Source organism: Eschrichtius robustus, chromosome 1, assembly GCF_028021215.1.
Source record: "Eschrichtius robustus isolate mEscRob2 chromosome 1, mEscRob2.pri, whole genome shotgun sequence".
NCBI classification, from domain to species: domain Eukaryota; kingdom Metazoa; phylum Chordata; class Mammalia; order Artiodactyla; family Eschrichtiidae; genus Eschrichtius; species Eschrichtius robustus.
Window position 1 is genome coordinate 38,204,023 of NC_090824.1, and position 103,478 is coordinate 38,307,500.

The 103,478-nt window shown below is 40.0% G+C and overlaps 1 protein-coding gene across 1 annotated transcript; it reads right to left on the minus strand.

The window, feature by feature from the left end:
• Positions 1-2,150: 2,150 nt before the first annotated feature.
• Positions 2,151-83,766, minus strand: RHOJ (ras homolog family member J). Its single transcript, XM_068544368.1, has 5 exons — positions 83,063-83,766; positions 22,888-22,946; positions 12,067-12,231; positions 10,053-10,148; positions 2,151-2,736 (listed from the first exon to the last, which is right to left on the minus strand). The coding sequence occupies exons 1-5, from the start codon at positions 83,304-83,306 to the stop codon at positions 2,590-2,592; spliced, it is 711 nt and encodes a 236-aa protein (XP_068400469.1). The 5' UTR covers positions 83,307-83,766; the 3' UTR covers positions 2,151-2,589.
• Between the last annotated feature and the right edge of the window lie 19,712 nt (positions 83,767-103,478).

Consider the following 103,478-nt stretch of genomic DNA (forward strand, 5'->3'; position numbering starts at 1 on the left):
TTAACTCATCTGGGCTTGAGTTTTCTCATCTGTACAATGAAGGGATTGGACTATAGCTTCTTCCATCTCTGAAAAGTTAAGACTCTACCCTCCAATGGAGATCAGCTGCCCCTTCTTGACTTTGGAAGATAGTGTAGACCTTTAAAGGATCCTTGTTGAGATTTCTATGTCTTTTTATCTTTGGTTTCAGAATATAGTTTTATTCAATCTTATGGCAGAAAACATTTTTTTTTTTAAGTGAAATGAACTACCAATCGCCATGAAACAGGGAATACATGATTAATTTGGTGGAACGACATTAACACATTTAGGTTGCTTTGTTCTTCATTATTTTATTCAACAATTAGCTCATAAGCCTGCTAAGAGCCTGTGCGCCACACAGACACTAACAGTCTCTCTCCAGGTTCTGGTTCCCGGTGAGAGAGAGATCTCCCACTATGAACAAGTTAACCTCTGTGGCCCATTAGGGAGGTGATGGCCTGGGGAACCGTTCGGCTGTTGAGTGCACACATCTGGAAAATTCTCCTTGGCCGAGCAAACATACTGCTCTCAATTTTTCATCCACATCAATGAGATGTGAGGAGTGGCTCTTTAGCAAGACACGACCACACAATAACGTAACAAAACCAGCTAACGGCACTTCATTTATTATAGGGCTAAATGCTCATTATTGTTTGTAAAGGATGAATTCATAACCTCTGCAGAGTTACAGTTTATACATGGTTGATTTCCATTTACAAAGAGAGAAAGTCATTGTTTTCTCTAAATGTCAAGCTTTGACTTACAAAACTCCCGTTTTCTTTTAGGTTGGGGGATGTGTGTGTGTGTTCAAGAAAATGTTTAGCAACTAGATAGGGGAGAAGGGAAATAAAACTTGAAATGTAGTAGGGAAAGCACATTTCAAAAATTCTAAACAAACAAACAAAACCCCCAAAACTGAGGGGGTTTCATGGAAGGTCTTAACAGAGAAGACCCACACCATACACTTCTTTTTTTAATGTGCTTCCTCCAGGAGCAGAAGGAACTGGGAAAACTGGATTTTTCCAACAGGAGTGTGAATCTGGAAATTCTTAAACTAAAATTTGTGTAATTTCATGCTGCAAAGAGGCACTCTGCTTATGCAATTGAAATAAAAAATAAAGTGCCTACCTGGGTGTTTCCAGAGTAACTGTAAGCAAATAAGACTAATTAGAAGCCTTCACAGTCTCTAATTAAAAGCTAGGAAATAACTCACTCTGTGATACAAGAATCCCTGGATGTTTGGAAGAGTCACTTCCCCAAGGCCAAAGTCCCTGTTCCATGGAGCATATCATTTTGGAAGCAGGGGATCCAGAGCTTGGTACCCATGGATCTAGCCCTGAAATACACATTTGGGACAATGAGTACAGGAAATAGGGAGGGGCAATATTTTAGTACCAGTTGTACTTGGAAAATATCATTTAAAAAGAATGGGAGCTCCCATGGACAAGGAGAGAAGCACTTTCAGTTGAAGTGAGAGGGAAAATTGAGGCACTTTGCTTAAGCTTTGGGGACTTTTAAACACTTAACTTTTTCACGCCCCATGGCCCGATCCTTCTTTGGAATAAAGTTATTATTGGGCGTGGGAGAGAGTGTGAAATCAAGAAAGGAAAGGGGCATGCAATGGGGAAGGGAGGGAGCGGGAAAGTTCACTTTGCTGAATAAAGAATCTTTTAAAATATAGGTCTGCCACATTCTCTCCCCAATCAGTTTGACTGAAAAGCAGAAATACTACTTTCTTAAACACAGTTCATTTGCAATTTTCCATCACAATATAATGTGGAAAAAATAAGGCTACCTATCAACGGAAGCATATCTGGGGTGAATCTTAGGCAAAAAATGTGGACCTGCAATAATTCAGATGGTGTTTTCTTTCAATCAGTTTCAAAAATTATGGCTCCATATATTTCCAAAAGTTTCAACATTTTCTTGTATCTCCTTATAGTCAGGCGCTCAGAGGTACGTGTTGGTTTTAATAGCTTTGGTAGAAACATGCTGAAATAGGAATGGATATAAAACCCTTTGTCTTTAGGCTAATTTGGTGTGGATTTATAAGGCCTGAGTAAACTGGTAAATTAGTAAATTTCTTAAAATAATACAAATGAATGTAAGACACATAGTAGAAGAGCAGATTCAGAAAAAAAAAAAAAGGTTAGTATTGTATTCCCATGTTTTGTAAAAGATATCAAGTAAGGCCACCAATACAGGAACCGAGTTCTTTTTTCGTTTTTCCCGTGGTGATTTCCTATCAGCTTCATGTTCTTGGAGGGGGCGGTGAAAAATGCAAGATGGCCTTTGACTTTGTTTCCTACGTGGTCAGCAGTGGCACGGGCTGCAATCCGGGCTCAGCATTCCCGTAGAGTGTGCAACGTGGGTGCTTCTGGCTGGTAGGGAGGATGTGGCAGTTGGCTGATAGTGTGCCGTGTTCGGGAGGGCTCACAGGGCGGAGGAGCAAGCCTCTGTGTCAGGGACTTCCTCTCTGGTCATGCCCTCCTTTTGGCTTGAGCTGGGTCTCGGAGGTTGGCTGCCATTCTTACCCTTAGATGCGGTGGAGGTGGGTCTCAAGCTACCTCAGATAATTAAACAGCAGCTGTGACACTTGGAGCAGTGTTTCTTCTTTTTCTTGGGATGGAAAATGGTGAGGATCGCTTCATCAAAAACGGCTTTGAGACCTTTCTGAGTCAGGGCCGAGCATTCCAAGTAGCACTGTGCTCCAATCTTAAACACACAAGAGAGAAAGGCATGAGAGGAGAAAAAGAGAGAAAAGCACAGCGGTGTCTGCCCTCTGCTCAGCCAAGTGCTGCTGCTGCTTGTCTCACAAACAGCCTGGGGGATGGTTTGGATCATGTCTTTTTCTTCTGCATTTCAATTTGCATCTGCTATCCTGATTTTTGGTATTTTTATATTTTTTTGCTTTCTGATATTAATAATAAATGATTGTGGATTGCTTTTGATAAGCAACAGATTCTGAAAGTGATCCATAACCATTTATTCCTAAATATAAGAATATAAAGAATATAAAAATTAAGAGAGGATTCAAACCAGTGATATGGTTTAAATATATATTGTGAACAACTGGGTACATGATGTTGTTTTTAGTACCTTCTCATTTGTATGCAGAACATGTAAATCTGGTGCAAGCAAAACATATTCCCTTCTGTATATAGTAGGGCAAGGTGTCAACTTGGTTAATAAAGCACATAGAAAGAGAGTGGGTGATATGGTTTTATAGGTCATTCCTGATTAAAATGCTCTTCTGACAAGGTATCTCTCAGCAAAGTAATATCTGATTGGTCATATTATTCAGTTTTAAGATACATTAAAAGGCATATCTTTAAGCAGTTAAACTCCAAAACACTAAAAATAAAAATCATAAAATGCATTTACTGACACAGACACCCTCCTTGTCAGTATACAGCCTATGTGTATTTAAATGAGGAAATATTTTGTGCTTGCTTAGGGCTTTGTTTCAAAGCTTTTGATGATTTCATATTATGATGTATTTGATAATCACAAGATCCCTATGAGAAATATAAAAATTCAGGCCAGAGCCATAGATTCTCATTATAAAAATTGCAGGGTAGAGCAGACCAGAAGTTGGCAGTCAACTTCATGAGATAATTCATGTGAGGGAGACCCGGGGTTTTAATTGCTCCCAAGCTCAATATGAGCTAAGAGTTTGATGTGGACCTTTTAATATTAAGGATATCTGGATAAATGCTTCTATTGTATGCTTTACATTATAAGAATAACTTTGAAAAATTACAGTGTACTCAGAAGAGGATGGCTGGATGGTGAGCTCCTGGAAACCAACAACAGATAAATGACTAAAACAGGGTAGCAAAATCACATGCCGATTAGGGCCAATAGCTTATGTAACTGAGTAAAGCAGCGCTGGTGCCAGACAACAGGAAGAGGTAGAGTCTGTGGTGGCCTGTGAAGTAAACACCCCCTCCAGAGCTGGTAGTCTACTCGGCTTAGGCAACTGTTGCCAGGCAGGAACGTTGGTTCATCACTGCCATCTTTGTATTTTTCAAGAGGACTTGGACATTTGGATTTTAGTTAATATTTACCAATTTAAAAACACTCTGTGGTCCAAGCAAGCTGCTGATGTGGGATGTCTTTGGCAGCAACCAGCCAGTTTGTAATGTGTGGATTAAAGGGACTGGTGACTTAGCTTAGAATAGAGTGGGAACAGCCCCAGAAGGTGAAATGTACTGTTTAAGGACATCCAACTAGAAAGTAAATGATCTAGACCTAGCATCTGGGTCACTTGATGTGTGTTATTTTCCTAGTTCCATGACGGAAACTGTGACCCTCGTCACTCAACACTGCAAGAAGCTGGTCAAGCTGACAGTTAATGAAATGAAGCTGCCTACCTGTTTGAAAGTCCACAGATAAGAAAGCTAAGCATGAGGTAAAACTGTTCTGGTGGTATCCAGATATTATGCACTTGCTTTTTTCCTGTATGGTTAATGGTTACTGTATGAGCCAAAGGAAAATACTCAAAGAAAAGATGTTAGATATTGATAACTTATTTTATGGTTTCGTTTTGACCATGGTCTGGATTAGAATATGGCTTTTTAATATAATTAAAAACAATTGAATGCAAGAGAGGGATAAAGGATAGAGAAATTTTTCCTAATAATGTTCTGAAATGTCATCTGTCACATTTTGGGATTGTGTTCGGTATTCGATACGAACACATGTGAAAAGCACACTAATCTAGTGAATGTGTCAACTGAATGAGTGCTTGTAATGTGCTGGCTCTTGTCAGTCATCCTGAAAAAATACACAGAAAGCACTGTGGGGCTGTTCCATCCGGAATACCTCCCCACTAATGATCACAAGCCTCAGTTGATTCTGGAAATTACAGGAGAGCTGGGCTGCTCTGGGCTCACACGTGGAGTTCTGGACTGTCTGGTCCTGCAAGACGGGCGAGCACACTCTCTCCTCCTCCTGTCCCCTCTCCCCACCCCCTCACCTCCCATCCCACAGTGCTGCTGACAGCGTGTCAGAGTTTGTCTTTTGATGGTGCAGGAGGAGTCCAAACTTGTCTTTCCCAATTCAGACATTTCCGAAGGTAATGAAACAGCAGATCAAGGCATTATTGTATAACTGGGTTAATATAACATTATTTTGTACTGATAGTTCCAGGAAAAGTAGCAAACAGATTTTGGGTGTGATTTGGGAAATATGTGTGAGAACCAGAACCCAGTTGTGAGATGAGTATTGTTAACCATGGTTCAAGGGGTCTGAGGGTCAGAGAGGAGAATTTATTCAGGTTCAGGGAAAAGGCGCAGCCATGTTATAGGGACTGCTGAAGAAAAAATGTGTGCCCTCAAAGATGCAAAATGGAAAACCATCCCAAGGAAATACAACCTCTCTTACAGCAGCAACTTCATCTGCCTTTTGGAGCAAAGTGATCTACACAGTCAAATATTTAGAACCCATCTGTAAGCGCTCAGGATTCACAGATCTTTGTTTAGATACACATGCTAGCAATCTGGGACATGCTTTACCAAAATGATGTGTTTTCAAGAACAAACTAGAGATTGAGAAATGTAAACTGAGAGAACACTTCCCTGCTAACTTTATAAAAGCTAAAACTTATTGTCTCAGATGCTGGGAAATTTTTCAGAGGTGTAGAGAACATTTTGAGTCCGACAAGAAGAAATTAGAAAACAGGCAAATTCACAATGACCAATCAAGTGGAAGAAAACCTAGTATTTCTTCCAGATGGTCCTCATGGAGGTGGGACACGTTCTAGAACAAGATAAGGTATAACTGGAAAGAATAAAGGTGGAGAGGTCTTCCCAGCTGCAGACGTGTCTGAGAGGACACAGTTTCAACAACTCTAGCTTGCTGAGCTAGATCTCATGGTACATTGACTCATTCAATCGGGAGGTAAGTCTATCACCATTCTCCTTTGCAGCTCAGATAACTGATGTCCAGAGAGGTTAGGTAACCTCTCTAAGGCCACACAACTAAGAAAATGGCAGAGATTTGAATTTGTCTGTCTCTTGAGCCAGGGTCTTAACCAGTCTCTTGTGCTCTCTCTAGCAAGTGTAAAGAAATATGTTTGAAAGAGCAAAACTAACGAACAAATGGAGATGCTGTTATGGGCTGAGTGACAGTAGTGAGAGAAGAAGAGAAGGAAAAGTAAGGCAGTTCCTGTAAATGGAGAGGAGACATGTCAGTAGAATGAACAGAGTGGGCTTGTATCTTAAGGAGTGGCTAATAGCAGAGAAGTTCCTTATGTCTTATTTAAGAACTAGGAAGGGTACATGCAGCGAGAGGGCAACTTGAGAGCCAAGCAAAGGAAAAGGAGCCAAATAGCTTGTGAGAGAATTTCCATCTCAACAAATCAACATTATGACCAAATTGCTGAAAGAGGAGAAGGGTTTCCAGGCTGCATGCATTTGCTGCTGATGTTTTTTTCAAGAACTGGCAGAATTTGCCAATGCAAGGGTGGGTAATGTGAGGGCACTGCTTGAGTGTAGGTTATTATGGAGTGGTGGGGACTGTGGCTTACTGAAGGGTATATACATTGTTTAAAAGACTGTTGAAAAGTTGCAGTTGATGAGGAAACTCTGGATAGTGCTGCCGGATGTACTGATTTTTTAAAAGAAGCTAGAAATGTGTATATTTACATAAAGTTTCCAGATTGTTCAGTGTTGACCACTAAATCACATCAAAAATACCTGTGTGGGTTGATCAAAACATTTGTGGGTGAAATTTGGCCCATTACTTGCATGTATTGGTTTCCCTAGCTGGAATTTCGTCTCCCCAGTCCCCTAACTTTGTCCATTTGACAAACTTGTTCCTATCCTGTAAACCTGGCTCAGTTCTCAACTACTCCAAGAAATCGTCTCTGAGTCCTCCTCCCCTGAATGTGTCCATCACTCTCTCCTTTCTGTTACCTCAGCCCTTTGTGTACCTTTCTGTTGTATTTGTTCAGTTGGTGTACTTTTGTTTGTCTATCTCTCTCATCTTCTGGCCTGTGGGTCTCTTGAGGGCAGGGGCTATCTCTCTCTCACCTCTGTAGCCCAGACCCCAGAGGTGAAGTGACTGATTTCTAATGACCATGGGAGAAGGAGGAAATGGCCGGCATACAAAACAAGGAAGGTAATGGTGACTCTTGCAGTCAGGGGGAGGGAACTAAAGACTCCATGAGCATTGATGACAGGATTTTTGTTGCAGTTTTGCTGCTTTAAACCCCACTGGTGCAAGTTAAAAATCCAGGGGGAAACAGGTGCTAAGACAAAGAGTGAGAACAGCAATAAAAAAGGCACAGGGTGAAGAAGATGGCAGGAGAGGCCCAAAAGAGGCCAAAGACCAAAAAAGGAAAGATGGTCAGGTGTTTTATCAAGAAATACCTTAGGAAGTCTGAGCTTAGAAAATCATGTTTAGGTTGTATCCAATGGAATTGGGAAAGAGAATGCACAAAAGTATCATCTTAGAGCTAAAGTGACACATATTAGGTATCAGTTATTGCCAAATAAGTCCAGTGGTAGTAGGGACATACACAAATGAGAAAAGCATGGGAAAAGTAGGCTGAAGATTAAAAAACACAATAATGAAGGGAAGAGGGAGGATAAAACAAGTAAAGGGATAACAATGAATATTTATTATAAATTGATATAAAACATTTATGTAAATGTAGTTGACTTTGGAGTGTAAAGAACTGGAAATATGTACAATATGAAAATGTCCTTTATAAATAAAATGCCCTTTGAGTCCAAAAAGAGATGATAGATAAAAAATGTTTTGGAAATTGAAAAGTACTGAACAAAAAGATATAAAAAAATCTGAACTTGCAAAGCCTTTAAGCTATGGGGAGAATATACACATTAAATATGGGGCTTCAGTCTGTAAACAAAGAAGCCCCAAACCTAAGGGTTTCTTTTCAGATTATAGGAGGGAAGCAGAAGAGCATGGTGGTTAAAGCACAGTTTCATATCCTGGCTCTGCCACTTTCAAGTGGTGTGACTTTAGTCTCTCTGAGCCTCAGTTTCCTCTAGGAAAGTGGAGGTAATAATATATACACCTCAGGGGGTTGCTGTGAGGATTAATTAAGACAAAGCATGTAAAGCGCTTGGCATGAAACCCAGCCCACTGCAAACACTCCATAAATGTTAGCTGTTATTATAAACTACTTGACAGGAAAGTCAGGGAGCAGAGAAACTTAAAGCATCTCTATAATTACACGAATTGTGATGAAACAAGTTAAACTCTTGCTTGGTTTTCTTCTAAATTGGATTTTGTTAGCTAAACATGATTCTCTCAGTATCTGAGAGCAGTTGCTAGGAGAAACTGGCAAAAGGCAATGAAGTGGTGAACTCAGCCATTGTTCCTAAAATAAATATGAAATGAGATGGGAGGCTTTGGAACAACTTCTTCTCAGAGGGAAAAAACGACTTCCCAAATGAGAAGTCAGTCTAGGACACTGACAGGATGGTGGTGGGAGAGAGGCCAGAAGCAAGAGACACAGAAAACAAGCTCCTGCAAAAAGGAGGCTTCCGGGACCTCCTTTTTGTGAAAAATGCCTAGCTGGGAATCACATACAATCATTTATGGAGCTATATATTTATGTACCTTAGGGAGAGAATGGAAGCTGGATGTGTGAAGAAAAGGTAGAAGAACCTGTAGATGTATGCCCATCTTATAGGAGGAAAAACAAATGGCTGGAGGAGAGTTTACACAAGGTCAGGTGCATGGGGATGACGTCCACAGAGCTGGCTTAGAGTTGTTTTATTGTGTTATTATCAGCTGTATGAATCAAACGTGTTCATCTCCCTAAGATTCTGTTCCCTCACCTGTAAGAGGAGACCAGGACTATGTGCCTGAGGGTGAGCATGAGGCTGAAATAGACAGAGCTTGTAAAGTGCTTAGTGAGAACGCAATGGATGGCTCACACTGCTGGTTCTGACATTACGATCCATAGAGGTAGGAAGCGTTAACTTTCTCAAATATTTGTAAGATGTTCTCATATATTGCATCCATAAAACATAACTTTAACCCATTTCTATCCGAGTGTATCGCTTAATTTTGTTGCCTATAAGAAAGTTTTAATAAGAGAAATGCATGCATTTTTATTCACAAAGAATTGGTAGTTAATGTTATTCTTGACCTATTTAAAAGAGGGACCCCTAACTCTGCCCCAGGGCATACATTTGCAGGGTTAGTTACTTTAGAAAGTAAAAGAGGAATTTCTGAAACCTCTGGCAGGGCTTGATGGGTTTGTGACTAAATCAATGAGGAGGTTATGGAAATATGATTTATAACCCTCCTCTTGCATATAGTACCTCATCCTCTTGTGTTCATTTTAGTGTCTGCCTTTGTACGCATCTTGGTGGTAAATGGGAGACAAAGACTTGGTCTGAATCATTTGCCCAACAAAATCACTGTTAAGCTCTTAAGAATGAAGAAAGGTCTGTGGAAACTGTTCCAGCTGTGAGCAAGTAGCTATTATCTGTCGAATAGCCACTTGGATTCTCCAACTAGTTACCTTTTGGTCTATGTTACTCTTTTAAGATGCTGTTTGTGACAAAATCCAGCCTCTCTAAGTGGCTATTCATTACAGGGTGAGAAATACCGAACAAATATAACCCTGCCAGATGGAAATCGAAGTCTCTCCCGGGAAAATCACAAAATGCCTTTTATGGAGTCATTTAAATGAGTCACATGGATAATAAGCAATGAAATTTACAAATATATATCTCTAATGATTCCCATTATTCATACTTAATATGGCAAATGGGTAATTTTAGAGGTTGCTAAATCAAATAATAAGTGCTTCAGCTGTTTAAATTCACCAAGTTTCTTAATGAAAAACAGACAGTGCTGGCTGACAAGAATGCTAACCAAATGGTCCCTCCCAGCCTGACGAGAATAGAGGGGAGCGTATAAAGCAGAGAGATGACTCTGAACACATTGTATTTTAAAGCAAAAGCCGATGTCGTTCTTCCATTCCAAAGCATACAGCAAACTCTTCTCTCAGCATCCATTTAAAATGAAATTCAAATCGGTACCGCTTTTGCAAGCTTCACGCCATGCTCATAAGTGAGAGGTTTCTCTTTCATATACAGCAAACGGGCCAAGGTTTTGGGGTCATCTCGGAGATCAATCTGGCAAAAAACACACATGTGATACACTTATTTATTTTTTCAGGCCTCACCAGATGTTTAAAACTGTGACATAATAGAGATGTTTTTCCCCTTGACACCTATGAATTTTCTTTAAGGAAGCACATACACATGGCCATATTATGTCTAAAAATTAGAGTGAGTTCTTTGTAAGTGTATACACCAGGCTTTCCTTATAGTTTCCCCTTCAAAGCTATTACCGTGGGAGCTGATTCGAATGATTCTGTAGCTGTTGCAAATGTTTTTGAAATTTCCTGTTTATTTCCAAGTCCCACTTATAGGATATACAAAATAATCAATCAGTCTTACTACTGTACGGTGATGCCTCATTTGATCCCTGGTTATACTACTCATTATCTAATAGTTTATTTCCTGGCTCTGAATATATATATATATATATTTTTTTTTTTTTTTGGAGGGGGCACAGTTTCCAAACCAAATCTTCACCCTCAAAGGGATGAAGATTTGCCACCTGTGAGGATATTCTAACAAATGTGCTGCAGGCTCTGAAGGCAAGTCCTAAAAAGGAATTTCCAAAGGGCTTGCTCAAGGAATAAGCATTAATCTTTTCAAAGGCAGAACTACTTCGAAAATAGCATCTATGTTTGGATTAGGGTTGATAATTTAATTAAATATTTAAGTTGCTTTAAAATCTCACTGTGTGTGTGAATACATGCATACATACATGGGTGTAAATGTGGGCACATAAAGGCTTGTGTTTTAAAGGAAAAATAATATATTCATATATTAGGGTCCCGTAAGCACATTTCTCAGCTTTACTAATTTGTGTGTGTGGGCATTTTTGTTTTGGCCTTAATTTTTCAACTTAGTGCCCACCAGTTATAAAAAGGATTCAAATCATACAAAGATGTTTACATGTCCCATCACATATTTTCCCACCAAATGGTCAGACACTATCGTCTGGAGTTAAGGCAAAAGATTTCATTTAAACAAACTAATAATTATCTTTCAGGGCAGAAGCATTAACTGTATTCTGATTTATGGATGTATTAATTATCTGTCCATACACTCTCTAGGAAATATTTTCCTTTCTTTTACTTTTTAAAAAATTTCTCTTTGTGAAGCACAATGTAAAATGAGAAATAGAAAGCAGCAGCATGTGAAACAGATAATAAAGCTCTTTGGTATCATTACATTTCCATATGTCTTTGGGATAGTAATTTGGGTTTTAACATAGCAAAGAACAAAATCTATTTAAAATTATAAAAAGCTGGAACAATCTTTAATGCATCTGTGCAACTGGCTTACTGCTGGAGATTCAAACTATGGAACTTTATTAGCTTTCAAAACACTTTAAAGCCTTTTACAATCACAGCTTTATCTGGTATATATCTGTTTTAATGTTTTTTTAAGATCTGAGAGATCGGGGGCTTAAAGGGAATAGAGAACAATGAATTTCTGTCGTCCTTTTCAAGGGCTGTTTCTGAAGAATTTTTGTCATAATGAGCCTTTCTGATTGCTGCGGTCATTTTGACATTCACACCTATTTTGTGACTTTCAAAGAATCATGGATTTTAGATATAAAAAATATAATGTAATAAGTGTAATTGACATCTGCACCTCATTCCTCTGGCTCAGGACTGGACAAGGCTGTCTATTTAAAAAATTACTTTGTTATTTAAAAGCAAAAAGCGGAGAGATGAATTTTTAAAGGCCCCATCAAAACTTCCTGTTTCATATTAAATAGCTTTATTGTCTTTTCAACCATGGGCTAAATAATCATTCAGTTCTTAATAAAGGCTGTTCACAGGATTAATGTATCTGAGACACTCTTCTATAGTGTTTTATAGAATAGGATGTTCAGGAGATGCCGAAAAGGTCTTTTCATTTTCACAAACCCTCCACCCACCGACCCTCCCTGCCATGCCCGCCTTCGAACCTGGGTCCCTATGAGGACGTAAGGCACGTGAGGCATGCAGTCCTTCAGCTCCGGGACCCACTCCTCCTGGACGTTGTGATAAGAGGCAGGATTTACGACGGAGAAGCAGATCAGAAACACATCCGTGTTGGGGTAGGAGAGCGGCCTCAGCTGGTTGTAATCCTCCTGCGGGAAGAGCAAAGAGTTAGTGCGTTTGTACAGCTGGGGTGAGGTGTGGCCACGCAGTTCCAGGGAGTGACTCGGGAAAGATTCCACCGTCGTGCCCTTCGACCCCATTCCTTCCCTGACCCTGGAATCTGGTGGTTCCCTATATTACAAGAAGTGAAGGAGCCATCAATCCGGAAAACACCTGTTTGTTCTGTATAGAGATTATGAATCGCCTCCGTTTAAGATGAACTAAAAAAAAAAAAAAAAAAAACCTAAAAAAAAATTTTAAAATAGCTTTAGTGTGGTAATTTACATACCATGAAGTTCATCCATTTAATGTGTATAACTCAGTAAGAATTATTGCAATTCTCCTGTCCCTTGGGAATTGTGTTGTATTGAATAGGGATTTAAATTAGTGGGTCATTGGCCAAGGCACAGAAATTCTCTCCTTATATAATTAAAAAAATTGCATTGAAATTTAATTTAGAATAAGCTAACTCGAATGCAAAGCAAAGCGTTGTTGCCAAATCATACACCACAGTATTTGAAGAAATATATTGTCTGAGGGTTTAGAGCTAGGAATTTGGGGATTTGTTTATAAATCTACCTAAAAGCCATACTGTGGCCTAATAAATAAAATGCCAGATTAATGACTTTTCCCCAAAGACTTTTCAGACCAGAATATGCTCTAGTTGAAGAGTTCCTGTTCGCATACGGTGTTTACGTATATGCTGTTTTAGTGGGAGATGATAGAGACAAAGAAAAACATTGGATTATCTCAACTTTGGGAAAATGTCAGCAAGTACCTTTTATTGTATGTAAAATGTTTTAGGAGGTTCCAAGGTAAAATCCGCTATTTCATTAGAAGGTTTAATCTATTTTCATAGAATTTGGTAACACATAAGCCCAAAGTAACTTTATGTGTGTGTATACTTTACATGTATATACTATGTATACACACGTGTTCTCACATACCACAATATGACAAAATGTTCATACACACTACGTGTCATTTATGTACATATACACACTACGTACAGGCACACATTATACATACATACATAGGTGCAATCAAATCTATATGTTCACACTTATACATGTGTACATAGACATGGGCAACGTTTCAATTCATTTATTAGGGTCTGTCCTTACTACTCTTCCTAACACTTAAAAACGTTACAGAATTTGTATATGCTCTTTGCAAACATTCAAACATTACGGAAGTACGTAGAGTAGAAGTAAACCTTTGTTCCCATCCTGCACTTGATCTCTAAGAGTTTTTCCTCTCTTCCCAGAGGAAGCAGCTATGTAACAGTATCCTTCCGAACTTTTAATATTTATTTACGTATATAACATACACATGTTTATTTAAAAAAGAAATTGACTATATAGCTCATATTGTTGTGACACTTGTTTTTTTCAACTTAACAGGTCATGGATATTTAAACATATTGACCGCACTATCTTTCTGTTGACCCTAACAATGTCTTTATAAAAAGGGGGTGCACACAGCCACGTACACGTATGCCCCTTCCAAGGGGAAGAAGCCCCTTAGAATGTCGACGGTGGTCACCTCTGGTTGGTAGCCGTGCATTTATCTATCATTTACTCAAGGTGCCCAGCACACAGGGGCTCAATATGCATGGCTGGCACTATTACTACTTCTAATACTAACAAAATCTAAGCAAAATTCAATGCAAGCTGGCAAGGATGCTAAAAAATCCTAAAATCCTAAAAAGTGAACTAAAAGAACACACAAAAAAATCAGTCATTGTGGTTGAGTACATTGCTTAAAAACTGATTGGGCCAGGCCTACGATTGCATCTCAGTCAAGTTGTGCCCATGGCTATGTGTGTGTGTGTGTGTGTGTGTGCCCCTGCGTGGCAGGGGTGGGAGTGTGGGAGGGGACAGCTTGTCTCTTGTCAGTGACTCCTCCTCTTTCCACAGCTAGCCCTGAAAGCCAAATCTGTCTCACAGTCTCTCTGCCTCTCTCCTTTCTCTCTGGGACTTTCTCACAGTAGCTGTGAAGCCCACAAGCCAAGAACTCTCCTTCCCAGCCCACAATCTACAGCTGTTCATGATACCACCTGCTCCCTGCCACTTCATCCTCTCATCTGCATTGTCATAAATGGAGTAGGGGCCGTGTTGTTTTTTTCTCATGCCCCACTTGTACTCTGTCCATAGCAAATATTCCATAAATGCTGTTGACTGATTTTGATGACACCCGGTCTGCAGTGACCTGCAAATGAACACATGGTTTTTCTGTGGATCATTTACTGCAGTAGTTTTCATTAGAATCATCCAGGGAGTTTTAAAAACATCCTGATGCCCTGCTAACCAACTACCTGCCTCTACCTCCCCTACTCTGGGACCAGTGAAATCAGAATCTCTGGAGAGTGGGCTTGGGTATCTGGGTATTCTGATTTCATTGGTCTGAGGTTGGCGTGGAGTTGAGAACAACTGATTTACATCATCTTCACTGTCAACAGAGGATGTATCAGGGGCTTATTACTAAGGGCCAGGCACTGTTTCAAGCTCTTATGTGCATTATCTAGTTGAATCCTCACACTGGCACTGAAAAGATGGTACCGTCAACATCCGAATTTCATAGAAGAGGAAGTTAAGGTTTAGAGAAATTCATTGGACCATTGGTACAGAGCTATGGGGGTATTTAGCCTGAATCCAGCTCTAGCTCTTAATTGTGACCACACAATTTGCTTCAGCCCAGAATTTTAAGGGACAGATTGAGCATTTTCTTGAAAATTCAGTTATCCAGGAATCTTCATATGGATTCATGCTTTACCCAAGGATCTAGGAAAAGAAATGTTAGAGACCATGGGGTGGGTATGGTATCTGTTTCTACAGAGCTATAGAGAGGCGTATCTCTAGGCCTGCATCTACCAGAAATTACCACCAGATGGCAGCAGACACTGTATATTTAAAACCTCAAAGCTTAAAAAAGCAGCACAATTGAGAGAAATGTCAAAACTAGGTAAGTTGGGTCACAACTAGATAAGCAAATAACTGGTAGTCTGAAAGGATCATGTTTACTTGATTCTTTACCTGGAAGCTCTCAAAGGAATTCTGCTCACATTATGGAAAAGTTAGGAAGACCCCTGGTTGCTGGATTAACTGTAGGTGGGAAGGTGAAAAGAGTTTGGTTTTTCGATAATTTACCCTCCTGGTAGGTCCAGCTGAGTGACTTCTGACTGTGTCCTTCATTGGGCTTTATCCTGCTCTGTATTCTGGATCTCTCTTCTGTGGAAACCTTAGTCCTGCTGTATAATTCCATTTAAAAAGATTTATTAATTGCCTACGGAATGTCTAGCATACAGCATTCAGGATGCTATATGAACTATATAAGGCGAATAAGAATTGGCAAGCTAGTGGGGGAAAAAAATGAAAATATGGGAAACAATTCGATTTATGTGAAAATGAGACAGGTGAAGTCTCTCTCGCTTTTAGTAAGCTCTCTGATAATAGAATAATGTAGAATAGTTATTTGACTGAATTGGGAAAATACAATTTCAAGGCTGGAAGAGGTCCTAGAGGTCAGTTAGTGCAGTGGCTCCCAAAGTAGGGTCCCCGACTCCCAGCATGGGCATCACCTGCGAGCTTGTTAGGGATGCACATTCCCCGGTGCCACCCAGCCTTCCTGAAGCTGAGGCTCTGGGGGAGGGGCTGCTCCACCTCTGTCCTAACAAGCCCTCCAGGTGACTCTGTCATAGCTCAAGTCTAGACACTGAGTGATTTAATCAGGACTACAGAGCAAACGTACCTCTAAAGAAGGCTCACACCTAGGCTGGTCGGGCTCATTTCAGCCCCCGTTTGCCACTGGCTGCAGCTATGACACACGGCAGTGGGTTCAGGATTAATAAAAGTAAGTGTCCCCTCACACTGAGGCCTGGGTGCTGGGAGTTTGGGGGACTTGAATTTGTACCAGCTGATAACTCGGGTGATTTTTTTTTTTTTGCAATGGGGCACGTTTGGGGTCTTGGTTGGATGTGCACATGTTGAGATGATATAAAGGGGCTCTGAGGAGTGGGTCAGTGGTTTATTTGGTATTTGAGGCCCCTTCCAATGTTGAAACTGAGAATGGAAGACTATAAGAGTGACTCAAAGGGGGCTTCAAGGGCTAAAGTGGACAAAGAGGCTGGGGAGGGGATGGGGGTGGAGGGAAGGGTGGGATTTGGGCAAGGTAGGCCTTTGAGTGCTTTCCACCTAGCTTCACTCCAAAGGCAGGAGAGTGTTTGGTCTGAAGGCAATCTGGTGTTCTGGGGTAACTATGCGTGATTATCAAACAAGAAAAGTTCAGTGACAGCCTCAGCCTCAGACGGGCCGAACACCTTGGGTTCGAAATATGCCTGGAACAGCCGCATCATGATGGCACAGGTGGTGAGCAAGTGAAACCAGTAGACCAGCCCTTCTCAAGCTTTATGCATATTTGAATCACCTGGGGATCTTGTTCAAATGCAGATTCTTATTCAGCAGCGGGCCTGGGATGAAGTCTGAGAATTTGCATTTGTCACAGGTTTCCAGGTGGTGCTGATACCGCTGGTCTGGGGACCACACTTGGAGAGGCTAGGAGCCTTGCACCGAGCATTCCCTCCACCCCTCCCCACCCCCACACCTATGTTAAATTGGAAATAGAATTCTGCTTCCAAGCCCTGTTGGTTTAATGATATCTACCCCAGATTTTCAACACATTCTCACTTTCATATTCTCCCATAAGTACACTCATCTCTGTCAGGCTTGGTTTGGAAAATGCGGACAGCACACATAGGGCAGGAGTGCAGCACAGTGTTTAAGAATGTGGTTTAGGGAGACATCTTCTCTGGGTTCAAATCCAGATGGCCTGTTGGGTCAGCCGATAGCAAAGAGGAAGGCTCCAGTCCTTCCAGGTTGGCCCTGGGTTGCCATTAATGAACCCCAGGTGTACTTGCCTCCCTGCCTGGTCCTTATGTCTCTCTCTTCAGCCCTTGCGGGGGCAGGGGGCAGGGAGAGGGGAGGAGAAGGGTTTCAGAATCCAGAACAGGTGAAGACGCGTGCTGTGTGGCCCTGGCTGAGTGAGGGGTACAGCTGATGGCCTTCCTGCTCCCCGACTTTCGTGGTCACCGGTGACAGCGGAGCTGCTGTGGCTTCTCAGTGACAGACACCATTCTGTGCTCGGTCGCAAGCAGACGGCCCCCGATCCAGCAGTGCTTGTGTGCAGAGAACTCAGGGGTTTATCCTGCTGAGAAGCCAGGCTCCTGACACCAGGAGATTCTCATTCTTCCCTGGTAGTGCTGCTAACTGCCACTTTTGCAAATGTTGCTTTTGAGATACGTCCATCCTGGAGTTTGGCCTGAGAGGCCACAATCACAGCAGGGTTTTACCCACGTTGCTCCTGTAGGCCAGCGCCCACGAGAGAAAGAGACAAGGTGTCTTAGTACCGGGACTGGTTCCAGTCTAGGTGGTCAGCTGAGGGGTCGAGGATGGCTGGTTCAAGGCCGTGACCTGGGAAACGCCCCTCTCCCACTTTGGCATTCCTTAGCCAGCCAGTACCCAGGCTTGAGGCAGTATCCCCACCCCAGCTTCCTGCTCTCCCTCGTGACACACTCTAAAGAAACTGGCCTGCAAGTACGTCGTTTAAAAGTCAGCTCTCAGACTCTCTGTAGTCAAGCCAAAGATCTGAGCTCTAGAAATCCCTTTCAGAGAGACCCTCCGTAACGCACTAGGAGGGGCAAGAGTCGCATAGGCTGGGTTGGCAGGACCTAAATAGATTTGGTTTATAGACCAGGCCTTATTGCCTCCCCAGTGTGAGCTGAGGGGGTAACATGCCGAGTCACCCTGTACAAAAGCCCCTCACTTCATTGCCTAACCGACTATTTGGAATTCTACCCAACAGATGAACCAGAGTTCTGAAGGCTCTTTGTCTTCAAAGGACTCCACTCAAAGTCCAAGTATCAGTTTGTTTCAGGGGCTTGGGGAGAGAGCTAATGTTTAATAGCAGCTACCACGTGCTGGCAGTGTTTGCACGTGACTTCATTATAACCTGCCTTCGGCAGATGCTTGGCTGGCTCGTGCAGTGCTGCAAGCGTGTCTCAGGCGAGGCTGGCAGGGCTGCAGTGGTGCCCGAGGTGACTAGGTGTGGCGAAGTGGAGGGAACCAGGTCGAATGATTCTGTCCAGGGCTGACTTTGAGGATAGAAATAACGAGTTCCTATCAGTTTATCTTTCCGAACACATGCGCTTCTTGAAGTTGTTTTTGTTAACTCTGAGCCACAGTTAGCTCAGGACAAAGATGAGGGGCACTGCTCCTTGGTTTGTTCATGTGAGAAAATCTAATTATTCACAGCAAGATGGAACCCTATAGCCAGGTTCAGAGATTTATTTCTTTTTCTGTGGCTCAGGGATTAATCAATTGGTTTTGAGATCACCACTCTTCCTTGTTAGTAACTCTGACCAGATGAGTAATTTTGAATTAGTTATAGATCTTCCTTAGCCATGTGACCTCAGCAACATTTGTTAGAATGTAACTGAGGAGGCTAGATTATCCTCCCTGAGGCTGGGAATGGAAATGTTGGGACAACGCTTCTAAATTAAATTTGTCACAGAGCCTTATTGGCAGAGTCTAGAACCATGGGAATCAACTTGGGTAATGGTTCTTTTCCACCACATCCTCCTAACATTAGGAACAATGTTTCAACCACCAAAGACTCCGAGGGTCATGATTCTTTTTTTTTTTTTTTTTAAACATCTTTATTGGAGTATAATTGCTTTACAATGGTGTGTTAGTTTCTGCTTTATAACAAAGTGAATCAGTTATACATATACATATATCCCCATGTCTCCTCTCTCTTGCGTCTCCCTCCTTCCGACCTTCCCTATCCCACACCTCTAGGTGGTCACAAAGAACCGAGCTGATCTCCCTGTGCTATGCGGTTGCTTCCCACTAGCTATCTATTTTACATTTGGTAGTATATATATGTCTATGCCACTCTCTCACCCTGTCACATCTTACCCCTCCCCCTCCCCATATCCTCAAGTCCATTCTCTAGTAGGTCTGTGTCTTTATTCCCGTCTTGCCACGGAACCTTGAAGGTTCTTCATGACCTTTATTTTCCCTTAGATTCCATATATATGTGTTAGCATACTGTATTTGTTTTTCTCTTCTGACTTATTTCACTCTGTATGACAGACTCTAACTCCATCCACCTCACTACAAATACCTCCATTTCATTTCTTTTTATGGCTGAGTAATATTCCATTGTATATATGTGCCACATCTTTATCCATTCATCCGATGATGGACACTTAGGTTGCTTCCATGTCCTGGCTATTGTAAATAGAGCTGCAATGAACATTTTGGTACATGACTCTTTTTGAATTATGGTTTTTCTCAGGGTTTATGCCCAGTAGTGGGATTGCTGGGTCATATGGTAGTTCTATTTTTAGTTTTTTAAGGAACCTCCATACTGTTCTCCATAGTGGCTGTATCAATTTACATTCCCACCAACAGTGCAAGAGTGTTCCCTTTTCTCCGCACCCTCTCCAGCATTTATTGTTTGTAGATTTTTTGATGATGGACATTCTGACCGGTGTGAGATGATATCTCATTGTAGTTTTGATTTGCATTTCTCTAATGATTAATGATGTTGAGCATTCTTTCATGTGTCTGTTGGCAATCTGTATATCTTCTTTGGAGAAATGTCTGTTTAGGTCTTCTGCCCATTTTTGGATTGGGTTGTTTGTTTTTTTGTTATTGAGCTGCATGAGCTGCTTGTAAATCTTGGAGATTAATCCTTTGTCAGTTGCTTCATTTGCAAATATTTTCTCCCATTCTGAGGGTTGTCTTTTCGTCTTGTTTATGGTTTCCTTTGCTGTGCAAAAGCTTTTAAGTTTCATTAGGTCCCATTTGTTTATTTGTGTTTTTATTTCCATTTCTCTAGGAGCTGGGTCAAAAAGGATCTTGCTGTGATTTATGTCATAGAGTGTTCTGCCTATGTTATCCTCTAAGAGTTTGATAGTGTGTGGCCTTACGAGGGTCATGATTCTTAAATTTTAATGTGCATACGAATCACCTGGAGATCTTCTTCAAATGCATTTTCAGATTCTGTAGGCTGGGGATGGAGCCTGAGATTCTGCACTTCTGATAAGGTCCCTGGCAATGCTGCTGGTTGGTGGACCAGACTCTGAGTGGTAAGGTTTTGAGAACCGTGGTTCTCAAAGTATGGTATACAGACCAGCATCAGCATCACCGGGAAACCTGTCAGAAACGTAAGTATTAATACCTAGGCACCATCCCAGACGTGTAGAATCAGCAACACTGCAGGTGGGGCCCGGTGACTGGGTTTTAACAAGCCCTACAGGTGATTCTGATCCCTGCTGGAGCCTGAGAACCACTGTTCCACAAAATGGATTATTCCTACGCGTCATCCTTCAGTGGAATGCATTCCAATACCTAACGGTCCTTTACTGCTGGGAGGTCTCCCTTAGGTCTAGCTTCAAATTGTTTTGCTTAATTATTCCAGTTCTTTTAGGCATTCTCGAGGTCATTTTTCAAGGTCCTAATCGTAGAGTTTTAGTCCTATAAGGAGCTTTAAGATGTGTTCTGATTTCTTTTCTTCGTGCTTTACGCTCCCCCGTGAACCTTGTGAACCTCTGGGCTTTCAAAGCAGCCGGTGGAAAGCATTAAAGTGAAAGGTAAATTGAAGAACTATCTATAACCCATTTGTTGTTATATTCTATCGGTGCTCATCACTTTCTTCTGTGTCAGAGGTTTGGGTCAATTTGGAGTTTAAAGATATTTTTTCCACTGCCTTAGAGTCTCCACTCCTATCCTAGTATTATTAAATTTTTCTAAGGACAGAGCAGTGGGAAAGAATAATTAAACTGCTTATATGCAGTTTTATTGGATTCAAAATTAAATAGAGGCCAGGGAGGATGTTCTGGGTGCAATTAACGCACAGAAGCGAACAATTGTGGTGGATCGCTGTAGAACTGGGGAGAACTGGGGGGGCACAAGGGGCACAGAGAGCATTTTTAGAAGGCAAGGGAAACAGAAAGAGGTTTCAGAATCAGGCAATAAGCCTTGCTGCATTGAATTTTTCAAACTGGATTATATTAGAAAAATATGATTATGGAGGAAAAGGGTATAAACTCTTTTTTCAGGCTGTGAGTCCCTGATGGATGGGGACACCCCAATGACTGTGTGATTGAATGAGGATAGGCAACTCCAGCCCGAAGAGCAGTCTCCCTCTATTGCTGGAACGATTTCTGGGGGAGGGGCAGTCAAGCATGAGCTGCACTGAAGCCCTGTACCTTAGCTCGGAGGAGCCAAATCACTTTTCCAGTCTGGGCATCTATGGGCATCCTTTTCTAGTCGTGTGTCTCTGTATTGATGTGAGAAGTCTCCTCTACTCTCCAGTTCCTGAGAGTAGTTGGCTAAAACACCCATCAGCCAGCGAGGGGAAACTGGTTGCTTTTAGGAGCCTTGAGTCTGGTGCTAGATTTTCCAAGTTCTCCACTGCTTGGGCCTGCCCAACATCTGACTTTGATGTTCCACAGACATTTATACAGTGGTTCTTGCAAATGCACACAGAAATCCCAAAGAGAATTTTATTTATTATGATTTTTTTTTCTAGGATAGAGGTATCAAATTGAGCAAAAAGACATATCTCCAGATAATTGTGAAAAAAGTCTAGACAAATGCATAACTACAAATAACAATTACCAGGAAACTCACAGTGGGAATAAGCATGGTCTAATGTTCACTCCAAAGGACTTAAGATGTATGAATTTGGACAGACTGAACAACCCGCTGATTTTGACCTGAATAAATGACCCAGGATGTATGGTGCCAAAAGCTCTGTCAAAGAAATTGGGCCCTAACTGTCAGTTGCTTAACCACTTCCCCTCTAGCCCATGAACTTGTAACATTAGAAACTTTTTGTAGTGGAGTGTGGGATGCAAGGAAAAAAAGATAAAGCGGCATTTTCACCCAAGCAGACCGTGTGCTAACTGATTAAGCACTGAGGGTGCCAGTCCATTGCCTTACATTATTGTTTGGCCAGGTTCTCCAACTTGAAGAAATATTTCTGACAGAATGAGCATATTTCAGGAATCTTGGAGAATTTAGAGTTAATCCCGGTTATTCAGGGGTTGACCCTCACTTTGGGAAAACATCCAGGATCCTGGATTTTCTTCCTTCTAACACTTAATCCATCTTCTTCCTACTCCTTGATCCCCATCCCCTATCTCTTTTTGTACCTTTCCACAGCTTGTCAGGCAATTCAAATAAAGGGCAGGCAAAGAATATAACATGAAAAAAAAAATATGGGTGAAACTAAAATTTATGAAATTGACTCAGTAATCCTGGATCTGGAATTGGTATGGGTAGGAAGAAATTGGAACTCTTGGCCAAATATGTTATATTGGTTAGTGATAGTCATCAGTCAATAAATGAATGGTTATTTGCCTATCAACACCTTGAATCCTACAATGATTTAGTTTTCTGTAATTATAAATATTTTTCAGATATTCAGAATATTTCGGTTGTCATTTAGGTAGACAATAAATTTGCCCCAAGTGACCAGAGGAGGTAATATCTGTACCGTGAGTCCCCAAATGCCTAGCCAAATGGGTCGTTCTCCCCCCTCCAAACTCTTAATGAATCAAGATAAGAAAAATGTACCTGTCCTGCGGTGTCATACAGTCCGAGCAAGTGTTGCTTGCCTCCCACTGTCACAGTAACTAGGGGAGAAGAGAAGAGAGGAGAGTCTGTAAATGCAAGCTTCAATCAGGAGTCTTCACGTTTCTCCATGCCAGCATCTCTTTGGGCAGCAAGGACAAGCATATGCCTCACCCGTGTATATTCTAAACCAAGTTGACAGCATGCTTGCCAAATGAAAGGCGACCGTGGGCTGCAGTGAGAGCAGATGGGCTGAGCCATAGTCCAAATTTCTCAACCGAGGCGGATACTATTGGTGCCACTAGGGCACTCTGCAGGCTGTTCATTGATCCTGATTAGGCCCTATAATATCAAGCTCCTGAAGGAAAAGGATGCTGGACTCTTTCTTGGTTAGGTTATTTTCTTCTTTCATTTGGCTTGAGCCACCTTTCGGGATATAGACTCGTGTAAGCAACCTTTCTGTTGGAAATCTCGCGGCTTTTATTTGTCATCAAAATGTTAAAAAACCCTGAAAACAAAGGATATTAACCCACCTGTCTATGTTATAGTCTATAAGGCAAAGCTAATAATGAAATGCGAAGGGCTTAACATTTATTTCAAAAAGTGTTTTTATTAAATATCTCTGTGCTTTAGCTCAACTGACTCATTACAGTTTGAACCTTAGTTGCAGTAGGAGGTGTTTTATATGGGTTTCATCTCACATACCTGAAGGGCATATATAGAGTGAAAAGTAGAGAGTTTGATTTACTCAGCAGGCTTATTGCCTCGCCAAGCAATGATGTCCAAAAGTGAGAGGTAATAGAGGGATACCAGCTGCTCTTTACATGGCTGGAAATGAAATAAAGTCTCAACCTGAAACTAAACTGAGATTGAACAATCGAAGGCAAGAGTAATATGATTCTCTCGGTGAATGGAAAGAGCAGATTTAAATTTCCACAAAAATGTAATCTCTTTTTGGAAAAAGAGTAAAATATGAAGGAGAATGTGATTTTTCCTAGTTGATTAAAAAATGTACAAATGCCGGGATTTACATTCACTATCTTATAATAACCTATAATGAAATACAATCAGAAAAAATAACTGAATCACTATACTGTACCCCTAAAACTAACACATTATTGTGAGCCAACTATGTTTCAATACAAATGTGCAAGTCCAACATAAAAATGATTTTTGATTTCTCCTACCATTAGCTGTGCAGGAAACGAAAGATAAATGGAATAGCAACCTTTTATAACCATATCTCTAAAATATGCCAGCCAAATTCTCTAGCCTGATGCTCGGAGTTGCTGCTTTGGTACTGATCTGACTTTTATTTGTTTTCAGGTTCAGGGCCTACGTGTATGCAAAGTGCTTCTTAATGGCTCTTTCTTTGAAAAGCACTTGTTTAAAAGCACTGCCTTCCCAGACACTGGGAACAAGTTTTCTAATCTACTCAGATCAACGTGTGTTCAGCTTGATAACATGGCAGCAGCTGCGCAGATGAGCTTTTACATGTGTGTTTTTAAGGGGTGAACCCAGCTCCATCCAACGCTAGTGACAACATCGAAGAGGGGCGCCTAAACATTTTTACTTCCTTTCATAAGCCAGGCTAGCAATGGAAATGAAGGTGAGATGGTGCAGCCCCGATCTCTTCATCCTGTTATATTTTCCTCTTCCTGCACACTTGGAGCCCAGTCAGATGTTCCTAAAGTCTGCCTAAATGGTTTCTTTAATGGCCAATTCACCACCTAGACATGGATCAGGAATGAAGGGAAGAAAGCCAGCCATTACAACATGGAATTTCCTGCCTCTAGTGAGCCCAGTACTTACAGGTTAGGAGCAGCCGTTCTGGAGACCCCCTTGGATGGTCCCCCGACCTAGAGGCCCAGGGCCATCTGCGGAGTGAGTACTAGAAACTGACTCACCCTCACGGCCCCACTGCGCACTGCAGAATTTCCAAAGCGATGGCTCTGACCTTTGTCACTGGAGCCCTGAAGCTCTTGTTTGAGTTTTCTCAGAGAACAAACATTCCTTCCAGCCTGCTTTTCCTCAGGCCTCACGCTTTTCTCCCTTGGCAGCTCTGACTGCAGAGAACTGTACCAGGCCTGAGGCGAGCGCCAGCCCGGGAAAGGTGGCCGTCTGGCTGAGAGTCTGAGCCCAGCCTTCCCTTCCTTCTGTCCTTCCCTCCCTCAAGAGTTTATTGGGTTCTGGGACTGCCCTCAGTGTTGGGAGCGTAAAGGCCAGATCCAACTCGTCCTGTCACGGAGCGTGGAGAGGAGGGTACAGGGCAGTGCAGTGATCACTATGCTGGCGGCAGTGTGGATGGGTGTGGGAGCGTGCAGAAGGGGCCCCACTGCACGTGCACACGCGCACTGCTCGAGTGTGGTCAGAGAAGGCTTTCTGGAGGACACGTCTGAGCTGCGTCCCAAGGATGGCCAAGAATTACCCAGGGTGCACTGGGGGTGGGACGAGGGGTGGTTCACGAGCTACCCAGGGTGCATTGGGGGAGACAGGGCATGTAGGTTCAGGCCCACCCGACTCACTAATACAGCCTTTATTCTGAAGGCTTTGTTAAACTATGAAAGTCCTGAATTCTTGTTCCCAAAGAAAGCGAAAAAGAAGGAACGAAAATAATTTACTTGCGTTAAGGCAAAATGGTGAGAGGAGGGAGGATGAGTTTTTTTGGGTGGAAGCCAGGTCAGCTTTCAGCTTTGCTGCCTACTCTGTTGGACCAGCCCTGCTGGAGGAATCCTGAGGGAACAGGGCAGTGCCCTCGTTCCCCCATCTCTGGAAATCACTTTTATTCTCTCTTCTCTGCCCTTTGATTCTCCCATTTTATCAGAAGGAAGATAAGTGGGTCACACAGTTGATGACTGAGAACATCAAGGGACAGACAGCCAGAGACAGATCCAAGCATTACTCACATATTGTGGAACATGCAAATGGCTTTGTGAGTCCTTATCTTGGACTAGCAATGGATGCCTTATCGCTTTCCAACCTGGGCTCTATGAGGCTCCTCAGTTTGGAAATGAATTAGTCAGATCAGCATAGAAGGAAGGTATGCTCTAAAAATGATCATAGGAAATGTAGAGATGTTGAGAGAGTGGGATCTTTTAAGTCAGATGGTTCTGCGTTTGAATCCTATCTTTGCTATTCACTGTCTGAATGACCTTGGGAAAGTCACCTAACACCTCTGAGCCCCTCTTGCCCTGTTTGTTAAAAATGGGGAGAACATCACCCATCAAAGAGAATACTTGTGAGGAGGAAGTTAAATGCGAAAATGCCTGGCACACAGCCTGGCCCATAGTAGGTGCTGAGAAGTTGTTATTTCCCCTCCTTCAACAAATGCTTATTGAACCTCTTCTAAGACCAGGGACAGTCTGTCTTGCTCTCCCCTGTATACCCAGTGCACGTGAAATGGCACAACAAATTTATAGTATTTGTGAATTACCAGTCACTTTCTTCCCTAAATGGTAGCTATTTAGATCAATGTCTTGTGTCTCTGACTGGACCCTTGAGGACAGAATCTCCATACCCCATACCCCACACAGTACACAACACAGTTCTTGGCATATGTAGTAGTTGCTGAATCCACAGAACAGAAATGAAGCCCCAGGGGCAACTCAGGCAGAAGGAGGTCCTTTGAAATGTGCAGAGCTTCAGCTTGAAGCATCCTGGCAAGACGCTAACTGCTGGGAAGTACCTGCAGCCAGCAAACCTGCCTGGCAGAGACAGTGGTCAGGCTAAAATCCCAGATCACCTTCTATTCTCGGAGTTGTTAGTGTTTTTTTTTTTTTGAGCTTAGAGAGGTTTTAAAGAGAGTGGGTCAAATGACCTGCTAATGGCTCAGATGTTTCTCTCAATAAAGCGTGAAAAGTTGTCAGTGGCTTGTTAAGTACGTAAACTGAAGGCCTTCCTCTCCAAATCCATTAAGCTCTTGGCTTCCTTGTGTTTGTTCTTGGTGCAGATTGGATGGTTAATTTTATGAGTTGGAGTGAGGTGCTAATGAAGTTGAAGTCACGGGTTTGCTCTCCTGAGGGTCAGTTGCTTTCACCCAGAGGAGAAAGTGTCCCGGCAGGACGTGAGCCTGTCCCCTCTCCCCACCACCCCGTCTCAGCATTTCAGTCACCTCATGAAACTGCATGTCATTTGCAAACCTGGATGAGGAAGTGTTGGTCATTCCCTGTAAGCCAGCTCAGACCATCAGTCCAGCCCATCAGCAGCACTAGGAACCTGGTTCACAGCCCCTGCCTTGTTGGGTGGTGGATTGGCCATCTCATCCGCCAAGAGCAATCTTTTGGAGCCGATGTGATGAATATCTGATGAATCCTGAGAACCGGCATGGTGGAAATGCCAGGTCAGGTAAGAGGAAGCCTCCCAGTGCCCCTCCGTTCCCAGCACATAGCCGGCTGTCTGCATCACTCATGTCAAATGTACTCTATTTGGCAGGTAGGATGAGGCATACCTGACTATGCCTCATCCTAAAGGTACTAAGATGGTACTAAAGGTACTAATAGTACCTTTAGTACCATCCTAGGCACTATTTTGGAGGAAGAAACACTAGATTTATAGACATAGCAAGAAATACAATTTTAATTAAGTTAAAAACATGGCCCCATGCAAATATAGAATGATGTTATGTCAAAGATTTATTAACTCGTGGGCTTCCCTGGTGGTGCAGTGGTTGAGAATCTGCCTGCCAATGCAGGGGACACGGGTTCGAGCCCCGGTCTGGGAAGATCCCACATGCCGCGGAGTAACCGGGCCCGTGAGCCACAACTACTGAGCCTGTGCGTCTGGAGCCTGTGCCCCGCAACAAGAGAGGCCGCGATAGTGAGAGGCCCACGCACCGCGATGAAGAGTGGCCCCCGCTCGCCACAACTAGAGAAAGCCCTCTCACAGAAACGAAGACCCAAAACAGCCATAAATAAATAACTAAATAAATAAATTTATAAAAAAAAAAGATTTGTTAACTCGTTAATGAGAGAATCAGTAAGATGATAAATCTTGTTCAAAGAGCATTTTGAAGAACTGGGCATTTATAGGTACTTCAAAAGCAAAATGTTAGAATAAGATGGCAAGTTCCATGGAAAACCAGTTGTTGCCCTACGGAAAAGATAACCTTTGGTGTTCTCCTTTCTACTAAACAAGAATTATTTGCATCTTGACCCAACAAGATTTACAAGTTAACATGTAACTTCAGAAAATGTAAACTTTTAGTTAATAGCAGAATCAGACAAAGGTAAGTTCCCCTAGGTTACTAAGCCTCGGGGGAAGGGTGTTGAACACTGCCTTAGCATGGACAGTTGCATGTTCTCGGCCTTATATCCAAGTTCCAGATAATTTTTCTTCATGTCCGAATTCAAGTGCATACTTAGCTATCTACTCATTTGGTGAGATGTTGGGTAGGTCAGTAGGTCTCTCCCTCACCTGGAAGATAAACACATTGTCTTTACCCTAAAGGGGTATAAAAACTCTTTATTAGCTGTTCCATAGTCAGGGGTAATCATCACTACAGTCTGTCTATGTCTGGGGTGCTGCAAAAAAAGGAGAGTTTAAATGAAGAATCTCAATTCTGACCCTCGTCATGCTTGCTGACTGAATATCTTCAGCAGTGTTCACTGACCTTTTCCCTCTCTGAACTGACCCTCATCCCCTGCTCCTCCTCCTTTCTAGAAGATCCCATCTGGGGCTGTGACTCACCTAGCACCAGGGTCCGCTCTTAGGAGCTGCTTGTGTGTGTTCGTGACGTGCCTTAAGCCTCACAAATGTGCATGTTCATTTTATAAGGAAGCAACTCAGAGGCATCTGGGATGACATTTCCCTCAAATTAAAATAAGTTAGAAAACAGAATGAAACTAGAAATAGATAATACACTTTCATAAATATGAATGGTGGTGAATTCCTTCCTGGTGTGGTTTCATCCTTCCAACTTACGTGTTCCTGTTAAGGCAGCTTGAAAACCTCATCCATCTACACTGGCCCCCCCCTCAGCCAGCTCGTTTCCTTTCTTTGCAGAGAATGCCTCTTGTTTCCTAAGCAGCAGCCTGTGTGTGTGTGTGTGTGTGTGTGTGTGTGTGTGTGTGTGTGAAATAAAAGTTGTTCAGGCACGTCTCTTATTTGATGTACTGGTGTCAGGTCCTGTTTCCGTAGAACAAAGACTGAGGGGGAAACCAAACAGTCTCCCTGAGAATCCATTAGGACACTGAGCTGAGGGTTTTCTTTCGTTAGGCGTGTACATTCGTCCTGAAGTAACAAGAGTTCCTTTTGAACAGGGTAACGTACCTCTGCCGTGCATCTCCATCCCTGGTCATGTTTCTTTTCTCCTTTAGGTATGCCTATTGAGACAGGGGATTTAGTTTGTAGTTGTTTGTTTAGTCTGTAGTGTAACCACCCCAGATTTTAAGGCAGAAGAACTGGCTGGAGGCTTGAACTCGCTGTGAACAAACTCTAGGATCTTGAGCAAGTTACAGCTTCCCTACGTTCTCAGTTCTGACTGGAAGTTTGAGGAGAAAAGAAGATCATGAATATAAAAATTGTGTACAAGAAAGCTAACATAAACATAAGGTGACATCAGTGAGCAAATGGCTTCTTAACAATACTTTTGGGAACAGAGCTTGCTGAAATGAAGTTGGGTATGGGGTGGGTGTTCAGGAAAGGTCTACCCTTGTCAGTACTTGTTTGATGAGGGAGGAGGGGGAGGAGGAGAAGGAAGGGGGGTGAAAGGCAAGAGGAAGGGGAGGAGCTTGTGCGGTTCCAGGACCTTTGGAACTGGCTGGGGATGAGGCCAAACCAAAGACAGAGCCACGATTCCATGACATTCACATCCTGGGATTTTAGAGTCTTGCTTGGCCTCACCCTTCCTTCCTCAACCTTCATTTGGTCTCTACATCCTGCCACTTCTACCTGCTAAGTATCTCTAGATACTCGGACTCCTCTTTACCATCTGTGTAGCTGTCCTCATGCAACCCCCAACCTTGTCAATTGCAAAAGTCTCCTAATCAACATTCATTTCTCCAGGCTCATTCATTTCTCAGGATTAACGTAGCTGTGGCTCCCACTCATCTCCGAGATAAAATTCAAATACTTTCCAAGAGTGTACAATGTCCTTGTAATCTGGCCTTTGGTTTACCTTTCCAGATCTCTCTTATTTTTTACCCTCCTACAATCCAAACTTCTTGCAGTCTGTTATACTCACAATGTCTTTGTTTAAGTTGTTCCCTCTGGAAATTTGGAAAAGAAATTCTGGAATGCTTTCCCCACACCTGTCAGCCTGGAAAACTTCCATAACCTGGAAAACTCACTTTTGTAACGCCCCCTTTATGTCCTCCAACTACCTTAAGTGTCATTCCATGCTTACTTGCCCATTGGGCCTTAAAGTGCTGTGTTATTTATCTTCATGTACCAAGATCTAGCACGGGCCTGGCATGTGGCTCCATAAATATTGGTTCAGTGACTGAAAAGTGAATTAAACTCCAACTAAAGTGGAGGTTTTCTCTGAGGCATATATTTTCTCCAGATGAGCCTTTGGCCTTTCCCAAAGGGTCACCATGAGCTTTTCTGGATGGTAGTAGTAGTGGTAGGATGAGCTCATCAGCAGTGGTGTCCTACACTAAAGCTGGCCTACCTTTTACAAGGGGATGCCATGGAAATGTGGCTACCCTGGGTGGGATCGGTGTTTGGGGTACTCTGCCACTTTTCCAGGCAACTTTCACCAGCTACAGGGCTGCCAGACTCCATCAGTGGGGCAGGACCACTGGCAAGGTGTCCTGAGGTTCACTGTGGCCATATAAGCCATAGTAGCCAGGCTCCCTGGCATGAACTACAGAGTACAGGGGAGCTGTCTTTTGATTAGGACTTTGGGAAGCAGTGACTGAATTATAAGTGAAGCCTGCACGTTGAGGTGTGTGGTCTGCAAACCAGGGTGTGCTTTTTGCATGATCCTCTGTATAAAGAGATACTTAAAAAAAAAACAAAAAAACCAGCTCCTTCAGTGACATTCATACATTGCTAGAAACTCATAATAATTAAGCTGCCATTGAGGTATGGTGGAATAAATACCCAATTTAGAGGCAGATACTTTTATTTTCAGCCTTGACCTAGACTTGGTGAAATCGATGTTTCATGGCAGTCACCAGGGGAAGCTAGTGTTTTGTTTCTTTTTTTGAATTTTAGAATTTTATTTATTTTTTAATATAGCAGGTTCTTATTAGTTATCCATTTTATACATATTAGTGTATAAACGTCAATCCCAATCTCCCAGTTCATCACACCACACCCTCCACCCCAGCACTTTCCCCCCTTGGTGTCCATATGTTTGTTCTCTACATCTGTGTCTCTATCTCTGCCCTGCAAACCGGTTCATCTGTACCATTTTTCTAGGTTCCACGTATATGCGTTAATATACGATATTTGTTTTTCTCTTTCTGACTTATTTCACTCTGTATGACAGTCTCTAGATCCATCCATATCTCTACAAATGACCCAATTTCGTTTCTTTTTATGGCTGAGTAATATTCCATTGTATATATGTACCACAACTTCTTTATCCATTCGTCTGTCGAGGGGCATTTAGGTTGGGGAAGCTAGTTTAAAAAACACAGAGTTCCTGGTTTCACATCCCACCCCTAGATTCCAAGGAAGTAGGTCTGGTGTGGGGCCCAGAAGTCTGCATTTTTATCAAACTCTCTAAGTGAGTGATTCAGATCTGAATTTCAGTTTTCTCATCTTTAAGATGAGAATAATAATAAGCTCGATGACTCTAGAGCATCCTGTACACTTTAGAAAGTTTTGTGAATAACAGATGAGGTAATATAAGGGAAAAAAAGTTCAAATTTATAAAATGCTACACAGATATTATCTTTTTGATCCTATCTGACACACAATACAGGCACAAGATGGTCTGTGTGTAGCAGCAGTCTTTTCCCCTCCTTGTCTAGAAATAGTCACTAAGGAAATCCAAACACCTAGGTGATGATAAAAGTGGAATAGTGTATTCCTGTGAAGAGTGTTCAATGAATTATTAGGCTCATAAAAATTCTATCAGGTACCAGCTGTAACTACTTAGAAAATATGATGGAAAATATCCTTTTCACAAGGACAACAAAAACTATAAAGCGTCTAGTAATGGGAAGACCTTTATGAAAAAAAGGTCTTCCCATTACTTGCTGAGAAACATAAAAGAAGAAAAATGGGGAAACAGCTCATGGTCTAGGGTGGGAAGCTCTGTATCATAAAGATGTTAGAGCTTCTCAATTTAATATGCTTACAGTAATTCCAATAGAATTTTTGAATTGGGAACATGACAGAGTGATTATAGCAGTTATATTCAGAATTTAGTTGGGGAGAATAGCTAATAATTAAAAAAGAATGACAGGATAATTGTGCTAATATACGTTAACGTGTATTATAAAGTTATTAAAGCAGTATAGCATCAGCGCAAGAATCAATGATCCAGAACAGGAATCTCAGCCACTGAACCTATGCTACATATGTAATGATTTAGTATATGATAAGTGGCAATGGGGAAAGATGAAGTATTCAATATATGGCATTTAGATAGTTGGTTACTGTTTCGAAATAAAAAAAAGACTCTGAAAATATAAAAGCAAATGAAGAAAACCATAAAGAAAATGATTGATATATTGACTAAAAAAGTCACATATGTTCACATATATTGTGAAAAATGGTCAAGAAGGTTATTATCTTTGATGCATAAGGGTGCTTTCTGATTAACAAGAATAATAATTAAAACAAAAGAAAGTATATAAAGAATATAGAAAATTTACAAGTAAATAAAAGGTCAATGAATATTGGAGTAAAAAAAATCAAATTAAACAAGATGCAATCTTTGGCTTGTCAAATTTGCAAAGATGAAGAGAATGACACCCAGGGCTGGTGAATACATAAAGAGGTGGCAGGTATATGCTGCTGGAGGATATGTAAATTGATTCAAGTTTTCTGTCAAGTCGTTTGGCAGTATAGATCAAAAGTCTAACCAGGGGTCTCCCTCTGACTTGGCAATCCTGTTTCTGCAACGTATCCTCAGGCAAAATCATATAAGTGCACAAGAATATACACGTATAAGACTATATATCACCAAAAAGTTTATAACAGTAACAGTTGGAAACAACCTAAATGTTCAGCAGTTGGGGATTGGCCCTTATCAGTTATGGAACAACCTTACAATGGAAACTTTGAAAGAACATTGAGGTAAAATATTTAGGATATAATGTCTAGGGAGTAGGAGATAAAATTCTATATTGAATAGGTAAAAATATCTATAGGAAACACTTTTTATTTTTTCCATACTTGGTTACCATGAACATGTAAATCAGAAAAAAAAAAAGGTATTTGGGTGCTTAAAAATTGTGGTTATTTTGTTGTTCTTATTACTGTTATATGTAGATTGGAGTCAATGTCATCTAAATTGTCTCCCATCACGGAAGTTCTACCATTTCTTCTTGGTTCACTCTCTAATTTTGTCTTAGGCTTATCCAGATTTACTTTAGGTTGTAGGACCAAGCTTATATTTTTATGAGGAGGAACATGTGATGAATAGGTCTACTGCAGTGGAGGTTTATGAGCTGTGTATTGCAGAGCAACTCATCTTTTTCAGAGAATTATGATGAACCACTAATGCTCTACCTATATTTGCATTTCGTAGGTACCAAGAAAATACTGTGCATTTGAGGATGTTGGAATCTGCCAAATGTATTTGTTGCAAACCAAAAGAAATATATGAGCTGTAAAGACAACAGCAGTAAATTGGTTCTAAATATAGAACAATGTCTAGGCAGAGTGAAATAAACTAGTCAAGTGAATATTTAGACTGTGTGTTTCTGCTCTCAATAACTTCTTTTCCAAAGCGTTACAAGATTATTTGGAGAACATTAAGCGATTTTTCTCTGTTTTCTACTTTCGTGTATGGTTGTTGTCCTGGATTATATTTACTCATTTGCCTCTTTGTTATTCAGGATCCTAGAATTTTATGTATTTGTGGTTTTCTCCCTTTATTTATTTCATTTATCTTAGTCTAATATGGGGTTCTTTACAGGTAACATATTTATTTTCTAGTTCTTAAGAACTGTCAAGAAATATTAATAGTTGCTGGTTAATTATGATCAAAGGAGGATGTGTGACAATTTGAGATAAAACAGTTCTTGGCTCTTTTCTGCAATGAATATCTAAGAGACCATCTTGTATAACTTTATTAAGTATTTTCTCAGAATTTGCATAGGGTAACATCTACCACTTTTATGTCCTTGTTCACATGTTTTTCCCCAATTGTTTTACTTCAGACCATCTAAAAAGAAAAGTATAATTTTTGGGATGCTTGTTAGCAATGTAAAGTTCATGGCTAGTCAGTCCCATTAAGGAGAGGTTCATAGCCAGTAAAAGGGATGCCCCAAATGTCAGCTACCATCAGAACCTGTGGTGCGCATTGTCACCCAAAGCTAGAAAGAGGCTTCATGAAATGCTTGGCACTTGAGGTCAACTGGGTCAGTGGATTAGCAATGTGAGGCTTTGAATTCTTATTCATGTTTTTGCTTTTCTGTCAGATTTTAGGTGAGGTACCGTTAATCTAGTAGAGTTCCTGTGCATTTTCAAATATTTAAAAGATGTAACAAATAAGTGGGGAACCGTGTGGTATATGGTCTCACGTGGTTTCACATTCAAGGACACACAACACTAACAGCCTAAAGTCCTCATAAACCACTCTAACCTTAAGTGAAAGATAAAGATACCAAAGGGGGATTCAAATTATAAACCATAGCACTGCCTCTTAAAATCATCTTTTTCTCAGTATTTTTCTCAGCCTACCATAGCTTGAAGTTTTGCCCCTTTTCTCCGTTCATCACCAGCACACCTTCTGTAAATATCTTGGTCTCTTTCTGCCACACAAGAAAGCCAAGGCTTGATTGGCATTCTCCTTTGGGCTTTGGAGGAGAGGAAATCTGAGTAGCCAAAGGCACTTTCTCTCTTCAGCAAAAGGGGGAAGGGAAGGATAATAAACATTTATAATATCTGTTCTTGTGTCCCTGACACGTTTATAATTCAGGTATTTGTTTTATAAGTCAAGGGGTTGTTTGCCAGACTCTTAGGATAGTAGCACCATGTCTTTCTCCTGGAACCCATAGACACTCAGCAGTTTAAATAACCACATTGTCAAGGACACCATAGGTAGATGGAACTGCAGACTCTGCTAGACCACAAGGTGAAAGGCTCAAGGGTAGAAAGTGGATAGAGAGAAGATGACGGTCCTCCTGAGTCATCACTAACTGGTCAGAAGCAAAAGGAGGTTGTGCCAGTGGAAGCTGTGTGGACACAGGGTCAGGACTGCATGTGTGGAGGGGTGTGAATACCACAGGCCACTAGCACTGTGGTCTAGAGCATGTGAAGTTAGGTGTGCAGGACCTGGTAGGGCAGTGGAGCTGGGGAGGCTTTGCCACTAACTACAGAGAAATTACCATGTCAAAGAGGAGAAAAAGAAGTCAAATTTGCTGGGGACAAAAATGGGGGTGGGAGTGAGAAATAAGATGGAGAGGAAGGAAAGAGGACTTGGGAAGGGGGTGGGTTATTCTAATTGGCATCAATCTTCAGAAGCCCAGTGTGGATCCCACCCCAGCGCAGGTCCAGGAGCTGGTTCAGTCTAGATGCCTAGGCGGTTTGGGCCTAGCTCGGATATCTCCTGGGTTGCCCTAAATTGACCTGGTCACCCAGAGAGCTCTCTGACTTGTGGCTTCTCTGTCCTTCCCTTGGTCTTGACCTATGACTCTCCACTGGGAAAACCCACACCTATTCTGAAGGATTATTAAACTCCTAATTTGAGCTGGCTGTGTCAGGAAGGGCGTATGGGCCTGGGCTCAGTTCTTGAGTGGCTAGCTGTCAGGGGTGCCTAGGACTGGGTGGAGAGAGGGCTGATAAAGAAACTCTTGTCACTTCTGTCTGGCCTGTTCTTTTCTGGATGGAATGACATGCTATTGAGTCCTGTCTTCCATGATGGCACTGATAACGGGACAAAGGTAGACCAAGGATGTTGCAGAAGACCAAAGCGTTGGCATGGTCAGGAAGGCCACACCAACTCATGTCTATTACCTTTGCTGCGGCTCTGCTGTCCCTACCTTGTGATGCTTGTGCCTCTCCTCTCCTCCCATTATGAATTTCTAATAAGGGCTGTGATGACTGATTTTATGTGTCAACTTGGCTGGACCATGGAATGCCTAGATATTTGGTCAAATATTATTCTGTGTGTTTCTGTGGGGGTTGTTTTTGGATAAAATTAACATTTTAATCAGTAAAGCAGATTGTCCTCCATAATGTGGGTGGGCCTCATCTAATCATTTGAAGGTCTGAGTAGAATGAAAAGACCCACCCTCTCCTGAGTCATAGGGAATTCTCCAACAGAGTGCTTTTGGACTCCATCTGTACCACTGTCTCTCCTGGGTCTTAAGCCTACTGGTCCACACTGCAGATATGGAACTCCCAGTCTCTGTACTCACCTGAGCCAATCCCTTATAATAGATCTTTTTCTCTATATATTCACGTCCTATTTGTTCTGTTTCTCTGGAGAACCCTGACTAATACAAGGGCTCTACATTAGGACTATACAGTCTGACCTACAAGCTCTCAGCTAGAGGACAAGTGTATAGCATAATATTTGGCCTACCATAATGATTCAACAAGTAGATAATAAATAAAAGGATAATTTTTGTGACAGAGTTTGTTAGGTAAGGACTGATACCAGTGCCAGTTGGTGTATAGTGTGGCAGGTGAGGGACACAGGGCATGAGCTATAGAAGAATGAGGCTGATAAATAAAGGTGCTGATTTGCAGATGGCTTGGTCACCAATGACCCAAAGCATCTCTCTATTAATGATATAGGAGGCATCCTTGGTGAAGTCAAGGCAAGAGCTTCTTCTTCAGGCTCCAAGAAATATAGCTCCAAAATGGAGATAGAAAAGATAGCACATGCAACAGGTGGCCCTTCATCCGAGTGTGAGATGGGGAGAGAGAAGAGCCGGAGCTGTTTTTATCCCCTGCTGTCATCAAGAAGTGCATGTGAATCATGAGGATGTTCCGTGAAGGATGGGGAGGTGGGGTTGGCTGGTAATGATGGCTCTTGTGAATGTGCAGATTCTGATTCAGTCGGTCTGGTGAGGCCTGAGAATTTACATTTCTAATAAGCTTCTAGCTGGTGCCCTTGCTACTGCTCTGCAGGCCTCACTTCAAGTGACAAGGCTCTTATCCTTCCCTTAAATATGGGGTGTGTGTGTGTGTGTGTATATATATATATATATATATATATATATATATATATATATATATATATATGCATGCAAGTGTACCCCACAAAGACAATGCAGAAAGGAAGCTGGATCTGGTCCACAGCTGGAGTATTCACTCTCACCTGCCCCCTCACTGGGCTTCAGAAATTAAGGGGGTGGGGCATAGTCACCTTATCGGTCCTGCAAAGAGCCCAAAGTGTCTGCAATGGGGGAAGCCTCCTGATGGGGCTGCCAGTTTCCTCAGTGGGGATTTGAGGCATGGAAGGGACTGCAGCCAAAAAAGAGGACCGTAAAAAGATGAAATTAGAAACAAGTAATCTTGAGGCTTGGAAAATTTTGTCTCACTCCCTTGGATCATTACTGAGGGGAAATTGACCTCAAAATGTGAGAGCATGAGGAAAGGGAGGGAGGCAAATGATTGGGGCAAATGGGACCATGAAATGGGCTGATTTTCTCAGTCATTTATTTCAATATTTCAGTAGATTATACTCAGAAGCTTGAAGTACAGTAAAAAACAGGGAGCTCAGCTCTGTGCTCTGTGACAACCTAGATGGGTGAGATGCGGGGGGTGGGAGGGAGGTCTAAGAGGGAGGGGATACATGTATACGTAGAGCTGATTCACTTCATTGCACAGCAGAAACTAACACAACATTGTAGAGCAATTATACTCCAAAAAACCAAACCAAACCAAACCAAACCAAACCAAACCAAACCAATGTGCTTTCTTCTATGTGGGGATTTCTGAGTGTCTGTTTGAAGTTCTGTGACCTAATTTACACAAGTGTGTTTCTGGACCTGCGGAAGTAGCTACTATCGCTGTCTGTCTGTCCACTGTAAGGGCCTGTGTGGACACAGCTTAACGGGCAGCTGGTGAAATCAGACAAATTTGCCTTCTCTGGGTGAGCTCCCCTCACCCCACTTCCTCCTCTCTGGCCTAGGAATTGGTATCCTTCTTTCCTCTTCTTTATCAAAATATATCCTCTTTTCTCCCCCATCACCCTCCCCAACACATTGAGGTCTACGAACACTTAATAACTGAGTAGACTGTGAACTCCTTACAGGCAAAGACCAACTTCTAGGACCCAGCATAGTGTCTTGATTGTGGCATTTGCAGAGACGTGGATGGACCTAGAGACCGTCACACAGAGTGAAATAAGTCAGAAATAGAAAAACAAATATCCTATAATATCACTTATATGTGGAATCTAGAGAAACGATACAGATGATCTTATTTGCAAAGCAGAAACAGAGACACAGATGTAGAGAACAAATTTATGGTTACCAAGGGGGGAGGTGGGAGGTGGGATGAATTGGGAGATTGGCATTGACATATACACACTACTATGTATAAAATAGATAACTTATAAGAACCTACTGTATAGCACAGGGAACTCTACTCAATGCTCTGTGGTGACCTAAATGGGAAGGGAAATCCAAAAAAAATGGGATATATGTATACGTATAGCTGATTCACTTTGCTGTACAGCAGGAACTAACACAACATTGTAAAGCAACTATACTCCAACAAAAATTAATTAAAAAAATAATGGATGTTCAATAAATGGGTATTTGTTAAATAAATGGATAGCTTCAAATCTGCCCTGCCCCCAACAAGAGGATGTACATTTTAGAGAGAATGGCATCAGGCTGATAAATCTCTAATAGGCCCTCAGGAGCATCTGGTATGCAGGAGGCGAGTTTATGTGAGACTGTAGCTTTCCTAGCACTCAGGAAATCACAGCAGGAGGTCCTGGTGATACTTTCTGGTGTGGCTAACAGACACAATTCTTGAATTGAAACTGATCAATTCTAGGAAACAAGGAAAGCTATTGAACCCATGGCTTGGGTACACTCCAAGCTAGACAGTAATCGAGTGTTTGGCTAGTCTCCAGCACTGACAGTTGAGACAACCCTGATCCAGGCTTGTGTGACATAAGGCAGACTTTGAAGTTCTTAATTTCATAGTCTGGGGGGAGCAGCCGAAACACTTGACCCTGATCTCTGCCAGGGACTTGTTCTATCATCACTCCAACTCCATGCTTCCCAGGAGCACTGTGGTGGATGGTGCTAGAGCTGTAGACTCTGCTCCCAAATCTGACTTCCAGTTATGAGGAGGAGAGAAAAATAGAAAAGCACACCTGTTAACTACATTACAGATTTTTAAAAAATATAGAATTAATGAGAGTAAATGAACATTAATCATACCTCCTGAGATAAATTCAAACAGTTAAAAAAAAAATCATCACATTGGCTGGTCCTTCAACTGTCAGCAAAGAGTTTTCTCTTTCAGATTTTGTCCAAGGATCAGGTCTTCTGGCTCTCTGTGAGGTATGGCATTTGTAACTAATTGTTTTTGTATATGATCTCAAGAAGGGTGAGAAGGGAATAGCCTTACAAGTCAATGCGTGCTGACTTGCTTAAAACTAGAAATGCCTGGAGGAAAGCAGAGATAGGCAAGAAGGGGGCAGTAGCCTACAGCAGTGAAAGAAAATGATTAAAAATATTATCTGTAACCTACGTGTGTTTGAAGTATTCAGATGAGTGTATTTTTGGCATATGAAGGAATTAGGAATTGGCACTCACAGGCAAATGATGGCACTATTGAAAAACATGCATCTATTAACAAATATGCATCTGTTGAATGCCCCTTAGCATGGTACTGCCTTGGGTTCTAAAGGGCTTTCACCTTGAGAATTATAGAGGCATTGACCTTTGGGGGCTTATAAGTAAGTATAAATGTAAAAGAGTAAGGAAAGGCAAGAGAAATAAACTATATATATAACCTAGAGCTAGGAGCAGGGCTAGAAAAATTGTCTAAACATCCAGGCAAATCCTTCTTGAACAATTATGGAGAATTTCCTAATTTCTCTGTTAAATATTATCTCACCTTTACATTCCTGTTCTTAAGAGATGCTTCTTATCCCATCTTTATGACGCCGTTGCACTTCTGGGAGTGGAGGAATGAAGGGAGGTTAGGAGATGCTAGGAGTAGGGGGTGGAAAGGGCAGAGAGAGTTTGGGAATGGTGAAGTCCAGGCTGGAGGAATAACAAAATAGCCTCTTTCATCACAGCTGCATGCTAGAGAGCTATTAATTGGGAAGGAGTGATTTTTTTTTTAGGGTTAAAATCAGCTTAGGCATATCCCTGAACTACTTTTCCAGGGTGAAAAAGCATTTTATATCTTGTCTTTGGACTGAACCGTTGGAATACATGGACTGGTTTGAATGGATGGTACTGGACACTGGAGACAGTTCTTTGATATGGTTTTAAGCATATCCCAAATTCATACCTTGGGACATCCACAGATATCTATTTCGTGTAACAGTTGTAGGCAGAATAATGGTCCCCCAAAGATGCCCACCTCATAATCCCCCAAATCTGTGAATATTTTACCTTATATAGCAAAAGGGACTTGGCAGATTTGATTAAGATCAGGATTTTGAGTTGGGGAGATTATCCTGGATTACCTGGTGGGCTTGGTGTAATCACAAGGATCCTTACAAGGGATAGAGAGAGGCAGAAGAGTCAGAGAAGATGTCAGGATGGAAGCAGAGGTTGGGGTGATGCAAATAGAACCCTAAGCCAAGAAATGAAGGCGACCTCTAGAGGCTGGAAAAGGCAAGGAATGGATTTCCCCCTGTAGCCTGCAGGAATGCAGCTCTGCTCAGACCTTGATTGTATTGGGTTGGCCAAAAAGTTCATTCGGGTTTTTGTAGCATCTTACAGGAAAACCCGAACGAACTTTTTGGCCAACCCAGTAAGTTTAATGAGATACATTTCTGGAGGTCAGAAATAAGATAATAAGATGATAAGCTTTCAGTAATTTGTTGCAGCAGCAATAGGAAACTGATACAGTAACTTTATGTTATAAAATATCTACTAGCTGAAATAAATGTTATAAGTCAATAATGTTTGGGGAGAGGGGGCATCCTTTCCCTTGGCTTAATGTTCCCAGATGAAGGCATCACTTAGTATTAATACTCTTGGCCTGACTGCCCCCAGGGGAGTGGAGAGAATGATCTGACTGGTAAATTTGAGAATGGTAACTGGGTAGGCCCTGCTCAGCCCTTCCCCTTTCCGTTTGAGATCTGTCTGACACAGATGTAAAAGCTCTGTTTCTCTCCTCTCTCTCTCTCTCTCTCATCCTCCCTCCTTCCCTCCATAAGCCTTTGTTTTCCAATACTGTTTGTGATGGTTTATGTGCTTAAACCCATTCCGCTCTTTTTCTATGTGACTCCTTTTTCTCTCTCTCAAGCAGGGAAAAGAGGTGTCATTTATTGAAACTCCTGAAACACAACTCATCACATAGATATTCTTTCTGTTTTCATTGAATAAATTATTTTTCATTATTTAATTTATTTACTATGTCTTGCTTAGTTCCAGAGAGTATTTAAGATGGTTTACAAATACATTATAATTAAAAATGAGCTGAGGGACAATGAAGGACTGATTAGGTTAAACTGTAGCAAGGTTAGAATGCAAAATCCATATCACTAGAGTCTATTCTGGTGCTGGCGGGGCAGGGGTGGGGGGACTGTTGGGGAGGGTTACAAATGGCTTTGAGCTTCTAATCAGTCAAAGCAAAGAGGGAAGCCTAATTGGTTAATGATTAATAGAATCATTATAGAATCAAAATAGTATGACTTTCGGAATATAGTAGCAAAACACCAACTGGTTACTCAAGAAAAACATTACTCTTCCTAGAACTGAAAGTAAAAAACTCTCTCCTATGGCTCTTCATAAAGAGAACACTTATAACAATATAATGTAGTGAAAAGGATTCTGAACATCATCTTGAGTAAATATGGCTACACTTACCTTTAGAAGCTATTTTTTTACAATATCCCTCAGTGTAAGTAAATGGTGTAATAAAATACACTTCCTTCATTTACATTGAATATTTATTGAGCATCTGCTATGGGTTGGGGCAATGCTTGGTCCTGGGACATATATAGGTGAGCAAAACAGAACCACCCTGGTCTTCAGGGAGCTTAGAGTCTAGAGGGGGAGCCAGATGCTGTACAAGTAACCCCATCCTAGGAAGATATAAAATCAGGCACTAAGAGAGTATAAAACTGGGGAGTCACTTTATATTAGGGGTCAGGGACAACCTCTTTGAGGAAGTGACATATAAGCTGAGACTATAGGAATAAGTAAAGTGAGCAAGGCAAAGAATGCGTGTATAGTGGGAAAAGATCAGGTGTGTGTGTGTGTGTGTGTGTGTGTGTACGTATGTATGTGTATAGAGCATTCTAGGCAGAGGGAACAACACACACAGAGACCCTGAGATTGGAAAGATGTGGAGGAAATGAAAGGTCAGTGTGGCCATCGTGTAATGAATGAGGGGGGTGAGCAGACAATGGCTTGGAGAGCTTGCGTAGTTTTTAGCGTAAGCAGTGGGAATCCTTTGAAGGTTTTTGAGGAAGGAAGTGACATGTTCTAATTTATATTTTAAGAAGCTCACTCTGGCTGCGCTGTGACAGCAGGTGAGAGAGAACTGGGAGCCTGTTGCAGTGGCCCAGGAAGATGATGGTGGCTTAGACCAGGGGGTGGCAGTAGAGAGGTGGAGATGTGCGTATGGTGGTGGGGGCAAAAGCAGGCAGATAGGTGTTTTGCTGTTGATCTAGGGAACATTTCTCCCTATTTCTGAATTTGATTTAATCCTAAATCAACTTCAACTTTTTCTTAACTGATTGGCTCTAGCATCTCAATTAGTTGCATGTGCAAATTGGGCAGGTTTCCTAGGAGACACATTATCATCCCTAACAGGATTTTACTTAGAGCCATGGTTCTTAACCTTGGCCACACCCTGGACCAATGATAACAGAATTTCTGGGACTGAGACTTAGGCACAGACATATTCTAAAGCCCCCCAAGTGCTTCCATTGTGTGGTTAAGATTAAGAACCACTGCCAGAGAGCATTAGATTAATGATGGGATGTAACATGTGAGATTAGAATTAAATCCAATACTTAAGGTTGTAAACAAGGTGGAGAAGGAATATTTTTTACTAATGTGAGATTTGAATGGAGCCAACTATTTGCAGTTTTCTCTAACCAGCTCCACATACGGAAATTAAATCATGATTCACTGAGGAAACTAACATCCTTGTAAACACTTTAACTTACAGCAGCTCTTGTCAAATTTATCTGAAACCTTGGACTCTTAAATGAAGGTAAGTTCTTAGGCACCGCATGAATCAAAGTGTAGGCTAATCGGACACGAAATGTTTCACCTCTAGATCACTGCCGGAGGCCAGCAGTTCTGAGCATATGGTGGCTGCTTAGTGTTGTTTTTTAACAGAACAATCAGCCTGCATCCTGTTGCTATGGGAAGACTCCCAGGACTACACACTTGTTAGTCCTCATGTATCAGAAATGATTCATGCATACACTGAATTGGTGAGTTCCCATCATCCTGCCCATTCCGCAGAGGCTAATTAACTCTGCAAGGACTGGGAGTATAGTGGATGTACCTCGTTCCTTCCGGCATCCATTTCATACCTTCCTCTGTTTCCTACAAGTGCTGTGAGGTTCTCAGCATCATGCAATGGGCTCTGAGTAGTTCTAAGAGTGAGCTGTGATTACTGTAAGTCCATCACATATCCTATATCCCTGATCACATTGATTGGTTGGGAGTTGGCCCATGACCTAAGTCAGACCAACTGGGACCAACAAGACTCAATTCCAGGTTCTTTATTTGAGGTATAGGGAGAATGGACCCTCTTTTCGACTGAAAGTGAAAGGATAAGGAGGTAGCTGCTGTAGCCATTTTTTGGAGCTGTGAAAAGAAATCTCTTTGAGCATGGAGCCATTCCCGAGAAAGCAGGGCTGAAAGATGTTGTGTAAGTCATGGATAAAGCTTCATCTGAAGCCAGGACTACCCCTGTAACTTGCAATGATATAAGGACTGTGTCTGCCTTATTCACTGTGGCTCCAGCATGACAGTAAACATTTGTCAAATGAATGAATGGTAAATAGAGGAAAGAGAGCAGTGTTAGGAAATGGAAATAAGTATTGAGTTTATGTAACTGCAGAAGAAAAGACCATTATCTAGGAGGCCAAACTCTCATCATTTTTCTGATTCTGACATCGACTTGAAATAGCAAAATATGGAATTTCCTTCTGATTACCTTACAATGACAAAGGAAGCTTAAATGGAAAAAAGCAGAAATAAATAATAAATTGGGTTGGATGGGAGGGAGAAAATCCTTTTTCTTCAACACTAGTATCAGGGGAAATCTGACTCAGATTTAAGGCATGTAAGTCAATGAGTTCCCAAACTGACGTATTTTATTATTTTTTTAGCTTTACAAATATTCCACTCAATTTAATCACACTTACTTTGACATAAATTATTAAAATTTTGCCCATATTCAAATTTGTAGAATCACTGTATCATGAAAGGAAGTATGTTCACATGTTTCAGTATACTAATCAAAAGATAAACATATATAGTCAATGATCTACATCATAATTTTTTATGTGACACTTACTCGGGGCTACAAGCATACTTTACATAGGAAATCTATTTCATTTCAGATATAACACATAGGTGAGGAGAGACAAAAGAAAGATTTAGCAGTGACCTCTGTGATGATTTTACCCAAGGACATATTCAGATATGAGAAGGAGACAATTCACTTTTAAATGGGAAAAAAGATAGTTTGCATTTGCCAATAGAAGTTTATCTGATTTCCTCCCAGACAAAAAGCAATGAAAATTTTCATCATTTCTTCCCTTCTTGATTTTTTTCTCTACGTTTTTCACCAACTTACTAGACTATACTAGGTTCTAGGCCTACCAGCAAGAAGGAAGTAGAAACAGAAGAGTGATGAAAAGAGGGTAGAGACAGCATAGGTTTTCATATCAAATTTCATGCTTTGGAAAATTCAGATACGGTTGGTGAGCTGGTAAGGGCCACTGGAGATGCTACTCTAGAACTGTGTACTGGCTATAGGATGAACCCTTCCAAGTCCACGGCTCAGGAGACTTGTTGAGGGTCTGCGGAGCCAATACATACTGAGTGTGTCTACTGAGAAAGCCTCAGTGTATTATTTCAACATAATTACACAAACTTCTGCTTAGTCTTTGATCTGGTTACTCCATTCTTCACTTCATCTAACAAGAAGGGCCAAGATCCTTATGTCTCTTAGGATGCTCCCTGATGAGTTAGTTCCACTTCTTTCTGATTCCACCCTTGTTCTGCATCCCCTTCCAATTCTGTCTCCAGACCTGTGACATGGAGCTGGGTAGGAACCCAGGGAATAGTTAAAAGGAGTTAATGAGTCCATTTCCACCAAGGACTGACTCTAAGGTCTCCTCTTATAAACCTGTAAACAGACTGTGATCTGGTTTGTCAAGCTGAATTAGCAACTTGGAATCCAACCTCCCTTCCCACCTCCCCTCAGCGTTTAGGTTTCTAGGCTAGCCCACGATAGCATATAGTAAAGCTGAATTCTTATAAATGTATATAAAAAACAGAAGGAAGTTTTCTTATCCCACATACTGTTACAGAAAAAAAAGGTTAAAAATTTATCTTGAATCCTAGTCATCAAAGAAAAGCTAAGTACAAGAAATAGGGGGAGGTGATAACAGGATTAATAATAGCTAACATTCCCTGCATACTTGCCATGTAGACAACTGTGCTAAGTGCTTTATGTGAATTATCTCATTCAATTTCTCTTTAACAGTTAAGGAAAAAGGAGTCTCTTATATGATTTTTCCAAGAACACACTAGTTGTAAGACTCACAGCTGGGAGTAGAATGTAAATTTGTCTGATTTCAAAGCCCAGGCGTTACCCACTATGTAGTTTCTGTAGAGATTCTGAAGACAGCTTCTGGAAACTTACCAGGCTCTTGATGTCACTGGCTTATTATCAAGCCCAATTTTCTTAAACACTCAGGACTTTTTTGACTCTTCATTGCATGTTGTGCTTTTAGCTTACACATGAAATGGAAGAGGAGAGACTGAAAGAGAAATATTTTGAAGACAGAGGTGAAAGGTGAGGACTAGAGATGAGTGGTGAGAAGTAAGAAGAGGAGGAGAAGGGAGGAGGGGAAAGTGAGTACTTGAGAAGGTGATGGAAAACAGACTTGGGGTTGGGCCCTTCTCTGGATTCTGGCCCAGTCCCCTGGGTAGTTGCCAGGAGAAAGCTAGGGGTTGGGGAGGGAAGCATAAGACACTCCTAAACTGGGTCTTTGAAACGTTAGAATCCCTGCGCTACGGGGTCTCCTTTGGGTTTATAAAAAGGTCAAAAATCATCTTATAGTAACATTAGCTACACAGTTAATAGGTGACAAAGCCAGGATTAGGATTCAGTCTCTTGGAATTCAAAGTCGGGGCTCTAGCTGTCCCCTTTTTTTTATGTTTCTGAATGTCTGAGCTACTGTGTGTGACTGTGAATGTCTCCTATGGGGTCCCCGCTATAAGTAGGTATGGATTTTTAAATTTTTAATTAATTTATTTTTTTGCGGCATGCGGGATCTTAGTTCCCTGACCAGGGATCGAACCTGCACCCCCTGCAGTGGAAGCACGGTGTCTTAACCACTGGACTGCCAGGGAAATCTTGGTAGATAGGGATATTAGAAGTTTTCCAGACCCGTCAGTTTGTAAGCATTTACCCATGAAGAGATCATAGTCCCAGATTTATACATTGGTTTACACTGAGGTCAGATTTGCATAGTTTAAAAAATACATCTTTTTCTAAATAATATATGCTGTGTACTAATGTAGCCAGTTGGGTCTTTTGCCTTTCTTTTCAATGAAGCAAAATAATCTTGAACATTTTTCCCTTGTTGGGTTTATACTGTGATAACTCGGAGGTAAGGCTAAGTAATGTTCAGAAGCACCAGCACTGAAAGAGTTTCGTTTGGTTTAGTACCTTGATGCACACAGAGTTCTTTCTGTGGAACTAGATGGAAACACTTTGGATTTAATATTTCCATAGATGTGATTGAGGTGATGAGGGAATGTTTGGTTTTTTAGTTATTCAGTGACTCGATATTACGTTGTACTGGATCCACTATTTATCAGTAATTGATAAATTATTCAATTTTGTTCTTTATGTGTTCAATATTATGCTTTTCCAGAAAGGGTTTAAAGGGGCTTGCCAAAAGAAATATAAGTTTTTCATAAAGTGAAGCAATCAGGGTGAAAAGAAAATTAACGAGGGAAAAACTAAGTAGAGGCAAAGAACATGTTATTATACAAAATGCACGGTGGGGCTTCCCTGGTGGCGCAGTGGTTAAGAATCCGCCTGCCAATGCAGGGGACACGGGTTCAAGTCCTAGTCCGGGAAGATCCCACATGCCGCGGTGCAACAAAGCCCGTGCGCCACAACTACTGAGCCTGTGCTCTAGGGCCCGCGAGCCACAACTACTGAGCCCGTATGCTACAACTACTGAAGCCCGCGTGCCTAAAGCCTATGCTCTGCAACAAGAGAAGCCATCGCGATGATAAGCCCGCGCACCACAACGAAGAGTAGTCCCCGCTCGCCGCAACTAGAGAAAGCCCGCGTGCAGCAACGAAGACCCAACGCAGCCAAAAATAAATAAAATAAATAAATTTATTTAAAAAAAAAAGCACGGTGTAAGCTCCTGTATACGGATCCGTGAGAGATAGAACACAAATTTGGTCCGGCAGTTTCCGCAGCCAATGTGCAGAGGGGTGAAGGATGGATGAGTCATAATGTCCATGAACTAGACACACCCGTTTTGCAGTTAAGGACCCTGACATGCAGAAAGGATCACACAGCCAGTAAACCCTGGGCACTGTATTTAAATTCATGGCTGACTCCAAGACTCATGCTGTTCTCAATAAACGCTGCTGCTTTTGTGTACACGCAAATGCCCATGTGTGAGTGGTCTCAATCAGAGACAAGTATAATGACATCAGAGCTAAGGCTTTGCTTACCTGAGAACTCCTTTATTTGTTGAAAATTAATTTTTATGTAGTTTTATGATCTTGGGCAGATTTTGTTTTAATTGCTGTTGTTGTTGCAGGGGGTCCAAAATAGCTAGTAGTCTAGGCTGACAATTGGCAATGTCACTTTTGCCACATTCTGTTGGCTGAAGCGAGTCACAAGGCCAGACCAGATTCATGGGTAGGGATCCGTCTTTTGATGACAGTTACTGCAAAATCACATTGTACAGGATGTGGATACCTGGGGACATGAACAATCTTTGGTGATTTTTGTACCTCATCTACTACAACCTCAGTCTGGAAAATAGAGATGGTAACAATACTTTCTACTTTATAGGTGGCTTGTGAAAATTATATGAGATAATGTGGATGTGACCTGGCACTTAAGGAATGTTGGATGTTTGTTATTATTATTTTCTTGCTTATCCTCACAACCAACCACATGAAGATGTTGTAATCCTCATTTTACAAATGAAGAAACTCAGAGAGTTTAAGTAACTTGTTCCTGATCACATAGTTAGTCAATTGTGGAGCCAGGATTCAAAACAAGTTTTGTTGACTTCAAAACTTGTAGCAGAGACTTCCTAACTGCTCACCAAATCTGTTTTTTTTTTCCCCCCCCTCTGGACACATAAGTAGACTACATTTCTCAGCCTCCTTTGCTGTATGGGTGACTGAGTGATCTCTGCCATAAAAGAGGAGCAATGTTGCTCAGAAGGGAAAGAATCCAGATCTCTGAATCTCCACATGAAAGAGAAATGCCTGCAGATTAGAAACACTGATTTTGGATTTTAGTGAGCTGGAAATACGCTTTTGTGAATAGCCAATGAATCGTTGGAGTTTGCTATAGCAGTTACAAACAAACTACTACAGTTTAGTTGTTAACTAGCTAGCTCTACAAACTAATACTAGCTGTAACAAACTAATACTAGCAATAACAAACTAGCTAATTATATTATGACTAGCTGTAAAACCTTGGGCAAATTAATATATTTGAGTTTCAGTTTCCTTGTTTTTGAAATTGGGATCTTAATACCTTTGTGGAATTTTAAGGATTAAAGATAATGTATATTGACCTATCTCACTAATATTATATTACTTGAGGTTTGGCAGCTGTTCCAAATAAAGAAGCCATTATTAATTTTCAAAGCTGCTCATTTTCAATCAGGCATTACTTTGCTTTGATAACGTCCCTAATGTTTTCACAAACAACAACAATAATAGCAATCATAGCTCAAATTTATTGCCTTCTTGCAATGTACAAACTGCCAAGCACTTTTTCTGAGCACATCCACTGCACATATTCCTCCCCCAAAACCTATGAAATCAGAGCTCTACTATCCCCATCTTAGAGATGATGAGACTGAGGAAGAGAAATTAATAGAAGTATCTGTTTCAGAAATGAATGTTGTATTAATACATGTTCTGAGTAGGAATAGGTGCTGCTACTCAATTGACAGTCAGTTGTAGGAGTTCACCTGTAAAACGTGCTGGTCATGATGCTCCTCTTTTGGCATCACATCAGAGATAGTGCCCTTTGCGCAACTGTGGAGATGACTGCTGTTTGTCTTGGGGAAGAGTGTACGGCTCTCACAGCCTAATTCAAAAGATCAGCTCTCCAGAGTAGTTAATGTGTTCCCTACATCATGTTTACAGGAGCCATGAGTTAAGCCTTCCTCAGTTGCTGAGGGGCTGTTTCATGGCACTACTCCTCAGGCTATCCTTAACCTTTTAGGCAAAATATAATATGGGTCATTGGGTCAAATCCTTTGCTGGCACTTCAGAAATACCAAGTTTCAAGCCAGCGTGTCATTGTGCAGGGCAGGGGGGTAGGAGGAGCTAGCCTTGGTGCTCATTGGTGGATCAGCCCAATGGAGAGAAGAGTTAATGATGCCATCTGGGTTACCTCGAGACATACAGGGGAGAAATACTTTTCTTTCCTTGGATTTTAGAGGGGCTTGTTCAGATTGGGAGTTGAGAGAGCCTGAAGGTGTATGTTATCACTTTTTTCCCTTGGGAGTTTTTCTTTAATTTGTTTTTTGTTTAAATAAATAAAAAAAAAAAATAGAAGAAGGTACAAGTATTATAGTTCTCCATTTGGCCACCCTATCATTTTGAATATCTTGATGCCCATAATATACATTCCCATGCCCCCTGGAATCTGGTGGGTTCCTTGTATTTGGTGATGGGGTCGACACAGTATATACCCTCTATCGATCTGAACTGTAAAACTCAATAGAAAACGAACCTTTATTTTTGAACTGTGTTTTAGAGTGTTTCATTTATATAAAAATACTACATGTAGCAAATAATTGTGGTTATTTCATTTTACGTCTCTGAGTTATCTCCTTTGTATAACTGTACGACATAACTGCTTATATAGGTCTGTGGATAGTTGTGTTTAGTTTGGATAAGAGCTTATGGCTTTTTCTCACAAAATGGGAGTGGGGAGTGGCTTATTTAAGGAGAATTATGGCAAAGAAACTTATTGTGATTGCTAATATGTGCCTTTCCATAAGACCAGTCTTCCCAAACGGTGTTTGATTTAATGAGGCACAAAGAGAAAAGGGGAGCTTCTTTCTGCAACATCAACTCCCAAAAAACAACCAAATAACAGCACTTCATTTTCACATTAAAACAAAGAAGGATATATTATGAACGCCAAATTCATAAGGCGATTAAAGATAAAACATAGAACTTCAAAGAAATTTTCCACTTGCCATTGTTGGGTGTACTCCCCTACATCCCCCTTCCCCCCACAGTGTTTCCAGCTTGCACTTTTCCTCTTAAGCTGTCAACAACATAACTAACTGCTCTGCAAAGTTAACTGGATATCGATGTCCCTGTCATCTGCAAAGCTGCAGAAAGCACATAAAGGTAGTTAATGTGAGTGTCTTTGGCTTGTACTTGCTTTCCGTCATGTCAATAAATCCTAAATCCTCCCTTGAAGTCACCAAAAACTACTGGCAAGTCATTCTTCTGAATGAGTGCCCAGAGACACGGGGGGCAAGCATTTGTTTAAAACATAAAACTATCCAGGCATGTGTAGCCAAGCAGGCAGGGCTCTCTTTCCACCTTGTTCCCCATCTAGGGATGTGGTTTCACTCTGGGAGGGGCAGGCCACCAGCACTTCTCATCCCCAGCCTGTAGTTCCGTCTTGCAGAAGCACTGTTCCAGACACACATAGCCAAGAGAACCTGTCTCCTTTTCTGACACATCTCCCACTCAGAAAAGAAGCTCTCATCCAGGGACAGTAGGCTGAGAATATTGAGTCTTAAATGCTTCTGCCCAAGCTCAATTACAGGGCAAAGACTCCAGGCCAGGAACAACAAATTGAGAAGATGAGGGTCTACTGTCCCCACTCAGAGCTCCACTCATAGGCCAGGGGTATCACTCTGGGAGAAGTGGGCCACCATCTTGGCTGCAATTCCAGTGTGAAGGCACAGAAACTTTGCTTGGAGGGATTGGAATATTAAAGAGCAAAGAGCACTACTCTGCTTAAGGTAACTGACTTTATTTGGAACAGAGAATGGGGAAGTTCATGCCTAAGGTTGTTGTGGAAAACAATTGGGACCTTGGTGGTGAGCAATTAAGAGGAGGCAGGTAGCTCCGTGTGGGAAACAAGCTATAGAGTAGACGACCTAGAAGTTTAACAGGGTGAAAGAAACAATTAAGGAGAGAACTAGAGGGTTGAAACAAACCTTAAAGAGTCTCCCCAAAGACAACCCTTGCAAAGAGGACCAAATTTATTGGATCAGGCTGTGGAAAAATTTAGGTACCAAGGTGTTATCAAAAACAATAGTGCAATCAGCCATCAGTGAGTGGCGGCTAGCAGCAACTTGGGGTATCAACAGAGGTAGTCAGCTAATAGAGAAATCAGGAAAAGAAAGCCCTGCAAAATCCATTCTCATCCAAGGATGATCATACACATGCCAATGCATTGACCTCGGCGGAGTGACGTCAGAGGCTGCCCACAGAAGGGGAAATAGACTGTCCTAAAATAATCCACCCAAGTCACAAAACAAACAACAAAAATAACAAGCCCCAGAGTGGGGGAGGGAAATCAGTACCTACAGTTGCTATAATATGTCATCTAAAATGTCCAGTTTTTTTCAAGGGAGTGGGGAGGGAGAGGGATGGACTGGGAGTTTGGGGTTGGTAGATGCAAACTATTACATTTAGAATGGATAAACAACAAGGTCCTAATGTATAGCACAGGGAACTATATTCAACATCCTGTGATAAACCATAATGGAAAAGAATATAAAATGTCCTGTTTTTAATCAAATATTATGAGACATGCAAAGAAACAGGCAAATGTGATCCATGCATGGGGGAAAAAAAGGCAAGAAAAAAAAAAAAGAAAGAAAAAGAGAGCTGGCAAGTCATTGATGGGATTAGAAATCTCTTCTTTCCTTCTTTCTCTTGTATATTTATGGCTGTATCAAAGACTAGGGAGGAAGCAAAATTTTTTGGTCGTTGCTTTCCCAGAAAGCTTAGAGGATAGATGATTAATACTACTAGGATGGCATTGCATTTTTGACTCACTGCTTCAAATCCACGTTAAAAAAATGTAGATCTCCAAGGACCATGGAACAAACACATGTATAGTGCCCCCCATCCTCCCCTGCTGTTCTCAACTTATCTCTGAGAAGAGTTTTGTGAGATACTCTAGAACTGATAATAATTTCAAAGGAACTTTCCTGAGCAATGTCTTTGATATCTATACTTTATATTATATTAGTCGTTATTTCTCACAAGTGCTCTGGGAAGAAAGCAAGTGAAATATTGGGAGAGGACTGGCCATGGATTTGAAATTGAAATCATTGAATTTGAAATCAAAGCTTGAGATACTTAGTCTGCTGTTGAACACATTCTTAGCAAAATATAATTTTCATATCATGGAACCATTATCACAAATGAGAAAATGTAAACAGTGGATTCCGGTTACAAATGTCTTAGTTACATTAAATGAGCTAAATAATTTTCCTTGAATAATCTATTACAAGGTGGAAAATCCTGACATAACTTGATTTCATTACGTTTTTACTTGTTCTATAAAGCCAGTAGGTGTTTATGGAGTATCCACTGTGAGACTTAATAACAAGATGATTATAAGATGGTCCGATAGTTTGTGGGCTTGATTGTTTTTCTTGACAGCTTGTGCTGGGCATGGATCGTATATTCTCTCCCTCACTGCTTCTGCCACATACTCAATGTAAATATTCCAGTATCTTTCTATTTACTCACTATTTCTCTTCTGCTGCCTGGAGCCCTCTGCATCTTCATCCATATCATTTTTTTTCCTCTGAGATCAATCAACCAACAAGTATTTTTTATATTGTTGCTGTAACAGGCTTTGCAGGAATTAAGCTATAATTCCTAAAGGAAAGGGTAAGATTTCTGTCCAAATTGCTCCACATAGCCACTAATGTAGTAATATTTCATGCCAAAAAGTACTTAATGGTTTGGATGACAATAATAAATATATACCTTAGAAAAGAATGGGATTTTGGGACTTCCCTGGTGGCACAGCGGTTAAGAATCCACTTGCCAATGCAGGGGACATGGGTTCGAGCCCTGGTCTGGGAAGATCCCACATGCTGTGGAGCAACAAAGCTCGTGAGCCACAACTACTGAGCCTGCGTCCTGCAACTACTGAAGCCTACGCACCTAGAGCCCGTGCACCGCAGTGAGAAGCCCACGCACCACAACGAAGAGTAGCCCCTGCTCACCACAACTAGAGAAAGGCTGTGCGCAGCAACGAAGACCCTGTGCAGCTAAAAATAAATAAAATAAATAAATTTGTAAAAAAAAAAAGAAAGGGATTTTTAGTTTCTTTCTTTTAAACACAACTATGCTTAGACTATTCCAGAAAGAAAGTGTATTCACATATTCTTTTCCTTTTTTTTTTTTAAAAGGGACTCTATTGGTTTTTATTTATTTAAATATTTAAATATTTATTTATGTATAATTGACATACAACATTATGTTAGTTTCAGATGTGCAACATAATGATTAGATATTTGTGTATATTGTGAAACGATCACCACAATAAGTCTAGTTAACGTCTGTCACCATACATAGTTACAAAAAAATTATGTATGTATGTATGTATGTAACTTTTTTTTTCTTATGATGGGAGCTTTAAATATCGAGTCTTCTAGCAACTTTCAAATATGCAAAACATTATTATTAACTAGAGTCGCTGTGCATACGTAACATCCCCAGGACTTATTAATTTTATAGCTGGAAGTTTGTACCTTTTGACTTCCTTCACCCCACAACCCTCAGTCCCCAACAACCATCAATCTGTTTTCTGTATCTATGAATTCGGTTATTTTTAGATTCCACATATAAGTGAGACCATATGATATTTGCCTTTCTCTGTCTGACTTATTTCACTTAGCATAATGCCTTCAAGGTCCATCCATGTTGTCACAATTGGCAAGATTTCATACACATACTCTTATTATTAAAACTTTTTATATTTTTGTTTAACCATGAGTCACCTCCCAGCCTTTGCTTCTTCCTATTAACCAAATCCAGCTCCTTTAGGGTTTTCTCAAAGGCCCTATTTTCAGTATTATAAATTATTCATCTTATCATTCTAACATATTTACAGAGTATTTACCATACAGAATAAAATATAAAATTCTGTGACTCTTTATAAAGGAAATGCAAGTCAGAGACATTGCTCCTGAGGACTGGAGAGAGTCAGATAGTCACAAAGGTTTCTATTTTAGTTGTTCAGAATTTCATCTCTGGTCTTTTAGCATAGAGTTGACTTGCTTGATAGTCTTCCCTTTTCACTGTCCTTAATTCCAGAAAATATCATACACACTTATTAAAGAAACTTCTCTTTCCCCTCCTCTGCTCATCTTGAGAGAAGTCTGCTTTCATGTTTCCCTGTCCTGCAGGTAAATGGCAGTGACCATCACAAAATTACAGCCAAGGCACTCTGAGCTGACTCTCTTAACCCCTGAAATAGAGAAGAAGCCCTTGGCAAGTGCAGAGGGTTAGTCACGTCAGGTTCTGACAACAAAATTTATAGTTCTATTCAAAGCAACTTTCAGAAACAACTTGAAGCCGTTTAAATTTCCCCAAAGAGTCAATGAAAGTGTCAGTACTTGGACTTGCTGATTCTAATGTTCTTAGAATGACATGGGAACCACGGAAAGTCTATGAGGCTACTACCCCCAAGTTTTTCTGGTAACATGGGTCAACTTTGTTGAAGAATTCTCATTTTTATTTCCACTTTAAAATGATTTGTTATTCATTTGAATACATTATGCTCATCAGTATGTAAGCACCTAGAAAGATCATGGGCTGAATTTAGGCTCCTGATTTGCCTAGCACCCAGCCTACGGTGTGACAAGGTGATGTGGATTTATGGTTATGAGCATGGAATGAAGTATCAACTCTGCTGCTTGCTTATGTGTGATGTGACCAGGAGCACGTTTCTTAATTGTGTTGCATCGTCCTCATCTCCAGAAATGGAGAAACACAGTTACCTCCCAGGATCACCATGAAAATGTACTGATATATATCAAAGTCTTCATCACAGTTCCTGAAGCATGAGCAGTGTTCCATGAATTCTATGCCGACTGTATTATCATCCTAAGCATAACTAAAATTACACAGCTCAAGACTTTCCCCGACCCTGATTTTTGAAAAGTTAATTTTATACTATGCTGATGATGACTATTGCTTTAACAATTTCCACAGCTTCCTAAAAGTGGTCTGGCCTGAACTATATTTTTTTCCTGTGCCTGAGGGAAACAAAGAAACAAGCAAGCAAACAAGGAAGCAACATATTGGAGTTACATTTAATAACATTTCTAAGATGGATTTGACTTAGTGTTCTAAATATACCTGAAATCTACAATCCCCCCCCCCATCATCTCTCACTTATGAGTTATCAAGGAAAATTTTTTCTCTACATGAAAGATTTGCCATGTTAGGCCATGATCTACTGCTGGTGGAAACCAAGGCCAAGAGGTGAATGCGTTAGAATAAATCTGAAGTGAGTTGAATATGGTCTGGAGCTTGTCAATTCTTGGTGGCTGCAGGACCAGCAGGACAGAGCAGGGTGGGAGAACAGCCAGGCTGAAGTGGCAAGGAAAATTCCTTTCACACCTAAGTTGTACTTCCTAAAGAATGAGGAGCATGTGAAAAATCCCTTGATCTCACTGTGCTGTGATAACAAGAGCAGGAGTGATGGAGATCGTCCAATGATACACATCAATTAATGCGGTCTAACCTTCAAATACAGTATAAATTCGCAATAAAATCAAACTTACAAAATGTATACCTACATTTTCATCAGCATTTCTCAGTTATATTTCTTGTTTCTACCATATTTAGATACCCTTTGGAAAATGCAACAAGAAATTACCCCTTGGAGGCATAATTAAACTGAAGCTTAACAGGTGTGTAATTGGAGTTTTTGACGAGTAGCTAACAGAATGCCATGTTACGCACCGCTCTCGTGCTATTGGCCTAAGAGGGAAATGAGGAGGATTTAAGAAATAATAATGACTCTCAAGAGAAGATGTGTTTTAATGCTTAAAATTAAATTTTTCCGGAGACCGATATTGATCTGACATTCAAACTGTTCCAACTGTTGTGTGGAGTACTTGGGAAACAAAAGAAAATTATTCTTTTTAAGTTAAAAATGTTTTTTCTCATGAGATTAAACTGAGCTGGCCAATGTTTTGTCAGATCATGCTTTCTAGGTTATGTCATTTTGTTTCCTGCTAGTGCTGAGCTGTTTAATAATAGAGAAACTCTGATTTTTTTCTCTTGCTCATATTTTCTCTTATCTCTATAGGCAGAGTATATCTCACGAAACATCCTCTTTTGTCTACTCAAAGTCTATTGAAATAGTTTCCCACTCGCGCGTGTGTGTGTGTGTGTGTGTGTGTGTGTGTTTGCATGTATGGCTTTCTGGAGTCAGAGTAAGAACAAAGGATGTAGAAGGGGAGATTTGATCTATAGATTTGTAGAAAAATGCAGAAACAATTTAAACTCCTTGTGAGTGCTGTGTTTAGCTTATAGAACATTGAAAAAATGAAGAAATGTATTTACAAAGGAGAATTTCTTCCATGTGTCCCATGTGCACATTTTTGTCTTGGGGAAATATTTATCCAAGTGAAAAAAAGTGTTTATTAAGGAAAGTCATCCATTTGCATTTTGATATTTCCTCTCTGGGAGAAAGTAATTCTAACCTCAAGTCTTTTGGTAGGTTCTAAAGTAGGATTAGAGAATTTAACCTTCTGATTTCAGCACAGTTCCAAAGTTAATAATCAGAAACAAGCACTGCCATCAATTCTAACAAAAGACTTACTTATTTCTAAAACCAAATAACCATCTCAGTTTGAAAAAGTGTGTGTTGTAGCACAGGGCACAATTATCATTTAAAAAAATCTTCCTTTAAAGAAGATTTTTTCTCAATTTTTTATTTCAAAAATTTTGAAACATACTAAAAAGTTGAAAGGACAGTGTGAACACCTTCTACCCTCCACCTAGATTTAACAATGTTATCATTTTGCCACATATGCTTTGTCTCTCTATGTACATAATTTTTTCCCTCTGAACCATTTGAAAGTGAATTGTAGACATGGTGACATTTTACCCATAACTACTTTAGCAGCATTTCCTAAGAAAGGACATTCTTCTACAGAACCACAATACTGTTATTATACCCAAGAATATTGACATTAATTTCCTAATATAATCTAAATCATTCCATATTACAGTTTCCTTAATTGTCTACGAATATCTTCAATAGCTTTTTTTTTTGGTACAAAATCAGGATCCAATCAGATTAAAACTTCGCGTTTAATCTAGAGGGGTCTGTTCATCTTTTTCTCCCCCTTGCTATGTTATTGATGTTTTTAAAAGAGTCCAAGCCAGCTTTCTTGTGGAATACATCACATTCTGGAACTAGTAATAGTTTTGATATGATTTTTGACAATTTAGAATCACAAAAGAAGCAGCCTAAGAACTTAGTTTAGTATATTAGTAAAGAGATAGTTACCAAAGTGGTGAATACTTTCATATTAATATAGAAACCCCAGGAGATTTAGATCGGACAGAATGAACTTGTCAGGAAACATAATAGTATTTTGGGAGCACAATGTGTCTGAGTTTACTGGTTTTTAGATATTCTAAAATCAAAAGAAAGGGAACTGATTTCTTTAACATGTCATCATTCTTCCGTGGATATGTTTAGCAAATGGTTGGGAATGCTGGTTTGGGGCTTATAAGAGAAAGTGTGGTTAAAGAAAGAAAAGTTATCTCTTCCAAAAAATAGAAGAGGAGAGAACACTTCCAAACTCATTTGATTAGGGTAACATTGTCCTGATACCAAAACCAGACAAGGACAACACAAGAAAAGAAAATTACAGGAATATCTCTGAAGAATGTACATGCAAAACTCCTCACCAAAATATTAACAAACTGAAATCAACAATACATAAAAACGATCATACACCATGATCAGGTGGGATTTATCCCAGGGATACAAGGATGGTTCAATACCTACAAATCAATCAATGTGATACACCACATTAACAAAATGAAGTATAATAATCATATGATCATCTCAATAGATGGAGAAAAAGCATTTGAAAAGATTCAACATCCATTTATGATAAAAGCTGGGTTATGTCAGCAAAGTGGGTATAGAGGGAATGTAACTCAACATAATAAAGGTCATATATGACAAGCCCATGGCGAACATAATACTCAGTGATGAAGAGCTGAAAGCTTTTCCTCTAAGATCAGGAATAAGGCACTCTCACCACTTTTATTCAACAGAGTGTTGGAAGTCCTAGCCAGAACAATGAGGCAAGAAAAATAAATAAATCCTTTGAGAATATCTCCCTCCCCAGTCTGTAGAGTTCTAGAGAAGGTAAAATTGCTTAGAGCTGTATAAGAGGTCAGATACAGATACATACTTTTTCCATAATGATGCTACTTTTAAATTATCACAACAATATATAATGATATTTTCATGCATTGAACACTTGTTAGATGATTTATGTATTTCAGTTTATTTATTCCTTACAACACATCCATGAGATAGGTATTTAACTCCTTTACAAGTGAGGAAATTAAGAGTTAGGCCAGAAATTTCTTATTTCATATATCACTCTGTACTAGCTCAAAAGCCATGCTCTTGACTGCTGTATAAGAATACAAAGCACCCTATTTTTTTTTTTTTTATTCCCCGGTAACTTTCCCATTTCTTTTTTATATACCACTTTTCATGATCTTCACATTTTCCTCAACTTTGAATGGTACTCCTATTCTTTGGCTACTGGCCTCAGCTTTTGAAGAGTTAAGAAAACTCATGAAAATATGTCTTTCCTAACAGATGGCAGGTCCGAGAATTTCACTGTTTCCCCATCCTTCAGCTGGGGTTGGGAGTAAACTCCACTGTGAAAATGGGTCAAGATGATAACTGTTTAATCACTTAACCAAATGGTTCAGACTCACTAATTGAAAAATATAGGTGTTTATATAATTGTTACATTTATAGGAATCATGTTTTATCTATTATTGCCTCTCAATGTTGTACAAGAAACGTGATAATCTGACTTAATGTTAATACAACTATGGTTTACTGTGTTTGAATATAGACTGTGCAGTGAAGAGCTTCCTGCAGGGGCAACTCTGCATCAGCTGTAGTCTCCATATTCTGGCAAAGTTCCTTTAGTGAAGTGGCTCTAAGAAATAAATTGTGTTTTTTTTTTCCTGTTGCCTACTTCCCAGGCACCCCAACATACGTTTCTCCCTAGTGCTGTTGTTCAAATCCTCCTTGAGTTATTGTATCAGCAAAGTGTAGTTTTGGGGAAGGAAGACAGCTTTTCCTACCCTGAATTTAAATTCAACAGGACTTATGAAAAGTAATCTTTTCAAGTGTCAGAAAGGAAGAAAGTATGCCTGAATACACAAGAATGAAAGAATTTACTTGAGGGTGGCACTAATGATTCTCTAGTTGAAAATGATTTGACAAAACCCACAGTGTGGAGAGGCTTTACCACGAAAAATAAAATGTAGGTCTAGAAGGAACCCCAGTAAGTCATTTCATAACTGTCTCAGACATGTTAGTGTCCTAACCACACAAGTACCATGATTGTCTGTTCTCTTTATGAAGAGATCTTCATATACGTGTACTCCATAACTCCTTAGCTCACTTCAGTGTCTTATGAACCAAACCAACCAACATTAATCTATGTTGGATTACTCTATGGGCTTTTGTGTTGTTTACTTTTCCCTGGGTGTTGGAAACTAACAATAGGGAAAATACAGTCTCTGAGGTCAGGTGTTACATAAGGACAAAGAAGCTGGGTCAGGTATCTCTCACACATGAACAAAAACAATAGAAAAGCCACTGACATTTACTAAACATTGATACATATATTGATACATTGGTTCACTTAATCCTCATATTTCCTAGGTGAAATATGTCTTTTTGTATCCTTATTTTACAAATGAAGAAACTGGCTTAGAGAGTTTAAGTGACTTGGTGAGGATCAAACTACCACTGAATGTCACAGTTGAGTGTCTAATTTAGGGCTGCTTGGTCCAAAGCACATCTTCTTGATTACTCTGCATGTGAGTGTGTCCATTCCTAACATGGCTATGCAACATAATTTTAAGATGGAATTTTTCAAAAGCGTGACTAGTTCTTTGCCCACATAACCAGGAAAAATAATAGTTCAAGCACAGCATGTTATAAAGAAAGTAATTTTGATTTATTTGACTAGCTGTTAATATTACACAGCAAGATAGTTGGATTCACTGAATTATGGAACTAGTCAGTTTTTCTGTGCTTATGCATAAGTATGATCTAATATTTTCTATAAAGGACCCATAAAACCTGAGGGAAAGATAGAGATGGATACAAATAATTGTTGGAATTAAGGAAGAACCAACATATTAAAAAAAAACTATAAAGTGAAGGCATTGTATCCTTGTAAACATACATTTGTTCACTCAGAAGATATTTATTGAGTGCCAAGCATTCTTCTAAATGCCAGAGATATGGCCTATCACCTTAATAGCTAGATGATAAAGAAATGTAGTATGTGAGTGCATGTATATATGCATGCAATATATTAGGTTGTGATAAATGCTACAGAAAAATAAAGCAGGATAAGTGGAGAGTAGTTCATTATTATATAGTGTGACTGGGGAAGGCCTTGTTGATAAAGTGACATTTGAGTGGATCCCTGAAGGAAATGAGCAAGGCAGTCATATGGCTTTTGGGAACGTAAGTGCCAGGCAGTGGGAACAGCAAGAGCAAAATCTCTAAAAGGGAAACTTCCTTTCAAGGAACAGCAGAGAGTAGAATGAATGCAGGGGAGAGAGTAAGTTAAAAAAAATACCTCTAATATTTTTCTCTTATCCAAGTGCATCATCTTGTACTTTCTATAAAATGTTAAGTAATAATGTTAGTATGGGAACCCTTGCTTCATTCCTGACTTTGTTGGAAATATTTCTAGCTTTTTCCCATTAAGCATTACCCTGGCTTTTTGACTAAGATAGATTTTTATAAACAAAATACCCATGTGTTTAAGTTGTCTATTGTTGCATAAACAGCTATACCAAAATTTAGTGACTTAAAACAATACTTATTTCATTATCTCATGTTTCTATGGGTTGACTGGGCTTGGCTGGGCAGTTTTTCTGCTTAATAATATGTCATTTTTGGCTGCAGTTGTCTGGGGGCTTGACTAGGTTGGAGCTTCCAAGATGACTCATTCACATGTGGCAGTTGGTGTTGAGTTGTCCGGGAGCCCAGCTGGGGCTATGGACCAGAGTACCTTAGTTCTTCTCATTGTGGTCTTTCCATGTAGCTTGGCTGCATAGCATTGACAGCTAGGTTCTAAGAGGAAGGAAATCCTGGGCTCTGGTGTACCAGAAAATCAATTTTTCTTCACTCTCTTGGTCAAGATAGTCATAGGACCAGTTCAGATTCAAGGGTTGAGGAATAAACTCCACCTCTTGATGGAGGAGTGACATATTTACAGAGGAAGGGAGAAAATGAGCATGGTCATCTTTGGAGGCTATCATATCATCAATTCCCTATTTTATTGTTGTTATTATTTAAATCAAATTTTCATTATTAAATTTTATAATGCTTTTTCAATCTCCATGAAGGTGATAATACTACTTTTCTCCTTAGACCTATTAATATGATAAATTTTATTAATAAATTTTCTAATCTTGAACTACTCTTAAATACTTGGAATAAACTGCTCTTGTACATGGCTTTATCTGTATGACTCTTCATGAGGTCCTTAGCTTCTATGATCTGAATTAGGTGTATGCAGTCTTCTAAAAGCTTCAAATTATTCTCTTTTCTGCACTGTTTTATATACATGGGCTATAGTTCTTTTCCCTTCCGGATGTGTCCCTTACCTTCAGAAATTATATTTTTGTTGGCAGTTTTTGAGACCCATCATGACTGGGCTCTGTCAGCTTCTATTTCCTTCCTTTGTTTCTTCTGTGAATTCTGCTGTTTTTGGTGCCCTTTTTAAAATATTTTGGAATCTATGTCCTAGTTTTACTGAAAATATAGTTTGTGTTTTTGTTTTCCAGTTTTTCTTTTGGATGGTTTCAGGAAGAGAAGAAAACTGGATTTATGTAATAACGGTCATGTCAGAAGTCCCAATGAAATACTATTATTTTTATAGAAGTAAATATCAAAATATTGAATTGATTTTCACAGACTCTCAGTAGACATTTTAGAGATGAAATTGCTTGAGAAGTAAAAGATTTCAATATTTTGGGGGATAGGGATGAGATTATTACAAGTTAATTATTTATCTTCTTTTCTTTGGTGGCAAATACAACCCTCTCCTGGAAAGCTAGAGGTAATTTATATTGCTCCAAGGATAAATTTTTCTCCTCCATCAACCCCCAACTATAGCTTAAAAATGTATAAATGATAGTTGTATAAATGATGGAGGTTAAGTGATAGTTGGATGCAATTGGAAAAAATGCTTTTCCTTGAAGATTGACCTCAGTCACTTCCAAAATTGTGATGGGGTTGAGGAGCTGAGGAACAAGCCTGGGAGTTAGCGAGGGGTCCCCAGGGTGGGGGTGTGGGATAAGGGTGAGCATTAACTTCAGAAGTCAGAGAATGCTCGGGAAGTCAGGAAAAATACAAACAAAATCTTCCAAACAGCAAACTTCTGGATCTATCCCAGTAGGGACTAATTGCGCTTATTAACTACTCTGTGAATTTGATATGAAGTAGGCCCTGATTTTTCACTAGGCAATAAATTGTTTGAGGTATATTATCAACAGTAAACAGTACAATTACAATTATGTCTTTAGAATAGAGTGTTTTAATATCCAAATGTTCTTATTGTGAGTCTTTTTAAGGTCATAAGAATGGATTTACATGCTTGGTTAGAAACAGTTCTTCTGGTACTGCAGCTGGGTGATCTGGGCTATGGAGACCACCCCCTCCCCACACCTGCTGCTGAGATAATACCAACAGTTCTGAGACATTTCCACCCATAAAAGGAACCAGCAGGCTGTGTGCACGAGTTACAGGGCGCAAAGCAGAGACCTCTGGTTCTGAGCCCTATTTCTGGCACTCATGCATCCATATGGCTTATGCATGTGTGAAGGAACAAATAAGGGTCAACTGCATTCTTAGAGATGCAGTCCTGGGGAAAGAGGATGTGTTCCTTTTTCATGCTTTTGCTGTACTTTGTGTCTAATTACATTTTATGTCATTCTACACTCATGGAGTGTTTAATAAATAAAGTGATTTATTACTAATCAGCAACAATAACATTTGATAGTGTTTTCCAGCACACAAAATGCTTTCATGTACATTATATAATTTATAATTTGTTGAGGATGTTTGGCTAATACAGATTAGTTGCCTAGGTACCTCTATAATATTGTGTTATCAAGAAGACAGATTACTTCCTAGATACCTTGTTTCAATGTAAAATTACATGTTGGAGAGAGTTATAGTGGTAATAATTTGCTTAACAAGTATTTTTAGAGACTCTCAGGGTAGAGAAAAATTGGACTATGCAGTGAGATTATAGAAACTTTTAAAGGGCTTTTATGGATAAGACCCTTTTTTCTTAAAAACAAATAAAGCATGTTGAAGTCATCTTGTAGGGATGAGATTGAACACTAATCTGGAAAAGCAGAGTTGTATAAGGGCCATACCTGAGGAGTATATCAATATATATCTTTCTTTCTTTTTTTTCTACCAAGAGAGTTGGGGCTTCTCTGTCTCTGTCTCTCTGTATCTCTTTCAAACACACACAGTCAAGATCAACAGTGAATTGGCTGGCACTTGTTTTAGTCTTCCAGAGGTGTCCATGAAATTAAAGATTAGAATGCTCATATCGAAACCATTACTGCCAGCACTGAGCTGATAAAATAGGTATAGAAGTTACCTTTTATGAATATCTCACAACTTTCCTATGAAACTCTGCAGATAGTAACCTTCTTGCGAGGAAGACTCTGATCTGGGCGTGATAGAATGAGGCTTTTGGGCAATAAGCAACTCATTGAATGTCCCCACCCTTCCGTCCCTTTTCTGTGCACTTCATTGATCACTTAGGATGATAGCAGAGTAAGGCCGCTGTTAAAAATGTCATGCGTAAATGCAGAACTTGGTTGGAGATGATCTGTAACACTGAGGAAGAGCATCTGTCAATGCTGGGAGTTCTGCACAGAGAAGATGCAGTGGGGCCTTAGAAACAACAGGACTATAGGATCTCTTCCTTACACTGATAGGTCCTGCTCTAGCAATAGTCCAGATGGCTCACCAGAATTTCCTATTTTCACTATACCCAACAGCGTGAATAAGACCTGGAAGTGCCTCCAAGATGGAATCTTCACAAATAGCTTTTAGCTGTGAATTCTGTGAGAATCAAACCTAAGGTCCACTCATCTACCCACAAGCCCTAAGTTCTACTCTTCTTCATTCTTGTCACTTGTCATTCAACAATGATAGATGAGCTCAGAGCAGGAGGAGCTAGTCTACATCCTTCCTTCTCCTCTCCCTACCTCCTTTGTGTTCTCCAGATATACAGAGGTGAGGTGAGCAAGAAATAAAACATCTTTTAAAGTAGCTGCATTTCTTTGCCTTTGTTCTCTGGACCTTCTGACCCAACACAACATCAGGCTGCTCCCTTTATGAAGTGGGTTCATTCACAGTGAAATAATCTCAGATTCTTTGACGGGGAAGATGCCAAAATTACTTTGGAAGTCGTACAACAATGTCATATTTGAACCTGTCTAGTCTAAATCCCTCATTTTGAAGTTTAAGATGATCTCTTTAGGCATGTCCATGAGAGATGTATAATATAATGCAATTTTCATCCCTGGGGCATCAGTTTGTGTTCCTGACACTGGTGCTACATCCTTTATCACCATTCTCTGGTGTTGGAAACAAAATCAGCGCTTATGACCTAGTACTTACTATATGCCCAAGTGTGATAGGGGGATAGAGGTTTGCCTCACTAGGAGGAGCAGCCTGGCAGAAGGGGATAAAAGCAGCTGTTTTAAAAATTAAAGTTGTAATTGAAGTATAGTTGATTTACAATGTTGCTTTACTTTCTGGTGTACAGCAAAGTAATTCATATATATATATATATATATATATATATATATATATATATATATATATATATATATATATATATTCTTTTCAGATTCTTTTCCCTTCTGGATTATTACAAGATATGGAGTATAGTTCCCTGGTTCCCTGTGCCATACAGCAGGACCTTGTTGTTTATCTATTTTATATATAGTAGTGTGTAGATGTTAATCCCAATCTCCTAATTTATCCCTGTCTCACCTCTTTCCCCTTTGGTAACCATAAATTTGTTTTCTGTGTCTGTGAGTCTAATTCTGCTTTGTACATAAATTCATTTGTATCATTTTTTTAAGATTCCACATATAAGTGATATCATATGGTATCTATCTTTCTCTTTCTGACTTCACTTAATATGATAATCTCTAGGTCCATCCATGTTGCTGCAAATGGCATTATTTCATTCTTTTTTTATGGCTGAGTACTATTCCATTGTACCACATCTTCTTTATCCATTCATCTGTCGATGGACATTTAGGTTGCTTCCATTTCTTAGCTATTATAAACAGTGAAAAGCAGCTATTTTATGGGAGGTATTCATACAGCTGCGAGACAACAGAGGAGGAGGAGTAGGAAAGCTTTGGGGATCTTATTGCCTCAAGAGACTGAGCACAACAATATAAATATTTAGAGATACGGCATAATGCCAGATTCTTTAGTAAAAAATTCTAGTTCTGCTGTTTGAATTTCTACAGCTTTAGCCATTGAGCAATAATGTGTATAAAGAAAGAAGGCGTTTGGGAAGTCAAGTTAAAACCACAATCTTCTATAATTCAAGAACATTTGGATCTTTGCTAAGATCATCCAGCTCGCTCACGCTACGTGCCTACTCATATCTAATGGAACAGGACTCCAGGTGGGTCCTGTTTTCAAACAGCACCTCTCTTGGAGAGTGAGATCGAGTTACCTAGTCAGGGATTCCAGGGAGTAGGAGTTTCCTGTGCTAGTCTTCATCCCTAGAATCAAGAGTCTTCTTGTCTCTGTGACTTGATGTTAAAATGAGAAAAAAAGGAGAAACTTGGAGATTAATAGAGGAGGATCACTGTATAAAGGATCCTAATGGGTCCTAGTGGAAAAATTACCAAGGATTTGGGGCTGAAAGAACCCTGTCGTTGAAGAATCACAGAGAAAAATTTTACTTAATTTTCTCTTTCCATAGATTTCAGACATTGCTCAGGGGTAGATTTGGCATTATTCCTTCTGAATCACTGATTAATTCACCAAGGAAGAAATACACAGCTCTTCCTCATTCCTTTTGCATCATGGTGTAATTTCCATAACTGAATTTCTATGATTATCACATATACCATTTAAATATTTCTTAAGTATTTTTTCCTTAATAAAGGATAAAATTTAAATAGTATTAGCATGAAGTTTGGCTTATCAGGAGCTGCTTGTCAAGTTAATATACCACTGCCTTTCTCTTAGAAGATGTGCATTCTCTTTCCTGTAGAATTCGCCAGATGGAGGTACTTCAGAGGGGGAGGAAAAACTTTTAACGCACATACCAAAGAAAGTTTAGGGTCTTTTAAAAAAAAGTAGGAGAATATGAAGAGACTAAATAAGAACAAAAACAATCTCTATGAGGCTCTTTCTTGAGTATGTCATATATCTTTCAATAGATGATGATTGATTTTAAGAACCACGAAAAGAAATAAAATGTGCATTAAGTCCTCTAAAGTCACCATTTTCAGTTACTTTGTTCAAAGGTTGTTGATGCCCATTTACAAAGAAATAGAATAATGCTAACAATTTTTAGTGGACAAATGGATCATTCTGTGGGTTGATCCTTCTCATCTTCAAAGTGCTTTACCTGGTGCTCTTTTTCTCTAGGCTTTGAGTGATTTTCAGGGTTTGTGGGAGTAACCAGATGTTGGCTGTAAAAGTAGAGCTAAGTGTCTCTGTCAATGGAATAGAAATTCTCTTCCTCATTTCACAGGAACAGGCTTCTAAACTGTTGGTGACATGGTAAAAGATAGGGAAGCTGAAGCAGTGATATCAGATAAGAAAACAATGATGGGTTTACCAGCTCCTTGTGACATTGAACACAAATAAAATGTGTTTTTCCAAATGTTGTGTGGATGCTTTGAAAGTTATGCATCTATTAATCTAATTCCCAACCCCCTTTCACTCCTCCCCACCATCATAAGCTCCCACACTTGGATATCAGTAGAAATTTTGGAAATCACTTGAGGACCCACATATATAAATAAACACAATGTGAAGTAAGATTAATTGATGATGTGGTAGGGTCCAAAATAACTCATGATCTCTTGTAGGTACTTCAGGGTTTGCTTATAGCTCAGAGCTTAAGATTTCTTCCCGTGTCCAGAAAAATCTAGATTACCCTGGAACAGAATGTCTTTTGTGAAACTGGAGTTCAATCTGTGGTAATTGGTGAGGTTTTTAAATAGGATGTTTGTCTGATGTACACTACCCTAAAAAAGCTTTTAATGTGTTCACTGGTAGAAAGTGAATGAAGCCTAAAAATACCTCAGGGTGACTTGTAATATGCTACATACTAAATCCTAGTAAGAGTAACATATCTGTTACAATGATAGAGTATCCAGTGCTATAAAATACAGTGATCTATGGTCCACAGGGACAAAAATGTCTCCTACAATACCAAAGAATGTGTCAACCTAAGGACACATTATTTCCCTAATAACAAGGAAAAAAAAACCCAGACAAACAAAGATAGGGACTTCCCTGGCAGTCTAGTGGTAAAGACACCGCGCTTCCACTGCAGGGGGTGCCGGTTCAATCCCCATTTGGGGAACTAAGATCCTGCATGCCTTGCGGTGAGGCCAAAATATAGAAAAAAACAAAACAAACAAACAAAAAGATAAAACAAAAACAAAGATAGAGGTGATCAAAAAGATTATTTAGTCTAGATTTCTACATCCTGTTAGGACTGCACCTAACCATGTTGACGAGACATCCATTACTACCAAAAAATTACAAAAGCTACTTACTGTGTGCTGCCCACAGATCTGAAATGAAAGTTGAAAGGAATTCATGAGAAGTTGCCCATTAAAAATGGGGAAAGAATAGGTCAAATATCTATGAAGGGAGTTGGAAAGATCTGGGTATATTGTCTGAGGACGATACGGATGAAAATTTCCTTGGTTTTCAAATACGTTAAAAGCCATAATTCTGAGGATGACGATGAGGATTTCTCCATCTTCGCTAACTTGAGAGGAAATGGCTTTTATCTACAGCCTGAGAGATTCAGTTTATCTAAAGGGAAGGACTTGGTAGGGAGAGTTATTAGGAGGGTAAGTGAACGAAATAAACAGAGTACAACCTCTACGGCAAAGTTTATGCCTAATATTGACACTTAAGATTTAACATTCACTCTCTGTCTCTTGTGAAAAGTTCGGTTAAAAACATGTTTACTATTGAAAATTCTTAAAGCTCTTATTTAGCAGCTTGAACTATTGTAAATGTCATATGAAATTCATTTTAGTTGAGGAAAGAAGCTCTTAAGGCTTATAGTGCAAGCTTATCCAATATGAGCAGAGAGGAGGCTTGAGGAGAGAGAGTATAGCCATTTTTCTCCTAATAACTCCTCTTATAACAGGTATAAAGTGCCCAATTATTTATATATATGTTCACTACATTTCCTACTGGCTGAAAATTAGTATGCTTTCTAGCAAATGAATGGTTGCATTTTACAAACCTCATTCACGATTTTTAGAAAGTTTGCACCTAGCATACATTAAGGAGATTATTGACTTATTGTTTTTCTCATTATTAATGTAGTTACTTGAAAAAAAGTTATACAGTACATACTTTAGGGAATTAAATGTTTCTTTTTGCCTCTAGGATATAGCATCCAAAAAACAGATAAAACAAATCCTTAATATCATTAGGAAAACAGTTTTTGCGTAGTGAAATCACTCAACTCACAAGTTTGAAATTTGGCTGGAAGCAAAAGCTTTTGAAATTTCTTTTCCTAGAAGAATAAAATTGTTTTACAACTTTTAAACAAAGCCAATACACTACTTTTGAATGTATGCTCATGATGCTTAGGACATATACTTTTAGGATGTTGGAGGATCAAATTTCAACATAGAAAATTATCCTGTTTACATGGGGTACTAACTTCAGTGTAGAGCAGTGGTTAAAACTGTGGGACTCTTGGATGTCATTCATTCACTCAGTCATTCAGTAGACATTTCTGGGTGTCTGTTGTGTTGTAGGCTAATTCCAGGCATTGGAGACATAAGAATAAATGAGACAGAAAGAACCTTGCCTTCATGAAGTGCACATTCTAGAGTGAGGCAAGCAATGGACAAGTGAATAAACAGATCGGATAATAACTATAGAGAAAATAAACAGGTTTTGAAAGGGTGGCCAATTTAATCAGGGTGGTTTGGTTTGGCCTCCTGAGGAGGTAACATTTGAGCTGACAGATTTTAATCCCAATTCTGTCACTTCCTGGTCCTGTGACATTGGACTGATTACTTCTCTGACTTCCAATTTTCTCTCCTGTTAAATGAAGATACTTACCAGCAGAGATAATATGAGGCTCAAAGAAGATAGCAAAGTAACACAGGGCTCGGTGCATATTAAATACTTAGCTAATTAATATTACTTACTTACTATTTTATTAATAAACTATAAACATTACTCCAAAAGGATCAGGAAGCAATTTTTTCATTATGATACATTCTGCTCAGACCACACAGGGGGAATTGTTTCTCTCTTGTTGGCAAGTTGAATCACATTCTGAGGCCTGACTGACTCATCTGTATTAAAACAGCTTGAGAGACTCCAAAGGCCTGGTCCCCACTAGCAGGAGTGCTGGTCCAATTGGTTGTCCAGATAAGGGTGCCTAAATCCCAGTTACAAAATTTCTGCCTCTCCCAGAATTTATGTCCTGTCTGTTTCAGGAACCAGATTCTAGCCTAAGTAGAAGCTTTTTTGGACTCTGAGAATAGAATTTGAGGCAACTTTCCATTTTTGTTTTTTTTTTCCTCCTTTTCTCCAAATGTTAGGTCAAAGTGTGAAGAAGAACAGAGAGATCTGCAGAGGGGAAACAGATGTTTATGTTCATTTCACAATCATAGGGCTGGGTGGATACGGAAGAGCAAGAGCGGCATCCAGGACACAGCTGCACCCAAACCACCCCAAGGGTCCCAGCCTCTTTCTTATCTTTTAAGACTCCTTTGTTTCTTCCCATGAGAGTAGGTGTTCTCTAAGTTTTCCTCAGTGACCCCTCCGAAGGTCTCACGGTCATGCTGATTACCGTTTTGCTGACAGCAGGCTCAGTGAACAGCGATGAACAATGTGCAGCTTTGCCGATCGTGCCTGAGGCTTTGCTCCCATCTGCTGGTGCTTGGTGCACCCAAGTTTGCCTAATTAATCTCCTTTCCACTCTGTTTTACAACTCCCACTCTTCCCTGTTCTGAGTCTCCGAGGCTTTTCCCTTCCCTCCGAGGCACCAGCCCTCTCCCAACATTTCCTGATTCTCAGCCTTGTGGATTTTCTTTCTTCCAGGGTCTCTCTATGTCCCAGCCATGGGCACAGATCTTTTTAAAAAGCACTCTGGTTTCTCATTTATGAATTTACTAGCTGTTTCTGAGAGGCTCTAAAGGCCTCTTCTGTCTTAAACAATTTCTCCTGTTAGAAACTACCAGGTCAAGGAATTATATATATACATATCTTTTTTTTTTTTTTTTTTTTAAACCCCACATTCGTTTATTTATTTATTTTTGGCCGTGTTGGGTCTTCGTTTCTGTGCGAGGGCTTTCTCTAGTTGCGGCAAGCGAGGGCCACTCTTCATCGCGGTGCGCGGGCCTCTCACTGTCGCGGCCTCTCTCGTTGCGGGGCACAGGCTCCAGACGCGCAGGTTCAGTAGTTGTGGCTCACGGGCCTAGTTGCTCCGCAGCATGTGGGATCTTCCCAGACCAGGGCTCGAACCCGTGTCCCCTGCATTGGCAGGCAGATTCTCAACCACTGCGCCACCAGGAAGCCCTACACATATCTATTTTTAACTTGCTTTTTACTGATTGATGGTTGTTTATAGAATCGTTCTTCTTAACTTGATTTCTAGGCATCTTGATTGCATAAAGAAGGGTTTTCTGAACTTTCTAAATTACATTAGATTGAACTATATGAACTTATGATATCCAAATGGTTTTGAACTGCCAAATGGTCATTTCATAGGTCCACCTAATAAGAAATGCCTAGGATGCTTGTTGAAATGTATATTTACAGCTCTTTCTCTTAGTGGGTCTGGTATAGAAGCTCTGGTGTGGACCAAAGAATCTGCATTTTTTCCTTTTCTAAATTGAAGTATAGTTTTCCTTTTTAAAGTTGAAATATAATGGAATATACTCAGATATTTATACAGATTACAATGTATTCAGATTATTTATACATATATGTATATTCAGATTATTTTCCATTATATGTTATCACAAGATCTTGAATATTGTTCCCTGTGTTATACAGTAAATTCTTGTTGCTTATATATTTTATGTATAGTAGTGTATGTCTGTTAATCCCATACTTCTAATTTATCCCTCCCCCACTGCCTTTCCCCTTTGGTAACCATATGTTTGTTTTCTATGTCTGTGAGTCTATTCTTATTTTGGGTATAGATTCATTTGTATTATTTTTTAGATTCCCTACATAAGTAATATTATATAATATTTGTCTTTCTCTGTCTGTCTTACTTCACTTAGTATGTTATTCTCTAGGTCCATCCATGTTGCTGCTAATGACAATATTTCATTCCTTTTTATGGCTGAGTAATATTCCATTATATATATTATATATATATTATATCTATATCTATATCTATATCTAGATAGATATAGATATAGATATATTATATATATATATACTCTACATCTTTTTAAACCAATCATCTGTTGATGGGCATTTGGGTGGTTCCCATGTTTTGGCTATCATAAATAGTGCTGCTATAAACATTGGGGTGCATGTATCTTTTTGAATTAGTGTTTTCATCTTTTCCAGATATATGCCTATTAGTGGGATTGCTGGATCATATGGTAGCTCTATATTTAGTTTTTTAAAGAATCTCCATACTGGTTTCCATAGTGGCTGCACCAAGTTACAGAACCTGCCTTTTTGACAAGCAGGTTTATCTGATGACCAGGCAAATTTGGGAAATACAGGTATATCATTTGTAGTTGAATAAATGTCTAATTAAATATGGTATGTAGGGCAATTTACATTGTTCATGAGTCTATTGTATTTGATGTAAGAAATTTGGACTTAGTGAGTGTGATGATGATTACTAAGAGTCCTTTAAACTCTGTTCACGCTTTCTTTGGGAATATAGCTAACCTCTCTTACAATAATGTATGGCCTAGGGTTTAACTTCTCTCCAAAGAAATGTGAACAGAACTCATGCCTGCCACTTGTGGACCTGGCCCCGACCACTACTCCTTGCCCTCCATATCCTCTCATCTTCTCCTGTCTAGATATAGAACACTACAAAGTCCTACCCAACAGCAGAGTCACGAGATGGAAAAACGTAGACCCTTGGATGATTACATGGAGTAGTACCACCTGAGCACTTGCCCAGGTCTGTTCTCTGAGCAGAAAGAAAAATAGAATTCTAACAGTTTCAATCATTATAGATTTGAGTCTATTTGTTCTAGCATCCTAGCTTATCTAGTGTGGTGCCATCATTACAAAATTCCAAAAAAAGTGTGCTGTTAGCTTAACTGTTAAGTGGCAGGTAGTAAGAAAACAGAACAGACTAGAAAGATGAAGATCCACGTTATACCATGGCAAAACATTTGTAAAACTATTGTCTGTGAAACCTGGAAGGTAAACCTAGTTCTGACTGAGTCTATTACGCTCAAAGAAAAGATTGGGAAAAGTCAGAATATTAGAGTATATTAATTATTCCTGTGTTTAACTAGGTGTTACAAGAAAGAAAAGAGTTCATTTGGTTGTGTTTAAGCAGAGATTGATAGAACACAAATATTAATGTCCTTAATTAATAGTTGGAAAATTGATTATTTTTGTATTTCCCCAAAGAAGATACAATTAAATAAGGATTTGAGCAACAAATGCCCATTTCTCTGTTAAAACAGGGAACCAGCTCTGTGTCAAAGAGAAGAGCCAGGGTGTTCCCTTCCCATTTAAGTCTTTTGCTTCATACAGCCTCTACGTAGCTAGTGTTAATTTGAGAGCAAAAGGCACTGGCTAGATGAAGCAGACAAATAAAGTATTTTTAAGAAGCATGTCTAGGAAAGAGATTCTTTGGTCTTGGATGTGGCTACTGGTACATGGAACTTACCAGAAGCCTAGTACATTTTTGAGAGAACTGTATTTCCAAAGAAACTCCAAGCTTGTACTAAATAGTCTTCTGACTGTAAAACAACACGTGAGTCTCGAAACTGGACAAGCCAGAAGCAGGCTATGAAATTTGTGCAGCTCCTGAGAAAGACAGAGTCCCTGAGGCCTGATTCAGATGTGTGTCATGGTGGAAAATGGATGAGGAAGAAGAACTCCCCAGAGACCCAAGCCAGGGGAAGTTGAGAATAATGGATGAAGAAATTCCTCCCAGAGAACAGCATAAGGGTCAATTCAAGAAACTTCCCCCACTGCTAGGGCAGGAAGTCTGTCTAACATTTGCCATCAGGATTCTGTTATTGCTATGTCTCTCCTATTCTTTACTTTTCTGAAAGGGGGTTTAGATATTTTGGTTATTCCATCCCTGTTCTATCATTGTCTAAGGGGTGATTGTATATATGGAGGAGATAATGAGTCTTCTACTGGACCACAAGGAGCCATGTCTCCATCAAATGGAAAGGACCAGGCATTACTTGCATGGCTGGACTTTAACCTGTTTCAGTGAAAGACTGGGGCTCTGGGCGGTCCCTCTTGGGAAAAAGTTTGTTTTACCTGTGGGAAAAAGTGTGCAGGGATATTTGGTGGCTACAGAGTCTGACACAAACAAAGATGGCTAGTTTCCATTAAAATCTGTCCTTCCCTCTTCTGGGCATGTAGGTGGTTTTATTTCCCAGCTTCCCTTAGACCGAGGTGTGGCCTCGTGACTAAGTTATCTCCTCTGAAGTTTGACTGGAAATGATGTCCGTCACTTCCAGGCCTGGCCCATAAAACTTTCCGTTCAGGTTTCTCCACGCTCTTTCTCATTAGTCTGGTTGGATGTGGGCAACTATGAGATCTTAAGGGATGGCAGTGTCACAAGATGCAAAGAACCTGGGTCCCTAAATGACTAAATGGAGGAAAGCAGCCCCACTAACTTGAATACATATTCAGGAACATAAATTAGCAAGGAACATCCTGTCGTGGTGTTAATCCCTTACATGTTTAGGTTTGTTTGTTATAGCAGGTTAGCATACCCTAACTCAGTGGTCCCCAACCTTTTTGGCACTGGGGACCGGTTTCGTGGAAGACAATTTTTCCACGGACCAGGGTGGGGGATGGTTTCAGGATGATTCACGCTCATTACATTTATTGTGCACTTTATTTCTATTATTATTACATTGTAATATATAATGAAATACTTATACAACTCACCATAATGCTGACAGGAGGCGGAGCTCAGGCGGTAACATGAGTGATGGGGAGCGGCTGTAAGTACAGGTGAAGCTTTGCTTGCTCGCCTGCTCTTGCTGTGTGGGCTGTTTCCTAATAGGCCTCAGACCGGTACTGGTCCATGGCCCGGGGGTTGGGGACCCCTGCCCTAACTAACGGTGGCTTTTTGATTAATTTCTTAGCTATAAACCTACACACTGCTTACATTATTTATTTACTGTTTCGTGGCCTCCACTTACTCCATTACAGGTTATTTAACCTTGGGCAAATTGGTTAATAACTTTGCAACTTGGTTTCCTCATCAGTCAAAATTAGGAAAATAGTAACACCTTATAGTGTCATTGTGAGGACATGAATCGATGTATGAAATATCTCAAATATGTTCATAGCAAGAACTTTGTAACTGTGGAGCTATTGTTATTGTTGTTAGTACATATTCTAGTGGTGTTTGAGTTTTGTCATTAAATACTACCACACTGCTTGTAGGATCACATGTGGCCGTAATGAAATTCACACTGAGACTGCAAATGAAGAACATCATAAATAAAAGCTGTATTGTGAACCATTACAAAATGCTGAATGAATACACATGAGTCGGGTCCTTTTGTCTTGTGAAAATTAGGCATATCCAAAAAGTTGGTGGACTTCAGAGTATTCAGGAACGATCCCAAGCCACTCTGTGATTCACAGTGGGTCCCTAATGAATTCATGGTGGAATTAATCCTGACTGAGTTATACCCGGAAAATTAACTGTTTGGATTCTGCTAACTCACCCAAGGGGTGGCATGGATTTTTGTTTGTGGGAAAGTACATTTTCAGCCTTATCAGAACCTGTGTCCTTACACAGAGGGTAGGGCCTCTGTTGATGCTTGTGATTTTGTGCTCAGGATTGGTGAGGGAGATAATTTCTGTTGAGTTTTCCTACCTGTCCTTTAAGTTAGTTGCCTCATGTTAGTTGCCCACCTTCATGTTGCCTTTGTAGAACAGGCCAACTAGATCCAAAAACAAAGATGTCCAATATACTGAGCCATCTCTGAGCCAACTTTGCTCTTTGCCCCAAAAGAAGAGTTAGTGATGGCAGATTCTGAAAACGTTATCCTGGAAATAAAGTACTGTTTACCTGAAGCCCAACATTGTTGCGCAGTTAGGTAGTAAAATTTATGAAGGATTTCCTAGCTTAGACAGTGAAAGGAGCCAGGCCTTGTGGAACTAAAAGTCTTGGTCACAGGGAGTCTGTCCACCGAAACCTGAATCGGTCACAGGCCTTGGTTTGTTGCCAGATAAAGCTGGAATGCAGGAGGGTTATGAACTGCAGATGCAGTTTCTAATCCTGGGAGCATGATTTTTCTTGGGTCACTCTGGTCACAGATACTTAATTTTCTTTTTCCCTCTTCTATTCTTTCTTACTCCTAAGAGATGAAGCTCACAGTTTACCTCTCTGCAGTACGCTCTGGCGTTCTGAGTGTAATTTCCACCCCTGGAGCCTCTGAATGTGCTCGTGCTCATAGGTATCACAGTAGACTGTGGAAGGAACTGTCTATACAATTCCTGTTACTGCACCTTTGATATGGCCTCCAAGAGTCCAAAAAAAGTATCAGACACGCATCACACTGCCTCAAAAAGAGATATTGGAGGGTTGAATACCTACAAGACATTGGGTTTTTGAGCATCATGGCATTTAGAAGGAACAGAGCAAGTCAACTGGCCCATTCTTTTCTCCTCTTTCACGTACTTCCTTTATATTTTTGCCTAAGGTTAAAAACCTGGTGATTTATTTCATAGACCCATGAGAGGTGTTTCAGGTTTTCTTTTGGCTTACAAAAATGAATCTCATCCATTCTCCAGAGACTCTTGGGTGTCTTTAGAAAGAACAAAAGAGAAACTCCTGAGTAAATATTCCCAAATGGGCAGAACTATGTCATAACACTTTATAAGCCTGGGGCTTTGTTTTTATTCACTATTATTTTATGTTATTTTTTCCCTTGTGGATTGGACATAGTTTCCCCCTTGCTCTGGTCATTAGTGTTATGATGGAGTCTACATTGGACTAATCATCATTTAATTAGGTGGAAAAAGTTTAGAATTGACTTTCAGCTCTCTGTGAAAACAACTGCTTTTACACCTCACTCAGCTGATAGAGCAACTAGATTTTTTCCCCCCCCTTTCCACAAATTGTGTTAATTTCCTGCATAGGCAGCCTGGGTTTGCAAATAGTGACTTAACTAAGTTTTTAAATACAGGTGGTTTTCTTAGAAGAAGGAGCCATAGACACGACCGATTCTTATACAGAGGATGATGGTAATGGTGAATGAGGTACGTCATGCACAGGCTTCAACTTGAATGGGATTATTTTACGCAGCCATGCACATAAACAGACAAACCATGCACACTACCTACCTCAACATACAATCTAACTAAACTAGAAATGGAAGTGTTATCCTTATGTCATATGTCGTGTGAAACATTAATTGATACTAATTTATCAGTGAGATGTCTGCCACAAAACTCAAAGCTAAAGATAAGATGAAGACAGGATGGGAGAAGACATGATGGTTGTTCCATGGTAAGCTGTGAAATCTCTAAAGGTTGTTGGGACATCTTGAGTCATCCCTGGAAGGGAGTAGGAAGAAGTGCCCGGAGATGTTTCTCAGGCATACTTGTAAAAAGCATCAGTGACAGTTTTTATCTTCCTTCTACTGCCCCCAATTTTTAGACCTAGCCCATAGTTGAACTTGGGGTTACTCTGGAACATGCGTTTTTATGAAGAACTATAAACGAGTGAGCCACTCAAAATTTAGCAAAGCTTTTGAATATAATGCAAATGGAGGAATTTGAGTACATCCCATCTGTTTCCAAATGAAATTTATACATTGTATAGTTACATTATTCAGTAGATGTGACATTGGCTGGTTGGGTCAAGAAAATTCTATGCTGTATTATAATCCCGGTAAAGATAAAATGATTCTTTAAAATACAAGCAAACTAGTTCAAAAATATAATACATTTAATAAATATTTTGTATGTTCATTCCTAAAGAGACATCTGTTGGACCAACAACTTGTTCATTTATTCCTCAAAGTTTTAATGGGCCAGGAATTATCTATGCGCTGGAAGGACAGAGATGCATAAAACATATTAATTCATTAATTCAGTAACAATCTATTGAGAGCATACTAGATGTTGAGTTCCGTTTTAGAAGATGAAGATAGAGCAGTGAACAAGACAAAGCCCTTGCCCGCATGGGGTTTACGTCCCAGTGTAGGATAAAAATGGTAAGCAAATAAATATAATGTGAAGTAGTGTTAAACCTTATGAGGAAAGATGAAACAGGATAAAAATTAAAGAGTGACTGTACGCATGTGTGTTTGTGTTTGTGTGTGTGAATGCATTAAACAATGTGATCAATTGAAGCTGAGGAAGATCGGGGGAATAAGGTAAGGTTGGGGGAAGAGCAAATGCAAAATCTTCAAGGAAGGAAGGAGTTTGGTGTGTTTGAAGAATATGAAGACGGCTGAGAGCAGAAATACTGCACAGCGGAGAGTTAGGAGAGGAGGTTGGAGAGATAATGGGGACTAAGTCATGAAGTACCTTGTAGACTGTGATAAATGATGGGGCTTCAGGGCGAAGGGATTTGATTGGTGGATTTGGGCTGTGGATAGTCCTTCTGTCGGGAGTGTGAAGAACTGAACTATACGGGATAAGACTGGAAGCAGAGAACTGGGAGGTGATTACAGTAGTTTGGATGAGAAATGATGGTGGCTTGGATGAGAGTGAAAACACTGGAGGTGGTGAGAACTGATCAGATTTGAGATGTATTTTGAATGTTGACCTGATTGGTAGTAGGAAGGGATAATAACTAGTGGTTTGGATGGAGAGGGATGGGAAGTATTGTCAAAGGAAGAAAGGAGTTAAGGGTAATACCAGAGTTTTTGTTCTGAGCAATTGGGTGGAAGACAGTGGTCACATACTTCTATGGGGAACACTAGGGGAGGAGTAGATTGGGGCAATTAAAAAATTCTGTTTTGGACAGGTTAAATTTGAGATGCCTATTAGATATCCAAATGGACAGTTGAATATATGAGTCTGGGTCAGGGTTTTTTTTTTTTTTTGTGGTAGAGATATACATTTTGGAGTCATCAGTGTATAAATAATATTTAAAGCCATGAGACTAGATACTGTCAACCAGGGCATGAGCATAAATAGAGAAGGGGACTGAGAGACCGAACACTGAAGTATGCCAATATATAGTGGTAGGGAAAGAGATGGAGAAAGCAGCAGAGGACATGGAGAGAGATTTGCCAGTAGGGGAATAAAAACCAGGAGAATGTGGTATCCCAGGAGCAAAGAAAGTGTTTCAGGAAGGAGAGTATAAACCGTAAGAAAAGCCTCCAAGAGATCAAGTAAGATGAGGACTGAGAATTGAACACTGGTTTTGGCAAGACATGACCCTTTTCCTCAGGAGCTTATAGTACAGTGGGACTGGGGAAATAAGGAAACAAATAAATTGCTATACAATGGTGCAAGTTGTGTTCTAGCGATGTTAACACATTTCTGGGGATGGGTTGGAGATGGAGCAAGGAATTCTCCTTGGGGAATCAAGGAAAGCTGCATCGAGCAGATATACGTTTGGATTCTGATAGGTAGGAGGGAGGGAAAATAACCAAGATTTATAAAACTTAAAAACATTTTTTTCTAGTTGGTTGTTGATTTTTCTACAATCACTCATGCAGAACTAATATTTCCTCTCCAGTGAATATCCCACTACTATTACTCCATGTAGACATATTTATCAATTATCAGTAAACACGATAACTATATCATCAGGACAATACACACACTCTATCACACCCTACTCCATTTGAAGAATACTCTTGTAATTATATTTTTCCTTGCTGTAGCCTTTATATTTTAATTACATTTTAATTCCCTTTCATAGCTGTGTGCAACTGTAGAGACCCTATTCTTTTTTTAATCGAAGTATAGTTGATTTACAATGTTGTGTTAATTTCTGCTATATAGCAAAGTGATTCAGTTATACATATATATCTATCTGTATATTATTTTTTATATTATTTTCCATTATGGTTCATCACAGGATATCAAATATAGTTCCCTGTGCTATACACTAGGACCTTGTTGTTTATTCATTCTGTATGTAAGAGACCCTATTCTTAATCACAATAGCTACTATTACCTAATACTTATCATGTGTAAGGTGCTGTTCTAAGAACTACGTGTATTAATTTATTTTGTTCTCATGATCTTAATACCTCTATTGTCCCTTAAAAAAATTCATGACAACTGAGGCACAGAGAAGTTGAGCAACTTGCTCAAGACCACACAGTAATGGCAGAGCCAGTATTAGAACAGGGCTGTCCAGCTTCAGAGCTCACTATCTTGTGCTCACTATCTTAAGTATTTCCGTCCTTACTATTATATCTTTACCTTCCTAGGATGGGTAGCTATTAGGGAAAAATCTTCTTCAAGGGATAGGCTCTCTTTGACTTGAACTTTTCTAAATTCTTTGACTGCAATTTTCCAAAGACTCAGTAAACTATTTGCAGGTTGTCATTTCAGAATGAGCCAGTAGGACCAGGCACTGGATACTGGATATTTCTCCACGTGGAGAAGAGAGCATGAGTTCTTTTACAATTGACTGTAGATTCTCATGTGACTGTGTAAGGGTTTATATTCAATCAGTTCATGTATGAGGAGCGTGGTGGTAAAAAGAGTTAGGGTCTTCGTGATGGAGAAGATCCCTCTACAAATGGAAATGTTCACTTCATTGCGCTCCTAGATGTACGTGGCTTACACCTTCATTTCCCTTACAACCTAACTACAAATGCATGAGAAGACTGTGTACTTAAAAAAAGTACAAAGTGTAAATCAAAGTAACAATGTTTGGGAATGCCTACTATGTACAAAGTATTGCTTTGGGTACAGTGGCTGTGATTTCTTGAGAGCTAAAACAAGGAATAGCCAAAATCTAAGATGCTTTGTTGCTCAAATAACAGCAAGTATGTACACAACTGAAACATAAAACAATTTGATCTTAGTGGAATCTAGTGGTGGTCCAGCCTTTGTTTGATCTCTAATGTTTTTTATAGGCTAACTTTATCTCTAAAGATGGTTTTATCCTCTTTCTTCCTGACACTGTACTGTAATTGCTTCACCCAATAGTTGGGGATGGGATATGTAATTTTTAAAAGCACCTGAAACCTCTCCCTTTAGTAGATTGTGGGTTCCATTTTTGATCTAAAAGTTTTTGAAATTAGGTACCAGCCAGTTCCCTATCCTGGCAGAAAGAGGGTGTAGAATAAATAACTTTTGCTAAGATATTTACAGGTCAGGATCCCGATAATTTTATTAGGTTGCAGACCTAATTTTACAATTACTTCCCCCCCCCCCCCCCTCAGGGTGAAAGTCTACCTGTACTTCTCTTCATTCTGTTCTCATTAAAATGTTCTTCTCTGGGCACAGAAAAGCTTAAGAGAGCCAGTGTTCAAATTTGCTCTTGATTTCTACAAATATAGAAAAACCTGCTAGAAAGTGGATACTATTTTCACTGTGGTTCTCTCCCTGTCTGCTATGTAATAGTTGTCGTAAATCATGTACGTGTAGTAGTAGGCGGAGACGTAGGTGATTGTTTAGCTGTGGAAAAGAAGCTGCTTCCTACAGAAAGGATTTCAAATGACCTCACAGCAAAGCCAACGCTCACACAGGTTTCCTGTGGGCCATTTCCCCTTCGCTGCTCTGGACCCAAAGCTAAAGTGAGGAAGAGAAATTTTCCTCTCACAAAATCTCGAATCTCTGGTAACTCAAGCTGATCTCATAGTGAGCAAGCAGATCATCATATTCAAAAAAGTTATAAAATCTAGACTATTGTAAACCTGAAGCATTTTATGAATTTGCTTTTAAGAAATTTAATAAGATTCGTTTTGGAGATTAAGAGAAAAAATAAGAGTCAAAATGGAAAAATTTAAATAAGCTATCACACAACAAACTTTAGAACACTCGAAAAAATATACCCGAAAGAATTAAGTTGTGGCTACAGTATCTTAACTGTCAGATCTTAAAGTATTTTTTATGCCATATTTTGTGCTTTGGGGACATATGTTGAAATAAGTAAAATTTTATTTTTATCTTTATCTTTACCTTTAAAACATATTGATTAAAAATTTCTCTTTTAATTCAAGATACAGATTGCCTAAGAGATACTTAAAATCTTTCAGTACTTTTTCTTCAATCTACCTCTACAGGAAAATGAAAGTACATCAGGACAGCACCAATTATTATAGAAAAATGAATGTTCTAATGTTACTAATCTCAGCATTCCATTTATAAATGACATGTGGTGAATATATGAGAAGTGGCAAGAACACTTCTTTCACCAGTTGTGTGGTTAGTGTCGTTGTTGTTTTTTAAAGAACTGTGATACAATTACCCTACCTTTTAAAAAGTTCACATTAAAGAAAGTTGATGAATCTTCAGGCAAATGTTAAGTAAAATCTCTAGCCGCAAAGCTTAGAGGACGGTTCAGGGTATTTCCCCAGCGTTATTCATTCGGTTTAACTGGAGAAAAGTGTTACCATAACACTGATATACAAGTTGTCCCAACAACAGCAAAGACCTTGGTCGTCTGCTGTGCCCAGCTACCTGGCTCCTGGCAGGCCCAGACCCAGCACTGACATTAGAGATAAGCCAGGCCCCTCTGAAGCTGGGCTGTGGTCTCCCGCCTCCTTCACCTCGTATGCAGGGGTAGGTTTTCCGCTTTTCTTACCTGCATAGTGGTCAAACACAGTGGGCACGTACTCCTCGGGGAAGGCGTCGTTGGCGTAGCTCATGAGCAGGCAGGTCTTCCCCACGGCGCCGTCCCCTACCACCACGCACTTCAGCATCTTCTTCTCCTCGCGGCCACCGCAGCCGCAGCTGCTGTCATTTCCCTCCTGGCAGTTCATGCTCACGGCTCCAGCTGCTGTGACTGTGCCTCTGCCGTTGCTTCTCCTGCTTCTCCCAAAGCCCATGAAGCGAGCCGCAGGCTTGAGGTCACTCTGTCTTACTTTGGGGAACTCGGATCATGCAGACTTGTCCGAGGCGGCTGGCATGTGCCCTCTTGCTTACCATACTGGTCAAGAAAGGTAACATACACTGGGGAGAATGATTAAAAGCATCTGCCCCTTGCCCCCATCAGTTTGAGTTATGAATCCTCATTTTTCACCAAATTCTAAGGGCTTCCTGGGAGTCTAGAAATTTCAACAGCCTGAGGGTTTCACTCTGCTCTCCTGTTCTCCAAGCCTGGCTGAAGACACAGTGGAATTTCGCTAAATCTTCCCCATTTTCCACTTCACATCTAACATGGAGGAAAGCTGGGCTTTTTAATGGAGTTTTTCCCTTGCTTCCTCCAGCTTGCCGAGTGTCAGGAAATCATGGGTTTCCTGCTGCATTCCATATTAGGATCAGTGGGCTGGAGAAGGCTGCAACAATGGGAGCTCTGTGTGTGTGTGTTTGTACTTCTGGGGAATGCTGCCAGGACATGGAGTGGGAAAACACTAGGGGTCCCACTGCAGACTCAAGCTGTCAGACTTCCTGTTTCATCCACGGCTGGGGAGGTTGTTTGCCTGTGGGCTGGCTGGGAAGAAGCTGACGAAAGGATGGAAACTGGGGAGTACTGTCGGCCACAGAAACAGAGGGAACCACACCAGCCGTTGTAGGATAACATATGACATCATCCCTCACTGAGTCACCAGTTAAAAGCTCTGCAGATTAAAACTGGACAGTTCTTCACATACTCAAGTGAGAAGCCCTAAGCAATTTGTCCTGGCAGTAAAGAAGAAAACCTTCCAGAGTTTCACTGTTACAAAGGGAAACAGTTCTTGCAGATCGTAGGTATAAGATGTGTGATCGGGTTTATAAGCTGCCACATTTGAGCTCAACGCTCAAACGTGTATTCCAGACCCAAACATTTTTATGGTTGTAGCACATAAGAAATCAATCAGATGTGGGATGTTTGCATCTTCTTATTAGCGAATAAACACACATGTGCTTGGCTCACCCTTACTTTTGGAAATGAGAGTGTGTGGGATGGCTGTATTGGTTTGTTTCAGGTCCCCAAACGCTGCTTTTGCTTGAACAGTTCCGTTTTTGATTTAGTCTTCTCCCCTTGGTCAGCCTGGCCCTCTTCAATTACAAAGGAGCCATTGGCAGCCAATTTATTTGTCTATTGGGTCACTCAAAACGAAGCCTTTTTGAAGCTCTGCGTTTGATTAATGTACTCGGTCTTAGAAAAGAAGTGGAACTCTGCAAGGGATTTTGACAAATGGGTCAAGTCCTTTTTTGATGGGGGAACTATGTGTTTCTTTGAGATTTTTGAACACTCATTTTTAAGAATTCAGATTATCCATTTGATGTGAGGAGGTTTCTTTGTGTGTGTGGGGGGGTGTGAGAAGTCTGACTTAATGAGTGGCTATCAATAATATCTATATCCACATATATATGCTACTGTATAATAGATATAGCCTCACATTTCTTCTGTGTTGTATTATAGTAACACTTGCCATAGTGTTTAGTGTCCCAATATTTCTTTCCTATAAAGGGATGGTGTTTCAGTCAGGTTGTTGTGTATCTACTAGATCATGTTGCTGTAACAACTCCCAATGCTCAATAATTTAAAATAACATGAATTTCAATGAGGTATCACCTCACACCTGTCAGAATGGCTACTGTCAAAAAGTCTCCAAATAACAGATGTTGGTAAGGATGTGGAGAAAAAGGAACACTTGTACACCATTGGTGGGAATGTAAATTGGTGCAGCCACTATGGAAAATAGTATGGAGGTTCCTCAAAAAACTAAAAATAGAGTTACCACATGATCCATCGATTCTACTCCTGGGTATATATCTAGAAAAAATGAAAACACAATTGAAAAGGATACATGCACCCCAATGTTCATAGCAACACTATTTACAATAGCCAACACGTGGAAGCAAACCAAGTGTCCATTAACAGACAATTGGAATAAGAAGATGTGTTATATACATATACAATGGAATAATCTTCAGCCATAAAAGATGAGATTCTGCCATTTGCAGCAATGTGGATGGACCTAGGGAATATTATGCTTAGTGAAATAAGCCAGACAAAGAAAGCCAAATATTGTATGTTATCACTTATGTGTAGAATCTTAAAAAAAAATCAAATAAATGTATATGTAAAGCAGAAACAGACTCACAGATATAGAAAACAAACTCGTGGTTACCAAAAGGGAGAGGGAAAAGGAGAGGGACAAATTAGGGGTGGGGATTAACAGATACAAACTACTACATATAAAATAGATAAGCAACAAAGATATACTGTGTAGCACCGGGAATCATAGCCATTTTCTTGTAATAACTTATAAAGGAGTAAAATCTGCAAAAATATGGAATCACTATGCTGTACACCTGAAACTAATATATATTGTAAATCAACTATACTTCAATAAAAATAAATAAAATAATGCGTATTTCGTGCTCACATTGTATCTGTATTATGTATTTTTATCATCTTCATTCAGGGATCTAGGCTGGTGGAGTAGCCACATTGAGGACATTGATGATTAGTGTGGCAGAGGAAGAAATTAATGTAGTAAGTGACATTGGCTCTTTTTTTTTTCCATAATAAAAACCTATTTTTATTTTATTTTATTTATATATATTTATTGAAGTATAATTGATTTACAATGTTGTGTTAGTTTCAGGTGTACAGCACAGTGATTCTCTCTCTCTCTCTCTCACACACACACACACACACACACATATATATATATATATATATATATATTCTTTTTTGGATTCTTTTCCCCTATAGGTTGTAACAAAAATTGAGTAGAGTTCCCTGTGCTGTACAGTAGGTCCTTGTTGGTTATCTATGTTATATATAGTAGTGTGTAGATGTTAATCCCAATCTCCTAATTTATCCCTGTCTCGCCTCTTTCCCCTTTGGTAGCTATAAGTTTGTTTTCTAGGTCTGTGGGTCTATTTCTGTTTGGTGAATAAGTTCATTTGTATCTTCTTTTTCTTTTTTTTTTAAGATGCCACATATAAGTGATATCATATGGTATCTTTCTTTCCCTTTCTGACTTCACTAGTATGATAATCTCTAGGTCCATCCATGTTGCTACAAATGGCATTATTTCATTCTTTTTATGTCTGAGTAATATTCCATTACACATTAGCTCTTAAAGCTTCCTTTTGGAGGTGACATTTCTGTTCACATTCGCTGGCCAAAGCAAGTCACATACCCATACTACCCTACAGGGTCATAAGTATAATCCTACCACGTGCCAGGAAGGGAGAACTAAATGCTGGTGAACAGTCTAAATAGTTTAGACAACCAGAGGTAGTTGCGTTGAGGTTAAGTAACAAGTGTGAAAGTTGAATTGTTTTTGTTTAGTGCCGTTCTGAAGCATTTGAAGGCACCGATGACTGCATGTGATTTATGTAATTTCATTTTCATTCAGTCTACCTGAAACATCTGGAATTGGTAATAATAAAATTGCAGTTGGCTCAAGCGTGAAGCCAGCAGCCAAACAAATCTGTGCAGGCGAAGGGGTGACTGACAGTGTCAAGAACCCCATCCTGAGGATTAATAAGGCCACTTTGAGCACAGGCGATGATATGTCTTGGGTAGAATTTTGAGGAGGTTCTGCCTTTGACCTTGTACCTGAGATCAGCCAGTAAATGTGGCATGGAGTAAATACTCCATTCAAAGTTGGAGTTCTCAAACATGGCTGCCCAGCCTGTGTTCCTACATTACAAATATGCCCCAGCCCACTGAGTACTTGGCCTAGGAATAAAAGGAGATATCAGATTGGGTGAAATTTTGCTACATCTGTGTGTAAGCTAAACCTTGCACCAGCAGACACGGATATTTAAGTTCATGCCGATTGCTCTGTGGATCGCAATTTAACAGACGTTTAAGAGACCTGAAGCAACCAATTATGGGTCCTTTACTTCTCACTCAAAATCCAATCTGACATATTGGATTATATGCAAAGATGGATCATGGCCATTGAGAATGCTGGCTATATTTCTCAAGATAAACTCTTCCATCGCTATTTACGGTCCGCCGCCCCCCCCCGCCCCCCGCCAAATCGAATATTTATAGGGAAAAATGTTTGAGACATTCTAGTAAAAATGGTCAAGAAAGTTAGAATTTTATTAGCCTGCTGATTATATGGATCATACTGTCCATGTGAGAATAAATCTTTTTAAATATTAAAATATTGACCTGAATCAGAATAACAGAATCTTCAAAAAAAAGTAAAGATAATGCAGCATTGTTCTTATAGGTCTGTGGGTCCATAGAATTGTGACTGCTTGTCCAGATAGGATGGTCAACGATATACTTGAATTTCAAAAGTTTATAGGTATGAATTTATAAGTGGTATGAAGACCATTTGCTAAACTGTTCTTTACCAGATGTCTGTACCGTGTCAACGACTGAGTGGTGGTTTTGTAGCCATTAATTATTTGGTTTACCTCAAGCACCAAGTTTACACAAACTTACTAGTACATGGTGAAATCTTGCTGGACTATATTTCCTGCTTTTTCCAAGAGATCTTAATTCCTTGGCTCCCTCTTGCCCTGTGAGCTTTGGCTTCACATGAATTTTCCCAAATGCCAGCAGAGTGTTTTTGCATAAAATTCTGATTCTTCTGATTGACTCCAGTTTTAGGTTGACTTTAATAAAAGAGCCCAGACTTTCTCCCTTGTCTATTTTTTTTTTTTCTTTTGTGCTTGAAACTAGAAGTTACTCAGGGAAATAATGCAGTTGGGTCAGATACTCTGATTCTTGATTAGCCTCTATGTGGGAGACTGTTAAGACTCTAGTCTTAGGAATGTGGGATGTGCTGTGGTTCCTATGATTCTGGGATGCCCAGCCCAGCCCAGCCACGAGTCACCCCCATCCTAGAGAAAGCCTTCTGTGGAGCTAACATGGAAGTCAGGCCCCTGGTGGTAGAGGGTATTGTGTGAGACAGAAGTGCTGTGTAGTTCTAGGGATTCTGACCCAAATCTCCCACTGGAACTAAAGCTGAAGATTATTTGGGGCACTGCTAAAAGTTAACAGGCTGTCCTAGGACTGGCCTGAACTGGAACCACTCCCCGTGGTTGTTGCCACCAGGGATACTTCTGGATTTGTGTTTTTTTTATCTGTCAGGCCACCTGCATTCAGCCTCTGTCTATTGCCCCTGTCATATCATATCATATATCATCTATTCATATATCAGCCACATTTTCTGGATGTGATCTTTTTATAGTTCCAGAAATGGCTTTCATTTTCCTTGCTTGAAGGAATTTTCTCCCTTTGCCAAATCTCTTAATTCTTATAGAAATAGATTACTTTCAGCTCTAAGGCAGATAGGGACTTCTTTCTGTCTTAGGACAGAAGAGGCCAATTTGACCAGTAACAGTCAAGGGGTGTGTGTGTGTGTTTCTTTTCTGTGTTTCACTATTGCATACCTTAATTCTGAAAACAAAGCCTTGTTCCAGAAAGAGTCCTGTGGGTGATCTGACTTTTTTATTGGGTCTCTCTCCATAGAAACCCAGTGGTTAGAGAACTTTGAAGTTCCCCCTATCCAGAAAATCTGGAGAAAGATAACAGTTTAGAAAGAAATTTTTCATGGATTTCTGATCTTCCAGATGGAGAGGTGTATTTTGGAAGGTGGAGAAATTTGAGATTGAGGTGGTGCTGGGTCGTTCCTTCATTGAGGTCACGGAGCAGTAAATAGCTGGTGGAAATAGCCATTTTAGTCAACAAAGATCCTTGATGATTGTTTCAATGGGTTAGTGATATGGGTCCAAGAAGCCTAACGTCACTGGATTGGTTATTGTCTGGGTGGACAAGCATCACAGTGTTATCACCACGGGCTGAACTTCTGTGGGGTCTGGGCCATCACCCATCTGTTGCCTGGTTTTAATGTAGGATCTACTGGGAGAGTGAGAAAGATTGGTGTAAATCTTTCACCTCTGCTAGAAAATTCAAAATTTGACCTCTGCTTAGGATGCATTATTGTCACATAAAAAATGACCTAGAGGGGTGGGATAGTGAGGGTGGGAGAGGGAGGCTCAAGAGGGAGGGGATACGGGGATATATGTATGCATATGGCTGATTTACTTTGTTGTACAACAGAAACTAACAGAGCATTGTGAAGCAATTATACTCCAATAAAGATGTATTAAAAAAATTAATACATAGATTGAGAACTTGAAGGGCCTCTCAACAATAACAGGGGATATCTATTATGTGCAAGGAGGCATTTTGGTTGTTGTGACTGGATGAAACACAAAAATGAGTCCTCCTGAGAGCCTGCAGGTTACCGGCCAACTTCTTGTTGTGAAACACTAAATGCAAAGGGAAATGCAATTCTACTCTGTAGACTTAATGTGTGTTTATATTTCTTGAACACCCACTTGCTAATTGACTTGTATCTAGAAATCATATGCATCAAAAGAAAGAAACATAAAGACTACCAAGGCTGAAGTGAGATCACAGCTTGAATCTCAGATTCAGTGTTTGTGCATGATAGGGACTGAGAGGAAAGATCTGGAAACTGACTCCCAGTGGGATAAGTGGAGAGAGAGTTAGGGGAAAGAAAACATCTTCAAACAAATCTATAAAAAGCTCCAGGACAGAGGAAGGAAGAGAATTAAAGTCTTCCATGACTGTAATCCCAGCAACACTAGGCAGAGGGTGGGTGGAGTCATTATGCAGGACACATGGTTTTCAGGTTGAATGCCCTAGAAAGTCAGCGCCTTGACAATAAGAATTGTCAACATGCAGAATTCTTTTGGAGTGAGAATTCCAGACAATTTTATGCAATTTTCGTTTTTTGTTGTTTTTCTATTCACTCTTTATTGTGCTGACTTATTAAAGGCACTGTGGGTACTTCAACAGTGTTAAATAGTGGTTCCTAATTTGTGTCTATTGTTTTTGATCATGTAATATTTGTCAGTTATTTTGTACTTTACTTCACTTTTTGGAAAACTAAAAGAATTGTAATCGATTTTGTGAGATTCATATCTCCTTTGTTTACTCTGGAAGTCTAAAGGTAACTTCTTTTTACTTTAATTTTGTATGATAAAATAATATCATTTTTACTGACTTTATAACAGGAAAATTGGCAATATGCTTAAAATGGTTTTGTTCTTATAAATTTCACATATGCTTTTTTTATCCAATTTTTATTTCATTTTTCCATATCAAAGAAAGATGATCCTTCAAAAATGCCCACATCTCTGAAGCATTCCTGTCTAATTCTAATGTACAGCACATTCCAAGTACCCAAAGATTTGTTTCTATTGGACTTTCATTTTTTATTATGTCTCAGAATCTTTCCAAATCTCAATCTTATTGAATCTGGAAGGAACTTTTTATGTTTATTAAATCCAACTTTCCAAACAGTAAAGGCATTTTCTTTATGGCATGGCTCACAGGCCGTGTCCTTTTCATGACTACTATTGTTCACTATATGAAGCAGCAACCACTATTATTTACTATTTTAATAATCAGGGTGCAATTGGCTCTGTAGTGGACATCTGTTGTTTTTGCCTATCTAAGATTTCTTTCCTCTTTTGGTAATAGCACGGCAATTTCCCTTCTGCCTCTTTTCTATCTTCAGTCCAAGTTGTTCATCTGGGGTTGACCCCACCCTCTAATTCAGGAGTGGGCACATGATCCAGGTGTGGCAAATGAAAATTATCTCTGGGGTTTTAGCTGATGCTCTCTGGAAATAGGTGCTCTTTTCCCCTGGAATTTCTCTCACTAAGGATCACATAAGCTTGCTGTTGGGGCCATCTTTGCCACCAGGTGTAAAGATCCTGCCTGATGCTGATAATAATAATGATGATAAAGTAGTTTATGTCTTTTAACCACTTAATCCTCTCCTAAAACCTATGAGGTGAACATTATTATTATTGCCATTTCTATCGTTAAAAAAACTGAGGCTAAGTGAAATCAGGTGATTTGTTAGTGTCAAACAGCTAAGAAGTGGTGGATCCAGGATTCTAGGTCTGGCAGCTTGCTTCTAGAGCTTATATTTTTAACCATTATACTACAGAAAAACATAACTGAAAGAGAGAAAAAACAGATTCTGGATCACATAATTTGAGCCCTTGGATCCAGCTATTCTTTACACAGCCCTGGATTTCCCTTTCGAATGAGCCAATGCATTCCCATTTTGATTTAAATTAACTTGGGATGATTTTCTATTATTTTCACATGAAGGAGCCCTGGCTGGTGCCTGAAAGAGTGATGGGGAAGTCCTGGGTAAATTATGCTTCACCATGTGGCATTTGAGAAAATGCACGAAGAAAGGACTTTCTTAATAAGCCTATGCTTGCTTAACAAAGCTATGAAATGCTGGAGGGAGCATTCTGGACACATGTGATTATAATTTGAGTTGATTTTCTCTTCAGATTTATGCTTTTGTTTTTACATGGTACTATAGACTGAATGTTTGTGTCCCCCAAAGTTCATATGTTGAAATCTTATCTCCAACATGATGGGGTTTGAAGGTGGGGTCTTGGGAAGTGATTAGATCATGAGGATGAAGCCCTCATGAATGGGATTAGTGCCCTTATAAAAGAGACCCCAGAGGGCTCCCTTGTCTCTTCTACCATGTGAGGACACAGCAAGAAGACAGCTGTCTATGGACCAGGAAGTGGGCTCCCACCAAATACCAGATCTGCCAGAATCTTGATCTTGGACTTCCTAGCCTCCAGAGCTATGAGAAATAAATTTCTGTTGTTTATAACAGTCTAGTATTCTGTTATAGCAGCCCAAGCAGACAAAGACACATGGTTAAGAACTAGATATAAGTCACTTACGCCCCTACTTGTGTAAATAAACTATAAGAAAATCCTCATTAACTAATGACTTTTTGCCTTTTAAATAAAAATAATCACATCTCTAGAATATAGTTATGAATATATAAAAGACCTAAGGGGCTTCCCTGGTGGCGCAGTGGTTGAGAATCTGCCTGCCAATGCAGGGGACACGGGTTCGAGCCCTGGTCTGGGAAGATCCCACATGCCGCGGAGCAACTGGGCCCGTGAGCCACAACTGCTGAGCCTGTGCGTCTGGAGCCTGTGCTCTGCAACAAGAGAGGCCACGATGGTGAGAGGCCCGCGCACCGCAATGAAGAGTGGCCCCCGCTTGCTGCAACTGGAGAAAGCCCTCGCACAGAAACGAAGACCCAACACAGCTAAAAATAAATAAATAAATAAATAAATTTATTAAAAAACAAAAAACAAAAAAAAAAAAAAAAGAAAAAGACCTAAGGAACACAGCTGAACCCCAACTAGCTTAAGTTAAAAGACGTTTATAGTCATGTAACTGGGGTTTGCTATAACTGGGTTTGGCTGATCCAGGAATTAATGTTGCCACTAGGATCCATTCTTGGTCTCCTACTTCTGGGTTGGCTCCATCCTCAGGCTCTACAAAAGGGCCTCTGGCATCTCTGGGCTACTCCACAGCCACAGTGGAGGGAAGCTTCACTTCTTCAGCCACCCAGCCTGGTAGGGAGGAGAGTGTCTATCTTGGCATTTCCTCATAAGGGCTAGGTTTCTCTCTGACTTGGGTTAAGTGAGATGCTGATGGGTTTAAGCCAATCAAGCTGCACCCCTTGTGTCATGGAATCACAGGGCTGAAAATGGAGAGTGGGACTGAGGGAGGAAACTCTAGATATTGATGTTAAGAAAGAAAGTGAAAAAAATAGTAATAGTAATAATAATAGTGCTACCGGTGGTAGTTGTAATAGTGATGATAATAATAATAATGGCTGTATGTGTTAGCATATATTAACATATCTAATTCTTACCACAACTCTATGAGAAGGGTACCATTAACTTCTCACTTTACAGATGAAGTCACTAAGACACAGAGAGATTAAGTTCACACCCCTAGGAAGTGACAGAGCCAGGATTCCCACAAACACTCTGGCTATAGAACCCTTACTCTTCACTTGGTTATGTTAAGAATGGATGCTGAGTCGCAAACAGTGAGTGTCCTACCTTCAGTTTCCACCCGTCAATGATAATCTTTGGCCTTTTATTTAAGAGCCTGTAACATGCAGCAATGTTTAGTGCTGTGCTCTAAAATCCATGCCTCATTTGGTCTGTTTGCAGGGATTGTGTGGGGTAGCCTATCAGTTTCTGAACTCTGGTACTTCAGACCATTATCTCTATGCCTTTATTCTTACTGAAGATGATGATAAAGCACTATATTTCTTAGTGTATCATCTCTACAGCTGATCCCAACCATGCCTGAATCTAGGATGCCTATTAAATATTCCTTCTCTCCTGTTTGTTTTCATGGCCATCTCTTACATAATCAAAATAAGATTGGAACTGTAAGTGTGAAACATTATTGCTTCGTGCCATATAGAATAGGTGCCATCTAATAGGAGCCATCTTCTGTTTGGTTTAATTTTTGTTTTCTTTTTCCTGGTAGGTAAATTTGGCACATAATAGGAAATGTTTATTTCCTCTGACTTTGGATACAAAAGCTTATTGTCAGATAAGTTGACTGCCTTTGATACCACTTTTTTTTTTTTTTTAAGAACTAACTACAATTTTGCCCACTCACTTCCTTTCTCCAAAATATATTTTGGACATAAACTTGTTTAAAAAAACTAAGCCAACACATTCTCTATGCCATGAAAACATAAGATACTGTTACCAGACCAAGTCAACTGGATGAATAACAGCATCCTAGGAGAATAACTATATCCATTTCTAAAGTTCTTTTATTCAGTTAACATCTGTCTCATTGCAGTTATTCTTAGTATTTCTTAAACTACTGGAATCAATATAATGCTTAGTCTTAAGTTATTCTTTACTGAAGATCTTTTTAAAAAATGTTGAAATTCTCTTTCTGTCATTGGGAAAAGCTCCCTTAGAGTAAATGTGAGTTTTCAAAATCTGGTTGAGGAGATGGGATTTGTGAAGCCTGATTAGCTAAACCTTCTGTGGTTTTAGATTCAGGCCTGAATATACTGAAAGAAGGAGATTCCATAAAATGAAGTGACAGCTCAATTGGTTTGATAAGCCTTTGCAGAAATATAGATTTTCCACTGTCTTTCCTTAAGCCTTTCCTTAACCTCAGAAATAATTCTACAATTGACACTGGTATGACATAGCTCCTCTCACAGTTATGCTAGAAAAATCAAATAAGGATTTGGAGAAGCAGAGGGTTCTTCTATGAGACAGTAGGGTAAGCCATTAAATCCCAGATGGTAGGACTTCCCTTGTGGCACAGTGGTTAAGAATCCGCCTGCCAAGGCAGGGGACATGGGTTTGAGCCCTGGTCCGGCAAGATCCCACATGCTGCGGAGCAAAGAAGCCCGTGCGCCACAACTACTGAGCTTGTGCTCTAGAGCCCGCAAGCCACAACTACTGAGCCCATGTGCACAACTACTGAAGCCCCCATGCCTAGAGCCTGTGCTCCACAAGAGAAGCCACCGCAATGAGAAGCCCACGCACTGCAACAAAGAGTAGCCCCCACTCGCCGCAAGTAGGGAAAGCCCGCGTGCAGCAACGAAGACCCAATACAGCCAAAAATAAATAAATAAAAAATAAATAAATTTATATATATATAAAAAATCCCAGGTGGTAGATTCTGCTCAGATGCCACCATTCTCTCCTCCAGTGCCAGGATAGGTGTCATCACGGTGTGCTGGTTCTAGCTGAGTTTGGACGTGATGGCCAAGTCCTGCTCAAAACTGTGCTCCAGGCATCTACCACAAACTGATCAGCATGCAAAGTAAAATCTTTTTTCAGTCCTGTTCAACCTTCAGTAGAGACAGCAAGTAACTCTTCCTGTAATCACAGAGGAAGGAGAAAAGGGAGGTTTTAACATTTAATGAACAACTATCATATGTTAAGCACTGTGCTGAGAAATTTTGCACACTTATCACATTGAATCCTTTTAATAATCAGAGAGGTTGGTGCCCTGGTTTCCATTGTTCTTAAGTGGAAACAGAGGCTCAGGGCCAAAGTCACAGAGCTGGTAGGTTAAGTGATGGAGCAGGGATTCAAGTCCAAGTCTGAATCTGAAGGCCATATTTCACTTGCTTTTTAAGCCTTTTTTAGAATCATTTTTAATAATCAATTGTTTATATGATTTTAAATGTATAGGTTTGGGAAAATGGCTGAAAGTATAGTTTACCATGGATTTATTAATTTCTGCAACAGATATCCATTGAGCACCTACCAGGTACTGGGGATATCGTGGTGAACACATCAGATAAAAAACACTGCCACCTTTGTGGAGCTTACATTCTAGTCAGAGGGACCAGCCAGTGCAAATGCCCTAATGGTGTTATCCCTGGAATGTCTGAGCTCCAGTGTGCCTGGAACAGAACGACTGAGGGATAAAGTGATGGAGGAAGCAGAGTGCCAGGCTGTGGGTTTTTTAGGTCATGGTATAGATTTTGGCCGAATGTGTTAGGGAGCAACTGAAGACTTGGAACAGAGGGGTGATGTGATTGGACATATTTTAAAAGGATCACCCTAGCTTCTGTGAGGAACGTAGACTGGGAACTGGAGGAGGATGAAAGCGAGGAGAGCAGCTGTAATAATCCAAGTTAAATATGGTACTGGCTTGGGCCAGAGAGGAAGTGGAGATAAGAGGTCGTATTCTGGGTACAGCAGTGATCTGAAGGATTGTATGTAGGTTATGAGATAATAAGATGAATCAAGGATGAACCCTGGAGATTCTGGCCTGAGCAACTGGAAGGATGGAACTTCCATTAGCTGGGACAGTCAGTAGAGATTTGCGGGTAGGGAAGATCAAGATTTCAGTTTTGGAGACGGTGTGTCAATTGGACAGAGACATGTATGGTCCTAGATTTCAGGGGAGAGATGGGGCTTGGGATAGATTTGCCTCCCTGGAGAAATGAGAAACCTCTCGAAGTTAGAGGAGCAAAGGAGACTGAGGAGAGCAAGGAGAGAGCCTCAAGGAGGAACATAAGGAAACGTGGTGTCCAGGAGACAAGTGAGGAAGGTATTTCCCAGAGGAGGCAGTAATCAACAGTGCTGAATGCTGCTGACTTTTTTTTTTTTTAGATTTGCTTTACACATTTATTCTTCATTTTGCAAAAGAATCTGAAAAAGCTTTATTGTAAAATAAAACAGATTTAAAAAGCCACATAAAATAAATGTATAGTTATTATATTACTATTGTTGTTACTTATTTTTATAAGATGGACTTCCTTATAAACTCCCCAGGTCAAGAAATAGAAGTTTGCCAGCCATCCCAGAAATCCTTTCATGTGCTCCAATCCCAACTTATCCTTTTCTCTGAGAGTAACCAGGCTCCTGGCTTCTATAGCAGTCACCTCCTTGTGTGTATATTTCTAATAGTTTATCGCTCATCCCTAATTGGGGGCATGCTAAGGATACTACAGCTTAGCCGTAAAAGAAGTCGTTTAAGTCTCTTGTAGCTTACAGGTTTCACCTACTTCTTTTTCTTTTCCCTATAATTTATCTGTTGGAAAACACCAGGGCATTTGATCTGTAGAGTTTCCCACAGTCCTGATTTATTGGTTGCGTCCTATGGTATAGCTCAATATGTTCCTCTGTTCTCTTTTTTTTTTTTAATTATTATTATTATTTTTTAATCGGTCATCAATTTTATACACATCATTGTATACATGTCAATCCCAATCTCCCAATTCAGCACACCACCATCCCCACCCCACCGTGGTTTTCCCCCCTTGGTGTCCATATGTTTGTTCTCTACATCTGTGTCTCAACTTCTGCCCTGCAAACCAGTTCATCTGTACCATTTGTCTAGGTTCCACATACATGCGTTAATATACGATATTTGTTTTTCTCTTTCTGACATACTTCACTCTGTATGACAGTCTCTAGATCCATCCACGTCTCAACAAATGACCCAATTTCGTTCCTTTTTATGGCGAGTAATATTCCATTGTATATATGTACCACTTCTTCTTTATCCATTCATCTGTTGATGGGCATTTAGGTTGCTTCCATGACCTGGCTATTGTATAAATAGTGCTGCAATGAACATTGGGGTGCATGTGTCTTTTTGAATTACGGTTTTCTCTGGGTATATGCCCAGTAGTGGGATTGCTGGATCATATGGTAATTCTATTTTTAGTTTTTTAAGGAACCTCCATATAGTTCTCCCTAGTGGCTGTATCAATTTACATTCCCACCAACAGTGCAAGAGGGTTCCCTTTTCTCCACACCCTCTCCAGCATTTGTTGTTTGTAGATTTTCTGATGATGCCCATTCTAACTGGTGTGAGGTGATACCTCATTGTAATTTTGATTTGCATTTCTCTAATAATTAGTGATGTTGAGCATCTTTTCATGTGCTTCTTGGCCATCTCTATGTCTTCTTTGGAGAAATGTCTAATTAGGTCTTCTGCCCATTTTTGGATTGGGTTGTTTGTTTCTTTAATATTGAGCTGAATGAGCTGTTTATATGTTTGGAGAGTAACGCTTTGTCCATTGATTCGTTTGCAAATATTCTCTCCCATTCTGAGGGTTGTCTTTTCGTCTTGTTTATGGTTTCCTTTGCTGTGCAAAAGCTTTGAAGTTTCATTAGGTCCCATTTGTTTATTTTTGTTTTTATTTCCATTACTCTAGGCCGTGGATCAAAAAAGATCTTGCTGTGATTTATGTCAAAGAGTGTTCTTCCTATGTTTTCCTCTAAGAGTTTTATAGTGTCCAGTCTTACATTTAGGTCTCTAATCCATTTTGAGTTTATTTTTGTGTATGGTTTTAGGGAGTGTTCTAATTTCATTCTTTTACATGTAGCTGTTCAGTTTTCCCAGCACCACTTATTGAAGAGACTGTCTTTTCTCCATTGTATATCTTTGCCTCCTTTGTCATAGATTAGTTGACCATAGGTGTGTGGGTTTACCTCTGGGCTTTCTATCTTGTTCCATTGATCTATGTTTCTGTTTTTGTGCCAGTACCATATTGTCTTGATTACTGTAGCTTTGTAGTATAGTCTGAAGTCAGGGAGTCTGATTCCTCCAGCTCCGTTTTTTTCCCTTAAGACTGCTTTGGCTATTCGGGGTCTTTTGTGTCTTCATACAAATTTTAAGATGATTTGTTCTAGCTCTGTAAAAAAATGCCATTGTTAATTTGATAGGGATTGCATTGAATCTGTAGATTGCTTTGGGTAGTAGAGTCATTTTCACAATGTTGATTCTTCCAATCCAAGAACATGGTATATCTCTCCATCTGTTGGTATCATCTTTAATTTCTTTCATCAGTGTCTTATAGTTTTCTGCATACAGGTCTTTTGTCTCCCTAGGTAGGTTTATTCCTAGGTATTTTATTCTTTTTGTTGCAATGGTAAATGGGAGTGTTTCCATAATTTCTCTTTCAGATTTTTCATTGTTAGTGTATAAGAATGCAAGAGATTTCTGTGCATTAATTTTGTATCCTGCAACTTTACCAGATTCATTGATCAGCTCTAGTAGTTTTCTGGTGGCATTTTTAGGATTCTCTATGTTTAGTATCATGTCATCTGCAAACACTGACAGTTTTACTTCTCCTTTTCCAACTTGTATTCCTTTTATTTCTTTTTCTTCTCTGATTGCCATGGCTAGGACTTCCAAAACTATGTTGAATAATAGTGGTGAGAGTGGACATCCTTGTCTTGTTCCTGATCTTAGAGGAAATGCTTTCAGTTTTTCACCGTTGACAGTGATGTTTGCTGTGGGTTTGTCGTATATGGCCTTTATTATGTTGAGGTAGTTTCCCTCTATGCCCAGTTTCTGGAGAGTTTTTTATCATAAATGGGTGTTGAATTTTGTCAAAAGCTTCTTCTGCATCTATTGAGATGATCATATGGTTTTTCTTCTTCAATTTGTTAATATGGTGTATCACATTGATTGATTTGTGTATATTGAAGAATCCTTGCATCCCTGGGATAAATCCCACTTGACCGTGGTGTATGATCCTTTTAATGTGTTGTTGGATTCTGTTTGCTAGTATTTTGTTGAGGATTTTTGCATCTATATTCATCAATGATATTGGTCTGTAATTTTCTTTTTTTGTAGTATCTTTGGTTTTGGTATCAGGGTGATGGTGGCCTCATAGAATGTGTTTGGGAGTGTTCCTTCCTCTGCAAATTTTTGGAAGAGTTTGAGAAGGATGGGTGTTAGCTCTTCTCTAAATGTTTGATAGAATTCACCTGTGAAGCCATCTGGTCCTGGACTTTTGTTTGTTGGAAGATTTTTAATCACAGTTTCAATTTCATTACTTGTGATTGGTCTGTTCATATTTTCTGTTTCTTCCTGGTTCAGTCTTGGAAGGTTATACCTTTCTAAGAATTTGTCCATTTCTTCCAGGTTGTCCATTTTATTGGCATAGTGTTGCTTATAGTAGGCTCTTAGGATGCTTTGTATTTCTGCGGTGTCTGTTGTTACTTCTCCTTTTTCATTTCTAATTTTATTGATTTGAGTCCTCTCCCTCTTTTTCTTGATGAGTCTGGCTAATGGCTTATCAATTTTATCTTCTCAAAGAACCAGCTTTTAGTTTTATTGATCTTTGCTATTGTTTTCTTTGTTTCTATTTCATTTATTTCTGCTCTGATCTTTATGATTTCTTTCCTTCTGCTAACTTTGGGTTTTGTTTGTTCTTCTTTCTCTAGTTCCTTTAGGTGTAAGGTTAGATTGTTTACTTGAGATTTTTCTTGTTTCTTGAGGTAGGCTTGTATAGCTATAAACTTCCCTCTTAGAAATGTTTTTGCTGCATCCCATAGGTTTTGTATTGTCGTGTTTTCATTGTCATTTGTCTCTAGGTATTTTCTGATTTCCTCTTTGATTTCTTCAGTGATCTCTTGGTTATTTAGTAATGTATTGTTTAGCCTCCATGTGTTTGTGCTTTTCACGTTTTTTTCCCTGTAATTCATTTCTAATCTCATAGCGTTGTGGTCAGAAAAGGTGCTTGAGATGATTTCAATTTTCTTAAATTTACTGAGGCTTGATTTGTGACCCAAGATGTGATCTATCCTGGAAAATGTTCCGTGTGCCCTTGAGAAGAAAGCGTAATCTGCTGTTTTTGGATGGAATGTCCTATAAATATCAATCAAATCTATCTGGTCTATTGTGTCATTTAAAGCTTCTGTTTCCTTATTTATTTTCATTTTGGATGATCTGTCCATTGGTGTAAGTGAGGTGTTAAAGTCCCCCACTATTATTGTGTTCCTGTCGATTTCCTCTTTTATAGCTGTTAGCAGTTGCCTTATGTATTGAGGTGCTCCTATGTTGGGTGCATATATATTTATAATTGTTATATCTTCTTTTTGGATTAATCCCTTTATCATTATGTAGTGTCCTTCTTTGGCTCTTGTAACATTCTTTATTTTAAAGTCTATTTTATCTGATATGAGTATAGCTACTCCAGCTTTCTTTTGATTTCCATTTGCATGGAATATCTTTTTCCATCCTCTCACTTTCAGTCTATATATGTCCCTAGGTCTGAAGTGGGTCTCTTGTAGACAGCATATATATGGGTCTTGTTTTTGTATCCATTCAGCAAGCCTGTGTCTTTTGGTTGGAGCATTTAATCCCTTCATGTTTAAGGTAATTATCGATATGTATGTTCCAATGACCATTTTCTTAATTGTTTTGGGTTTGTTTTTGTAGGTCCTTTTCTTCTCTTGTGTTTCCCACTTAGAGAAGTTCCTTTAGCATTTGTTGTAGAGCTGGTTTGGTGGTGCTGAATTCTCTTAGCTTTTGCTTGTCTGTAAAGCTTTTGATTTCTCCATCAAATCTAAATGAGATCCTTGCTGGGTAGAGTAATCTTGGTTGTAGATTCTTCCCTTTCATCACTTTAAGTATATCATGCCACTCCCTTCTGGCTTGTAGAGTTTCTGCTGAGAAATCAGCTGTTATCCTTATGGGATTTCCCTTGTATGTTATTTGTCATTTTTCCCTTGCTGCTTTCAATAATTTTCCTTTGTCTTTAATTTTTGCCACTTTGATTACTATGTGTCTCGGCGTGTTTCTCCTTGGGTTTATCCTGTATGGGACTCTCTGCGCTTCCTGGACTTGGGTGGCTATTTCCTTTCCTATGTTAGGGAAGTTTTCGACTATAATCTCTTCAAATATTTTCTCTTGTCCTTTCTCTCTCTCTTCTCCTTCTGGGACCCCTATAATGCGAATGTTGTTGCGTTTCATGTTGTCCCAGAGGTCTCTTAGGCTGTCTTCATTTCTTTTCATTCTTTTTTCTTTAGTCTGTTCCGCAGCAGTGAATTCCACCATTCTGTCTTCCAGGTCACTTATCCGTTCTTCTGCCTCAGTTATTCTGCTACTGATTCCTTCTAGTGTAGTTTTCACTTCAGTTATTGTATTGTTCATCTCTGTTTGTTTGTTCTTTAATTCTTCTAGGTCTTTGTTAAACATTTCTTGCATCTTCTCGATCTTTGCCTCCATTCTTATTCTGAGGTCTTAGATCATCTTCACTATCATTATTCTGAATTCTTTTTCTGGAAGGTTGCCTATCTCCACTTCATTCAGTTGTTTATCTGGGGTTTTATCTTGTTCCTTCATCTGCTACATAGCCCTCTGCCTTTTCATCTTGCCTATGTTTCTGTGAATGTGGTTTTTGTTCCACAGGCTGCAGGATTGTAGTTTTTCTTGCTTCTGCTGGCTGCCCTCTGGTGTTTGAGGCTATCTAAAAGACTTGATGGGAGGCTCTGGTGGTGGGTAGAGCTGACTGTTGCTGTGGTGGTCAGAGCTCAGTAAAACTGTAATCCACTTGACTGTTGATGGGTGGGGCTGGGTTCCCTCCCTGTTGGTTGTTTTGCCTGAGGCAACCCAACACTGGAGCCTACCTGGGCTCTTTGGTGGGGCTAATGACCGACTCTGGGAGGGCTCACGCCAAGGAGTACTTCCCAGAACTTCTGCTGCCAGTGTCCTTGTCCACACGGTGAAACAGAGCCACCCCCCCACCTCTGCAGGAGACCTTCCAACACTAGCAGGTAGGTCTGGTTCAGTCTCCCCCGGGGTCACTGTTCCTTCCCCTGGGTCCCAATGCACACACTATTTTGTGTGCGCCCTCCAAGAGTGGGGTCTCTGTTTCCCCCAGTCCTGTCAACGTCCTGCAATCAATTCCCACTAGGCTTCAAAGTCTGATTCTCTAGGAATTCCTCCTCCCGTTGCTGTACCCCCAGGTTGGGAAGCGTGACGTGGGGCTCAGAACCTTCACTCCAGTGGGTAGACTTCTGTGGTATAAGTGTTCGCCAGTCTGTGAGTCACCCACCCAGCAGTTATGGGATTTGATTTTACTCTGATTGCACCCCTCCTACCGTCTCATTGTGGCTTCTCCTTTGTCTTTGGATGTGGGGTATCTTTTTTGGTGAGTTCCAGTGTCTTCCTGTCGATGATTGTCCAGCAGCTAGTTGTGATTCTGGTGTTCTCCTCTGTTTTCTATATTTTTGTTGATTGACAGCTGGATGCAGAAGTTGTTCAGACTCAGTACTGCCCCTTTGGCAAGACTAGTTCTGTATGCTCAGAATCTGCTCTGCTACTGGGCTACACTTTGGCACCACTAAGGTGGTGGTGAGCTCTTTCTCTCATAAAGCACACGGTATCTGCTCCTCTCTTTTGTGGTGATTTTAACAGCCATTCATGCTCATTACCTAAATCTATTAATTCTTTAGAGCTCGCAAAAGAATGGCATTCTTATTCTATAATTTCTTCTTCATTTATTACTTGGAATATTTTACAATAAGACAATTTCTATCATCCACTTGGTGGGTACCCAGGGGTACTCAGTTTATGTAGCAATGAAAATGTATATGCTTGACTCTTCTTTTTTTTTTTTTTAATGATGCCACAGATTTCATTAATCTGCAGGCTAAAATACAGAGATATATGACATACTTAAAAGTTTTACCACAGCTGGGTGGATATAAAGAAGAAAATTTCATAGAGGCTGCTAACTTTCAAGTAAGAAGGGGACTGACTACTGACTGTGGGATTTTGCAATGTCTAAGTCACTGGTGATCTTGACAAGAGTGGTTTTGGTGGAGTTGATGGGAGCAAAAAACTGACTGGAGAGGTTTAAGAGAAGGATCAGAGAAATTGGAAGTTCTTTTTCTTTTAAAGAAAGGATTAACAGCATAGTTTTTCATGCTGATGGGAAAGACCTAATAAAAGGGAA

Excerpts from the sequence above, each read along its gene's own strand:
- RHOJ (XM_068544368.1), bottom strand. The coding sequence starts at position 83,306 with ATGGGCTTTGGGAGAAGCAGGAGAAGCAACGGCAGAGGCACAGTCACA. Across the intron at positions 22,947-83,062 it reads TGTGTTTGACCACTATGCAG|TTACTGTGACAGTGGGAGGC; the intron begins GTAAGAAAAGCG and ends CTTCTCCCCTAG. Across the intron at positions 10,149-12,066 it reads ACGTCCTCATAGGGACCCAG|ATTGATCTCCGAGATGACCC; the intron begins GTTCGAAGGCGG and ends GTTTTTTGCCAG.